This window comes from Mastigoproctus giganteus, chromosome 13, assembly GCF_048544385.1.
Source record: "Mastigoproctus giganteus isolate SK-2022 chromosome 13, ASM4854438v1, whole genome shotgun sequence".
Classification (NCBI taxonomy): Eukaryota; Metazoa; Arthropoda; class Arachnida; order Uropygi; family Thelyphonidae; genus Mastigoproctus; species Mastigoproctus giganteus.
This window is the reverse complement of record NC_143587.1, coordinates 30,773,877-30,895,772: the sequence shown is the minus strand read 5'-3', so window position 1 is coordinate 30,895,772 and position 121,896 is coordinate 30,773,877. Positions and strand designations below refer to the sequence as shown.

The following is a 121,896-nucleotide window of genomic DNA, read 5'->3' as shown; positions in this document are numbered from 1 at the left end:
ACTTCACAAAAATATGTCACAAGAAATATAAAATATACACTTCTTTGCTTCAGTTGTTGGAAATATTTAATGGCAGCATTATTTTGAACAATTTGAATCATTGATTTTAAATCCAAATGATTTAATTTCAAAACACAGTCGACGTGATGTAGACTAAAAGAGATAAAAAAATGTATGTTATTTCCCTAATAGATAGATAGATAAATAAATTTACATCTGTATATATATATATAAAAAAAAAAAAAAAAATATATATATATATATATATATATATATATATATATATATATATATATTTATATATATATAGAGAGAGAGAAGTGTATATTAAACAGACATAATGCACCAGGCTAAAAATTGCTACTTTTAGACAAGAATTTATTTTTTAATACAAGCCCTCCATGGCGGTATAGTAGCTTGCCTTTTTTCACTCCTATGGACAAGATAGGGTTTGAAATCTATCAGAGAGTAGATGAATTCTTAAAGGCTTTCATTGAGATTGTAGTTAGCTGATACAAGGTGTAAAGAGCACAATTTTTTCCCCAATAGTTATTCTAGATTTTTAGCTCATACAACATGCAAATTGGCCAGAAATTCCCTGGGGAATTTGCATATTGAATTATTGAATAACTTTTCGTATCATTTTATAATTTATAAAATGGGTAACACTATACAACATATGGTACCTCAAACATTTGTATGTGGCTATTAAATAACAGCACTGTTGTTGTGATAAAATAAACACAGTGAAATTTTTCACACCTTACCAGTTATTCGCTTCAAAATAATTGCTTAAGTCTTGTACACACTGTTCCATGCATTTCTTCCAAGCATAGAAACACTTCTGTAAGCCCTTTTAACACTTCTGTCGTGTTTTTTTCTGAATGTTTTCAATGGACTGAAAATGGGTTCCCTTAAGTATACTTTTCAGTTTAGGGAAGAGAGAAAAGTCACAAGGGGCTAAAGTCTCTCAAGTAGGGAGCATGTTCACACAGAGGAATTTGTTTTTTGGTCAGACATTGCAAACAGGGTGCACGTTGTGTGCTGGTGCACACAACGTGCACCCTGTTAGTTGGATGCACCCTGGTGCATCCAACCAACCTTCCACAATTCAGATCTTTTTCTTTGAATTTTTTCACACAGCTCCATCAGAACTTCAATGTAGTACGTTTGAGTGACAGTCTGATTTGGTGGGATATATTCAGCTATAATAATTCCTTTAATATCGAAGAAAACAAGAAGCATCGCTTTTAATTTTGATTTTCTTGCTTTTTTTGGTCTTGTCTTTAATTTTTTTTGGTTTACTTTTGTTATCTTACACTGAGTTTCTCAGTCGTATTAGAACAGTCAACTTACATTGCAGGTAATTATAGTATTCAGAAAGTTTGGATCATCTTCAATTTTTTTCAAAACATCTTTGCAAACGTGAAGATGTTGCCAAATTTTTGGCAACATCTTGGCACACACTTTTCTCATGCCTAAATTTTCAATTAAAATTTGTCTAACTGTTTCTATGAGTTCTGATGTAACCATTCTAATGCTTATGTGATGATCAATGTCCACATTTTCATCAGTTTTCATTGATATCAGACAGCCTGATTGTTCATTATCTTCCACATTCTCTCTCTTCCATTTGAAAATCTTTTATGCCATTCAACCACACAAGCTCTTGACAGTATCTTCCCCATAAACTTCCTCATAATGTTCAGTTGGTCTTTTTTTTTTTAGTTTTGTTAAAAATTTGAGGCTGATTCATTATTCAATTCTTTTGTCTGCCATTTTTCTGGAAAAATTCAAAAATACAAGGTAATGAAAACCTGTCTCACTGCAAAGATCGCTATGCTTTTGTTTCATCGTTATGCTTTTATTTCATGCATGGTGTGTACTGGCTGTGCGTGCAGTTTCGTTATTGGTTGCCACACTTCTGGGATTTATTAGTTGTATAATCGCCAAATACAGAACAGCTTTAGACATATAATATGTCTACCATTCATTCAAATTTAACCCATTTATGCCTAAAATCAGGATTTATTTATGAATTTTAAATTTATGTGAGAAATAAGGACAATTAGAACCTAATGACATAAAAAATGCAGTTTTATTCATCAAAATATGATTTTCAATGAAAATACAAGGTGACCTATATATAGGATGCTAGGAAAATACCTTACAAAAACAAATAATTTTTTTTTAGTGTTACTGAATATGGTAAGCTTTGAAGCATTTTACACGTAATCCTCTATTACATTTCTCACATCTTGTGGTTGTTTTCACATGACAGTGTGCACATCGTGTTTGATTTTCTCGGGGAATGACCCAATGTGCACGCATGACAAATCGACTTTCATTCAAGTTTTGCTGTGGTCTTCCTCGCTGTCCTTGTTGCGGTATTGCAATATTGCTCTAAATAAAATTTAACTATAGTTCTATGAAAACCTAATATGTTCACTGCATCTTTGCCTTTGCATATTCTATGTAGCCAGGCATTATTCACAGCTACATTGATCAAATATGTAATAAGGCTAGGATACCATTTTTTTCCCTCTAATGCCAGTTCTGCATTTTGATATATTCTGGTCCATTAAGTCTACTACTCCCTTTTCTTTGGAGGAGATTCAGACTCCTCATCTTCAATTGAAGAATCATCTAAAGCAGCTTGAGCATTAAGCATGCTTCCAGGCAAATTATTTATCATTCCCAGACCATCTTCTTCACAAGAATCATTATGAGTAATAGTCCTGGTTGCATTCTTGGGTGGTAATAAAGTAATAAAAAATTCTTTTTCTTTATCCTTCATCAGTAGAGAGCTATCTTCAGTTGAATCAAAAATGTCATTTAGTTTTGAGGGAATTTTGGATTTGCTGTAGAACTGTTTAGGGTCCATTCTGCTAAAAAAAAAATATATATATATATGTATTATCATTAGGGAATGACTAGAGCTTACAATACTGAGATTCCGGGATCCCGAATACCGGTCATTTTTTTCCGGTATTGATACAAAAATACCAGTTTTTTGGTACTAATTTAAAAAATAATTATTGATGATTAATTCATCATAAAGGTTATAAAATCAACAGAATTGCATTCTGTTGATTTTATAACCTTTATGGGAATTAATCATCAGAATAAACCATTAAAAATGGTTTATTAAACCAGAAAAAACAACAGAATAAATCATTAATACTGCTGAATTTGCAAATGAGGGATTGTTATACACGGTACAAATGCCATGGAAACCTGAAAATGTCATGAAACTGTAAGACAAAATCTTACAAATATATTTCTCTTATTTCAATTATAGTGTGTGTGTGGAAGTAAAGCACTTAAGGAATAACAAAAACATCATTACGGAAACATTTCCATTAGTGGCAGTAGGCCTGGTAGTGCAATTAAGGAATATAGTGAACATTGTGATATATGGTGAATAAGGAGTATGGCAGGTGCGGAAGGGTTAAAATTAAAAGCTTCTGAACAATAGTTTAATCCCTCTATTACACCTCTACTTGAGGATGCCACATGCGACATTTAGTGCATTTTGGGAAAGGGTGTCGGTATGGAGCAGTTCAAAGGTATTGTGAACAGGTGATCTAGAGGTAAAAGATGAAAGCATTTTGTTGTGTGGGTAAAATATTCTGTTTTTCCCGCCAAACAAAAAAGAGTGAATTTAAAGAATAACACCTTGGGGTCAGGTTTAAATTAGATAGGGGGAGATATGTAAATGCCTGCAAACCCTTCTGGGGTTTGCATGCATTTACATATTACCCTTCTGGGGTTTACACATAAGCTTGTGTATAAAAAAGTAGTACAAGGGACGATTGTAATTTGCAATCAATTCAATAAATATATAAATGAGAAGGAAATAAATAAGGTGTTCGCATCAAAAGGGTGATTTGTGATTGTTGTTTGGAGGGGTTGCACACTTCCAGTGGTAGTTCTGGGTTCAGTTTGGATCCAGTTCTCTCTCTCTCTCTCTCTCTCTCTCTCTCTCTCTCTCTCTCGAGAGAGAGAGAGAGAGAGAGAGAGAGAGAGAGAGAGAGAGAGAGAGATCACTACACTCTGTGGAAGAAACCCACACAAAGGAATCCCACTGTGAAAGAGAAGGAAGGTAGGTCCACTGAACTGTGTTGTTTTGGAAATGGTACTTAGATAAAGTGGGGGATTTTAGAGCAAGGGTGAAGTTGAAGAACATGAGAAATAAGGAAATGTTTAGTACTGAGTTAGTTTATTGGTTGAAGTTGTAAAGACAATTGATATTGCTAAATTAAGAGAGATTACATGGAATTGTTAGCATTAAGTTAGAGACTTATGGATTGCTGTTGTGAAGAGAATTGATATTGGCTATTAAGAGAAATATGAGGAAGCGATTAAGATTGAATTAGTTTGGTGTTTGAAGCTGTAGAGAGAGTTGAGATTGTTAATTGAGAGAAATTTTATGGAAATGTTAGCATGTATTAACAGAATAAATAAGAAAAATGAATAGATTAGATGTAAATGAACACCAGTTATGTATTGTAAGTAGATTTGTATGATAAATGACTTTTGTTTTACATTTGTGTCATTGCTCTTGAGAAACTGACACCTCAAATATAATATGAATACTCGTGTGTGGGGGGAATATCCCTCAGCTCCTGGAAATTCTCATTTTTTAATGCAATCAAGTAACTTGTGAGGCTTAGTGTTTGAGGGGAGCTGCTGTACGAAAATCATAACAATAGCCACTGATGGTGATACTAAGGTACAGGGAAATAAAAATTAATAGATAAATAAATAACTCCCCCCCACAACTTAGATTTGGTTTCCTCACCAAGCTTAACCACCAGTCCCTTTCTTTTGTTAATACGGATAGTGCCACAAAAAGTCAAAAAGGAAATATTTTTTATTTTTGATAAAAAGGAAATAACATTTTTTGAAGATGAGGAAATAAGGGTGGGTTAAACTGCAACTCGTCTACGACTATCTCAGTAAAAAGCACCAACCAGCACAGAATCCAAAAGGACGTTTTCTGCCGCTAATTAAATATGTACCAAAATTAGATCTAGTCTAAACTATAACGCTATTGAGTTTCTTAAGAGCTCACTTTATTCAGACAGGTAGTGTAGATGCTTATTTTTTGTTTTTAGAATAACTGTATGTTTAATAATTTTTGCTAGAATATTTATTATTGTAATAAAAATCTGATTTAAAATGTGAATTCAAGTAATTACTTGTTTTTTCCTTACTTTATTGCACCTAATTGTCATCAAAATTTATTGCAAAAAATGTTTTTTTTTTTGGAATACTGGTATCCCGGTTTCATAAATTAAAAATACCGAAATACTGGTATTAAGATTTTGACCAGTATTGTGAGCCCTAGGAATGACGCTATCTGGTTATTTTCCAGAAAGGTTATCATATAGAAAAAGTATTAAGTTTTGAGCCATTACAATAGAAATTACAATAGAAATTTGAGATTAATTAATTCTTACCTACTTCTTGAAGACAGACTAAACTGACTGAAGATTTCTTGCTGATGCTCCAGAAACTTGAGTGTTCAGACAATTAACAGCTGCTGCCAGCAGCTAATTTATAGGAGAGTATTAACTCGATTAGACAATAGAATAGTGCCACGTTTTTATCCTAGATCTGGGGTTCTTGTGTAGTGGAAGCCTGGGGTGACCTTTGCTCCTATACTCTGGGCATCAGCCCATGCTGCTGGTGCCAAGTTTTTATCCTGGATCTGAGGTTCTTGTATAGTGGAAACCTAGGGCGACCTTTGCTCCCGTATTCTGGGTATCAGGGTTGGTGTGCGGGCAGGTTTAGGATCTTACCGATACCTATTATCAGACCATGCTGCTCATATGAAGTTTTTATTCTGGATCCGGGATCCTTGTTTAGTGGAAGCCTGGGGTGGCTTATGCTCCCATACTATGCACGCCAACTCTGATGTCCAGAGTATGGGGCATAAGTCACTGCAGGCTTCCACTACACAAAGACTCTGGATCCAGGATAAAAATCCAAGTGTAAACCGAAAGAATCATGCGGTTGTAATATCCTTGCTGTCAGACATTTTACTATGCAAATGCCTTGCATCCTAAATATAGGACACCAATTTGTAAAGGCAAATTGGTGTCAAGCAAATTTCAGTTGGTAAACTTAAAACTTATATTGGTTAAAATTTAATGCATTTTGATTAAAATAAACAATAAAAAATGATAATCTGAGAACTGACAAATACTGAAACATTGACCTGTGTGAAAATCGAAACTCAAAAATTTAGCATATTTGAAAAGTGGCAACAAAAACCTATCGCTTAAAAGTCACAAACAACACTGAGTATGTTTTCTCCAGACTCCTGGAACATGTGGGCATAGTAGTTTTACATTTTCTATGTAAGCACGTTTTCTATGAATATTTTTTAAGGCAGACTATATAAAGGACACTAGGCATAAATGGGTTAAAGTGGTAGAAGTAACCAAAAACCCTTATCATTAAAATAGTTGAAGAAATGTACTCCAACTTGCATTATATCAATTAGTGACATTTCTCAATATTCTGTACACTTATTTTAAGTTAATGGAAACTAATGTCTATGAACCTCCACTACATTTACTTACAATATAAGTGAATGTAAAACACAACAGTAAACTGATCGAGAGAGAGAGAGATCAAACTCATCACTAAAGGATCACTTTGCGAAATCATCAACAAGCACACATATACTAAAAAAAAATTACATCAAGGTAGAAGCTGCCTTGATATGCCTATTAAATTTGATAATTACAATAAGGAATTCAAAACATAATTTCATGCTCTAAGAGAAATGAAAGCAAATTGGCAATACAACATGTATTGCCACAGAAATTTTCTGATTTCTTCAAAAAAAAAAAAAAAGATTCTGGAGTGATTGTCTGTATTTCATTAAATTTATGGTTAACATATAACACATTAAAGTTTACTGTTTAAAAAAAAAATCATATTATTTATGTTCAATTTGATTTGACTGCTTCATATATATATATATATATTTTTTTTTTTTTTTTGTTGATGCTGTTTAAGCTTGCTTTCTTGCATCATATGCCTCTACTAATGCTAATGTATTCAATTTTGTTTTGAATGTTTTTTAACATTTCATAAAATTTTCTTTTTCTTTACATCATATTTATCCTAATACCATATCTATAGTAAGCGTCGAAAATTTGAAAGTCAATAATCCAAATGAGCCAGCATTTATTTATTATTATTATTATTTTTTTATGCTGGTGCCATAAAATAATTGCAGCAAGCGCCGGTTATTGTGATCATGTTTGTGAATTGAATTTTGATTCTGTTAAATGGCAATTATGTGAAAATTGGAGGAATTTTATCCACAGGCTATAAAAAGGAAGATACAAAGCACAAATTTATTAAACGGCAATTCTACTTTTATTACCTTACCAATTAACAAAATTAAATGGTATGTAAAAATCGGAAGAATATTATTCACAGGTTAGCAAAATAAAAGTAAATTTATGCTTGCATACATAACGTAATTAATATACATACAGTATTAACTAAATATAACACTTTGTAATCTGTTATTCAACACACTTTGCAATTTATATTTCTGTTCACTGACATTTTTTTGGGGGATTGTAAAATTAAAACAATAAAAAAAGATAGGCGTGAATCAATAACAAAGAACACGGCACACACAAATTGCTACTAACATGACGTGTGAGAGACAACTGGTTCGCTAAAAAAAAGACAATATGTGTGTATATATTTACCGTAAGTTTTACAGTTTGGAATTCAAAAATATAAAACAATAATAAAATATTCACTTTTTTTATTGCAATTTGCATATAGCCAATTGATTCACACAAAATGTTTTTGTTGACTTTTGCCAAGCTCTTCAACCATAGATTGGCTATGGATAGAAGAGCTTGGCAAAAGTCAACAAAAACATTTTGTGTGAATCAATTGGCTATATGTATTGGCTACTTATTCTTACCGTAATGACCTTATCAGGTTCATGACAATTTTAGTAATGCTAAATCTTTGATAGATGTTGAGCATGGGAATGCCATTACTTTAAGAAGCCCAGGCAAAATTAAGTGGATATTTGTTGGAAATAATATTCCTGTAAAATTGCTGGTGGAGATAATCCATACACAGGCTGCCATGTAGGAAAGGGGTTGGGGGAAAGGAAGCAAAAAGGGTGCCAAAATTATCGCGCCCTGGCTGGATTTTTCTAGTCACAACATATAGCATTCTACAGGCTAGAGATGTGAGCCCCTGGCCTTTGGCCATGAGAGCTGCAACTCTATTTACAGGTCTGTATTGTATTCATCATGTACTATAGTTGCAATAAAGATTCTCTCTCTCTCTCTCTCATGGCCCAAATGCTGCTAGCCATTGTAGATTAAAGTGTGTGCTGCTCTACAGTTTATAGCCATTGTCAGTTTAACAACTGGTTAGCAAAATTCTTGAAAATTTAATTAACAATCGGCTCGTGTGAGCCAGTGCAAGCCAGCTCCAGCACATCACTGGACATAAAATGAAGAGAAGATTCTGAACATTTATTTACAGAGTTTTATTTTACCATACTGTAGTTATGGTGCCTTCTTCTTTTAAAAGGAAGCAGAAATTTTTACCAATTGAATTGAAGATTGAGATTTTAAACAGACTTTCAAAGGGGAGAAAGCTGGTCTTCGTTAGCAAAACTTTACAAGGTTGGAAAGTCAACCATAACAGACATTAAAAACAACAAGGAAAAAATTTGAAAGTCTGCATCAAAACTTGATTCAGATGATGGTGTAAAAAAAGAGAAAAACTATGAGAACAGCTAATGACCTAACCCTTGAAGGTGCTGTTTATTTGTAGTTCACATAGAGATGAAGTTTAGGAGAACCTATATCTGGACTTTTGTTGTGTGAAAAGGCACTGGATTTCAACAAAAAATTAGGTGGTCCCTCAGATTTTCTTCACATTGAAGGGGAATTTTATTTTGTAATTTTGCTGCAACGGAATTGTTTAAAAAAAGTTTATCAATCTTATAGAAAGTGAAGGATATTTTAAAGATGACATATACAATGCTGACGAGACTGGAATAAACTGGCAGTCACTGCCTCAAAAATCTCTTGAATCTTGCCGTGCAACAGCTGCTCCCAGATTTAAAGTGAGCAAAGAGCAAATTACAGCTATGGTTTGTGCTAATGCAATGGGATTCATGCTTTGCCATTGATGTTGATAGGAAAATCAAAGAAACTCCGTTGTTTTAAAATGTCTCCTGCCTCCCTGCAAGTTATAAAGCGGAAAAAAATGCATAGATGAACTCAGAAGTGTTCACTGATTGGTTTACCAACCATTTTATCCCGAATGTCAAGAAGTATTGTAAACGAGAAGGCACAATGGGCAAGGTCTTGCTTATCATAGACAACATTATCACATCCTTCAATGGAAACATTAAAGAAAATAGACAGCGGATTCGAGGTCATGTTTCTTCCACCAAATATTTCCTCACTCCTCCAACTGATGGAGTCATCGAAAAGTTGAAGAGGATCTACAAAAAACAAGTCTTGCATCATTTACTTTTAGAAGAAAACAATGAAGAAAGCATCGTAGCTTTTTTGAAAAAGCTCAGTCTCAAGGACAGCTGCTACATGTTAGCTAATGCGTGGGAATCACTCACTGCACACCATTTAAAAAATTCTTGAAAAAAACTGTGGCCCATTTTACAGAAGAAACCATTTCAACTTGTTTCAGTCGATCCCTGGGTTTGAAGATTGCGACGAAAGTGATGCAAGAAAGTGGCTGGACAATGACACTGATGCTTCAAGGTTTCCTGTTTTAAATGAAAACGAAACTGCAAATGTGAAAGAAACTGGAGATCCTGAAAATGATAAATGAAGAAAATTATGTCAACATTGGGCCTACGCATGCTGAGGCATTCACAGCGCTAGAGACTGCGATGGCTTGGTACGAGCAACAAACTGAATGCTGTCCAACTCAATTACTCTTGCTGAAAAGAGTGAGAGATCTGGCAGCAAAGAAATGAAGTTCGAAAATGGTGCAGCAAAAAATAAGTGATTATTTTCATTAAAGGCCTATAAATATGTGTTATCGTGACTGAAAGTTCCATTTGTTTTGTTACCTATGAATAAAAATACATTAAGTACAACTTAGTTTTTTAATTTCTAAACTTATTAAACCCTTTTTTTTAAGTCTCCAGACAGTATTTTTAACGAGTTTGAAAATTTGAACAAACCGGAAATGCAAAGTACCCGGTTCGAATCAGTTTGTATTATTGACGCTCTACTGTATATTAACATATGTTGTTGGATTTGAATATATTTGCTTGTTTTTATGAATCACTTTTAAATGTTTATATAATTATATTCTACAATACCTTTCATGAATTTATGCTGCACTAATTACTGCTGTATCTTCCTATTAGTCTGAATTCTGAGGTCTTATTATAAATCTAAAACACAAACATGAAAAGTGGGGAAAAGGGGAAAATTGAACATAAGTTCTGAAAAAGAAAGTTTTTTTTTTTTTTTTTGTTGTTGGTGCATTGACTTCTGTGGTCATATTACACCTCCCAAAGTTTTTTTTTGCATTTTCTACTCTGATCCAAGCCTGAGGCGGGATTCAAACCTGCTACCTTTGGGAAAAAGAAAGTAATTTATATTCTAAAAATAAACAGTGAGGAACTAATATTGGCAACCACAATTTAAATTTTGAAAATTAACAAAACATTCATAAATGTAATAATTCCTAAGGAATTATTTGTAATGGGAAAAAAAATTATGATCCTATTGTATTTAACCTAAGAAAAAGAACACATATGGTAATACTGCACACAATAGAGAGGGAAATAAGGGGAGATGAAACCAGATATACACATATACATTCACTTTTAGTACTTACTGAATATTCAGAAACCATAAAAAAGGATAAAATAAATGTTAATTTACATTTCTGTACAACAAAACACTGTAATCTTTAAAGCATTAAAAAACAAAACACATCAGGTGAAAAATGTTAATGTTAGACAAAATCATGAAAATCTACAAGAGGTGGCAACACTGTCAGGGGTCACCAACTAGCAAACCATAGTCCACATCTGGAGTGCCAATGATTTTTCACAGACCACAAATAATGAATCTAAGTTAATAATCTGTGTATAAAGATTATTTTGTTTTTGCATTGTGATATATTCCCTTAATTTGCTGTGCAACATAAAAAAAAAACATGATCATACATTATATTGAATGCATCTTTCTTTGTGTTCTGTAGTAAGAGTAGTCTTCCTATGTAAAAAGCTGGGGCTTCCTTACAGCATATAAATAAAAATATGCTATCATAATATTTACTTGACATTATGAATTACACATTTTCTTATACAGGTTGCGAAGAAAACTAACTAGTAACCCCTGATATATGACGGCAATGAGTGCAATATGAGTTGAAAGGGTAAAACAAACTAATCTGTTCTCTCCATATTGTGCACTAGCAAGGTGATTTATCAAGGGTGGAGTGGCACAGTTGCTCCAACGTATCTAATGTTGCTGGGACCCTGGAACAAGAAATTAGCATTGGTCTCAAGGCATCTAAAAATGTGTGAATCAGAGTTACAAGACCATCAAAGTCTGGCACTACCTAGTTAGGTTATTTTTTTTAAGGAGACTATTTGGACTGAGCTAAATATGTAAAAAAGGGGGATCTTTGCAAAAAAAAAAAAAAAAAAACAGCACACAACAGATTAGAAAATTTTGGTATACATGTAAAAAACACATTATCTCAAATGTGCGGCAAATCCATGTTTGGGGAGGGATTCCACATTTGCAGAACACTTTGGAAGTACTATACTTCCAAATTGCTTCTCTAATTTTAAGGTATTTATGAAGAAGGTGTGGTGTATAAGTCCTTGAAAGCATATATTTTCAGTTTTCAAGTTAGGAAAAGCTCATTTATTAATCACATGTACTATGGATAAAACAAATGATTCCTTGCTTCATTTTTTCCTGTGCTAACAGTAAAATATCATGATTGACCATATAAAAGACACAGTACATATTTTGGAACAAAACATAGATAATGTTCATTATATTGAACATTATCTATGTTCAATATAGGAAATAAAAACTAAATAATAAATAAAAAAAAAAAAAAAAAAAAAAAATATTGAATGATTTTTTTGCAAAGATAAATGTGTAATTCATACGGCTGTATAATAAAAAACTAATAATAACAAAATTACTTTATTTATCATTTATATATTGCTTTCAAAGATAAAAATGGTAATTTTATTACAATAAAAAAAATTACCTGTCTGCAACTCTTATTCAAAGTAATTTCTCGATATTTACAAGGACCTATTATACCTGTAGATAGGAAACTGTCATTCTTTTTATCAATCTGAAGAACAACAGAGGGTATGTGACTCCAGAAATTACCAAGAGCTGGCTTATACCTAGAATTTTCTCCTTCAACAGTATGATTACTTACCTAACAAAAATGTAATCAACAATTAACCAGTTCCATAAGTATAACAAAAAACACTGGCAATTCAATTGATATCTTTTATTTAACTATCTTTAAAATCATTCTACAATATTTAAAATATCATTCATACGCTAGCATTAAATACAGCAATTGACCAGATTATATAGGGACTGTCTCCATTAAATTCAGGATACATAAGTTGCCAAAGTTGCTAGAATGTTATGAAAAAAAGTGTTGTGTTATGAAATAAAAAGCAAACACTGTAATACACTATTGTATTTTACTGCACTTACAAATTGTGTAGAGTAGAAGAACTAGAAAATTTCAAGCCTTGGAACTTCAATTTATTGAAATGCTCAGATTTACATACTTTATTTATACATCATCCCTCTTAAAACCATTATGAAAAAGCAAAATGGAGATACAAAGTTTCAAACTACAGCATCTGAGGGAAACTACACAGTGGGGCAATTGGAAAACAAGACTGATGTTAGAAAAAATAATGATCCTCTGTATGAGTAAACTAACTTGGGTTTATTCAAAGTAACTTCATCCCACATCCACACACTGCATGCAACGATTACAAAGTGATTGGAACAACTGGTGTAAGGCCACGTCTGGTATACTGTTCAATGTTCTCATCATAGCTCTTTGAATGGTGTTGATGTCATCAAAATAACAGCCTTTCAGTGATGCCTTGAGCTTCGGGAACAAAAATAAATCGCACAGTGCTAAGTCTGGTGAATACAGTGGGTGCGACAGTATGTAGACTTTTTTTTGCTAGCCAAAAACTCATAAACAATGAAAGCAGCCTTGTGGCTTGGCGTGTTGTTGTGCAAGAGGAACCAAATGCCATCTTCTCCATATTGAGACCACAAACAATGATTCTCTGCAACAAACGTTTCAAAATGTCGAGATAGTGGGCAGCAGTAACACTTTAGCCACTGGGCATGATCTCTTTATGCACAATTCCCTTGTTATCATAGAAAGTGATGAGAATGGTTTTGATCTTTATTGGCTTTGGGAGAGTTTGCCATTCCACTCCACACTTTCCTTTGTCACTTCATTGCAGGATTGTACCGAAAACATCATGTCTCGTCACCTGTAACTAGTGAATTCAGGAAGTTGGGTTTGCTTTCAGTGACCCCAATGAGTTCTCTGTAGAGTTCAACTCATGCCTGTTGTTAATCATCTGTTAATGAATGTGGAACAAACTGCACACAGGGCTTCGTTTTCTTCAAATCCTGGGTTATTATTTTCAAATGGCACACATCTTCTGAAATCATTCGGAGTGTTGCACATTGGTCATTGGCAATTGGAAATGGTACGATTTCCCCATACCTTTTCAATCAACTCTGGCATTCAAATCACTTTTGCTGGGCCCAGATATTCATTATCTTCTAGTGATTCTCTTCCATGGGTGAAATGTTTATGCCACTCAAACACACGTAAACGAGGCAGACAATTCTCTCCATATTTTTGTTTCATTATTAGTATTAGTATTAGTAATGGCCGCATGGTGCAAGAAAGCCTATGGCTTATGCTGCACCAGCCAAAAAAAAAAAATTTTTAAAAATCCGAACAAAACAATGATAAAAACAAACAAAAAAAAATAATAATAATAAAATAAAAAAAAAATAAATAATAAAAAAAAAATAAATAATAAAAAAAATAATAATAATTAATAAAAAAAAGGAAATTAAACCTATCATCCTACGCGCTTCCCTTACCCGAAAGTACTATCCAGATGACCTTTGAATTTCCCCAAACTCTCGGCCTCTACCACCCATGAAGGCAACTTATTCCAGTAATTTATAACTCGCTGGCTAAAATAAAACTTCCTGCAGTCCAATCTAAACATTTCCCCCCCGTAACTTGAATTTATGTCCCCTAGTTCTAGCATCATTTATAATCTTGAAAATTTCGTCCTCATTCATTTTACTGATGCCTCTCAGAGCCTTAAACACCTTATTTGAAATGTTTCTGTAGCACTTTTGCCCAGCCAAACACAAAACTTGTTGTCTACTCTTTGTTCCATTGTCCCTCCACAACACAGACACAGGAGAGATGTGCAGTTCAGCTCACACTATGTTCTGAAATGGCAGCAATTTCTGATGATCTTGACTTTGGTGCTCAAGGAACAATCACTCTTTCATTTCATGTTCACTTCTAGTAGATGGTAAAACCAGCACTGGTCTGATCACATCAGTCTTATTTTCCAATTCCCACACTGTGTACAGAACAGCATAATGGTAAAACTTTATTCTACACTCCTTTTTTTTTTTTTTCTGGCAATACTGAATGTAATTCATTATCACCAAAAATAATTGCAAACCAAATTCACAATTTAAACTTGTGCATAAGAACAAATTTCTTGTCTTATGAACAAGTTTTTGCTATAAACTAAGCTCTTTTCTGTGGCATATGAAATTTATGCTTATTTATAGTTTCTTTGTAACAGAAAGAACTATAATTATAATCATGACTCAGGTAAGGTATTTCAATAAGTTACTAAAATGCTCCATAGAGTATTTCTATCCAATTATACTATATTTATAAATAATAGCAAGAACACCCATCTCATTAGCTACAAGTTACTGTGAAAATATTTTCAGAGTAACTTGTAGTAATTCCTTTACTGTGAAAATATTTTAATTGATAGTAAATATCATCAGACTGAAGCAATTATGGCATCGTCCCATACAGATAAAAAGTCTCATTCAGTGGATGCCGTTTGTCATTTCTGAAGCCTGTTAAATTGAGGGTTTACTGTATTACTTTTGTACAATGTGATGTTTGGTACTTAATGGGCCAATACAAACAGATTTAACTTTAAAAATTTTTTAACTGGCCCATATTAAATAGCACAAAAGTAATATTTAATGCTGGCATGTGATTTATTGAGATTTAACTAAATGGGAGATAGGAGAATTTAGACTATGTCATACAATTAGTGTGATATCACAGATCAACTGTATTTGTTTGACAAGAAAAGCAATTATCAATGCATCAAAATTTTGTTCATGAATATAGATTTTTCAAGTGATGATAACAGTTGTGAAAAGTTATTGTAGTGAAAATATAAACTCTCCAACTTGTATTACAAAATGCAATATTCAATTTTTTTTTTCTTCTTTTTTTAAGCTCTAAAAGCTAAAAGGTTTATGTGTATGCCATGGGTTAACTCGGCACCTCCGTAGGCAGGTGGGCAGGAGCAGCAGTGCATAGCGCACACGCTTCTTGATTAGACTGAGGTTCGAGCCCGTGACCACCAAATACGGAGGATGCGGACAGGTCAGGGAATGACCACCGCATATCCCCGGAGCAATATGGCCTTAGTTGCTAATGCTCCTAAAAACCAAATAACAAACAAATGGGTCAACCCTACAAACGTTTATAAGATATGTGACTTCCCAGCTCATCTTGGCCTGTGTATCTATCAAGAGATGCAATGGCTTGACATGGTTATACATCTTGATAAAGGTGGAATTCATATCAAGTGTGAACAAATATTTTGGGGGCTGAACTAATATTTGGAAATTGGAGCAATATAGTAAATTTGACAATGTATATACCAATTCCAATGTCACTGCAACTTCTAGAACCATTCCCAAATAGGTTTCTTTTGGAATTTATAATAGTTCCTGTTATGTTCTGAATAATTTCCCCAGTCATTGCAAATCTGTGACCTTCAGAGGAGCTTTAATTTGGGGGGGGGGGTGAATCACAGGGAGCTAAACCTGGCGAGTATGTTAGCTGGATGATCACAGTGATGGACTGCTTCACAAGAAATTCTTGAAAGGAAAGTGCCCAGTGTGCAGAAGCACTGATAATGCAAGTGCAAATTCCCTGAAGTCCATTTTCTGGACATATTTTTTGAACAGCATTTCCCATTTGTTGAAAAACTGTTATTGTTTTTTGTTTTTGTTATTTGGTTTTTAGGAGCATTAGCAACTAAGGTCATATTGCTCCGGGAATATGCGGTGGTCATTCCCTGACCTTTTCACATCCTCCGTATTTGGTGGTGACGGGCTCGAACCCTGGTCTAATCAAGAAGCGTGTGCTACGCACTGCTGCTCCTTCCCACCTGGCTATGGAGGCACCTGTAAAACTGTTATGTTGCATTCCTAGTTCACTACAGTTCGACCATGATGGACAAATTCATAACAAACAATGTGATCACTGAAAAACCCCATGTATCAAAAAATGAAATAAATGTGATCTTCACATTTAACCAAAGATTGACTTCCTTTTCTGGGCTTGGAGAAAAGTCTTCTACTGAGAGGACTAGGCCTTTGTTAAAAAAAAAAAAAAAAGGGACACACTCATGATTCATCACAAGTAATGAAGAAAGAAACAAAGTATGGATAATAGCAATGTGCTGACAATGATATTAACATGCCAGAACCCTCTGCTCTGTGATCATCACAGAGGATGTGTGGCACAAACTTGGTTGGAATGCACTGCATTCCTAAACCTTGTGTTAAAACTGAATGATATGTCTCATAAGAAAAATCAATTTCACTAGCAACTTTGCGAACAGTCAAACATCAGTCACTTGTAACCAGATCACAAACACGAGATCATATGGGATCTATCCAGTTACATTAAAGGAGGCAGCAAAGGAAGTAAACAAACCCTTAGCCATAATTATGAGAGCTTCCTTGGACTCAGGGGAGGTCCCCATGGACTGGAGGTGTGCAAATGTTTCACCAGTTCACAAAGCGGGTTCAAAAGGTGACACAAGTAACTATAGACCTGTTAGTTTAACTTGTGTTCTGGGGAAAACAATGGAATCACTAGTTAAAGAAACATTGCAGGATCATCTAAACAAGACTGCAGTAATAATTAAGATACAGCATGGGTTTGTTAAAGGGAGGTCTTGTCCGACCAATTTGATTGGATACTATGATGTGGTCACAAAGGAAATGAATGCCAAAAATAATTTTGATATCATATACTTGGATTTCAGAAAAGCTTTTGATACTGTTGCACAAATTGGAGAGGTATGGCATTAAGGGTAAGTTGCTACAATGGATAAAGGGATGATTGAGTGGGAGAAGACAGAGAGTGGTAATCAATGGACACTGCTATTCGTGGTTAAATGTTATTAGTGGAGTTCCCCAAGGTTCGGTGTTGGGCTCATTGTTGTTTTGTATATTTATCAATGATATCGATGAAGGTATATAAGGTTTAATGTCCAAGTTTGCAGATGATACAAAGGTTGGCAGGGTTGTTAATGACAGTAAAGACAGTATGCTACTGCAACTGGATCTAGATAAGTTGGGCAAATGGGCTGAGAAGTGCCAACTGAAGTTTAACATTGACAAATGCAAAGTACTGCATATGGGTAGCAATAACCCAAGAGAAACGCATCAACTGTGTGGTACTACATTCAGGGAAGTGGAAAGTGAAAAAGACCTGGGGGGAATTGTGCAGTCAAATATGAAGTTTGTTGAGCAATGCAGATGGGCTGCCAGGGTAGGTTATGGAGCTTTGTCAATGATATATAGGAATTTTGCTAGCAGGGGTAGGAAGGTGATTATCCCATTATGCAAGGCAATGTTCAGGCCACACCTAGAGTACTGTGTATAGGTCTGGAGGCCTCATTTTAGGAAAGATGTAGAGTTTCTAGAACGAGTACAAAGAAGGGCAACAAGATTGGTGAGGGGGGAGAAAGGGGTGCTCTTAACAAGAAAGGCTTAAGTTCTGCAAATTGCAGTGCCTGGATAGGCACCTGCAAGGTGATCTGATTGAGGTGTATAAGGCCTTGAATGGGATGAGAAAGCTGAATGCTGATGGGATTCTTCTTCCTCTTGCTCAGATTAAGAACTTGAGGGGAGATGGATTCAAATTGAGGAAAGACAGTTGTAGAATAAATGTGTGGAAATTTGCCTTTAGCCAGTGGGTAGTTGATTGGTGGAACAGACTTCCATATTTTGTTGTGGAAGTTTGATAGTCTAAATAAATTTAAGGTTAAGCTGGACAGGCTTTGGAACGATTGGAGGGCTGAAATGTTTTTTTTTTTTTTTTTTTTTTTGGCTGATGCTACATAAGCTTGCTTTCTTGCATCATATGCCTCTACTAATGCTAATGAGTGATTGAATCATTGATTTTTGAAGTTGAAGGGCAGCCAGATCTTCAATCTTCAACAAAGTGGCACTTTGAAATTTGCAAATCACTAAAAAGTTTTCAAATGACACAGCTGATCTTCTGTGAACACCATTTTCAACACTTTGAAGGGTTTTGTTGCCCTTTTCTCTAGTTTGAACCAAAATCTGATGCAAATTCACTGCTTAGTAAAATCATTCATTTTAAATGGATGATTTTATTCTATTCAACACACTTTATTTTAGTAACTGCATAAAAAAAAAAGGAAAAAAAAAAAAAAAAAAAAGAAATAATGGAATAAAGGATACTCCAGCCAATTCATTTGTTCAAGAAACATAACTCTGGAAGGCAGGTGACACAAGACTCTATCCTGCTGGGAAAAATAGTCATGGAAGTCCTTTCAATTTGTGTATGAGCCATGCTCTTAATATACTGAGATATAGTAACCTCTCACAGTTCATTTTGTACTTTTTTTTTTTTGAAAGAATTAAAAGAATATCAACCTTGAAGCTGTCACTATTATGTTCAAAAATAGCTTTAGGATTTGTTTCAATTGGGATTCTAACATGATTTTACTTTGTTATAGATATGAAAGAATCTCATCACTGAATACAAACTCTGTGGGAAGACTAATCACTTTCAAGCCATTTTAAATTAAATATCAGCTACAAATACCATAGAGTTAAATGAAAATTATTTTGCTGATGATGACATTAATCAGAGTATTCTACCATACTCTGATTTTATTCATCATCATCATAATCGGATGATGATGAGTAAAAAGTACATGGAACAATCAAGCAAAGCAAACTACATTTTGTTAAAAGTATTATGTACTTACCACAATTGAAATTGCACAATTCGAACACAATGTCTTCAATTGTTGACTTAAAGTAGCCAGTAAGCCTTGACCCTCTGCATGGTCACCACCTAATAAAGGTGCTATGACAGCAGCAATTGAGTCCAGAATAATAAGGCACAAACTAGATAAATCAAGTGTCTGTAATAACAAATTAATAAAATAAAAATGTTAAAACTAAATCATATTACTACACATTGATAAGATAACACCATATCATATGGTTATCTAAAAAAAGATATAAGTAAAATGTCAGTATAACCAACAAAAGAATAATGAACCATTCAGTGAAAGGAAATTATTTCCTCACCTCCACCAATTTACTATATCATAATGTAAAAATGTTACATTTTAACAAATATTACTGTAATAAAAATACAACTTTAGTGCAGTAAAAATTCATTCTGCAATGAAAAAGTATAATCATTATAATGAAATTTGTAAATCAGAAAATTATTAAACAATATGACAAACCATTTCTGACCTGCAGTCTAGTATTTGAAAATGCTGCAATGATTTACTAACTTAGCTGTTAACTGCCTATTCAAGATTAATGGCTTTAGAACTGCCTACCTTCCTAAAGTCTTAATTGATAATTTTAGAAGTGCCAGGGCTGTTTATGCAATTATACATTTTGTGAAACCCACTGATAGATGAGGCACCAGCATTATTGAAATTATGTTTGTTTACATTTTCGTGTAAAATTAATAAAATATTTTTTTTGTTGAAAACAATAAGTGTAAAAACACAACATTTTAATATTTTAAAACTTTTTGGTCAGTATTAGTCAGGTGTTATGCAAAGATGATTGAGTATATTGGAAGCTCCAAATTTAATCTCCAGCAATAACAGAAGTAATGAGAATTTTATTAAATGAAGTTTCAGATGGTCAGCACAACACACACAGAACCAACTTAAAGCACGATTTTATTATACCCAGTTCCTCAGTCAAAATTCAGTGTCAACTGTTTTTACTTATGTCCAACTTGCCTGCTAGTATCTGAATTAATACTCATTAATCATGTTGCAAAAATCCCAGACCTGTTGACGTTTTCATCCAAATGTGTAGTGGAAGGGCAGCCTGGCCTGGGTGCATTTTCAAAATTCCCTTTCAATTGCAAAAATAAGCATACCATACCACTCAAAAACAGGAGAATGTGATCATGCTTTATTATCACAGGCTTGCTCCTTGAAATTGGCTGTCTCTCTCTGTGGCACATATGCTCAATTTTACACAAAATTTAATATTCACTCATTGCCAATTTGATTTATTCACTTTCTCAAGACCACATTCATCAAGGTTTCAATTGTGCTATTGACCAAAAAAATGTGACATCAGATTTAAAAGTGGAAAAAATTGGGAAAACATAGCTCCTAACACCATATCAGATCATGTTAAATAGTTGTTGCCAGTGACATTCCAATTAGCAGCTTTAACGGTTTTTCATTTATTCATTAACAGCCCTATCAATATGAAAAATGAATTATAACAGTTTAACTGCGGTTGTGCCTCTACTTATTTTGTGTAGATAAACCTCTTTTCTCATGAAAAATGAGTAATTAGTAATTAGCTGTTTTTAAATGTTAAAAATCCACTGATAACAGGAAGGATTTTGCAAAACACTTGCAAAATCCTTTCAACAGGCTTTGCAACACAGTTGTTAATATTAATATCAATTAAACAGTTAATAAATCAAATTAGCACATTGAAGTGTTCATTTGATTTTAAAAATATGTACATTTAATAATTATAAGTAAAACAAACTTGAATCAGAAAAAAAGAAGAAGAAAGGATGCTGATAAAGAGCTATTAAAATTCAAACAATGAAAAAATCTGTAAAGTTTGCACCTCTGGCAGTAATCTTCTTAATTAACTATATGGTCTTTGGAATTTTTTATCCTAGGATGCTCCTAGCTGAATTTATTACTATTATTAGTAATATCTTATCTTATCTTCCTTCGTGGATTAGGCGATCCACCTGTTCTGATCTCGAAGAGGTCTGCCGATCTTTTCTATGATCTTCCTCTGTCTAATATCAGTACTTGCCTATACTTTTTTTTTGTTCTCAAATGACTGCATTATTATATTTCTTAGGTTTTCTACAGTTGAAAAAGGAATGCTCAGAACAGCAGAAATTACAAAATAAGCATGAATTTTGTTAAAAGTTTGTATACAATAGTGAAATGTACATAAGGTGCTAATTATAATTTTGAAGGCAAATGACAAATATTGATTTATGATGTAGTATATATTTCATAATAATGCTTTTCAGAGGTCAACACCATCAATAAATACTAGCATCAAACCTTAAAAAAAAAAAAAGTTACACATTGCTAAACATACCTCAAGATATGACCGAACTTGAAGTTTATGAAGAATATCAAACAGTTGAAAAATATCATGAACTGGGATATAAATAATTTTTTTAAGACCCTCTTCAATTTTCTGAAAGATAAAGATAGGAAATGTGGATTCAGTTAATTATTAAGTATATAATTAATATTAACAATTTTCCTTCTATATTTTCAAATTGCTTCCTAACGCACATTCCCTGAAATATACTTTTCAATGCTACAGAAATAGCCTGCCTCTGAAATTTAACTGTGCTAAGTTACTGTTTACTCAAGTAATTTTTTTTACACAATAACTTTCTAATACAATTTCATGGAAAAAATTTAACTGTTATTTTTTCTATCCTTCACAGAAACAATGCAAAGTACCTAAAGAAAAGGAACAGCAAAATATTTTTAGAAAAGGGATACAGCAGAAATTGAACACTGCGTGTAGAGGTTAAAATGATTAACAATGAAATGTGAGAAGAAAAAAAATATGGCATATCTAAAATTTGTAGTATAACAGCTGCCAAGGAGAAAAACTTAATAGTGAAAGTCTAGTTTTTGGATGCAACAGAAATAACACTTATACTTGTAATATGTTTATCCTATGGAAAAATGGAAATCTGGACCAATCCAAGTAAAGAGACATTATTGCTTAGAAACATTAGACATTACTGCTTTTAAAAATAAGATTGGGAGCTGCAGATTTTTTTTTAAGTAGGAAACAATTGGATTTTAGGTAGATTAAAGTTCTCTGTTCTCTACTGGAGAATGTTTTGTAGATCTGCATTCAAGAAACTGGTGATGAATATCTGAGCAGTTATAGTGTTATTTGTACAGAGTAAGATTTGCAACCATCACTGACAAAATCAAGGATAGGATTTCCAGTTAATGGAAGAAAGAAAAAGAGTAAGTGAAGGGCTAAATCCTTAAGATATACCAACATTGGTTGAGAAGTTGAAACAGACCTCCATCTATTATGACACACAGTAAGCAGCCAGCGAGGAAATTAGCCACCTGAATGCAAAAATTAGAAGGGAAACCACAGGACGGGAGCTTGTTTAGATGGCCTTTATGCCTGACTAAATCTGGCATCATGGCAAGACAGTCTTAGAATTGTCTTGAGCAACCTCTTGAATTCCTCCTAAGCTCTCTACAGAATTAGTACACAGATGGGTGACAAAAACCAAGAAAGCACCTGTGAATCATTACTGATTAGTCATTTCTACTTGAATGACCACAGCATACAGACTCAATTCATATTTTGCTATTGAAATAGGACATTCTTTGTAGATTGAATATTGAAAATGTCCAGCCACTTTTACAGTAGGCCTGCAAGTTGAAATTGTAACATATTTATTAAATTCAGACTTGATATAACAGACTTGAGTACAATAATGCACAAGCTGAATGGATTTAACTTTCAGGCTGTGTAGATCAGTGGTCTCCAAAGTTGGGTGCAAGAGATGATCCATAGAGTGCACAAGATAACCCGCAATAAATCAATATTTATTAATTATGAAAACTTTAGTTTTTTGAAAAGTAATTCAAAATAAAATTATAAATAAAGGTTTTTTTTTAATACTTCAATATGCGGCTTTGTTTGATCATGCTGTCAGTTTCACCCAAGTCTGAAACGAAGCAGCCACATGCTTGCTTCGGAGTATATCTTCCATCCTTGTTTAACTTACTGAACAAATGTAGATGAAGTAAACAATAAAACAAATGATTTTATAAATGTGATTTTAGATATAATGACTTACATGTAAATGATTTATATTTTAGAAAATTATATTAAACTTATATATTTAATTTTTTACTTCAGGGTGTGTGCTAGTCCTTTTAAGTAAAATAAGGGTGTGCGACCAAAAAAATTTGGAGACCACTGGTGTAGATTATAATGCAAACCCACTGCAGTCTGATAAGCCAGTAGAAAAACAGAGATAAAAATCAATGAAATGAAAATAGCCCCTCAATTAGACCATTTATTTACTGACTTACTATTAGTTTCTAATGTTAAGTTTCCAATGATCAGTGTCATTCATTCCCATGGCCACAAAGCATTTTTCTTTTACTTGTTTTTTTTTTTTTTGTTCTTCTTTAAGCCATTAATATTTTGATGGTTTGTGTAAATGTGTAAACAAGTATTCTGTCAGTCATGTGGTGGGATAAGAAAGGATATGGTTTGCAGCAAGAAAGACTCATTTGATGAAAATGGAATGTTCAGTTTATTGAATTATAAACTGAGAATTATAATCTTCTATTGAATTATACTTTGTAACTGCATGTACACAGGTCAATTTATTTTTTGTAGTGGGAGCTTCAATTTTATTTCTCGATAGGTTGCATCTGTCTCAGTTTTATATTTCTGCATTGCACATTTTTGTTTCCACCTGTTAAACCATTCAGTGTAGGCCAAGTGGCTTCCTTTGCAGTTAGGACTGCATAACGTGCTGACCATGTAGTCTCAACATGCTGCTTGCCAATGGCCAAAAAGGTGACATTAATAACACAGGAATAGATTTAGTACATATAAGTGTACTTGAAACCTGTATATACATAACAGAGGATATACTACCTCACTACCTTCACTGTTTCAGGAGGTTAATGACTTATTAGCTTCCTATTTTTGTTCTAACTTTGCAATGATGAGCTTGGAAAGTCACCTTCTACCATACCAAACTCAACTGCACTTGGAACTGTTCCATTCCATCCAATGCCGATTACTTTAAAGCTTGGGTTTTCAAGTCTGACATTTATTCCTCTGGTACATTTAGGAAATTCCATTTGGAGAATACTCCTTTGGATAGGTTCAAAGTGCAGTTGAGGTGCAATTTCTACTAGAATTCCATTTAAAAGTTATCACCTTTGACAGCTTCTCTAATTGTGTAGAATTTTGTCTTCATCAGGATATCTCCTGATTGGAGTACTGCCTTTGATTCAGAGTTTTGTGAATTACTAGTGACTTGAGGGAATCTGAGTGGTGTGTATGTGGGAGGCAATGTCAAAGAGCTGGGTATATTCTTATTGTTACACCATGTCCAAAAATTTCATTAATTCATACAAAGTGTATGAATTTACATTTACTTTAACTGCAAAAATACCTCCCTTCTACTTTTACTTTATCTGCAAAAAGATCTAAACCTCACAAAAACTTCCTAATTCACTTCACAAATATACATGGTATTGGTTCAAATCTCAGTGGACTCCATTTCCACCTATACCTGTCAAGCTCCACTTACTCTATGATTCTTTTCACTTCAAAGATGTTACATGTTCGATAGACATCTTGTGAAATCGAGACCCACTAATATTAGCAGATATTGATTACACAAGTTGCCTGTCCAACATGTCGTAGTATCAAGTTTCGAGACAATAGCAATCCCATAATGTTTTTTTATATGAATTCAAAGATGGTACTTGTGCATATGTTTGCTCTGATATTCCTTGCCAGAGATTTCTGAATTTAGAATCTCTTTTGTCTTAAAACTTCTTTACTCCAGTCTTTCAAATTCATCTGCTGCCTCATCATTCTTCAAACTCTATAAATCACTCTGAATTCTTTAGCTTCATTTTCTTTGAAATTCAACTTTATCCAATCTAACTTTCCTAACAGTGAGGTAATTTTCTAGTTTCATAGACTCAAGTTATCAAGACGTTGAGGCTTTTGTAATTACTACTAACCTTACATAACTTTTTCATATACTTACCAGCCAATCCTATTCACACACCCAATATATTCTCTTTTATTCACCAACAACCCTTCAAAGTCGATGTTAGGTCTACGTACTTCAGATCACAACTTGGCAATGGTCTCTTCTCAAATGGAGCCCTGCTCTCATGGCTATTCTCAGCCTCATATTTGCCATTACAAAAATGTAAAGTCGGATGATCTGCATGATTTATATTCCTCCTTTTTTATGGTAATTATTGTTTGAAATTCTGATCCTAATGCTTGATCAAATTGTGTCAATGAAATTATTCTCATGGGATGAAATCTTTTATTCTGCATTTGACTCTAATGTGACAAGGCTGTTCTAGATAACAAGGTAGCATATTACAAGTGGACTGTATCCAAATCTCCAGCTTCATTTTCCCTATACTAAAGCTTGCAACAGTTGTAAAACAGTTATTAATCAATCTAAACTTGATTTTGAACACTAAGCATAGAAAACTTGCTTCTTATCCAAATCGTAGTTGAGCCTTTTGGTTTCTAGTCTAATTTTACTAGCAGCCTACTTTTCTTCTAACTCTTGCATCAATGAGCTAGATAAATCACTTCCTACAATAAAAAAAAAGACTTCACTCAATGCACCCCATGGTATTCCAATAGAAAGTGTACCCAGTTCCTGAAAGAGAAGTGACAAATTCTTCCCTTCCAATTATTGTTCCACTGCACTTACCGCTACTCATTCCAAAATAATGGAGAAATCCATTGACTGCCAGCTCTTAAATTATTTCTAAAATTATCTCTCAGCTGATGAATGATTGCCAATGTCCAATAGTAATATACTGGCTTATGCTACTTATCTTTGAACAAATTCAATGGAAAAGTTCAGCAAAACTCAGTTGCCCTTGACATTTTTTAAAGTTTTTGATTGTGTTTGGCATAAGTCTTATAAAGAAGTTCCCATTTTTAGAATTGTCATGTTTTTCTCTCTGACTGTTCACTGCAGGTGATGGATATCCTCTAACTTCTCAACTAATGTGGTTATTTTCCAAGGTTCAGTTCTTTCTTCCAATCTTTTCTCTCTTGTATATTATTGACTTCTTCCACTGACCAGAAATCATATCCATAGTTTTGCTGATGAAAGCACACTACATTCCATCTTCCAGTTTGAGAAACCTTATTCTGCATAAACAGCTTCAACTTCTTGCATATTTCTCATTTATACCTTAAGTGTTGATCTCCAGGTAATTCTTCAATCCCTTCAAAACTCAGTCCTATTTCTTGCAAAAAAAAAAAAAAAAAAAAATTCTACTCCTCCCATGCACATCTTTAACAACATTCAGGTTTTTACACAAGATTATGGGGTTACCGTGCTTTTTTTTAACCTTTCTTGACTAAAGCAAATTACAAATATTGTTTCCTCTATATCAAAAAAACATTTTTCTTTTCTTTTTATCTGAAATTGCCTTATCACTCAAAATTGTTGATACATCTGAAGTGGCACCCCAAAACCTCTGTCAAGCTCCTAAACTATTTAAAAAAGGGCAGTCGGGTTAATTAATGACCTGTCTCTCATAAATTCTCTCCACCTTGTCTTGTAGATGTTCAATTTCTTGATACTTACATGGGCACTGTTCTGACTTAACTCTGTTATAAAATTAGTCTGAACACATGTCTCAACCAGGCAATGTCTCGAACCATCCAGCTCCAATCATAAAGAACTAACTTTTCCTCTTTCTCGTTTACCCCTTCTACTTCTGATTTTTGGAACAATCTTCCTTCTCGTGATTTCCTGAAATTTACAATTTAGAGAAATTCAAGTGTAACGTCAAGCAGTATCTTTTCACTCTTCAACCCAAGGATGGCACTAAGTACTATAGGTTCTAATACCTTTCATGTTTGAGGTTTTTATATAAAAGGTATTAGCTGTTTTATTTTATAATTATTAAACTATTTTCTAAATAGTTTGTAACTTGAGGTTAGTAAATGTCATAAAAAAATAGAAATAAAAAGGAACCTAGAATTAAATTAAGATAAAGGTAGTTTTCCTTCTTGTGTTAGAAATTCTATAATGAATCTGTTAATTGACTTTAAAAGCAATATTTAAAATATTTACGGATATTTAAAGTCAACCTATGCCTAAAATGTACTTGTTTAGAACTCAGGAGGGAATATTGGAAAATTACAAATGGCACTTTGTAATTCATATTGTAAATACAACCATTGCATTTACTTGAAGGAAAATAGAAAGTTTTAATAATATAAGTTTTAAAAGATGCAGCAAAAGGATTCATTATCACACCCTTTACTCTAATAGAGTTAATTTACTATAAAAAAAAAGGCCGAAATTATTTCTTTCACCTTCCTGAATAACATTTCCCCCCCCCAATCCCCTGCAGTACCCACATATTTTCAATTGCACCGAAGTTAAATTTTCTTATTAACGAAATGTAAAAAACGTTCACATTAAAACCAATATATGTGAAAATCAACAAGTTGTATCTACTGTACAATTGTGTAGTATTTCTCATAAATAAAACATGCTTTCAAAACAAAACTGAATAAAATATTTTTTACTTTTGTAGTACAGTATTTTATCTATTTATTTATTACTACCTTTTAAAATCAATTTTTAAGTAAAATAAAGCACAAATTACTTCTTTTTATTAGAAAAGTGCAGCAGTTATTTATACAAATAATGATTCTTTTAAAATAACTTTCAGTAATATTCATTAAAATGAAATTTTGATATAGCAAAATGATTTCAGCATCCCCCCCCCAACAAGTTTGTTATAATGAACTGTATTTACAGATCAAGTGCTATATAATCACTATGAGTTTACTGTGATTCACTAAGAATAGAGGTCTAAAAGAGAAAGAAAACAACAACCACATGCAATAAGAATTATTTCATCAAAAGCTATAATTCATTTAAAAAATCTGAGCAGTAGACTACCTCTTTACTAATACCTCTGTGAATTAACATTTCCTGTGTTCTTCGAGAAGAAAATCCACCACTGGTGTCTAAATAGAGTACTTTCTGCTTAGTTTTCACAGCAACTGTACCTGCCAACATGATGCAAAACTAAACAGAAATTACAAGTATAATTCACAACTTGCATATACAAGAGAAAGTTAAATACTAATTAAAGAAAAAAAAATAGTAATTGTTTACCACTTACCATAAAAAACAGTCTACCAACCTCAAACGTTACCAAGTTATTACCAATTTTCCAAAACAGGGTTATGTGATTGTATGGTTAACAGGACACTATTTGAGATAAGATACTACCTAGCTATATTCTAGAAAAGATCACAGGTGCAAAATCAATACTGTTCTGTATCCCCACAGAAACCAGTTCATCACTGACCTTCTCTGGACCTCACAGCAAAGGTTATAGCATGGAATATGAGGGGAGAAATCATCAACTGTGAGGCCATTTTGCAAATGAAACAACTTATTTATTTAAATGCATAAAAAGATAAAGAAAATAGTACCAAGTTACATAAAATGAGAATACTATAATAATCATGATTCTATATACGTATGTACAAAAACATGTTAAAAAACAATACTAAGATACATAATGGCATTACATAATCAGAATAACATGATACTATGCATATATAAACTAGACAGATTTTAGAATGAGATCTTTATGAATATGAACGTGTCTTCTCTCTAGCTCATAACATATTAGATTACTTAAATGCATGGTTATATTACATTACTCCTGATATTTAGGGTTCTATAATGTTGTATTATCAAAGCATATTTATAGCAGAGGGTATTTATGTAAGGAGAGAGACAATATTTACCATCTGGAAATGGCTTCATATTGCCCTTAACATTAGGGTTAACCATACTATCAGGTGGCATATTCTCGACAGCTCTGAGAAGTGAGTACAGTATAAGCTGTATGAAATAGTTTGCACAGGCTACCCTGAGAAAGCAGTACCTGATGGAACTGCTGAAGCAATTGTAATTTGTGTATCTGAGGGAGTAGGCGATAACTGACTAGTCAAGCAAATAGAGCACCAAGCTGCATGCAGCAGTCCTGAGGAGCCAGTTTCTGATGGAACCATTAAAGCAACTGGTGTTCATATTTGCTGGGAGAGTATGGTCTCATAGTTCTGCTGGAAGTTTTATTTAAGGTATCCTTTACCAGAAACAGAAGAAATATTTAATGTAACTAGTTTTGGGAAGGGTCATTTCTCCTCTTCCAAGGAAAGGAAGAAAAGAAAAGAAGGGGGGTCTCAATCACTAGAGCACCTCTTTGAAGCTTGCTTAATGAGGATTTGAGTGCTGGTTGGTTTACTCTGAAGGATTTCTGAGTGATTTTCCAACCATAAACTGCCCAAATTTCATAAGTCAATGGTAGAAATCAATCATTTGATTGGTTTGATACAATAGTTACAATATTTGCATAATAACAAAATACCAAAAAATCATTTAATATTAGTTAGGATTAAATAAAAGTTTTCTGTACCAAATAAATTTTCCAATGAATGCCCACAGTCATGGTCAATGACAGTGTTATAATATGTGCAGTAAAGGTTACTGTACATTATTCAAAAGTTACTCTTCAGACTGGTCAAACAACTGGTACTGGGATCACTGCTGTTTCTGATTTTCATAAAATATTGACAAAAAACAAACAGGGCTTGATGTCAAGTTCAGGCGAGAAGCTAATGATGAGCACCAAGAAGGGCTTCAGAATGATTTGGTTAGGCTCCAAGAATGGTCAAAAGAGTGGTAACTGCATTTTAATGCAGAAAAAATCAGGGTCTTAAAAATGGGAAATAGCAACCCCAAAATAACTTATACACTTGGTGGTGTTGAATTAAGAATAGTAGAGAAAATAGGGGATTTGGGAGTTGCCATATGAGCAGTGTAGTCAGGCAGAAAGGAAGGGCCACAGTGACCATCAATGATTTATCATAGAGATAGGAAGGTCACTGTATAAGGCTATCATATATCCACACTTGGAATACTGTGTCCAAGTATGGAGACTGCAACTAAAAAACATACACTGAGTTTCTTGAAGGGGTACAGAAACAAGCAACTCACCTAGTCAGATTTGAAAAAGGGCATGCTTATAAGGAAATTCTCCAGATATGTGGGCTACATGGCTTGGAAACCAGGTGCTTCAGAGGGAACTGAGGGTGGAATAGAAAAATAAACAAAGATGAAATTTTCACTGTGACTCATAACTCATTTGTAAAAGTATTAGGTTCAGGAAAAGCGATGCATTAGATTGGATCTGTAATAATAATTCAAGCTCCAGCAAATTATATTCAGAATTAGGGGACATAAATTAAAATTATAGGAATAGATTAGACTGTAGCAACTTTTCTTTAAGCCAGTGACTTGTTAATTAATGGGTTAATTCAATGGCTAAATGGTTACCAAAAATATATAGATATTTTATTTTCCTTTTTTTATGTTTGTTTTTGGTTGTGCAACAATACCTGTGGCTTCATTACATTATATAGCTAATACTAATATATTAGTTTAAATGGTATTAGAACCTAAATATGCATTAGAACAAAAAGAGAAAATTTTGTGAAAATGTTTGCAGTGTACTGTCATTAGTGTAAGACCATTCTAGTTATCTTAATGAAAGAAAACTCCTTTAAAGAATAACTTTAATTTAATATATTTGGATCTTAGAAAGGCTTTTGATACTGTTGCACATGGAAGACTGCTGCACAAATTGGAGCAGTGTGACATTGGAGGAAAATTGCTGCTATGGATAAAGGGATGGTTGAGTGGGAGAAGACAGAGAGCGGTAATCAATGGGCACTGCTCTTCGTGGACGAATGTTATTAGTGGAGTCCCCCAGGATTCAGTGTTGGGTCTATTGTTGTTTTCTGTATTTATTAATGATATTGATGATGGTATATCAGTCTTAATGTCCAAGTTTGCAGACGATACGAAGGTTGGCAGGGTTGTTAATGACATTTACATATAAAACAAAATGGAATACAGAGTTAAGCATAAAGAACAAAAAGAGTGCAAATTTATTAAACAATAAACTTTAAGCGCATTAAACACCTGACTATAAATTAACTATAACTATATTATTAATTAATTTAATTAATATTATTAATTAAATTAACTATAACTATATTAACTATAACTATAACTATAATCAACTTGACTATAAATAAATTAAATTAACTTCCCAACAATAAACTTTAAGCGCATTAAACACTTGACTATAAATTAACTTCCATACTTTTTCTTGCAATAATAATTCAGTTCAATAACCCAAAAGTAATTCAGTTTAATAATTAATTATATTTTAGAGATGATTACACTGAGGATTATTCAGCTTGAGGTGGAATAGCTCTAGCATGGTCCCTCCCCAATTGTACAGGGTGTCCCATTTGTTTTAAACCCATTTGTTTTAAATATTGTGAAAGAACACAATGTGATACAAGACAAATTATTATGTTTATTGAAAGTACACATTTTAGAGATTTATGTATGAAATATTACTTTGGGCAGCTGCCTGCCTCTTTGATCTCTGCACTGTCAGACTTGGGACACTATACTTGCCATCACTCTCTCAAGAAATTCAACTGACAGTTCCTGAATTATGTTCTGAATGTTTTCCTTGAGAGCCATAATTGTTTAGTTTGTTAAAGTACACTCTGTTCTTGAAAAAGCCCCAAAAGAAATAATCTGGGACTGTGAGATGGGAAAATCTTGGACGTCAAAGAATGTTTCCAATTGTGCGAGATCAAATGATTTGGGAACATTTCTAGAAGCGATGCCATTGTTTCTCTGGATGTGCGACTCATCTTGTTGAAACCATATTTCCTCCCTGTTTTCATCTTCCAGCAATTGCTGCAGAAAAGTTATTAACATTTGTCGATATCATTCATCAGTGACAATAACAGTAACCTTCATCATTTTCAAAAAAGAAAGGTCCAAACATTTGATAAGCCATAATAAAACATATAGTGGATCAATTTTAACACAACCTTAAACACCTAAAAACCTTAAAACTAAAACTACAATGTTTTATGGTGCAGAGCTAGCAACATAACTATTTACATATATACAATTATTCTAGTCTGCCAACTGCAGACAGAATCAGAAATTCTTTTATGTCAATTTTAGACCACAAGAATAACAACACAACTTGTTGTCAACTTAAAACATGGTTCACAATCAAAACATAGCTTAGAAGTATGAATCCAAGCAAAAACCCAATACACATGGACATTCAGTCCACACAGTTCCCGATCAGTTGAACAAACCAAAAGCCTGCTGTATTATTAAAAAAAAAAAAAAACGGATATTTTCAAAAGTCAATATGTTCAAATATTATTTTTAAAAGTCAATATGTTCAAATATTATCAAATATTATTTTCAAAAGTCAAATATCAAATATTATTTTCAAAAGTCAATATCCCATGAGTTTCAAGCTCATGGGATGTATGCAGCCTGCAGGTTGGACACCCATGTTATAAGCCATTCTTCAGATAGATATCAATTAGCATCCTTTGCCAATTGGGTTGTCCTTCTTTGAACCCTTTCTAGAAGTTGCATGACTTTCTTTGGGTGTTGCCTGAAGACCTGAATACATTATTTTAAATGTGGTCTCACCATTGTCTTATATAAAGGAAAAATGAAATCCTTTTCTCTACTTTTGAAGATCCTATACATCACAGACAGAACACCATGTACCTTCTTTGCCACCTGTTTACACTGCATGGCAAATAAACTTGTTCATTCAAGTACAGGAACTCCGACTTATGTAATGGTTGTGTTCCACGGAATGCTACACAAGTCGGATTTTACATAAGTCAGAATTTCCCCATTGCTTGTGCTGCACTCGCAACTGTGCTTGCTGAATTGATTGAATCAAAAAAGAAATGCTCAACAAACACGTAAATAGAACTATTAATTGTATTTATTCAATTTTTTATCTCATGCGAGGAAAAATAACAAAACCGTGCAATTTAAAAGATTTAAAAATTATTAAAATAGAGAGGAGACAGGCATAATGTCAGTAAGTTTTACCTCTCGAGCATTGTTGCCAGAATCAATGTCTTCAGCTGATAAGTACGCTGCTGCGGAAGTTGAGGATTGTGGAGATCTAGAAGGGGCCAGCCGCTCAACCTTACAAAAGAACATATTATTGGATGGTGGCTTTTTTATTTTCATCATAGATTTCTTTGTAGCAAGCATATCATTCACCCCTCTGTTAACTTTTAAGAATCGTTCGCTGTCAGGATCCATCTTCTCAAGCCTCGCCATTGCCGATGCAATTTCACTAAATACTATTGCCATCTCTCTGGTGATGAAGCATCTCGGCTGCTCATTTGGTTCATCTTGAGCTTCATCAGCATTTTCTTCTTTCACTATCGCTGCCTGCAAGTCAACAAGTTCTTCGTTAGATAATTCCTTCTCTTCTTCCTCTATTAACTCCTCTATGTCTTTGGCATCAACCTCAAACTGAAGTAGCTCTGCAACCTTTACAATCTTATCTATAACCTCTTCATGATTCGTCTTTTTCAAATACTTTGAAGCCTTTTACATGCCATGGGCATATTTTCTTCCATGTGCCATTTAAACAACTTTTAGTAATTTCCGCCCAGGCCTTATTAATGTTTAAGATGGTATGGTAAATATTGTAAGATTTCCAAAAGTCTCTTAACGTAAAATTTTTCTCACCATCTACTGCAGACAATGCCTGAGTAAATGTTGTGTGTAAATAGTATGCTTTTAAATTCGAAATAACACCCTGATCCATAGGTTGGATGAGTGAAGTCTTGTTTGGTGGTAGAAATATGACTCTCACATTCAAACTGAAATCATCCAGTTGCGTAGGATGTCCAGGAGCATTATCTAACAGAAGCAAAATCTTGAAAGGAACGTTGTTGTCTTTACAATATTTTTCAACCTCGGAAATGAAGAAGCATTTAAACCAATCCTCAAAGAGAGATATTGTTATTCATGATCTCTGGTTCGATTGGAAATGCATGGGTAGGGTGGCTTTACTGATGCCCTTAAATGCAAGAGGATTTCCAGAATGGTATACAAGCAGTGGTTTTAATCTGTAATCTCAGGCTGCATTAGCCCCAAGCAAGAGCGTAGCCCTATCTTTTGACGCCTTGTCAAAAGATAGGGCCACGTATTTTGACAAGGCATTGTATTTTCCTCTTTAGTTCGATCCGACATTTTTTTCTAATACAGAGCAGTCTTGTCAATGTGGGCGCCTCCGTAGCCAGGTGGGAAGGAGCAGCAGTGCGTAGCACATGCTTCTTGATTAGACCGGGGTTCGAGCCCGTCACCACCAAATACGGAGTATGCGGAAAGGTCAAGGAATGACCACCGCATATCCCGGAGCAATATGGCCTTAGTTGCTAATGCTCCTAAAAACCAAATAACGAACGAACAATCTTGTCAATGTTAAAAATTTGCTGCATTGAATAGACGCCTTCATCAATAATAGGCGCCTCAGTAGCCAGGGGGGAAGGAGCAGCAGTGCGTAGCACACGCTTCTTGATTAGACCGGGGTTCGAGCCCGTCACCACCAAATACAGAGGATGCGGAAAGGTCAGGGAATGACCACTGCATATCCCGGAGCAATATGGCCTTAGTTGCTAATGCTCCTAAAAAACAAAAAATAAACAAAAACAAACAAAAAACATCAATAATTTTTTCCAACACATCACAAAATTTCTTTGCGGCTGCAGAATCGGCACTGCCGACTTCACCGCATACTTTAACGTTGTGGAAACCAGCACGATGCTTGAATCTATTAAACCACCCATTGCTTGCCATGAACTTGGGTTGGGGTTCACCATACTTATTCTTAATATCTTTATAAATACTTGTTGCTTTTGCTTGAATGGTCATTAGACTCAGGGGCACTCGCTTCTGAATCTAATTTTCCATCCATATTATTAACAGCTGTTCCATCTTCGATATAGCACCTGAACGCTGTTTTGTGATCGCTGTTGATCTTAAGTGCATTGATCCTTTGACATGTTCTTTTATACACACACCGTCCTTTAAAATAGTATTCACTGTTAAAGCAGCGAGACCTAATTCTGTGCAATACATGACAAACGTTGTCCTGCTTCGTAATTCTTAATTAATCATCATCTTCATTTCTAAATTGATTTTGTTTCATTTCCTAGCACTGTCAACACTTGCACTTTTCGTTGGTCGCTTTCCCTTCATCATTGTAATACGTAAATAGGAATGAAGAAAAGTTTCTGAAAATTTGTTTTTTACATGATTGAAGATTTCAGTGAAGGGGAACACATTTCATCATAATAGCATAAAAACCCACACAATTGCAGTTATCGGTATTATCACAAATGCAATAAGATTGAATTTACTACCCATTTATAATTAGATGCACTAACAGAAAAGCCCAATAAACTGGAAAGTGCAAATTGTTTTTTGGTTGTGACCTCTAGAAACGTGCTTTAGAGAAATATCACAAAGGTGTTAAAAATTGATTCTTATACTGGAACATACGATAACGATGAAAGTGTAGTGCAATTTCCATTATAAAAATGACTTTTTAGAGAGATAAATAGCTTATTAATATAGCAAAATTTTCAACTACCAAGGACTTGGAATGAATTACAAAAAAAAAAAAAAAAAGTATTATTGGGTTCACATTATGATATTTTCACGATATCTCCATTTATTCCTACCGGATGCAAAATATGTTTCCACAATTTTTTAAAGTTTTTAAGTTTGCACTGGCCGGCAAAAACTTACGTAAAGTCGAATTTCCGTAAGTCGAGTATTATGTAAATCGGGGAGTTCCTGTAATCTCTCAAATCAAACATTGAAACTTTAACAAAAAGCAACTGTCAACACTAAACAGGATTCATAAAAAAAAAAGAAGAAAAAAATTAAACTTACCTGAGTTTTTCCACATCCAGGTGGTCCAACAATTTCTGTTATTTCTCCAGTATAGATACCACCATCTAGTAATTTATCGAGTCTGTAAATAAAAATAAACTAGTTTCCTTATTAACGTCAGCTTAACTAAAATTGCCAACTCATTAGGAACCATATATTCACAACATTTTGTTGTTATATCATTTGCTAATGGACAAACAGATTACACAAATTATTGTTATCATAAATGTGTTAGTCTGGATAGCCACATCACATTTATGACAAACATGATGAGAATGTTCTGCATTTGATTGCATAGATTCTCAGTTGGCTTGTGACTACGCATGTAGTTGGGTGATATCTGTCTTAATCTTAACCTTGACAAGCGTTTTATTATTACTTATCATGACAGTAATAAGCACTCTTATAACATTTGATTATCACTTTTGAAGAATAATCCTATTAACAAAACATTCAAAATTCAAGATGGGCATCAGCTTTTACCAGCAAACTATGCATGGCTCTGACTTACTTTCTGTCTCTAAATTTGTTGCTCAAAGAATAGGAGTACTTAAATGATACACTTAGTCACATACAGTGACATCACAAATGTTGTTCCTATTACCATTCACAAAATGATTGTTCTCCTGATCGTGGAATACGCTGTTTAAGTTTAGTCTCCTTACTGCACTAGTCTGGGAAAGTCCACAGTCCAATTTTCTCAGATTAATCTGCCATCAGTTTCACTTAAACTATTATACTAATACTCAGGTGAGTCCATTTTCATTTCTGCCTCTAAAATATCAAGCACTATAGCTTAAATACACATATCTGCTTTGAAAGAGGGTTTCAAAATCATATTTTTCCCTGTTTATGACTACCTGATAATTAACTCAATCACTATTGATGCAATGCTATTTTTATCCACCCACTCAAACGTGTGAGTGGGTGAAATAAGTATTAATCTGTATTAATACTTATTTATAAATGTGTGAAATACTTATTTCACCTAGTGGGCAAAACAGGTAGTAACCCATAAGTATCAATTAATTCAATTCAGAATTGTTAATTTTTTTTGATGCCACCTTTATTTTCAATCTTTTCTGACCACAACTGGAAAAATCCATGTTCTATATTAAAAAAAAATTTAAAAATTATTATTTTTAAAATTAAAACTCCCTTTAGACCTATCAGTGAACTAATATAAATTTAAAAACCATGAGCCTCAATTAGATGCTAGCCTGTCAGTAATTGGAGTGCTTGCTGTATAAGTCAACAGTTTCATTCTATATGATTAGCATTAGTTGAGGAATATAATAATAGAAAGCAAGCTTATACAGCATCAACCAAAAGAAAAAAAAAAAAAAAAAAAACAACCCATCCCATTTAACCCATCCGGTCACTCCCAATGTTGTATAGTTCAGCCTTAAATTTATTTAAGCTATCAACTTCCACAACAACAGATAGAAGTCTGTTCCAGCAATCAACTACCTGCTGGCTAAAGGCAAACTTCCATACATCTATTCTACAGCTGTCTTTCCTCAATTTGAATCTATGCCCCCTCATGTTATTAATCTGAGCAAGCAGAAGTATCCTGTCAGCACTGAGCCTGCTCGAACCATTCATGGCCTTATACGTCTCAATCACATCACTTTGCAGGTGCCTAGTCTCCAGATGCTGCAACTTACAGAACTTAAGCCTTTCTTCATAAGCAAGTACCCCTTTGTTCCTCTCAACAATCTTGTTGTCCTTCTCTGTACTTGTTCTAGAAACTCTACATCCTTCCTCAAATGAGGACTTCAGACCTGTACACAGTACTCAAGGTGTGGAATGACTATTGCCTTACACAAAAGGATAATCACCTCCTTGCCTCTGCTAGCAAAATTCCTATACATCATTGACAAACTCCATGACCTGCCTGTCTGCACTGCTCTGAGAACTTCAACCTGACAGCACAATTAACCCCCAGGACTTCCTCATTCTCCACTTCCCTGAGTATAGTACTGCACAGTTGGTACGTTTCTCTTGGGTTACTGCTATCCATATGCAATACTTTGCATTATTCAATTTTAAACTTCAGTTGCCACTTCTCAGCCCATCTGCCTAACTTTTCTAGATCCTGTTGCAGTAGCATACTGTCTTTACTGTCATTAACAACCCTGCCAACCTTTGTATCATCTGCAGACTTCAACATTAAGCTTGATATACCTTCATCAATATTGATAAACACACAAAACAACAACGGGTCCTGCACCGAACCCTGGGGAATCCACTAATAACATTAGTCCACATAGAGCGGTGTCCATTTATTACCACTCTCTGCGATCTCCCACTCAACCACCCCTTTATCTATTGCAGCAACTTGCTCTTAATGCCATACTGCACCAATTTGTACTGCAGTCTTCCATGTGCAACAGTATCAAAAGCTTTCCTAAGATCCAAGTATATGATATCAAAATTATTTTTTGCATCCAGTTCCTTTGTAACCACATCGTAGTATCCAATCAAATTGGTCAGACAAGACCAACCTTAACCATGCTGTGTCCAAACTATTACTGCAGTCTTGTCTAGGTGATCCTGTATCACTTCTTTAACCTGTGACTCCACTCCATTCTTTTCCCCGGAACAGAAATTAAACTAACAGGTCTATAATTATTTGTGCCACCCTTTGCACCCCCTTTGTGAATTGAGGATACACTTGCATATCTCCAGTCCATGGGGACTCCCCTGATTCAAAGGATGCTCTCATAATTATGGCTAAGGGTTTGCTTCCATCCCTTGCTGCCTCCTACAATATAACTGGATAGATTCCATCTGCCACAGGTCCTTTTTTTATGTTTAACTTCAACAATTTCTCCTCCACTTTGCTCTCAGTTATTACAAAATCACTTAGCTCCCTGTCAGAGTTTGATAAACTTCTGGTATTCCCCTTCTTGAATAACTCCTCATGTGTGAACGTAAATGCAAAATACTCATTTAGTTTGGCAACTATCTCAGAGAATGATCATCTACAGTCAAACGATTGATATCAAGTGGACTAATCCGATTCATTCCCTTCCTTCTAGAGTTTACATACCTAAAGAACTCTTTTGCATGCTTTGCCAAAGATTTCTCGAATCTGTCTTCACCTGCCTAACCTCCTTTGTGACTTGATTACAGACTAGCTTATATCTGCCGTAGGCTTCTGTGTCGTCTGATAATTTATATGCATTTAGGCCTCAACCTTGAACAATATTTCTTAATTGGTATGAAAAGCCTAGTAGCCTCCAAGATTAAGTCCCTAAAGGCTTTCCATTTAGAATTCACCGTTAGTAACATCATCAGTTGATCCCACTGTATAGAATTTAAAAATTGTCTGAGATCACTGTAGTCACCTTTATGAAAACAAAAACTCTTCCGTTTACCCTTGATGGTTGTTACAACTTTAAGTAAATCCCACATCAGTGCACTGTGATTACTGTCACCTAGTGGTTCGTTTATCTGCAAATTCTTAATGCATGAATAATCACTGCTGATAATCAGATGAAGACTATTATTCCCTCGTTGCCCCTCGAACATGTAGAAAACAATCTTCCAATAAATCCACAAAGGTCTTGCTAGCGTGCGAGTGACCAACCCACAAGTTCCAGTCAATGTCTGGAAAGTTAAAATCCCCCATTACAAGACATTTTGATTTAATAGCCCACTCTATTTCTCTGCACAACTGTTCACTGTACTCATCAGAGTTGTTAGGCCTATAACACGCTCTTACTTTCATTTTCCCTTTCCAGTGTTTGTCACACCAAACAGACTTAACATTGCACTGTCCACCCATGTCAACTGGATGCACTTCCTTAGATTTTGTGTTTCTTAACTAACAGTGTGTGTGTTATGGGTGTTTAACGGCGCATAAGCTACACTGGCTATAGTGCACCTGTCCACAGAGTTGTATTAGGAAAAAATAATTCAGATTGAAGGCCTTGAATGGGTTGAGCACGCTGAATTCTGATGGGATCCTTCCACTTGTTCAGATTACGAACCTAAGGGAGCATAAATTCAAATTAAGAAAAGACAGATGTAGATTAGATGTGCGGAAATTTGCCTTTAGCCAGTGGGTGGTTAATTGCTGGAACAAACTTCCATCTGCCGTTGTGGAAGTTGATAGGTTGAATAAATTTAAGGAGGAATTGGACAGGCATTTGCAGGGAATGGTGTGAATTTTTTTTTTTGGCTGATGCTGCATAAGCTCATACACTTGCTTTCTTGCATCAAATGCCACTGCTACTACTATTTCAATTTCATTTTAGAAAAACTATTTAGAATCGATAGTATATTCCAATTTTTTTCAGAAAACAGAAAAGTTCCTCAATATTTGCCTGATCGCCAATAATATGCTCTAGCGATATTAGCATTAGTAGAGGCATATGATGCAAGAAAGCAAACTTATGCAGCATCAGGCAAAAAAAAACAGAAAAAAACCCACTTCCACTTCACTCCTCCGTTTGTTCAAAATACCTGTCCAGCCGAGCCTTAAATTTATTTAGGCTATCAACTTTCATGACAAGGAATGGAAGTCTGTTCCACCAACCAACCACCCGCTGGATAAACGCAAACTTCCGCATGTCCATCCTACATCTGGCTTGGCACACCCAGGGTCCTGAGCTGAATATCATCATTCTTCTCTTTCTTGATGATTCCCTTCTACTTCTGACTCTTGTTTTCTCTCTCTCTCTCTCTCTCTCTCTCTCTCTCTCTGTTTCTCTGGGTAACTCAGAAATTTTTTTGGTTTGTGCAGCATAAGCCTCAGGCTTCATTGCACTATATAGCTAATTTTTTTTTTGTTTAGTTGTTGGCGCATCGGCTTCTGTGGCCATAATACACCTCCCAAAGTTAGCATTAGCATTAGTAGAGGCATTTGATGCAAGAAAGCAAGCTTATGCAGCATCAGTGAAAAAAAATAATAAAATAAAATAAATAAATAAAAAATAACCACTTCCACTTCACTCCTCTGTTCGTTCGAAATACCTGTCCAGCTGAGCCTTAAACTTATTCAGGCTATCAACCTCCACTACAAGGGATGGAAGTCTGTTCCACCAACCAACCACCCGCTGGCTAAAGGCAAATTTCCTCACGTCTATCCTACATCTGTCTTTCCTCAATTTGCATTTATGCCCTCTCAGGTGATTATTCTGAGCAAGAGGAAGAATCCCATCAGCATTGAGCATGCTCAAACCATTCAAGGCTTTATACACCTCTATCAGATCACCTCGCTGGTGCCTAGTCTCCAGACACTGTAATTTGCAAAACTTAAGCCTTTCTTCGTAAGAGCACCCCTTTGTTACATTCACTAATCTTGTTGCCCTTCTCTGTACTCGTTCCAGTAGCTCTACATCCTTCTTGAATTGAGGCCTCCAGACCTGTATACAGTACTCAAGGTATGGCCTGACCATTGCCTTATACAAGGGAATAATCACCTCCTTATCCCTGCAAGAAAAATTCCTGTATATCATTGACAAGACACCATGAGCTACTCTTGCAGCCCGTCTGCACTGCTCAAAGAACTTCATATCTGCCTGCACAACCACCCCCAAGTCCCTTTCATTCTCTACCACTGTCAGTGTAGTACCACAGAGTTGATACGTTGCTCTGGGGTTGCTGTTTCCCATATGTAGTACTTTACATTTATCAATGTTAAACTTCATTTGCCACCTCTCAGCCCATCTGCTCAACCTTTCCAGATCCTGTTGCAGCAGCATAGTGTTAGTAGTGTCCTTGATAACCCTGCCAACCTTTGTATCGTCTGCAAACTTGGACATTAAGCTTGATATACCAGCATCAATATCATTTATAAATACAGAAAACAATAATGGACTGAGCCCTGAGGGACTCCACTAATAACATTAGTCCACGATGAGCAGTGTCCATTGATTACCACTCTCTGTCTTCTCCCCCTCAACCACCCCTTTATCCATAGCAGCAATTTGTCTCCAATGCCACACTGCTCCAATTTGTGCAGTAGTCTTCCATATGCAACAGTATCAAAAGCCTTTCTAAGATCCAAGTATATAATATCAAAGTTATTCCCTGCATCCAGTTCTTTTGTGACTGCATCATAGTAGCCAATCAAATTGGTCAGGCAAGACTTCCCCTTAACAAAACCATGCTGTGTCTGAGCTATAACTGAAGTCTTGTCTAGATGATCCTGCAGTGCTTCTTTAACCAGTGCCTCCATTAATTTTCCTGGAACAGAAGTTAAACTCACAGGTCTATAATTACTTGCATTGGCCTTTGATCCTCCTTTGTGAATTGGGGTCACATTTGCACATTTCCAGTCCATGGGTACTTCCCCCATGTCCAAGAAAGCTCTCATAATTATGGCTAAGGGTTTGATTACTTCCTTTTCTGCCTCCTTTAATATAACTGGATAGATCCCATCTACCCCAGGTGCCTTTCTTTGTTTATCTTCAACAATTTCTCCTCCACTTTATTCTCAGTTATTACAAGATTCTCTAGCTTACTGCCAGAGTTGAATACACCTGTGGCATTCCCCTCGCTGAATAACTCCTCATATGTGAATGTTGATGCAAAATATTCATTTAGTTTGTTAACTACCTGAGCAGGATCATCAACAGTTGACCCATCGATATCAAGTGGACCAATCTGATTCATCCCCTTCCTTCTAGAGTTTACATAAGTAAAGAACTCTTTGCTGTTTTTCTTTGCATCCCTTGCCAAAGATTTCTTGTAATCTGCCTTTGCCTGTCTAACCTCCTTTGTAACTTGGTTACAGATCAACTTGTATCTATCATAGGCTTCTGTGTCACATGTTAATTTATATGTATCCCATGCATTTTTCTTCTCTGTCATATGTCTCATTAGTTCATCTGACATCCATTTAGGCCTAAACCTTGAACAATTTTGAATTTGCTGTTGGTAACATCTTCAACTGGTCCCACTGTATAGAATTTAAATACTGTCTCAGACCATTGTAGTCACCTTTACGAAAGCAAAAACCCTTCCCTTTACCCCTTATGGTAGTTACCTCTTTGAGTAAATCCCACTTCAGCACACTGTGATCACTGCCACCTAGTGGTTCCTTTATCTGCAGATTCTTAATGCATGAAGAATCACTACTGATAATCAAATCAAGAGTATTACTCCCTCTAGTTGCCTCCCGAACATGCTGATGTAGAAAACAACCATCCAATAAATCCACAAAAGCCTTGCTAGTGTGTGAGTGACCAACCCACAAATTCCAGTCAATATCTGGAAAATTAAAATCCCCCAACTGGTTCTTGCAGTTTAGTCACAGAAATCAGGACTGATGTTCTGTCCTGGTGATATTGAGGACAGTCAATAAGAATATGTTTGACTGTTAGATGTATTGAGCAGTGTGGACACTGAGGAGGATCATCACCTGTGAGTAGATGGAGGTGGGTCAGATGAGTACGTTCTATTCTTAACCATGTAAGTACCACTTCTTCCTTTCTAGTTGTTTGGATGTTTCAGTGCCAAAATTTTTAGAGCTTTTTGAAACAGGTATTACATACAAATTTAATATGTTCAAGGAAGTTTAACTTTTTGTCAAGGGTTAATCCCAAGAATCTGATGTTGTTGGCAATCGGAATGGTAAAGTCTGACATGTGAAGTTTGGGATCTGTATGTAATTTGCACTGATTGCAAAAGTGAAAGCGAAAGTTTTTTCTGTTGTGAAAAACGATAGCCATTGAGCACTGCCCACTTTTGTATTTTATTTAGTGATATCTGCAATTGACGTTCAATAGATCTCATGTTTTGAGAATGGCAAGAAAGAGAGAGATCGTCAGCATAAAGGTAAGCCTCAACAGTATTTGGAAGTTCTTTTGTCATGGAGTCAATTCTAAGAGCAAAAAGTGTTGCACTCAGTACAGCCCCTTGCGGAACTCCTTCTTCCTGCAAGAATGTCATAGAAAGGGAGTTAAAATATCGTACTTGATAAGAAAGACTCCATAAAAAGTTCTTAATGAATACAGGCAGGTGCCTCGTAGACCAAGGGTATGCAGGTCTCTAAGAATGCCGTGATGCAGGTAGTATCAAATGCCTTCTCTATGTCGATAGAGACCATAACAAGGTGTTCATTTCTTACAAAGGCATTGCGAACTGCAGACTCGGCCTTTATCATAAGATCTAAGGCAGACCTGTTTTGGCAAAAGTCATGTTGACAATTACTCATTAGATTTTGGTCTTCAATTATCCAAACGAGTCGTCTGTGGATCATTTTCTCAAGGATTTTACCGAAGCAACTGGAAAGGGAAATTGGCCGGTAACTAAAAGGACTGGAAGGACCTTTACCAGGTTTCAAAAAGGCCAAAACTGTGGCATGCCAAGACAGGATAGATGTTTTCCAGAAATATTTGATTATAAAATAACAGCAGTAGCTGCAAATGTTTGTCATCAAGGTGCTGTAACATGATGTAATGTATTCCATCGGGCCCTGCTGTGTGTTTTTCTAATGGCTTGTAGAAGTTCCAAATACTGAAGAGGCTGGTTATATGGTAAGATTAGAGAGGCACAAAAGTTGATGGGTTGCGATTCAGTGATGTTCTTAATTTTCTGGAATTCTGGCAAATAGCTTGATGCCAATGAGACTTGGGTGAAGGTTTTCCCCAAGGCATTTGCTACATCTAGAGGAGTAGAGAGTTCTTGCCCATTCCACGAAAGAATTGTGGTAGAGATGGTTGGAAACTTGCCAGAAAGCTGCCTAATTTTCTTCCATATTAATCTGGAATCAGTGTTTCTGTTTACAGTGGATGCAAACTGAGTCCAGGAATATTTCTTGGCTTGTCTTTGTATGAAATCAGCTTTAGCCCTTCATTTCTTATAGTTGATGAGATTAGCTGTGGTTGGGGATTGTCTATATAAATTCCATGCTTTATTTTTTTCCCCTCTTTGTTTTTGTGCATTCATCATTCCACCAGTAGTTAAAATGCAGCCAGGCCGGGGGATTCGTCAATGGAATTGCGTTTTTAGCAGCTGATAACAATTGGGATGTGATATATTCTGTCACTTCTTCTATGGATTAACTATATATCGTATAATTTCCTCATTCAGTGTAATTGCTGGCTGAAATTTTACCCAGTTGGCTCGAGAGAATTTCCATTTCCTATAAAGTTTTGGTAAAGGTGGTTGTGTGGTGAGCAGATTACATATAATTGGAAAATGGTCACTGCACATGGGATCATCCATAACAGACCATTCCATGACTGGAAACAGTATCAGGGAGCAAACCAAGAGATCAATTGCAGAAGTTTGTCCAGTTGGCAATTTTATGTAAGTAGGTTGGTTGGTTGGTTTTTAGGAGTTTTATGGCGCATCAGCATCTAGGGCTATTGTACACCAAGTCTAAGGTAATAAAATATAAAAATATAAGAAATATGTAAAAATATAAAATAATATAACCAATTATATTATAAACAAATATATGGCATAAAACATTTATAATATATTAAACGTTAAAGCAATCTAAATAAATCTATATAAATTAATCAGTTGTAAAAACCTGAATATATCTGACACATTGTCATCGTCTGATAAAATCTGCCAGTATTAAGGATAGTAAGGTTTTGCTTATCCAAAAGGGTTTCAATTAGTCAGCCATATCTATCTAATTTAGAAGATCCCCATAAGGGATGGTGGCTATTGAAATCTCCCAATAGACAAACAGGGGGAGGTAATTGCATTAGAAGATCTTCAAGATCATTGTAAGAGGAGGCATGATTTGGTGGAAGATAGATTGAAACAAGCATTATTGCAATCTGTGTAGTGAAACGTACAGCAACAGCTTCAATTTCTGTTTGAAGGACAATTTATTTGACTGGGATCTGTGAGTTGATCAAGATGGCTACACCACCACCACAGGCAGTATTCGATGTAATGCGATCTTCTTGATAGACAGAGTAGTTCTTTATGGAGGTGGAAATTTGAGAATTTAAACCAGGTTTCCTGTAAGCAGAAACCAACTGGAGAGTAGTGATGAATAAGGTAATGAATATCGTCGATATTGCTACGAAGTCCTCTGCAGTTAGTTCCACTGTAAAATGCAAGGCATTACTTGAGATGATGAGATGATTACAAGAAGCTGTATCTGACTGCTTTTTCAGTATGGCAGTTTTATGGCGTGTTTGTCTTTTTTTGGAAATGTAGACCATCCAATGTCCATATCTTCTTCAACATGTATTTCTAGAATTGGATCGTCCTGGTTGTAAGAATAATCAGCATCCATGGATGATTCTTGGATATTCTTTCTTGTTTTGAAACTTTGACTATATGATGTACAAGCAATCATTGGAGGAGGAGATGTCGCTGGTATTGTAAGAGGAGTGTTACTTGCCTGGTCTGAGCACTTAGAGATACTGGACCGTTGCTGAGAGAAGACAGCTTGAGCCCAGTCAGAGACTGATATGTTTGAGGAGATGGTAACATCAGTTTGGGTGGACACTGTTTGTTGTTTTTGTGCAACATTTGCATACGTACGTTTGGGCATAGTAGGAGCAATTATTTTCCTTGCTTCTTGAAAGCTTACCTTGTTCTCAACCTTCTATTTAACAATTTTTTTCTGTTTTCCATCTCTCACAAGTTTTAGAATATGCAGGATGGTTACCTTTACAGTTGGGACAAGTCTTTTCTGTTGCCAAACATTCAGACTGAGTACAATCGGAAAATCCATAGTTGGGACAATCTGGGTTTCCTCTACACGTTGTCTGAGAGTGACCATACTTTTGGCACTTGTAGCATCTCAAGGGATTGGGAATATACGGGCGAACACAGCAAAGTAGATAGCCAGCTTTTACTGTTGACAGTAGGTTTGGAGAATTAAATGTAAGAATAATATTCCCGGTAGGCGTAAGATTATTGTCTTTTTTAATCATGATTCTTTTTGATGCAATAACATTTTGATCGTGAAGCTCTTGAGTTATTTCATCCTCTGTCACGTTCAACAGATCCCAGCTAGTAATCACACCTTTGGATGTATTTAAGGTAGTATGGGGAGATACTTTAATTGGTATCCCAGCAAAATTTGAAAGTTGTAAGAGTTTCGCTGAATGTCTACTCTTTGTTGTTTCTAAAAGTAGGTCTCCAGATTGCAAACTCTTCACAGTCTTAGGAGATCCTGCAATACTCTCCAGGTGTTTCTGGATGAGGAAAGGAGATAATTTTTTGAGAGGCTGTTCTGAAAGTGAATGTAAAATTAGAAAGGATGGAAACTCTTTTGTTGTTGAATTTGTTTTCAACCTTTTGGGTTGTGAACTGTCATAATCAGTTTCAGTCTGTGGCCAAGAGCTTGTCGGCTCTAAAGGTGGATAAACATTGTGCTCCATCTTTGTTCCTTTTGGCCCTTGGCAGATGAGCTTTTCTGCCAAGGTTTCTGGCCATGCCACAGGGAGGCAGGAGCAGTGCCTGGTGTGACCAAGCGAAAAGTGGTAGGGGGTTAGTAATAAAACTATGAGAAAAAAGAAAGGTGGCTTTCCTTTCTTGCTCTGTACAAGTACTTTTGTAGCAAGAGTGGTTATAAAATAAATAGACTGCTTAACGAGAGGAACGTGAAAGAACTATATATTGCTTTTTGGAAATCGCACTGAAAGGCACAGAGAAATCACTCAGTCACAAATGCTTGGCACCCAGGGCCTTAACTAACAGCATAATCCCTCCTGTCTTCCAACCTTATCTATCTTTTCTGCACATATTGTACTCCCCAAATTCCAATTCTGCACTGCTTATATCTGTGTGACACTAGTGAAGTTTAACATAACCATGAACTTTTCCTAATTGTGTGATTAATTGAGATTTCTGGAATTTTCATGGAGAAATCACATTAAATGTTAAAAAAAAAGTTACTAGGAGCTTCAGCTGTATGGATGAAGTAGCTGAAGCGCAAATTGCTGGCTGAAATATTGTTGGTGTCCCGTCAACCCGGCATGCCAAACTTGGCCTTGCAGATAACACCAGCCATAAAAACATGGCTAGTTTTATCTGCAAGTCCTCTGACTGGTTCAGATAATTCATGCTTTAGATAATCTACATTCAAATAATCAACATCGCATGTCATAGCAGTTAGCACAACTATCACCAGAGACTGCCAGTGAGTCAAATTTCTAACTGAAAATGACAACTTCAGCAAATAAATTTTGATAAAAATGGATAATTATTAAAAAAGAGTGCTATCACTTGTGTTAGTCAGGAAGTGAAACTATAATAACTATTAGACTGTAATTAATTATTTCCATATTGCCTAGCAAAGGCTGACCTTCATACCGTTTACATCCTGTACTGAGAATCGCCAATGTTGTCATCAAATTTTCGCACAGGTCAGCTGCATTCTGTGGATGAGCAGAAAACTGAGCCAGAAGTATATGACGGATACTAATAATCTCCTTAACCAAAAAAAAAAAGATACAAGATATTTAATATAAAATGGTAAACTCAGTATAAAGCAGTAATTTTATTATCAAAGTATCTGATAGGTGTTCTTAAGATGCAATGAATTCAACAGCATAATTATAACTTAAATATAACTTTCTTAGTTACAATTAAATAGCTGTTCAATAAAACATATATTCACACTTAAAGATATAAAAATATTAAAAACAATGTACTAATTTTGCACTTATGATAAATCTCAAATAATTTATATATTTATCTAAGGGGGTACAAAAAGTTTGTACCCTTACCTAGAAAGGTGAAACTTCACAGGAACTTTAATCCTTTTCTATGTACTCTCCATGTATAGTAACAGATTTTTCCCATCTATGGATCAGTTGTTTAATGCCTTGATCATAGATGTCTGCACTTTTTGCCTGAAACCACGATTCCACTTCATTGATGACTTCCTGAGACGAATCAAAGTGGCATCCATGCAATGGTTTCTTCATTTCTCAAAACAAGTCTGACGGTGCTAGGCCAGGAGAATAGGGTGGGTGCTGCAGTAGTTTGAAGCCACACTAGGCAACGAAGTTGGTGGTGGCAACAGCCGTGTGATTCGGTGCATTGTCTGACAGAAGATGGACACCTTCGGTGAACATTCCATGCTTTTTCATCTTCAAAGCATCGTGTAACTTTTTCAAAAGATTTCTGTAGTATTCTCCAGTAAGTGTGACACCACGAGGTAGGATTGCAGACACTTTCAAATTTAATTCTAACTTGTGACTGTCTTTCAGCATTGACCTGTACTTGCTTAGTAAATCTGCAGATCTCCTACAGTTAATGTCATCAGTGCCAACATGTACAATGATATCACCTTTTGTGCCCTTAAAAGATATCTGCTCTATGTCATCAACTTTTGCCCCTGGGAGACATACCCTGGTCCTATTCCATCTATCGTAGAAAGGAATCATCAAGAAAGAGAAGAATGATGGTATCCTGCTCAGGATCCTGGGTGTGCCAAGCCCATACTCACAGATGTGAGTCTACATGTAGACATAGATGGTAATAATAATAAGCAAGTTAAAAATACTACAAAACATTAACTGGACACTTACCATTAACAGACTTCGGTTATCTCGAAATTTTATTTAAAAGTAAAATCCATTCTTTGGTTTTTATTTGTTGAAATAGATTAATAACTTTTTCATTCAAGTTTCGTGCACTGTTCAAATCGACACTGCTCACTCCACAGTTCCTTTGACTTTTTTTATCACCTCTAAGAAATGCGTATTGGCAACCTGCCAACTAAGCATTGACTCAACCACTGGGGCCTAAATGTGGAACTGGTAGTGCACAGTTCCACCTAAGGTTAAACTTCAAAGTTGAAAATGATCTTGTGTTTTTATTCGTTTATTATTTAAATGATTATTGTAAATAAAGCATGAGTATACTATACTATGTAAATAAAGCATGAGTAATATATGCGGAACCTGTTAATAAAAACATTCAGTGTTGCATTGTTCTTAACAAAATTTCATATAACTCCACTGACCGTATATTTTGATTTAAAAAGCTGGTGGTGCTGCAGTTCCACAGTGACTACTGAGTATCCCCTGGTCTCAGGTTCATCCAGCATTCATTATTTGTCATCAACTGATCAGAAAAGTTCTCAACATCTGCATTACACAAATCCAACAGTTGGCAAGAACATTGCATTTGCATTGCTTCTGCAAAGGTGTGAGCAATCTTGGAACCCATCGTACGGAGACCTAAGACGAGCAGATAATCTTGTAAAATGCTGTGTGGCAGACCCATAACTAATTCCTATTGCCTTTGCGATGAAATGAATTGTCACACGTCTATCACTCACCCACCAGCTGCTCAACCTTTGGAACTGTCTGTGGATGTTGATGGCCTTCCTTCTGTTGGCTCGTCAAAATCCTTGTATGACCACACTGGAACTCCAGTTTCCACATTTTTACAGTGTCATAGGATGGACAATTCTGCCGATACACAGCTTTTATTTCTTCCTCAATTTCCTGAGCTTTCTTACCCTGCAAATGCAGGAACTTGATTACTGCTTGATGCTCCACTTAGTCAACCATAGTGTCCTTCCTCAAATTCCAGGTTGGTCCACCTCTAGTGTATGATCACCTATGGGAATGAAATTCACATGTTAGTTATTGAATATGTAGACAACTTATATTTAAAACAGCATCTTCATACTGATGTTTTATCTAGGTCAGGATACAAACTTTTTGATACCCCCTCGTGTGTATATATACGTTAAAGGATTTAAAAGTGATTTTATAAGTGCTGGAAGGTGGAAGCACATATAATAAAATTACTGCATTAGTTTTTTTTTTTTCATTATTAAATATGCACTAAAATGTGAAAATTGTGTAAAAAAAACAACCAAAGGAGATTGGTTGGACTGTCATGCTGTTGAGCAATATGCTGGTTTATACACTGAGTGGACAGAAATCATGGGATATCTACCTAGTAACGGATAGGCCCAACTTTCGCCCAGATAAGAGCAGTCACATGACGAGGCATTAAGTCTAATAGTTCACGAAAGCATTCCACAGGTATTTCCATCCATGCTTGCGGCACCGCTGTTCATAATTCTGTCACATTCCTGGGTGGAGGATCCAAAGCTTGAATGGACCTTTCCACAGCAACCTAAAGATGCTCCACAGCGTTTATGTCCGCTGAAGGGAGGCCATTCCATTGTAGTAAAATCTGCAGAATGCTCTTCGAACCATGTTCTAGTCACCACAGCTCTGTGGGGAGGGGCATTGTCCTGCTGGAAGAGTCCGTTGCCCTGTGGGTGCACGATGACCACGAAGGGATGCAGATGGTCTGCAAGGATGGACATGTAACCTGGACCATTCAGAGATGCATCTAAATGTAGAAGAACATTTAGATGCATCTCTGCATCTAATTTAGAACATCTAAATGTGCCAGTTGAACACACCCCACACCATTACCGACCATCCACCTGCCTGAACAGTAGGCGCCTCCGTAGCCAGGTGGGAAGGAGCAGCAGTGCGTAGCACACACTTCTTGATTAGACCGGGGTTCAAGCCCGTCACCACCAAATACGGAGGATGCGGAAAGGTCAGGGAATGACCACCGCATATCCCAGAGCAATATGGTCTTAGTTGCTAATGCTCCTAAAAACAAAAAAAAAACAACAAACAAACTTGCCTGAACAATTCTTTGTTGACATGACAGGTGCATAGCTTCGTGTGGTTTCCACCAGATACGCAACCTCCCATCTGCTAGAAATAACTGGAAATGGGATTCATCGGACCAGGAGACCCATTTCCAATTCACTCAGTTGAGTTCTTTCACCCAGTTGAGTCCTGTGTCATGGTGTCAGCAATGTGACACTGGTGGGTTGGCAGCTCCCATAACCTATTGTGGCTAATGATCGCCTGATGGTCTTGGTGCAGATGTTTCTGGCACCTCCCTCATTGAAGTCGGCAGTGATTTATGCCACTGTTACTCTCCGGTTGGCTGTAACAATGTGAGACACATTGACAGCTATGTTCATCCACCACCTTTCTCCACCCATAGTGCCATCCACGATGAGATGTTATTCCAGATGCACTCTTGATACTGTTGAACGGGAATAGTGCAATTTCTTTACCACCTCTGCGATAGAGTGACCCATGCATTGAGCACCCACTTTCATCCCTCTTTCAAAGTCAGTTAACTCAAGACATTTAGCCATAGTGACATCGAATTACCGTCTACACGAATGCAGTGTACCAATATACCTGCCAAGCAGTGGGTTTCTCCACTAGCGAGGGGGGGGGTGACAGCATCACGTTGCCAAGGAACTAGGTATTCCACGAATTCTGTCCTATCAGTGTACAGTACATCAGTTCTCAAGGTTCTGTGTGTGTGTGAGAGAGAGAGAGAGAGAGAGAGAGGAAGAAAGTGCAAGGGTCAATTTGTAAGCTATGTTGGCTGAAAATCCTGGAAAAACTCATGGGAATAACCTTGTTACCTTTTCTTGAGATCAATAAACTACATTCCAAATTGAAGAGACCTTTAAGAATTCCCCCAGTTTCTGAACATGGACCTCTGCAACCAAATGAAATTACTGGTGATCCTATTTAGGTTGCTGACAAACTAAATAAATATTTTGCATCTACAATCATGTGTGAAGTTTTTAGGGATGTGAACATTAGAAGTACAGCAAGATATAACTGAGAACTAAATAATTTTGTAGTAATTAAGAAGAAAGTGAAAGTGAAACTGCTGAAGGTAAAAGTAAACAAGACACATGGGGCTGATAGCATATGTCCAATTGTATTAAAATCAGCAGCAAAAACATTTGGCCATAATTATGAGGGCACCCTTAGATTCAGAGGAGGTTCCTATAGATCGGAGGTTTATAAATGTTTCTCCTATTCACAAAGGGATAAATCAAAGGGCAAAATGCAGTTATAGACCGGGAAGCTTGATTTCTACTCCAGAGAAAATAATGGAAAATAATGTTTAAAGTATTGCAGGATCATCTTAACAGAAATGGAATTATACAGAAATCACAGCATGGGTTTGATAATAGAAGGGGATCCTGTCTCTCAATATAAGATACTATAATGCAGTAACAAAGCAGCTAGTTGCAAACAATAATTTACTTTTCTTCGTAGCCATGATCATCTAGTGGTTAGGGCATCATGTTGTAACCTCAATAACCCAGGTTTGAATCCTGGTTATGGCACTGCAGTTACTACAACTGGAAAAGTTGAACTTTTTATTTACCCCTTAATGTGAAGGGCTTGTACAACAGTAGCATTCATTTTTTTTTTTTTTTTTTTTTTGTACAATAAAGTCGCTGCTAGGGATAAAGGGATGGTTGAGTGGAAAAAGTCTGAGTGGTTATCAAAGGGCATTGCTCTTCTTGGACCAATGTTATTAGCAGAGGTTCCCAGGGTTCAGTGCTGAACTCATTACTGTTTTCTATATTTATTAATGATATTGATGAAAGTGTATAAGGCTTAATGTCTAAGTTTGCAGATTATACAAAGGCTGTCAAGATAGTTAATGAGAGTAATCTGGGTATGCTACTGCAACAAGATCTAGAAAAATTAGGCAGATGGACTGAGAAGTGGGAATTGAAGTTTAAAATTGGCAAATGAAAGGTACTTCGTAGAAGTAACAGTAATTCCAGATTAAAATACAGTGTGGTACCACAATCTGGTAGTGATGTTGTTGTTATTTGGTTTTTAGGAGCATTAGCAACTAAGGCCATATTTCTCCGGGGATATGCGGTGGTCATTCCCTGACCTTTCCGCATCCTCCGTATTTGGTGGTGATGGGCTCAAACCCCAGTCTAATCAAGAAGCATGTGCTATGCACTGCTGCTCCTGCCCACCTGGCTACGGAGGCATCTCTGGTAGTGAATAATGAAAAATATCTGCATGTAACTGTGCAGTCAGATATGAAGTTCTCTGGGCACTGTTCACAGGCTGCTAATTTCAGCCCATGGGGTTCTGCCAATGATATACAAGAATTTTTCGGGTAGGAATAGGAAGGTGATCATCATGTAGCATAAGGCAATGGTTAGGCTACATCTTGAGTATTGCATACAGGTGGTCTGGAAGCCTCATTTGCAGAAGGATGTGGATGTTGGAGCAGGTGCAGAGAAGAGCAATGAGATTAGTAAGGGAAACAAAAGGATGCACTTAAGGAAAGGTTTCAGGTCTGCAAACTGCAGCATCTGGAGACTGACACCTGTGAGGATATCTCATTGTGATGTTTAAGGCTCTGAATGGATTGGGTAAGCTCAATGCCAATGGAATACTTCCTCTTACGCAGACTATGCATATGAGAGGGCACAAATTCAAACTAAGAAAGAATAGTTGTAGGATAGATGTACAGAAATTTGTTTTCAGCTAGCAGATAGGTGGAAAAAACTTCCATGTGGTATTGTAAATATAGGTGGTTTTAATAAATTCAAGGAAGAACAGGACACACTGTTAGAGTGGATGGTTATGTGATATGGAAAGGTTCTTTTTTTCTTTTTTGTTGGTAAATGCTGTGTAAGTTTGCATTATCTGTAATACTACAATTAACTGGCTACACAGAGATATGAAAAGTGGACACTTCCTTCTAACCCAATGGTATCAGCTTTAGAGAGGTTTTAGTTAGCAGAGATCTCTGGTGCTGCTTGACAAGAAACACTATGTACTAGAAAGTTCTTTCATCAGGTTACAACTTTGCAAAAAAAAAAAACAATGGGTTGTTCAGTCCATTTAATTTTTATTTAGTTACACATCTATAAAGAGAAACAGGACAAACATAACATCTAATTAAGGTGATACTTTAAATTCTGTATTTATATATTTAGAACTAATGAGCTTAGAACTGTGGAAGTTGTAAGTAGTGCAACAGCAACTGCCAAGTTTTTTGTAAGGACAAAGTTTTGACATATCTCCTGGCCACACAATGGCTTGGTTTGGTTTTCGGTTTTTAATAGCGCATTGGCAGGCCACACAATGGCAGAATGGTATGTTCAACAATCCAAATGGTGCAAGGAAGCAGGCTTATACAGCATCAATCAAAAACATAAAATAATAATAATATCCAAACCACTTGCTGGTCTTCTATAGTAGGGAGAGAATTTCTACAGGCGGGTCAATGTTATTTTTCTACATTAGAGAACATTACGCTATGATTTCTCCACTTCTTATCAGCAAACTGTTAGTCTGAGAAACACACTGCCTGTGCAATTAGTCGGCACCAAGAAATGGGGTGAAAATCAAACGAGATGCGGGAGAAAAGGGGCCAGCTAAGACTGACCTTCAACTGTATACAGAATTTCTCTCCACTATAATAATAATTTGCATAATCTCATTAAATTTGTTGCGCCTACCGACTTCCACTTAAGATAGAAATTGTGCATTCTGGATAACAATATTAACTGGGGGGGGCAAAATAAAGTAGTACTAACTTTATATGGAACTGATATTAAGCGTGACAGCAATTCTGGTTCTTGAGATATAAAATCATACACTGTTCGTATATTACATTTCTTACAGCTTTCGATTATTTCTGTTGTTAATGCTGGTACGAGCGAAGAACGCAGTACAGGCATTGTACTATCACATAATCAAAATCAACCCTTGGCCGTGAAGAGTTTATATAAATAGTTAAATTTCTGCAATAAAGATATTCATTCTCTCCATAAAATTTTTAATTTCAACACTCCCGCCAGAAACGAGAAACACTCCCACTTATGTGTATTTAACTTGTGTCACTCTGTGTCTCCACATATCTGACCACTTCACCTAGATCATATACTATTACTCATAAAAAAAAATAAAAATATATAGCCCAAAAGCCCCAATTTTTACAGACAGTAAAATCCCATTATTATGAATTATCATGCGGTGCGCTATTTATTCAGCAATAAACAGTTTCGTTTATGGGAAGGGGAGATCTCGTTCGTCCCACGTTGGTAGCTTTTAATAGTTCCAACGCATAAGAGAGCAGTGGCGGTCTGAGGAGTTTCTAAAGGAGGGGGAATTAAATTACCATAAGAAGGGCCTAGATCCCCTTTTAGCCCCTACCTGGAACTGCCACTTCATGTCAGTATATATGATTATCGCCCGCTTGGGTAGTACAGTTGGTAGAATCGCCATCCTCTCCACACCGGATGGAAAAGACCTGAGTTCAAATCCCGTCAATGACGAGAGGAATTTTTATAGACTTTAGGCACAACATGGCTGAGTTAATCGGTCTCAGGCGAGGGTAGCATGGTTCATTCTTCCTTAAAATAGGGTAGTTTTTCATCCAAAAAGTAGCAATCAACTACAGAACCCACGAAATTTACAGACGTATTATATACAAAAGCCCAACCATTATTTTTAGGCCACCTGACTAATTAAATACATCTGCCGTGTTATGTGTGTTATGTCTAATAATTGCGTGTGTTCAATGGTCGATTTGTCTGTTTTGCTGGACGAAAAACCCCAGTTCCTAGGGGTAAAACTTTGCTGACTACGCCTGAGTCCGATTAACTCAGCCACGGAGTGAAAAAATCCCATTAAGGTTCCTCGCATCATCGACGGAATTCGAACACGGGCCTTTTCCATCCTGTGTGGGGAGGACGGTGACTATACCAGTGTGCTACCCACGCAGACTACGTATTATTATATACAAAAACCAAATTATGACATTAGGGTCTCCCGTAAATGATTACATCTACCCGTATATTTATTTTGTCTGTAAATTGCGTGTGTTCTCTGGTGGATTTGCCTGCTTTGCTGGATGAAAAAACCCCATCCCAGGGGAAAACTTTGCAATCTACGCCTAAGACCGACTAACTCAATATGGAGGAGCGAAAAAAAGCCCACTAAAGTCCCTCGCGGCATCGAGGGAATTCGAACCGTGGCCTTTTCCACCCGATGTGGGGTTGGTAGGACGGTGACGATACCACTGTGCTACCCACGCAGACTACGTATTATACAGGGTGATTCACTACCAGTGCGACAAACTTGCAGGAGGTGTAGGGGGTACAAAGACGAATCGGAATCACATAGCATTGCAGGGTCCGAAATGCCTTCGTCATGCGGTAGAGGACGTTGAATGGGAGGTCGCGTGAACAGCGATCCCGTTGGAAGTCAGCATTTGCGAACCGTTTCTGTTGAAGAAACCAAGTAGCAAAAGTCCTCCGGAGTGGATAATCCGCAGGCCCCAATGATTGGACACGTTGCAGATGGTATGAACTCATTTGGTTTGTTGACAGTATCCTCCATACAGTGGATTGAGAAATACCCAATCGTTGGCCTATCGCTCGAGTACTCGTACTCGGATTGCTTTCTGCAAGACGTAGGACATTCTCCTCATTGTCTGGCGTCCTCATCGTTTGCTCTCGATTCATGGTACCACTCGTGAAACAACCAGTCTCACGTAACCTTCTGTGCACACGTGCGAAAATCGTATGATGAGGAGCACGCCTGTGAGGGAACGTTCCTGGTACAAGCGCAGAGCGGCGCGCCCGTTTCAGTCCGCAGCTCCATATGCGAGGTGTATGTCGGCCAGTTCAACGTTTGAATACTCGTCCATCCTATTGCCTCGGGAACCGGTTCGCAAATGCTGACTTCCAACGGGATCGCTGTTCACGGGACCTCCCATTCAACGTCCTCTACCGCATGACGAAGGCATTTCGGACACTGCAATGCTATGTGATTCCGATTCGTCTTTGTGCACCCTACACCTTCTGCAAGTTTGTCGAACTGGTAGTGAATCACCCTGTATACAGCACAATACAGCCTAAGCTGCTGATGTTCCTAAAAAAACTACAACAATCAACCTTGAGAAGGCAAAGTCCTCACAAACTGTTACCGCATAAGGCAAACAACATGCACTTTTGCTATCCTTGCTCACCCTTCTCAAGGGTGTTCTCTCACTAGCGGCTTGTGATTTTCTGCTCGCCTGAGGAACCCGATCCGCATGGTTCTCATTATTTCTCAACAGTTTTATACCCCTTCCCTCTATCCTTACCTCAATTCTTGGGTCATCTTCATCCTTCTAAGGGAAACCCCGGGAGGCGTCCCTCTACTGACCTATCCCGCTCCTCATGACGTGGACAGATGCTCGAATGCCTCTTCTTGGTGAGGGGGGCCTTCCAGTAACTAAGTGGTCAGATATTCAGATACCCACACTACTCGTACCTTCATCTGGCCTCGTCAGATTTTGCTACTTCACAGTGACACTTTTACACGGTTTGTGGGGACCACTGGTATCACTTACAGATGCATACTATGTCCACTATAAGCCAAACAAAGATAACTGAAACAATTCCTAAGGCAATATAAGGAAATAAATTAGATTAAAACATTAGTCGAACATTAAAACAGTATAAAGCAATAGAAATCAATTAACAAACTTTCAGATTAAAGAAAAAAATTAATAATTTAATCAGCAACAAAAATTAAAGAAAAAACCTCAGATGAGAGAATATGATACTTCACTAAACACTAGATAAAATAAATTTAATTCTTAGATTCACGAGTTAGTCCAAGTTTAATGAAAGAAAAGATGATCATATCAGAAAGTATATTAAGGAAGTGGATTTTTTAAAAAAAGGAGACGATATTAGTTGCGGTTGTGAAGATAATGCCTGGTAGCTAAAAATAAGTAAAAGTAATATGAAAAATGTGTCCATTTTCCATTTCCTACTTAATTCCCATTAGCAAAATTCCCTATATTTTTGCCACTGCTATACTCAGAGAATAATAACCATTACATGCAGTGAGCTATTTTTGTCTGCTCTGATACGCACACCTCGACTTCGAACTTGGGAGGCAGCAATAGAGACGCTATTGTGAGTCCGGCTAAATCACAGCAAGAGATCGTTACCCGATCGGTTCGGACAAATGTCGCAGATTTCATAAAACAATGGGAAAATCTAATTCTCGGTGGAGAAATTAGAGTAATGCTAAATAAGGAAGATACCTTTGAAGTGAAACCTGAACTTCCTAACTACGAAGTGATTGTTATCTGGAGATTGGCGCAGAGAAGAGATTTTATTTTAGTGACTAATGCTGCACAAACTGCATATGCCACCTCATGCAGATACGAAGTTCCTCTTTCTACTCATAAGATTCTATTTCTAATAGGGTCAGGTTTCCAGGACAATCGTTTTTCTTTCCCCTACAAAACGAGTCTCCTGACCAATACCAGGACTTGAAACCTAGGGAGAGAGAGACATATATATTGAAAGAGGGCAAAAAAGTCGGGGTCGTTTTGCTGTTTTAGTGAGAGCGCAGTATTGTTCATCGTTCTACTGGTCCCGAAAAATCGTATCTTGGAAAGGTGATACACTATGGGAAGTTATCGAGAAACTTCAAATCGGGGAAAAATGCAGTTTACTGGTTTGTTTGTATTTTAATAGCGAAGTAAACAGAGCGACCCAACATTACGACTTACCTTCCCCAGCACTGTCGATGATTACTTACATTCCTCCTCTCAGATTTACATGTCAACATTTTACCTATTGTTAATACTATTAAATGGAATACTATCGACTACTGGTAAATATGCAGGTCGGCTCAACACAGTTGCCTAGATATTCGGACAGCGAGATGCCTATTGACGCATTAGAGTAACAGCAATGAATATCTAATAAAGGCCTCACGAAGAACACAAACCAACTAATATACATGTGCTAAGTATGTCTCAACTTTTAGTATATTGGGTAATTTTCAGTATATCGCGATAAGATACATCAATATTGAGATGCAGACAGCCACTACTGTGATTCATTTGTATCATATATGTCTATGTCTAATAAATCATGTTCTGTTTTTGTTTGTTTACTCCTGCCTCTTGACTATTCTCTCTAGTTACACATAGGTCACTGAATAAGTGCTGTTTAAAAGAACCATTAATTGCGGTTACCCTGGGGCCCCCTTATCTAAGAAGTACCTCTGGGTGAAAAACACAACGCCTCTTGATGTTGCAGTTTGCTCTTTACCTCTCAGAGTAAATCTAAAAACACAGGATTTTGTCTTGAATGAACTCCTAGACGCTCATATAAATCCTAGTCTTTCTGGTTTCTCATTTTAGTGTTGGAAACCTGCCTGGGAATTTCGTTATTCATATTAAACACTATCCAGCAGGCACCCGATACCATTACAGAAACGACTTCGGAACAGTAATCAGCGCGCAGGTTTAAAGATTGCATGTAAGAGGAACAGAGTCGGTTGGGTATGGAGAACCTACTGTGCGTGGACAATTTCGGGAAGAAAATTATCAAATGTGGTGTCGTCACCGTACTCCCCAACACCAAGTAGAAAGGCCTGGGTTCGAATCCCGTCGATGACGCGAGGAATTGTAGTGGGCTTTTTTCACTTCGTGTTGAGTTAGTCTAGGTTTTTTGTCCAGCAAAACAGACAAATCGACCAAAGAACACACGCAATTTACAGACTGAAATACGGGTTTATGTATTAAATTAGGGGTAACCCTGATATAATAATTTGAATTTGTTTTTAACTTCGTAATTTTATCACTTGCACTTTTATCAGTTTTTTTTTGTGTTAAATATAAAGCTTTATCCTATCGTCACCTAAATCTAATTCTGCATTTCTGTTATATACTGTATTTTTCATCGGTGTTGGCGTGACTTACTTATTGCAGTTGTTATGAGTGGCTGTCTTCCCAACCACTGAGGCATATTTCAAGAAAAAGTCTTAAATATTTGTTCTTAAAAAACAGCATAGGATCGAGATTTAATTGTTTAAGATGAAACTGATTGTCGAGGGTAGGAAGTCTATTTATTGATGATATGAGACTTGGTTACAGTTTGTTCACTTTGCATGGAATTTTGGTCCCATGGCTATCCAAATTCGAAGAAAACGAAAGTCAGAATTTTAAATGTTTAAAAAAATAATATGAGACTATTTATTACTAAAGTACTCGGATGGCAGACTGCCATGAAAAATCTTCATCTTACAGGTTCAAGGTTGGATTTGAAAATGGACCATCCAGTCCATCCCTCTCTAGGGTTATGTACACTTATGGGTAAATATAATAATGCGCCATTTTAGCAGAAAATTCATTGAGAAAGTATATTTTCTCCCTTCCGGCTCCTTTCCTACATGCACATCAGGCAGTTTCTACTCGGTTGAACATTGGCCATTGCCTCTACGATTTTCCGTACCACTGAAATCAGACTGACTGTCGGTATATATTATATGAAGAAAATTTTAGAGGGGCGCCAAATTTAAATTGACACTCCGGCTCAACATACCCTATGAACGCCACTGCCTGAGGCTAATGATGCCTCATAATTAATTTTAATGGTTTAATACACTCTACTGCCACTTACCAGTAGTATTGTCACCGTCCACTGACGCGAAAAACTTTAATGAGCTTTTTTCACTCTGTGGCTGAGTTAGTTGGTCTCAGGCGTAGATAGCAAGCTTCCCACGCCAGAAACTGTGGTTTTTCGTCCAGAAAAACAAAGTGACTGTACAACACACGCAATTAGCAGACACAGCACAGCATATGAATTTATGCATTAACAGAGACATATGACAAGAAAGCAAGCTTCTGCAGCATCAGACAAATATAAAAAAAAACCCTCCAATTTCACCCCTCCATTCGTTCCAAATACCTGTCCAGCTCAGCCTTAAATTTATTTAGGGTATCAACTTCCAAAACAAAAGATGGAAGAGTGTTCCACCAATCAGCCACATCGCTACTAAATGCAAATTTACACACATCTAATCTGCAACTATATTTTCCCAATTTGAATCTATGCCCCCTCAGAGTCTTAATCTGAGCAAGAGGAAGAATCCCACCAGCATTCAGCTTACTCAACCCATTCAAGACCTTATACACCTCAATCAGATCAACTCGCAGATGCCTACTCTGCAGGCATTGCAATTTGCAGGACTTAAGACTTTCTTGGTAAGCCTTTTCTTGCACACTTTTGTTCCCCTCACCAATCTTGTTGCTCTTCTTTCTACTCGTTCTAGCAACTCTACATCCTTCCTAAAATGAGGCCTCCAGACCTGGCGTCATTACGGAGACTTTCGTTGGATTACAGCGTCTTCACTTGGCAATTGAGTGGGTAGAGAACGCGCGTGATATTTAAGAAAATATTTATACACAGTACTCTAGGTGTGGCCTGACCATTGCCTTTGACAACGTGATAATCACCTCCCTGTCCCGGCTAGCAAAATTCCTACATATCATTAACAAGACTCATGACCAGCCCTGGCAGCCTGTCTGCACTGCTCAGCAAACTTCATATTTGACTGCACAATTACCCCCAGGTCTTTTTCACTTCCCTGAGTGTAGTACCACACAATTGGTTCGTTTATCTTGGGTTATTGCTACGAAGTACATTGCATTTGTCGATGTTAAACTTCAGTTGCCACATCTCAGCCCATTTGCCCAACTTATCTAGATCCAGTTGGAGTAGCATACTGTCTCTACTGTCCTTAATAACCCTGCCAACCTTTGTATCATCTGCAAACTTCGACATTAACCTTATATTTCTCTCTCTCTCTCTCTCTCGGGGTAATTCAAAAATTTTTTTTTTTTTTTTGGCTGATGGAGCATAAGCCTAAGGCTTCCTTGCACTATATGGCTAATAATAATAATAATAATAATAATAATGAAGGAACATAATGCAAAAAAGCGCAAGCGTATATAGAATCAGCTAAAAAAAAAAAACTTCTAATTTCACCCATCCACTCGCTCCAAATGTTTCTCTAGTACTGCCTTGAATCTATTTAAGCTGTCAACTTCTACAACGACAGATGGAAGTTTGTTCCAGCAATCAACCACACGCTAATCAAAGGCAAACTTCCGCACATCTATCCTACAACTCTGTTTCCTCAATTTTAATTTAGGTATTAATTCAAATTGAGGAATTTGTTCTTAGAATACCGGTATTCTAAAAACAAACGTTTTTCTCAATAAATTTTGATGACACAATAAATTTTGAGGTTCAATAAAGTAAGGAAAAAAAAAAAAACAAGTACTGTAATTACTTGAATTCATGTTTTAAATAAATTTTTATTGCAATAATAAATATTCTGAAAAAATCATTAAAATACAGTTATTCTAATAATGAAATAGCAAATGCTTAAAAAAGCGGTACTCACCTTGAATAAATCTTCATGGTTTAATTAGAAAGGGTTGGTTAATATTTAGGTTGAATAGTTGAGTTAAAAAGACTAAGGGAGGGACAAAAATAAAGTGCTATATCGGAAATTAGAATAGGCGCAAGGAAGCAGGTGTGTACACATCTAATCCTTGGTTGTCATTAAAGTAGGGAAAAATAATTGAAATTAAATAAGTAATATAGTGGGCCAATAGTCATTACGGAGACTTTCGTTGGATTACAGCGTCTTCACTTGGCAATTGAGTGGGTAGAGAACGCGCGTGATATTTAAGAAAATATTTATACTCTCGTGATGCATTTTTTGACATGCGGTAACCTCAACCGCGAGAGGTTCCAAATCGGTGAAAGGTTGAAGGGAAGTTTAGTGTTTAAGACTTTAAGATTGGAATGGTGTTGATACCATTTTCTCTGTCATGATGTTGGCAATGGGGTACTCTGGTGGGTCGGCGGCTCCCATAACCTATTGTGGCTAATGATTGCCTGATTATCTTGGTGGTGACGTTTTTGGTCCTTCCTTGTTGAAATTGGCAGTGATTTGTGCCAGTCACTTTCCGGTTGGCTGAAACAATGCGAGACAGATGTTGATGTCCATATTCATCCATCCCCTTCCTCCGCTCAGTGGTCCACAATGAGATTTTATTCTGGAAATGGCATATCTATGATACTCTTGATACTGTCGAATGCAGATAGTGCAATTTCTGTACTTCCTCAACAGTGACCCATGCTTCGGGCACCTACTATCATCCCTCTTTCAAAGTCGGTTTACCCACGACTGACAATGAGTTGCCATCTATGTGAATGCACTGATATAGTGTACCTATATACCGGCCAAGTGGTTGTGGTTTTGTCCACTAGCGAGAGGGACGACATGGTCGCGATGCCCAAGAACCAGGTATCCATGAATTCTATTCTTTCAGCGTTTTACACTCATGCTCTCGTTCATCCTCTACATTCTTTCTTGTTTTATGCTTTTTTTTCTTACATTTTATGTTATATAATTTTTTTTGTTAGATTACATGTTTTTTTTCGTACATCCATCCTCTTTCTCACACCAGGGGGGAGTGCAATGGCGTGTTGTGTAATTTAAAATAAAATACTTTAAGGTTAACTTAAATAATTAATTTAGATTTAAGGACAACTAAAATAAGGGTTTGTATTTATAACTTACTAAGAATTAAGACTGTGTTCTTTCTCACTCACACTTTCATTTATTCTTTCAAACTTATGTATCATTTATTCAATTTCATTCTCTATGCACTGAATCCTCAGACTCCTCAACTTACTTTTATTATTCAGCTGAGGTGCAGTCTTGACTGCATATCTTGCCGGGGAGGTATGAAGTTGGTGTATTGATATTGTTAGTAGCTAAGTTCGTGTATATTTTAAAACTATATATTTAACAATGTGTCTTCATACTCTCAATATTATATTAATACCTTCATTCATTCCCTTTTACGGCGCCTCCGTAGCCAGGTGGGAAGGAGCAGCAGTGCGTAGCATATGCTTCTTGATTAGACCGGGGTTCGAGCCCGTCACCACCAAATACGGAGTATGCGGAAAGGTCAAGGAATGACCACCGCATATCCCGGAGCAATATGGCCTTAGTTGCTAATGCTCCTAAAAACCAAATAACAAACAAACAAACATTCCCTTTTACCAATATTCTCATTCACCTCCTTGCTCAGCCACTCTCTTTCACCATAACTACACATTCTTTATCTTTCACCACAATTTCAATTTTAATCTATCACATTCATTCAGTGCCCAGCACATTCACTCAATTCAATTCTTTCACACTCATTCATTCATTCTGCATTGTATCCCTTTGCAACAAGCTTACTAATATTATTCAGCTGGGTTGTTTTCCTGGCTGGCTGTACATCTCACCCCCCCTCCTTATAATTACGTAATGAGTGTGGTGATCCTTGGCGGGGGGAGAAGTCCGGAAGTCAATCCGGTTATGTCTAATTCAGGTATCTTTCAGGATGCAGGTTACAACTACCTCTCAGATTGAAATGTCATCTGGGCACGGCGGGAGATATGGGCACTTTGGCTTTGAATTACTTCTTGGTTGTGGGTGAGGTGGTAGGGCCAATCTCTGCATGCTGTCTAATTTCAAATACTTGTTGAGTAAAGTTCATAAAAGCTTTACATATATTTTCATCCAAAATAAATTGGTGTTCCTGTCCCTTGAAAGGAGGCCAATTTCAGCTATTAACTGTGTTCTTTGGATTTGATAGATTGTACACTCATAAACAATTTGTGACCATTCCTTGATTTTACTAATCCCCCTTAGTCTTATAAACCTCAATCTGATCATCTCCGAGATGCCTGGTTACCAAGTTCTGTAGCTCATATAATCGGAGTTTTTTCTCAAATGCTCGTCCTTCTGCCTATCTCACCATTCGAGTTGCTCATGTTTGGACCATTTCAAGAACTTGGGGGGAGACAAAGACGAATAGATTAACAGTAGCCACTGGCAGAGGTGAAAGAGATTCTTGCACTGCTTCTATTGGAATGAGCAGAAGCCTGAAAAACAAGATGCAGGATATTTCAGAGACTGCCGGGAGTCATTGCGGTACAAGTAAACACATGGGTTGTGTTAGGGTAGCTAAGAATAGAAATAGGTGCATGTATACTTGCGTGTACACCAATGCTAGGAGTTTAGTAAATAAATTTGATGAATTTGAGGTATTGCTCAAAACATCAAAGGCAGATATTGTTGGGATATCAGAGACGTGGTGTCACACAGATATAAGGAATGCAGAACTGGAATTTGGGGAGTACAACGTCTACAGAAAGGATAGACTGGATAGGAAGGGAGGAGGGGTTATGCTATTAGTTAAGAAATACATAAAATCCAAGAAGTGAAGCCAGTGGACATCGCTGGACAGTGCAGTGTCGAGTCAGTTTGGTGTGACATAAGCATTGGGAGATCAAAATTGAGAGTAGGAGTGTGCTATAGGCCTAATGACTCTGATGAGTATAATAAGATACTGTACAGGGAAATAGAGTGGGCCAGTAAATCAGAGAGTCTTATAATGGGAGATTTTAATTTCCCAGATATTGACTGGAATTTGGGGGCTGGTCACTCGCACACTAGCAAGGCTTTTGTGGATTTATTGGATGATTGTTTTCTACATCAGCATGTTCAGGAGGCAACTAGAGGGAAGAATACTCTTGATTTGATTATCAGCAGTGATTCTTCATGCATTAAGAATCTGCAGATAAATGAACCGCTAGGTGGCAGTGATCACAGTGTGCTGAAGTGGGATTTACTCAAAGAGGTAACTACCATTAGGGGTAAAGGGAAGGGTTATTGCTTTCGTAAAGGCGACTACGATGGACTGAGACAGTATTTAAATTCTATACAGTGGGACCAACTGATGATGTTACCAACAGCAAATGCAAAATGGGAAGTATTCAAAGAATTTATCTTGGAAGCTACTAGGCTATACATACCAACTAAGAAATATTGTTCAAGGTTTAGGCCTAAATGGATGTCAGATGAACTGATGAGGCATATGGCAGAGAAGAAACATGCATGGGATACATACAAATTAACACATGACACAGAAGTCTATGATAGATACAAGTTGATCTGTAACCAAGTTACAAAGGAGGTTAGGCAGGCGAAGGCAGATTACGAGAAATCTGTGGCAAGGGATGCAAAGAAAAACAGCAAAGAGTTCTTTACTTATGTAAACTCTAGAAGGGAGGGGATGAATCAGATTGGTCCACTTGATATCGATGGGTCGACTGTTGATGATACTGCTCAGGTAGCTAACAAACTAAATGAATATTTTGCATCGACATTCACACATGAGGAGTTATTTAGCGAGGGGAAAGCCAGAGGTGTATTCAACTCTAGCAGTAAGCTAGAGAATCTTGTAATAACTGAGAGTAAAGTGGAGGAGAAATTGTTGAAGATAAACACAAGAAAGGCACCCGGGGTGGATGGGATCTATTCAGTTATATTAAAGGAGGCAGCAAAGGAAGTAAGCAAACCCTTAGCCATAATTATGAGAGCTTCCTTGAACTCAGGGGAGGTACCCACACACTGGATATGTGCAAATGTCACCCCAATTCACAAAGGAGGATCAAAGGCTGACACAAATAATTATAGACCTGTGAGTTTAACTTCTGTTCCAGGAAAATTAATGGAGGCATTAGTTAAAGAAGCACTGCAGGATCATTTAGACAAGACTTCAGCTATAGCTCGGACTCGACATGGTTTTGTTAAGGGGAAGTCTTGCCTGACCAATTTGATTGGATACTATGATGCAGTCACAAAGGACCTGGATGCAGGGAATAACTTTGATGTTATATACTTGGATCTTAGAAAGGCTTTTGATACTGTTGCACATGGAAGACTGCTGCACAAATTGGAGCAGTGTGGCATTGGAGGCAAATTGCTGCTGTGGATAAAGGGGTGGCTGAGGGGGAGAAGACAGAGAGTGGTAATCAATGGACACTGCTCGTCGTGGACTAATGTTATTAGTGGAGTCTCTCAGGGCTCAGTGTTGGGTCCATTATTGTTTTCTGTATTCATAAATTATATTGATGAGGGCATATCAAGCTTAATGTCCAAGTTTGCAGACGATACAAAGGTAGGCAGGGTTGTCAAGGACACTACTGACACTATGCTGCTGCAACAGGATCTGGAAAGGTTGAGCAGATGGGCTGAGAGGTGGAAAATGAAGTTTAACATTGACAAATATAAAGTACTACATATGGGAAACAGTAACCCCAGAGCAACGTATCAACTCTGCGGTACTACACTGACAGTGGTGGAGAATGAAAAGGACCTGGGGGTGGTTGTGCAGGCAAATATGAAGTTCTCTGAGCAGTGCAGACGGGCTGCAAGAGTAGCTCATGGTGTATTGTCAATGATATATAGGAATTTTTCTAGCAGGGATAAGGAGATGATCATTCCCTTGTATAAGTCAATGGTCAGGCCACACCTAGAGTACTGTATACAGGTCTGGAGGCCTCATGTCAAGAAGGATGTAGAGCTGCTGGAACGAGTACAGAGAAGGGCAACAAGATTAGTGAATGGAACAAAGGGGTGCTCTTATGAAGAAAGGCTTAAGTTTTGGAAAATACAGTGTCTGGAGACTAGGCACCAGCGAGGTGATCTGATAGAGGTGTATAAAGCCTGGAATGGTTTGAACATGCTCAATGCTGATGTGATTCTTCCTCTCGCTCAGAATAATCACCTGAGAGGGCATAAATTCAAATTGAGGAAAGACAGATGTAGGATAGACGTGCGGAAATTTGCCTTTAGCCAGCGGGTGGTTGGTTGGTTGGTTGGTGGAACAGACTTCCATCCCTTGTCGTGGAAGTTGATAGCCTAAATAAGTTTAAGGCTCAGCTGGACAGATATTTTGAACGAACAGAGGGGTGAAGTGGTTTTTTTTTTTGGCTGATGCTGCATAAGCTTGCTTTCTTGCATCAAATGCCTCTACTAATGCTAATGCTAAAGAAGTTCGGTCTTTTTTCAGATGAGGTCTCCATACTTGAACATTACATTAGTAGCGGAGCTTGTGCAGGCAAAGCTTTTAGGGCTCCGGAAAATAGAGAATTTTTTTCTGTTTTATTAACTTAAATTGGCATATTAACTTATTTTCTGGAGTAGCTTTATATTCTTAGTTACGATACTTAGTTTAAATTTTAACTCAGAGATTTTGTAGTTTATTACTTAGTATCGGTAAGGGTATCCAATCCATGTGTTTTAAAAGTTTTGCAGCTCCCGCGAACAGCAAGTTTTTTTGGCTATATTTAGCCGCTTAATTCACTAATTGTTATATTAAATTATTTTCTATAAGTAGCGTATAGACCTAGACAAGATCCTTGGTTTATTCTGAATTCAGACAGCGAGATTTTGGAAGTTAATTAATACTTATGTGTCCGTAGATATACCGTTCATAACTTGCCGCCATTGTTCTATACAGTAATACGTTATATCCCCAACTAGATAGCGTTAGCTTAGTATAGTATAGCATATAATATTGTCAATTAATCAGTAAAATCTATTAATCTTGTTAAACTTCATTGTCAATTAAATTGTACTTTTTAATAAAATACATACAATGGCTTAGATTTTACAAACGTAACATAATTAATTAATACATAACTTGATACGTAAGTTATATATTGGATATAATAGCATTAGCATTAGTAGAGGCATATGATGCAAGAAAGCAAGCTTATTCAGCATCAGCCAAAAAAAAAAAAAAAAAACTCCACTCCCATTTCACCCCTCCGTTCGTTCGAAATACCTGTCCAGTTGAGCTTTAAATTTGTTTAGGCTATCAACTTCAACAACAAGTGATGGAAGTCGGTTCCACCAACCAACCACCCGCTGGCCAAAGGCAAATTTCTGCACATCTGTCCGACATCCGTCCTTCCTCAATTTGAATTTATGCCCTCTCAGGTGATTATTCTGAGCAAGATGAAGAATCCCATTGGCATTGAGCATGCTCAAACCATTCAAAGCCTTATACACCTCTATCAGATCACCTCGCCGGTGCCTAGTCTCCAGACTTTGTAATTTGCAAAAATTAAGCCTTTCTTCGTAAGAGCAACCCTTTGTTCCATTCACTAATCTTGTTGCCCTTCTCTGTACCCGTTCCAGCAGCTCTACATCCTTCTTGAAATGAGGCCTAACCATTGCCTTATACAAGGGAATAATCACCTCCTTATCCCTGCTAGAAAAATTCCTGTATATCATTGACAAGCAGCTCGTCTGCCACTGCTCAGAGAACTTCATATCTGCCTGCACAATTACCCCCAGGTCCTTTTCATTCTCCACCACTGTCAGTGTAGTACCGCAGAGTTGATACGTTGCTCTGGGGTTACTGTTTCCCATATGTAGTACTTTACATTTGTCAATGTTAAACTTCATTTGCCACCTATGAGCCCATCTGTTCAACCTTTCCAGATCCTGTTGCAGCAGCATAGCGTCAGTAGTGTCCTTATTGACCCTGCCAACCTTTGTATCATCTGCAAACGTGGACATTAAACTTGATATCCCATTATCAATATCATTCATAAACACCGAAAACAACAACGGACCCAACACTGAACCTTGAGGAACTCCACTAATAACATTAGTCCACGTTGAGCAGTGTCCATTGATTACCCTCTGTGGATAATACTGGATACTGAAAAAAAAATTGTGTTAAAACTGCGGTGAGATACAAGTTTAGGGTTATAGTTTTGTACTGGAATTGAAATTGAATCGACATCATAATTCAGACCAGAGCAGCAAAGCAAAAGGTTCAAGCTAATGGGAGTGCTGTGGCTCAGGGGAGAACTGAGGGGGTGGCAGTTGCCCTCTGAACCACAGCCTTTTAAAATGCACTGTTTGCTTGATGTTTGTGAAGCAATCAGGTACGGGACATGATATTGCCAAGGGGGATGTCTTTGTATGTGTGCGATGTAAGGAGTGTGAGGAAATGAGGCAACAACTCAGCGTTATTATGGGCCTATATGAGAGCTTGAAGGACAGGGTGGATGCCCTCTAAGGATCTAAACTGAGGTGCCCATCAAGCTCTCAGCTGCCCACATCAACGCCAGAGCTTGCACTTGATCATCACGCAACACAGCAACCTCCAAGGCAGAATGCACTGGTCCCACAGGAACTAGTAGTTGTTGGTGACTCTATTGTAAGGGAAACAGGGAACATGATATGTAAAAAGTATAGGTGGAACAGGACCAGGGTGTCTTCCGGGGGAAAAGGTTGATGACGTAGAGTGGATATCATCTTTTAAGGTCACAAAATGTGATATTATTGTACACGTTGGCATTAATGATATTAAGAGTAGGAGACCAGTGGAATTACTTAACAAGTACAGGTCATTATTGAAAAAAAAAAAAAAAAAAAGGCATGAATTAGGGTTGAATTTGAAAGTGTCTGCAATTCTGCCCAGACACAATAGGAGGGAGTATATGATGAGAGTCTTGTTGATCAATTCAGCCCTGGAAGGATTGTGCAAGACTGCTTCTACGGGGATGGGATACAATTAAATAAAAAGGGTGCAAGAATATATGCTAATGCTATCGAGGCAGTGTTAGGTGGGTTGGAAAACTGCTAGCTTGGGGGGATACAAGGACCAATAGATTAACAGTAGCCGCTGGAAGAGGTGAAAGCGATTCTTGCACTGCTTCTATTGGAATGAGCAGCAACTTGGAAAACAAGATGCAGGGTATTTCAGAGACTACTGGGAGTCACTGCAGTATAAGTAAACACATGGGATGTGTTAGGGTAGCGAAGAATAGGAACAGGTGCATGCATACTTGCGGTTACACCAATGCTAGGAGTTTAGTAAATGAACTTGAGGTATTGCTCAAAACATCAACAGCAGATATTGTTGGGATATTATTTTTATTATTAGCCATATAGTGCAAGGAAGCCTGAAGCTTATGCTGCACCAGCAAAAAAAAAAAAAAAATTCCTGAGTTACCCTGAGTGAGAGAGAAAGAGAGTCAAAAGTAGAAAGGACTCATTAAAGACAAGAATGATGATACCCAGAGTGCAGCATAAGCTTCAGGCTTCCTTGCACCATATGGCTAATAATAATAATAAAAATAATATCTGCCATTGATGTTTTCAGCAATGCCTCAAATTCATCAAATTTATTTACCAAACTCCTAGCATTGGTGTATATGCTAGTATACATGCACCTGTTCCTATTCTTGGCTACCCTAACCTACCACAATGACTCCCAGTAGTCTCTGAAATACCCTGCATCTTGTTTTCCAGGCTGCTGCTCATTCCAATAGAAGCAGTGCAAGAATCACTTTCACCCCTTCCAGCGGCTACTGTTAATCTATTAGTCCTTGTATCCTCCCAAGCTAGCAGTTTTCCAACTCACCCAACACTGCCTCGATGGCATCAGCAAATATTCTTCAGACTTGGTATCACACAGATATAAGGAATGCAGAACTGGAATTTGGGGAGTACAATGTGTACAGGAAGGATAGACAGGATAGGAAGGGAGGAGGTGTTATGTTATTAGTTAAGAAACATATAAAATCCAAGGAAGTGGAGCCAGTCGACATCGCAGTGTCGAGTCAGTTTGGTGTGACATAAGAATTGGGAGATCAAAATTGAGTGTAGGAGTGTGCTATAGGCCTAATGACTCTGATGAGTATGATAAGAAACCGTACAGGGAAATAGAGTGGGCCAGTAAATCAGAGAGTCTTATAATGGGGGATTTTACTTTCCCAGATATTGACTGGAATTTGTGGGTTGGTCACTCACACACTAGCAAGGCTTTTGGGATTTATTGGATGATTGTTTTCTATATCAGCATGTTCAAGAGGTAACTAGAGGGAGTAATACTCTTGATCTGATTATCAGAAGTGATTCATCATGCATTAAGAATCTGCAAATAAAGGAACCACTAGGTGACAGTGATCACAGTGTGCTGAAGTGGTATTTACTCAAAGAAGTAACTACCAGTACGGATAAAGGGAAGGGTTTTTGCCTTTGTAAAGGAAACTATGGTAGTCTGAGACAGTATTTAAATTCTATATGGTGGGACCAACTGATGATGTTACCAACAGCAAATTCAAAATAGGAAGAATTCAAAGAATTAATCTTGGAAGCTACTAGGCTTTATATACCAACTAAAAAATTTTGTTCAAGGTTTAGGCTTAAATGGATGGCAGATGAACTAATGAGACATATGGCAGAGAAGAAAAAATGCATGGGATACATATAAATTAATGGGTGACATGGAAGCTTATGATAGGTATAAGCTGGTCTGTAACCAAGTCACAAAGGAGATTGCCGACCGGGCTAGTCAGGTGGGTAAAGTGCCTGCCTGGCAACCCAATGGTCGTGGGTTCGAATCCCACCTCAGGCTTGGATCAAAGTACTGCAAAAAACCTTGGGAGGTGCATTACGGCCATAGAAGCCGATGTGCCAACAGCTACCAAAAAAAAACAAAAAAAACAAAAAACAAAGGAGATTAGGCAGACAAAGGCTGATTATGAGAAACCCTTGGCAAAGGATGCAAAGAAAAACAGCAAAGAGTTCTTTACCTATGTGAACTCTAGAAGGAAAGCGACAAATCAGATTGGTCCACTGGATATTGACGGTTCAACTGTTGATGATCCTGCTCAGGTGGCTAACAAACTAAATGAGTATTTTGCATCTACATTCACACATGAGGCATTATTTAGGGAGGGGAATGACAGATGTGAATTGAACTCTGGCAGTGAGCTAGATGATTTTGTAATAACTGAGAGGAAAGTGGAGGAGAATTTGTTGAAGATAAACATAAAACAGGCACCTGGGGTGGATGGGATCTATCCAGTTATATTAAAGGAGGCAGCAAAGGAAGTAAACTAACCCTTAGCCACAATTATGAGAGCTTCTTTGGACTCAGGGGAGGTACCCATAGACTGGAGATGTGCAAATGTGACCCCAATTCACAAAGGAGGATCAAAGGGCAACACAAGTAATTAAAGGCCTGTTAGTTTAACTTGTTCCAGGCAAATTAATGGAGGTACTGGTAAAAGAAGCACCGGAAGGGTCATCTAGACAAGAGTTCAGTTATAGCTTGGACACAACATGGTTTTGTTAAGGGGAAGCCTTGCCTGACCAATTTGTTTAGATACTAGAATGTGGTCACAAAGGAACTGGATGCAGGGAATAACTTTTGTATTATATATTTGGATCTTAGAAAGGCTTTTGATACTGTTGCACATGGAAGACTGCTGAGCAAATTGTAGCAGTGTGGCATTGGAGGCAAATTGCTGCTACGGATAAAGGGATGGTTGAGTGGGAGAAGACAGAGAGTGGTAATCAATGGTCACTGCTCATCGTAGACTAATGTTATTAGTGGAGCTCTTCAGGGTTCAGTGTTATTTTCTGTATTTACAAATGATATTGATGATGGTATATCAAGCTTAATGTCCAAGTTTGTGGATGATACAAGTTGGCAGGGTTGTTAAGGACACTACTGATGCTATGCTGCTGCTGCAACAGGATCTGGAAAGATTGAGCAGATGGGCCTGAGAGGTGCCAAATGAAGTTTAACATTGACAAACGTAAAGTACTACATATGGGAAACAGCAACCCCCCCCGGAGCAATGTATCAGCTCTGTGGTACTACACTGACAGTGGTAGAGAATGAAAAGGACCTGGGGGTAATTGTGCTGGCAGATATGAAGTTCTCTGAGCAGTGCAGCAAGAGTAGCTCATGGTGTCTTAACAATGATATACAGGAATTTTTCTAACAGGGATAAGGAAGTGATTATTCCCTTGTTTAAGGCAATGGTCAGGCCACGCCTTGAGTACTGTATGTAGGTTTGGAGGCCTCATTTCAAGAAGGATGTAGAGCTGCTGGAACGAGTACAGAGAAGGGCAACAAGATTAGTGAATGGAACAACGGGTTGCTCTTATGAAGAAAGGCTTAAGTTTTGCAAATTACAGTAGGCACAGGCGAGGTGATCTGATAGAGGTGTATAAAGCCTTGAATGGTTTGAGCATGCTCAATGCCGATGGGATTCTTCCTCTTGCTCAGAATAATCACCTGAGAGGGCATAAATTCAGATTGAGGAAAGACGGATGTAGGATAGATGGGCAGAAATTTGTCTTTAGCCAGCAGGTAGTTGGTTGGTGGAACAGACTTCCATCCCCTGTTGTGGAAGTTGATAGCCTAAATAAATTTAAGGCTCAGCTGGACAGGTATTTTGAACGAATGGAGGGGTGAAATGGAAGTGGTTTTTTTTTTTTTTTTGGCTGATGGTGCATAAGCTTGCTTTCTTGCATCATGTGCCTGTACTAATGCTAATGCTTATACAGCACCAGTCAAAAAAAAAAAAAAAACCTTTTCATTCACTCGAAAAGAAGTTGTGCTGTTCTTGGTTGAATTTATTTAAGCTATCAACTTCCACAAAGAGCAATGGAAGTTTGTTCCAGCAATCAACCACTTGCTGGCTAAAAGAAAATTTCTGCATATCTATTCTGCAACTGTCTTTCTTCAATTTGAATTTATGCCCCCTCAAGTGCATGATCTGAGGAAGAGGAAGAATCTCATTTGCATAACAAGCTTGCTCAAACCATTCAAAGCCTTATTCACTTCAATCAGATTACCTCGCAGGTGCCTAGTCTCCAGACACTGCTTTTTTTTTTTTTTTTTGGTAGTTGTTGGCACATCGGCTTCTGTGGCCATAGTGCACCTCCCAAGGTTTTTGCAGTACTTTGATCCAAGCCCGAGGCGGGATTCGAACTCGCGACCTTTGGGTTGCCAGGCAGGCACTTTACCCACCTGGCTAGCCCGGTCGGCTACCAAACACTGCAATTTGAAGAACTGAAGCCTTTCTTGGTAAGAGCACCCATTTGTTCCCTTCACCAATCTCATTGTCCTTCTCAGTACTCATTTCAGCAGCTCTACATCCTTCCTGAAATGAGATCTCCTGGCCTGTATGCCTGGAGGCCCCAAAGAGGGCTATTTGGGGCCTCAAGGAAGCCCCAAATAGAGGTCATTGTCACACTCCTAAAAATTTTCTCGTCTACGGCATAATTTCACTCTCATTTTACTCCTTCACCCAGCTTAACATCACACACCACATAGATTCTATGTTGGCATGCATAACTTCTGAATCCAAGAAAGCTTTTGTGATGCTCAAGCTGCTTTTGATAACAAGCATAACTCATATCCCTTCTACCTTGTAAATCCTTCCTAAATATATTATACATGCCATAGTGTGACTGATAGATCCTGCGCGACACAGTCTTTCTGTTAGCCCTAATAATATAACATTATTTATCCTAACTAGGACATTGAATTTCATCATTTTATTGATGACACTTGCCGTTACTCTAATGTTAAGACAGTCCTTAAAAAAGTCTGCCATGCGAGGGAGATGGAAATCACATTTCTATTTACTTGTTAGAACTATCTTTTTGCATGTAACAGGATTCCAACAATGTCTAATTCTTATGAACTATATTCAGAATCTCATGATTGAAACAGCTGTTTGTAATTGAGCGGCACTGAGGGGATGTCTCCTGAAGGCCAAGAATTGACTGGAGCATACTACATTAGATCAAAACTTCCCCCAAATAATGGCATCTATTGTTTGTTTTTGGTTAAGCCTTCGACTTATTTTCGAAGGGTTATGGCCTTGTGTTTGTGTGCCTTTAATCTGTTTTTTTTTCTGGGGAACATAGGTTTTCTGGTGGCCCTTTCCTCTTCTGCAAATATCTCCAAAACAGATTCACCCAATTGATTCTTTTCATATTGAATTCTGACAGAACGAGTTTCCTGATTTTTTTGCTTCACACATAAGAGGATCGGGTTTTGGAGGGACACACTGGTATGTCCACAGCTCGTTCTTGTATCTATATAAGATGAGGCTCAAGAGCCTGGTAATAAAGATTTTCTTTTAGGCATTGATATATGTTTCACTCTCTGTGGGGTAGTTTCTTTGCAACTTGTGCTTATGAAAGCCTGTTTATATTGATTGACAAGATAATTCTTTGCTTCAAGATAAGCAGCTTTGCATTTTTGTATGACTTTTCCTCTCCTCCATACTTTGCATGATAGAAAATATGCAGGGTGATCTTGAAGTTTGGATATTTGTGTTGCAGTGTTCTAATCTTCTGTGGTATGGTCAGTTGGAACAATTCATTTCTTCATCATGCTATCTGGTAATGTTATTTTTGGCATATGGAGTGGCTTTGTGGATTTAATATATAGATCCAGATGTGGCATGCTAGATATTTTTGCTTTAAATAGATACTTTGGTATATTAAATATCAGGACAAGGTTTCCTTGTTGGTAAGACTTCACCTCTTCTACCAGATATTCTTTTGGCTCTCAGTTTCAGAACAGAACCTATTATTCTCAGTTTCTGAGAATAATAGGTCCTCAGAGATTACTCTTGATGATATGTTGTGAGGGGGTGGGTTATTGTGACTGGAAGACCACTGAAACTTGTTATATTTAGTTTTTCAGAATGTTTGAACTAGCAGATTTGCTAAAAATGCTCCTGCTCTAGACATTTAAAAGGTATAGGGTTCCAGCTGTCTCTTCTTTCGTTCTAGTCAAAACAATAACTTCCCTACTGGCTGTCCATTAGCAGCAAGAATAAGGCAAGTGTTACGTTTGAGTTTATTTCGGTGTCATTTGGATGACATTTGGTTTATATCTATACTTAGATTATTGGATAGCTTTTGATATTATTGTACATAAGACTGCTGTAGAAATTGGACCAGAGTGGAATTAAAGAGAAGTTATTGCTATGGATAAAGGGATGGGCAAATCGTATAAGACAGAGAATGGTTATTAATGGACACTGCTCTTTGTGGACTAATGTTATCAATGGAGTTTCCCAGGGTTTGGTACTGGACTCATTGTTTTTTATATTTATTAATGATATTTATGAAGGCATATCGGGGCTAATGTCCAAGTTTACAGATAATACAAAAGTTAGCAGGGTGGTTAATGACAGCAATCAAGGTAAGCTACAGCAATCAAGATCCAGAAAAATTAGGCAGATGGGTGGAGAAATGACAACTGAAATTTAACATTGACAAATTCATGGGTAGCAGTAATCCCAGATTAACATACCATGTGGTACTACTCAGTTTAGTGGAATATGAAAAATACATGGGGGGGGGTAAATCGTGCAGTCAGACATGAAATTATCTGAGCAGTGCAGACAGCTCATGGGGTTTTGGCAATGATATACAGGAACTTCACTAGCAGGGATAAGGTGATTATCCCACTGTCCAAGCAATGGTCAGGCTACATGTTGAGTACTGCATACAGATGTGGATATCTTATTTTAGGATGTAGATCTGCTATAATGGGTACAGAGAAGCAACAAGATTAGATTGATGAAGTGAACAAAAGGGGCATTACCAAGAAAAGCTTCAGTTCTGCAAATTTCAGCATCTGGCAACTAGGCACCTGTGAGGTGATCTGATTGAAGTGTTTAAGGCTCTGAATGGATTGGGCAAGCTCAATGCTGATGGCATTCTTCCTCAGACTATGTATGCACGTGTGTGCACACACAAATTCAGGACAGATGTCCAGAAGTTTTTTGGCCAGTAGGTAATCGATTGTCAGAAAAAACTTTTATCTGTCGTTGATATGGAAATGTGTAGTTTGAATAAATTCAAGATACAAGTAGACAAATTATTTCAGGGACATGGACAAGTAGACAAATTATTAAAGGCACATGGACAGGTGATGTTAGATTTATTTATTTTTTTGGCTGGTGCTTCCTAAGCTTACATCATTTGTCACTACTATTATTAAACAATGCAACATCTTACACTTTAGCATTAGTAGATGCACATGATGAAAGAAAGCAAGCTTATATAGCATCAGCCAAATAAAAAGAAAAAAAAAAAATCCTTCCCATTTCAACCTATCCATTCACTTCAAATGCTTGTCTAGTTCTTGTTTATACTCTGGCATGACCACCAGGTCAGTGGAGTTTACAATAAACCAATGCAAATGTTAATCATATTTAGCAGTCACAGTCCACTCAAAGAGTGTGCGCTACTGCACCAGCACTCCTGACCACTTGGCTAGTTCTGCCTTCAACTTATTATTTATGTTGTCGACCTCCACTATGACAGATGGAAGTTTGTTCCAACTATCAATATCACTTGCTGGCTAAAGGCAAATTTCTGCAGATCTATTCTACAATTCTCTTTGGGGGAACAGCAACCCTAAAATAACATACACTTGGTGGGGCTGGATTAAAAATAATATAGGGAGAAAGGGATAGAGGAATTATATGATCAGCCACTGAGTTCACTAAGCACTGTAGACAGGAGGCAAGGAAGGCTCATGGTGTTCTATCAACAATTTATCAAACGTTTGCTTGGAGAAATAGGTCAATGCCACTGCACAATAAATTTCAAGAACAAACTTGGAATGCTGTGTTCAAGTATGGAAAACAATAAAAAAGAAAAGAAAAAAAGACATTGATCTTCTTGAAAGGGTACAAAGGCATGCAACAAGTCTGGTAAGATAAGAAAAAGGGTGCCATGTAAGGAAGGGCTTCAAATACTTGGCCTGAGGAACTTGCTAACTAGACACCTTAGAGGAGACTTAATTGAGGTGTATAAGACTCTGAGAAGAGAAATTAAATGAAGGCAAAATTTTGGTTATGAATCCAGAATTGAGGCCATAAATTCAAATTACAGAAGTGGTTTAGATTAGGATTGTAGGAAGTTTTCTTTTAGCCAGTGTTGTTAATTACTGGAATAAGTTGTCTCCATAGTTGAGACTGACAGCTTGGAATAATTCAATGGTCAGTTGGATAGGTACATACACACATGAGGAGAAGTCGCATAGGTAGTTTATTTTTATTTGGCTGGTGATGCAAAAATCTTGGGATTCCTTGCACCATATGGTTATACTATCTCTATATCAATTTTTAGTCCATAAAACATCTAGTTATAAATTATTCTTCTTTTATTTTGATGGAGATTTGTAATAACAAAAATATATCATTCACCATTAATAATAATAAAGATTTAGATATCCTATGTGATCAAAAAATCTTTTGCAGTATACTAAACATCTGCTGGCAAAAATTAAAAAAAAAATTGGCAATTAAAACAAGGGCATATGCACAATAGGAACCTCAGGACAGTTCGATAACACACAAAGTGATAGTCACCTTCAGCAATTCATTGTGGGCCAATGACTACTCATGTCCAGTAATTGTCCATTTTGAAATCCAGTATTCTACGTACTGGATTTTAAGATGGACAATGGCAAATGTGGTTTTCCTAGAAGTCATTAAGAAAACCGGAACTTTGACTTTCTATACATTTTTTTTCTAAAAAAAAAAGGAAAGGTTCTCTTTCATGTTTGCTAAGCTTGTTGTTGTTTTGGTTTTTAGGAGCATTAGCAACTAAGGCCACATTGCTCCGGGATATGCGATGGTCATTCCCTGACCTTTCCGCATTCTCTGTATTTGGTGGTGATGGGCTCGAACCCTGGTCTAATCAAGAAGCGTGTGCTACGCACTGCTGCTCCTTCCCACCTGGCTATGGAGGCACCGCTAAGCTTGCACATAGCTCAATGGACATGTTAACAATCCGGTAAGAAGTGGGGCAAAAGATCCCTACACCACAAAGAGGAAAAAAAAAAAAATACTTTTTTACAGCAAAAGGGATGCTAATCTTGAGAGAGACAAGAACTTTTCTCACTCTTCAATCAACTTAATATCTACTTAATATTTACATTTGCTCTGTATGTAAAATTAAATATTGTAAAATAAAAAAACATGACTATTGCCAAGTGACTTTCTAAACCTCAGGCAATAACTTTGAACTGCAAATTCACAACACATGTACTGTCTTTCTCAGTTTAATTTAATGCCTATGATTATTTTCCAGCATGACAGTACTATATATATACATACATTCATTCATTCATTCATTCATTCCTTCCTTCCTTCCTACTGTTTCTCTAAATTGCTGACTTGTATAACTGTTCATTAAGCTTATTACTTTTATTAACCTGATATAGATATTACTTAATTTTAATTGACATAATGTAAAGTTCTTAGGATAAATAAAACATGATAGAAATATACAAATTAAAGAAATGAAGCAATTAGAAACAAAAAACCAAAAAGCAATAATATAAAAACAGTAAAATATACATAAGTAGCTTTCAGAATGGAGTTCCTTCATTAGCTATTTTATCTACCATTCAGTTTTATTTTTTATTTATTTTTTTCTAATTGCTTCATTGGTTTTATTAAAATAGATAAAACTGAAAAACAGTAGTATTGAAAGCACTAAAATGTACATAAGTAGCTTTCAGAATGGGGTGTTCCTTCATTAGCTACTATTTCTCTACTCTTTTACTTATTTTTAATTTATTTGTTTCTAGTTGCTTTTACTGGTTTTATATATTATTTGCTATTTCATTTTATTTATTTAATGTATTTAATGTATTTAACCTATATTCTTATTAAAACTATTTGCTGTTTTATCAATTGCCAGAAGAAATGTAATGTCTGTTCCCAATATTGGAGTCATATTTTCTATTTAATTCCTACAGTCTCTTTCATGTTTAGCCATCCAGGGTTAAAGCTTACATTTGTTCTATTCAACAAGGAACCAATAAATTTATCATTATAACATTTTAAGTTTATGGTTTATGTTTAAATCACATTCACTGATGGCACCCCCCCTCCCACCAATGCGGAAATTTTAATTTTTTTAGAATGATTAATTTTACATTTTATTTACTTACAAAAAGTAAGTTATATGCAATATAATTATGTAAATTAATAATTATAAATTATAATTATGTAAATTATGAATTTAATATTGTTTATTTTTAACATGTTAACACATGAAATACACAATTTTTCCTGTAGGCTTTGTTTTTGGGAGGAGGGGGGCAGCATTGGTTTCTACAAACCTTGTTGCCCCTAGGCCAATGCCTACTTGGCCTTACCCTAAAGCCAGCCCTGACTGTTTTTTTACACTCTATTATCCTTCCAGGTAAAAGGTAAAGATAAACTGCAGCCATTATCAACCCACTGAAGGATGGAAGCCACCTCAACAATTCATTTTGAGGGAAATGGACCATTATCTGCTATGCTGGTCCAGTGTGGGTCGGCAGATCGACCGCTATTGCACTCCTGCTCCTGACCACTCGGCTACAGAGGCCTCTATCCTTTCAGGTGCATGTCCAAATTGAAATTATCATACTGTACTTCCCTTTTAGTACAAATGTGCATAAGATTAAAAAAAAAAAAAAACGTTTATGATCTCTACAATGATCAAATTATGAAAATATAAAAGTGCCAAAATTAACTCCACACAATATAATATATGATAAAAATATGAGGTGACATTGAAAATTATACATTAAGTGCTCAGCCACAAGCTTAGTTATGCTTTTCAAAAGTGCAAAGAAAGAATCAATTAGTTATTATAGAGACCATTTATATACAAGAAAAATGTATTATAAAAAATGAGCACTACAAAAAAAAAAGTAATACTAATCCTCATATTTTAAGATAAAATATTTCATATTTTTAGTTCTAAGATTAAGAAAAGGTACTTCAATACTTATATGGATCTACTCATACTCACATTTTTTTAATAAGTGAAGTGTTTTAAGATTTATTTTTTTTGGTTTATAAAGTGTAATAATGAAAATACACACAGTTTTGACAGAGAATATATTTATATACATAATTTTTTTTTTTTTTTTCTTATTACACACAAGCTGGTCTTGGTAAGGCAACATTTGTTCTCTGAGGAAGTCTCTTGGATACATTTACGTGAAAAGTAACCAAGATTTTGTATTATATACAGTAAATGAGAGCTCTTAAATAAAGTTTAACTGTTTATTATTGCAAAAAAAAAAAAAATTTTCTTTTATCATTAATCATAACAAATTTTATAACTTGAGTTCTTAAGAAAAATTTTTTGGTATATAATAAAAACTTAAGATTTAAAAAAAACATACCTGGGCATTTATCATTAACCACAATTAAGTTTTCCATTAAATTTTTTAATAACACATGGAACTCAAGAAGAATTCACTGTTTTGAAAATGGAACAAATTTAAGTACAAGTCTCCAAATAATATTTGTAATATTAAACAAAGCAGTAGGGGAAATAAGATTAAGGCACACAAAGCAGAGTATTTGGAGTCTCTGAAATCCAAATTTAAACTATTTTGTACATCCTTAAGCTGTTTTCATGCAATTATAAAGTGCAATTAGAGAAGTATATTCAAAAAGAAAATTTCTCTCATTCAAATACATTACACCAGTAGTTCCTAATCAGAGGTCTGGATGGTATATGACTTAATTTCTTTCAGATTGAAAAAATTAAGAAATTATATACTGTTAGGTTTCAAAATGGCAGATAACAGCACACCATCATATTTTATTGGTTAATTAATTAACAGATAGCCTAACTTATAACTGTTTATGTGATGCTGGTTCTCATAAGTTTTGTTGGAATGGAATTTTATCAGACTGCATGTTAAAAAGTTTGGTAACCAGTAAATTGCATAACACTGTACTGCTATTTAGCATTTCTTTTCACATATTTGTCAACAACAAAATCTTTTAGGGTGGGCCCACATAAAACCAGTGTGTGTATGCATATAGTGCATCACAGAGCAAATCTGCAATGATGTATCAATTTTTTTTTATGGTGCAACTAATTTAAATTTTATTATAATTTAATCATGTTGCAATTATAGTATATTTATTAATAATATATATAAGCAGGTGTAATACACTACTAACTCTGAAATCTGGTACTTGGGGGGGGGGAGACAAAAAAAGAGGCATTTCTTAATCCAATGGCTCCAAATTTAAAATTTACAGAAAATAGGCAGTCATCATTATTTTCCATAATGTTTTTCTGTTTATTAATAACATGCATTATAAATGGTGCTAATGAGCATTATAAAACTAAATATCATATTCATTATGGAAATACTGTAGGTTCCTTTATTATTTTTTTATTACATTTATAATCTACATGATTGCATGAGCTGATTTTCACACACGGCATATAGGAAGTTTATGAAGAAGCCATTGCTGACAGAATTTTTTTTTCCCTGGTAAAATATAAATTAAAAAATGAAAAATAATATAATGATGCCATTTGTAAAAACTTGTTTGTATAAAAATAAATGATAATCAAAGGACAGCACTTTTGGGTACATGTATACAGTGTAATATGATATGATACTCCTGCAAGTCTAAGGAAGGTGTTAACTAAAAAAAACCTCTTCCAACGTTGTGGCCTTTTAAAAACTGCGGGACCTATTGCACTTAGTTATCTTTCTCCAGTACAAGTCATGCTGATCTTTTAAAGAAACCTGCACAGCTTAAAAAGATTTTCAGCATCAGCATGGTTACGCTGACTAATAGTGAAGTAGCCAAGGACGAAGAATTTAAATAATCAAAACCATAGTTAAAAGATATCCAAGATTAGAAGTTACATGAAGATATGTGAGAAATCAGTACCCTATAGAAATGGTATATAATTAGAATATGGAAAAAAATTAAGTCTTGCAAAGGTTGAAAGAACTGGGTTTGAAGGGTTATGTTGGGACATAAAACTTAGATATTAGGCTGGACTGATGAAAAGCAGGAAGTTTAAAAACTATTACAAACTGGATAAATGAGATATTTGAAAGAATTATATAAATCTTAGAATTTCAAGATAAATTTTCCTGGAGAGGATTACTCAGAGAATTTTTGACTTTACTGTTGTTTTTAGGTGCTTAAAATGCCTGGGTTATGGACATGGTATACAAATTGTTACAACAAAATAGATCAATCAAAATGCATAATTTGTAAAGAAAATTCAATCACTCAGTATTGTTCCATTACTTACCAATTCAAAGTGCCCAGTTTTAACAGAATACTCAAGTTAATCAAAGAAGAATAAATGAATAACTAAATAATTCACATTTGAAAACTATATGTAAGAAAGGAAGTTCAGTTAATTGGTAATGCAAAGTGAAGTTACAGTACCCAATGCCCAATACAATCAAATCATTAAACAACATAAGGGTAGGCAATGTTTCTTGATTCTCTTTGAAATCCTATCATCCGTCTAAAATAAGGTAAGAAAAATTGAAGTTATAAATAAATGAAGCTAAAAATTAATTTTTAAATACTAATAAAATTTATTATGAAAGGCAGCAAGAAGTTGGTTACATTATTTATACAGGTGCTAATTTTGCATGTTGTGCAGGAAGGCGACCCTACTCCCTCTGCCCGAGACCAGCTAATTACAGCCTTGATTGAAGAGGACTTTAGAAATTCCTCCAGTCACAGACAGGAATGATAAATAAATGACTCTCATTTAAATGTTTTTAGTTATGTTAAACTGTACATGCTAATCACAATTTAAAGACTACTTACTGGCCAATGATTTTGATCAAATACCACCACTTTGCTTATTGGAAGCTTGAAGGGGTGAAACCCATGTTTAGTCTCTAGAGCAAAGTTCCCCCCCCCCCCCATACTTCTCCTTCAAACCATGCACGGTACTGGCCAACTTAAAAAAAAAAAAAAAAAAATTTTTTTTTTTTAAGTTGGCCAGAAAGTGGTTTTTAGATTTTATACCAAATGGTCCCTGACCAGAGGAGTTTACATCTTTGTTATCACAAATAAACTGAACAGCACTCAGTAAATAAGTGAATTCAAATACAGATGTGTGTGTTTGACAGGAACTACATAAATCACTCAGAGACCATAGCTAGCCAGGTGATTATATTCACACAAACTTCCAATGATACACCAAAAATTAGCAATTCGATTTCAGCAGTATTTATATAACGGTGTTATGAGATTAACTGCTAATGCTAATTGTAAATTGAGCTGATAATGAGATTATGGATAGTGACAGCTAGGTGTGTTATCATTTCCACATTGCCACTTCCTCATAATCTTTATTTTCTATGACTGTCGATAGGCACTGTTCTGTTTTAAGTACATCAGTAACTCAGGCGATATTGTGCCATTGTGTATTAGCATTAGTAGAGGCATACGGTGCAAGAAAGCAAGCTTATGCAGCATCAGCGAAAAAATAAAAAAAACACTCCCATTTGACACCTCTGTTCATTCCAAATACCTGTCCAGCTCAGCCTTAAATTTATTTAGGCTATCCACAACAAGAGATGGAAGTCTGTTCTACCAATCAACTACCTGCTGGCAAAAGGTAACCTTCTGCACATATATCCTACAACTGTCTTTCCTCAATTTGAATTTATGTCCTCTCAGGTGATTATTCTGAGCAAGAGGAAGAACCCCAACAGCACTGAGCATTCTCAAACCATTCAAGGCTTTATATACCTCAATCAGATCACCTCATAGGTGCCTAGTTTCCAGACACTATAATCTGCAAAACATAAGCCTTTCTTTGTAAAAGCAACCCTTTGTTCCATTCACTAATCTTGTTGCCCTACTCTGTACTCATTCCAACAGCTCTACATTCTTCTTAAAATGAGGCCTCCAGACCCTCCTGACCATCATCTTATACAAGGGGATAATCACCTCCTTATCCCTGCTAGAAAAATTCCTGTATATCATTTACAAGACACCATGAGCTACTCTCGCAGACCGTCTGTACTGCTCAGAAAACTTCATATCTGCCTGCACAATTACCACCAGGTCCTTTTCATTTTCTACCACTGTCAGTGTAGTACCACAGAGTTGATATGTTACTCTGGGGTTACTAATTCCCATATGTAGTATTTTACATTTGTCAACGTTAAACTTCATTTGCCACCTCTCAGCCCATCTGCTCAACTTTTCTAGATCCTGTTGCGAAGCGTACTGTCAGTAGCGTCGATAACAACCCGGCCAACCTTCGTATCATCTGAAACTTGGATATTAAGCCTAATATACCATCATCAATATCATTTATAAACACTGAAAACAATAATGGACTCAACACTGAATGCTGAGGGACTCCGCTAATAACATTAGTCCATGAAGAGCAGTGTCCATTGATTACCACTCTCTGTCTTCTCCCACCCAACTATCCCTTTATCTATAGCAGCAATTTGCCTCCAATGCCACACTGCTCCAATTTGTTCAGCAGTCTTCCATGTGCAACAGTATCAAAAGCCTTTCTAAGATCAAAATATACGATATCAAAGTTATTCCCTGCATCCAGTTCCTTTGTGACCACATCATAGTATCCAATCAAATTGGTCAGACAAGACTTCCCCTGAACAAAACCATGCTGTGTCCAAACTATAACTGAAGTCTTGTCTAGATGATCATGCAATGCTTCTTTTACCAGTGGATCCATTAATTTCCCTGGAACAGAAGTTAAACTAATAGGTCTATAATCACTTGTAGTAGTAGTAGTAGTGGATTGTGATGCAAGAAAGCAAGTGTATGAGCTTATGCAGCATCAGCCAAAAAACAAATCACACCATTCCCTCCAAATGCCTGTCCAGTTCCTCCTTAAATTTATTTAACCTATCAACTTCCACAACGACAGATGGAAGTTTTTTTCCAGCAATTAACCACCCGCTGGCTAAAGGCAAATTTCTGCACATCTATTCTACATCTGTCTTTTCTTAATTTGAATTTATGCCCCCTTAGGTTCGTAATCTGAACAAGTGGAAGGATCCCATCAGAATTCAGCATGCTCAACCCATTCATGGCCTTATACATCTCAATCAGATCACCGCGCAGGTGCCTAGTCTCCAGCCACTGCAATTTGCAGAAATTAAGCCTCTCTTGGTAAGAGGATCCCTTCATTCCCCTCACCAATCTTGTTGCCCTTCTCTGTACACGCTCAAGACCTGTATGCAGTACTCAAGGCGTGGCCTGACCATTGCCTTATACAGAGGGACAATCACCTCCTTTTCTCTGCTAGCAAAATTCCTATATATCATTGACAAAAATCACACCATTCCCCCATGACCTGCCCTGGCAACCTGTCTGCATTGCTCAGAAAACTTCATATCTGACTGCACAATTACTCCCAGGTCTTTTTCATTTTCTACCACCTTAACTGTAGTACCACACCGTTGGTATGTTTCCCTCGGGTTACTTCTACCCATATGCAGTACTTTGCATTTGTCAAGATTAAACTTCAGTTGCCACTTCTTAGCCCATCTGCCCAAAATATCTAGATCCTGTTGCAGTAGCACACTGCCATTAATGTTCTTAACAACCCTACCAACCTTTATATCATCTGCAAACTTCGATACTAAGTCTGATATAGCTTCATCAATATCATTGATAAATATACAAAACAACAGAGGACCCAACACCGAACCCTGTGGGACTCCACTAATAACATTAGTTCATGAAAAGCAGCACCCATTGTGTCGCCCTTTGATCCTCCTTTGTGAATTGGGGTCACATTTTCACATCTCCAGTCCATGGGAACCTCCCCTGAGTCCAAAGAAGCTCTCATAATTATGGCTAAGGGTTTGCTTACATTCTTTGCTGCCTCCTTTAATATAACTGGATAGATTCCAACCACCCCGGGTGCCTTTTTTATGTTTATCTTCAACAATTTCTCCTCCACTTTCCTCTCAGTTATTACAAAATCATCTAGCTCACTGCCAGAGTTTAATTCACCTCTGGCATTCCCCTCCCTGAATAACTCCTCATGCGTGAATGTAGATGCAAAATACTCATTTAGTTTGTTAGCCATCTGAGCAGGATCATCAACAGTCGAACCATTAATATCCAGTGGACCAATCTATTTGTTATTTGGTTTTTAGGAGCAACTAAGGCCATATTGCTCTGGGAATATGCGGTGGTCATTCCCTGACCTTTCTGCATCCTCCGTATTTGGTGGTCACGGGCTTGAACACCCATCTAATCAAGAAGCATGTGTTACACACTGCTGGTGGACCGATCTGATTCATCCCTTTCCTTCTAGAGTTTACATAGGTAAAGAACTCTTTGCTGTTTTTCTTTGCATCCTTTGCCTGCCTAATCTCCTTTGTGACTTGGTTACAGACCAGCTTATATCTATCATAGGTTTCCATGTATCCCATGCATTTTCTTCTCTGCCACATGTTTCTTTAGTTCATCTGACATCCATTTAGGCCCAAACCTTGAATAATATTTCTTAGTTGGTATGTAAAGCATAGTAGCCTCCAAGATTAATTCTTTGAATGCCTCCCATTTTGAATTTGCTGTTGGTAACATCATCAGTTAGTCTCTCCATATAGTATTTAAATACTGTCTCAGACCACCATAGTCGCCTTTACGAAAGGAAAAACCCTTCCCTTTACAAACTGTACAGGGAAATACAGTGGGCCAGTAAATCAGAGAGTCTTATAATGGGGGATTTTAATTTCCCGGATAATTTTCACACACTAGCAAGGCTTTTGTGGATTTATTGGATGATTGTTTTCTACAGCAGCATGTTCGGGAGGCAACTAGAGGGAGTAATACTCTTGATCTGATTATCAGTAGTGATTCTTCATGCATTAAAAATCTGCAGATAAAGGAACCACTAGGTGGCAGTGATCACAGTGTTCTGAAGTGGGATTTACTCAAGGAGGTAACTACCATCAGGGGTAAAGGGAAGTGTTTTTCCTTTCGTAAAGGAGACTATGGTGGTCTGAGACAGTATTTAAATTCTATACGGAGGTACCAACTGATGATGTTACCAACAGCAAATTCAAAATTGGAGGCATTCAAAGAATTAATCTTGGAGGCTACTAGGCTTTACATACCAACTAAGAAATATTGTTCAAGGTTTGGGCCTAAATGGATGTCAGATGAACTAATGAGACATGTGGCATAGAAGAAAAATGCATGGGATACATGGAAACCTATGATAGATATAAGCTGGTCTGTAACCAAGTCACAAAGGAGATTAGGCAGGCAAAGGCAGTTTGTGAGAATCTTTGGCAAAGGATGCAAAGAAAAACAGCAAAGAGTTCTTTACCTATGTAAACTCTAGAAGGAAAGGGATGAATCAGATTGGTTCACCAGCAGTGCATAACACATGTTTTATACTCATCAGAGTCATTAAGCCTATAGCACACTCCTATTCTCAATTTTGATCTCTCAGTGCTTATGTCACATGAAACTGACTCGACACTGCACTGTTCAGCAATGTTGACTGGCTGCACTTCCTTGGATTTTATGTTTCTTAACTAATAGCGTAACTCTTCCTCCCTTCCTATCCTTTCTGTATACACTGTACTGCCTAAATTCCAGTTCTGCATTCCTTATATCTGTGTGATACCACATCTCTGATATCCCAACAATATCTGCCGTTGATGTTTTGAGCAATACCTCAAATTCATCAAATTTATTTACCGAATTCCTAGCATTGGTGTAAGCGCTAGTATACATGCACCTGTTCCTATTCTTAGCTACCCTAACACAACCCATGTGTTAGGGTAGCTAAGAATAGGAACAGGTGCATGTATACCAGCGCTTACACCAATGCTAGGAATTCGGTAAATAAATTTGATGAACTTGTTCCGCAATGACTCCCAGCAGTCTGAAAAACCCTGCATCTTGTTTTCCAGGCTGCTGCTCATTCTAATAAAGCAGTGCAAGAATCACTTTCACCTCTGCCAGCAGTACTGTTAATCTATTAGTCCATGAATCCCCCCCCAAAGTTAGCAGTTTTCCGACCCACCTAACACTGCCTCGATAGCCTCAGCAAATATTCTTGCACCCTTTCTATTTAAGTGTATCCCTTCCCTGTAGAAGCAGTCTCTCCTGTTAACAATTGTCTGTGTATTGTCTAAACAAGTATGTGATTACGTGCTGATTTGGCACATGTTGTGCGGGAAGGGGACCCTACTCCCTCTGCCTGACACCGGCTAATTACAACCTCAATTGAAGAGGACTTTAGACATTCGTCCAGTCACCAGTGTTGCCATTTTAGCGGTTTTCCCGCTAGATTTAGCGGAATTGCTTCAGGTTTAGCGGATAAAAGTATGAAATAGCGGATAGCGGATTTTTTAGCGGGAAGAGTATAAATGTTTAGCATTTTATGTATTTTGGCAATGTAACATTTATATTAAGAAATATTAAATTAATTGTTCAATTAATTATTTAATTAACAATAAAAATAATTCATAATTGAAATAGTAGGGATATCATATTTCATAGTTTTTTTTTTATAAAGCAAAGAATCGGTTTTATATTCTGGATTTCCCTGAGGAGAACCCCAACAATTTTACGTAGTTACGCTCGCGGTCAAACGACCTGATCATTGGGTCATAGCTTTAAATTGTTGAATCAAATCTAAAAATGTGAAAAAAATTCTAATGACGCCTTTTTTTGAAACAGCGAAGGAATGGCATTGGATAATTTTTCTTCGTCGTATTTGTTTGGCTTCCAAGAAATGCGATCCGAATTACCGACATCTCTTTCAATGTTTCTAATAACCACAGAGCAATAAGTAATAAGAGTAATAAGTAATAATTATTTCTAATAACTACAGTGTAATAATATCTTAGTATAGTCAGTCCTCGTATAGCACGATAGTTGTATTCCTAGAAACCCTCGTGCAATGCAAAATCGTGCGTGTAGTAAATCCACCAGCCGACAAAATCAATTCAAATTCAAATATTTATACAGTGTACAGTGCCATAAACGATGGTGCAGATCCGAAAAAGATAGTTCATTCGTGTCAAACAAGGTGGTTATCCATTGAAGTTGCTATAACAAGAATTTTAGAACAGTATATTGAATTAAAAGCCCATTTTGAAATAACTCGTTTGACTGACAAATGTTATACTGCAGAACTTATTTATTCAATGTTCAAAGATGAAAGTAATTTAGCATATCTTTTATTTTAAAACCTATCTTATCTGAAGTACAAAGAGTAAACAAATCTTTTGAATCAAATACTGCCGATCCTACATTATTACTACATTATTTAAACATGCTATTGTCGATGATTGCCAATAAAATGTTTTTACCAAATACACATATTGAAAGGATAGAAGAGGACGTTAATAATTATTTAGACCCTAAGCCATATTTAGGTTACCAATTTGAAAGAAAAATAAATGAATTAATAATGAATAAACTTATCACAACAACAACAGGCAACAGTATATAAACATTACTCTCGTTAAATGGGAAAACATCAACAATACAATGAAGTTTTGGTCAGAAGTTTCGAAATATCGAGATGCAAGCGGTAAAAATCCATTTAAAGAAATTATCGAATTTGCATTGGGTATTTTAATTTTGCCATTATCCAATGCAGATGTGGAAAGAATATTCAGCAACTTAAATCTAGTAAAAAACAAAACACGCAACAGAATGAGTGTTGGCACGGTTAATGCAATCTTATCAGTACGATACGGGCTCAAAAGAGTTGAAAAGTGTTGTAAAAATTATGTTTTACCTGAAGAAGTGCTTCGCAAAATAGGTACACAAGAAGCATATGATGAGGAGGTATTGAATTTCGAAATTAATTTAGATTTTTAGATATTGATTTTATATTAAAAACAGAAAAATAAATAACTATTTATATATACTATTTGTTTGTTTGTTTTTATTCACTACAAAGTACAAACAAATGAAAATTTTAAAAATTTGGCGGGTCAAGTGCTAAGAATAGCGGATTTTGAGTATGCGGCTAGCGGGAAATATTATTAAGAGTTGGCAACACTGCCAGTCACACACAGGAATCTAGCTCAGACCTCTACAAATGAGTTCCAAGGGACAAAACCATTATACTATCATGGAGGACTACTGCTGGTAGGGAATAAAATTAAGTTGCCACTGATCACAGAGTAGTTGCAAATTAACAATTACACTTTACAATAAATATATTATAAATCAGGAGAATGATGAAAGCCAATAAAGGGATGCTATATTATCAAACCGCCACAGATTACTAAGAGAAAATCCTTTGTTTTGTACAAGACAACACAATGTACAGCATCGTAACTGAAGGTCGTACTAGTTTCTTAGTCTTAGTCCCAACCAAGGGTAGACACAAACTGTTAAAAAAACAAAAAATATACTATGATCAACACAAGGCATTGTTTGTATATTCAAAAAAAAAAAAAAAAATTCATAAAGAAAAATTCCCAACAAGACCAATGATGACCTTTTGAATACCAAAATGGCAGATGAGGATTTCATAAGGTATCAATCTCTAATCCATATGTAGTCAAGAATAACAAAACCTTAACAAATTTCATGAAACAGAAATTTAGCCACAAAATGTTCTAATGCCTTTTTACATAGATTCCATGATACATCTACTTTTTAGATATGGCCAAATCATGTTTAGAAAACATAACTATTAACTAATAATTAGGTATGAAAATAACAATTTTGATAACTAATTTTCTAAACATAAGTCTTGTTCAGGGCAGGCCCATGAAAATGGGGAGTGCATTGAATACTCCACATCAGGACCCCCCAATCATCCCCAATTGTGGAAGCCATCAAAGCCTCAACATAAATAAACGAGACCTCTTAACCCCTTCCCTTTTGCATCTGGGCCCCAAGCACCTTTGCATGGCTCTGGTTCAGGGAGACCATTAATCATAAAAGAAATGAAACTGTTCTGTGGGGATCCTACTTCAAATTTAAAGAGATCCAGTCTCAGTATACGTAATCCTTTATCTTTGCATTTAGCTGAGATTTTTATGGCCACTTTTGACTGGAACAAACCCACCTAACACCTAAGTATGATGTTAATATGTTGTTGACATGTTAATCACGTTCTGAAAATCTTTAGTTATTTTATCAAGATTTTAACAGATATATCAAAGAAAAAACAATGAGGTGGAACTGAAAAGAAATTTGGGGATGTTATTACTGTATGTTCTTCTCAGATTCAAACATTCTCACAGATCTTTGCATATAGTTGACCAAGCCCACGGATATGGATATTTCTTCAGTTCTTTACTTATGTAAACCCTAGAAGGAAGGAGGTGAATCAGATTGGTCCACTTGATATCGCTGGTTTAACTGTTGATTATCCTGCTCAGGTAGCTAACAAACTGAATGAGTATTTTACATCTTCATTTCCACATAAGGAGTTATTCAGGGACGGGAACCAGAGGTGTATTAAACAACTATGGTGAGTTAAACGATTTTTTAATAACTGAGAGCAAAGTGGAGGAGAAATTGTTGAAGATAAACAAAAAAGACACCTGGGGTGGATGGGATCTATCCAGTTATATTAAAGGAGGCAGCAAAGAAAGTAAGCAAACCCTTAGCCATAATTATGAGAGCTTCCTTGGACTTAGGGGAGGTACCCATGCAGAGCCGTGCCGAGGGTGAGGCAATGATGATGATTTTTGATTTTTTGTGGCACAAAAACAGCAAGGTTATAGTGTGCCAGGGCGAGGCGAACGATGTTCTTGCCTCAGATTAAAAGCCGAATGGGGCACCAAAAGAAAGATTAAATAATTGCCAAAGTTTCCATGATTAACAGTAGAGCACAATTTTTCATTCTTGCCTCGGTTACTAAAATGGCTCAGCATGGCCCTGTATCCATGGCCTGGAGATGTGCAAATGTGACCCTAATTCACAAAGGAGGATCAAAGGGTGACACAAGTAATTATAAACCTGTTATTTTAACTTATGTTCAGGGGAAATTAATGGAGGCACTGGTTAAAGAAGCACTGCATGATCATCTAGACAACACTTCAGTTAAAGTTTGGACACAGCATGGGTTTGTTAAGGGGAAGTCTTATCTGACCAACTTGATTGGATACTATGATGTGGTCACAAAGGAACTGGATGCAAAAAATAATTTTGATATCATATACTTATGATATCATATTGGGTCTCAGGAAAGCTTTTGATACTGTTGCACGTGGAAAACTACTATACAAATTGGAGCAGCATGGCATTAAGGGCAAAATGTTGGTATGGATAAAGGAACGGTTGAGTGGGAGAAGAGAGAGTGGTAATCAATGGACACTGCTCTTTGTGGACTACTGTTATTAGTGGAGTCCCCAGGGTTCAGTGTTGGGTCCATTGTTGTTTTCTCAATTTATTAATGATAATGATGATGGAATATCAGGCTTAATGTCCAAGTTTGCAGATGATACGAAGGTTGGTAGGGTTGTTAATGACACTAATGACAGTACGCTACTGTTGTTGTTGTTGTTGTTTGGTTTTTAGGAGCATTAGCAACTAAGGCCATATTCCTCCGGGGATATGCGGTGGTCATTCCCTGACCTTCCCGCATCCTCCGTATTTGGAGTACGCTACTGCAAGAGGATCTAGAAATGTTGAGCAGATGGGCTGAGAGGTGGCAACTGAAGTTTAACATTGACAAATGTAAAGTACTGCATATGGGTAGCAGTAACCCCAGAGTAACATATCAACTGTGTTGTACTACACTCAGGGTGGCAGAAAATGAAAAGGATCTGGGGAAAATTGTGCAGTCAGATATGATTGTTGTTATTTGGTTTTTAGGAGCATTAGCAACTAAGGCCATATTGCTCCAGGAATATGCGGTGGTCATTCCCTGACCTTTCCGCATCCTCCGTATTTGGTGGTGATGGCCTCGAACCCCGGTCTAATCAAGAAGCGTGTGCTATGCACTGCTGCTTCTTCCCACCTGGCTATGGAGGCGCCCATCAGATATGAAGTTTTCTGACCAGTGCAGACAGTCTGCAAGAGTAGCTCATGGTGTCTTGTCAATGATACACAGGTAGGTCCCGTTTTACGATGGTCCATTTTATGACTTTTCACGTTAACAACTGTTTCAAAATATTACCTAAAAAATTTGAAAATAACAAAAAAAATCGCAACTCGGTAACATATCGCAGCGAGTCCAAACATGCACTTCTTTTGTTTTTCATGGTGCATTGGCAATGCATTGGGAACATTTAAACTCAAACCGATGTTGGAATGATAGAAATGCCAAGAGTTGTTTACGTTCAGTGCACCATGTTGGTTTCGTTGTGAATTTTCCCTCAACTGTTAAAGGGTTACACAGTGTTATTATAGTGCTATTTCTCATTAATAATAAATTTTGTGTAACCATGATCTCTAAATGTAAAACACTAACAATTAAGGAGAAAATGGATGTGATTCATCGCATGGAGTCTGGTGAGCGTCGGTCAGATGTGTGTAAGGCATTGAGTTTAGTGCCTTCTAATGTATCAACGATTATGAATAATGTTGATAAAATAAAGTGCGCACGCACACGCACAGGGATTACAAGTGTATCATCCACCAGAACAACTTATTCACGCAGTGAGACAATGGAAAAAAAATGTTAGTGTTGTAGGTTGACTATATGAATCAAAATTACGTTCCTGTTACAAAGGTGGTAATTCTGGACAATGCAAAGTTGTTATTTGACGAAATATGTGAGGAGTCTGGTAGCACTGAAAGCCAGCAAAGGGCGGTTTCATCGGTTTAAAAACTGTTCTAAAATTTACATGAGGCTGCTAGTGTTGATGATGCAGTGGCGGAAGAGTATCCTTCCGAATTTAAACGCTTAATAGACGAAGGCAACTACCACCCTGATTTAGTTTTTAATGTGGATGAAACAGGGCTTTATTGGAAAAAATTGCCAAGTAGGATGTACATCACCTGTGAGAAGAGGTCTTCCCCTGGTTTCAAGGTTGCAAAAGATCAGTTGACATTGCTTCTGGATGGCAATGCATTGGGAACATTTAAACTCAAACCGATATTGGTGTACCATTCAGAGATGCCTCGTGTAATGAAGGGCATGGTGACGACACGACTTCCTGTGTTTTGGCACTCTAACAAAAAGGCATGGGTGACTCAGACAATTTTTAGCGAACAGTACACCTCGTACTTTTGTCCAGAGGTTGCTCAGTTTTGTGCGGCAAATGGCTTGCCTCCCAAAGTTATGATGGTGCTGGACAATGCCCCAGAACACCCAGCTAACCTCCAAGAAATCCACAATGACCATTTGGAAGTTGAGGTTGTGTATTTGCCTCCCAACACAACTTCACTTTTGCAACCGATGGACCAAGGTGTAATTGCAACCTTTAAGGCGTATTATTTGTGTAAGACTTTCAAAGGGATTGTTGAGGCTGTGTAGTCTGATATAACTGTGAGGGACTACTGGAAGTCGTATAACATCCTGAATGCCATCACAAACACTGATTCTGCCTGGGAGGAAGTGTCACAATCCTGCATGAATGGCATCTACCATAAATTGTGGCCCGAAGCAGTGAGTGATTTTGTAAGGATTGAGCCAGTTTTGGAAGTGGCTAAAGATGTTTCTCGCGTGGTTAAGGATGTGGGCATTGACAACATTGATCCAGATGAGGTTGACCAGTTGCTGGAGAGTCATGGTGAGCCACCTTCGAGGGAGGAATTGGAGGAACTGACTGTGCAACTTCAACATGAGGCTGACACATCAGATAGAGTGGAAGAGTTGGAGCCAATCAGAACATTAAAAACAAAACATATTCAGAGTGATCTTGCCAAAATTGATAGTGCATTTGATGAACTTTCTGATAATGATCCTGACTGGGAACGTAGCCATGGCATCCAAAGAGGTATCAACATGATGTTGAAGCCCTACTATAACATCTTGGAAGAAAGAAGTAGGAAGTCAAGCCAGATGTCAATATTACAGTTCTTGACAAAGAAAAGAAAGGAGCCCTCAACCAGGAACCTCTCATTAATGTCTCTCCATTGTGCCATTGTCACATAAAATATCAGTGAAGTAAATACGTACTCAAGCGATGACTCCACAGGACCAAAGTAATTTAAAATTTTATTTTATTAACTGTTTTATGTATAAGTATAAATAAAACATGCGCATTAAATGTTTAAAATATTTAATTATTTATAAAGAAGAGAAATATTAGTACATACTTGGGAAAATTTTGGGAATTTTGGAACCTATCTCATTCAATTACATTATAATTTAGTTTTGTTTTACGATCCTGTTTTGCTGGAACCTAATCCTGTCATAAAATGGGTCCTACATGTACAGGAATTTTTCTAGCAGGGTTAAGGAGGTAATTATCCCCCTGTATAAGGCAATGGTCAGGCCACACCTTGAGTAATGTATACAGTTACACCAAAAGTAACTGTAAGACCACACTGGAATTCTGTGTCCAGGTACAGAGACTGCACCTAAAAAACAAAAGATATCAAGCTTCTAGAAAGTGCAAAGATCTGTAATGGTGGCTGAGACTGGCTAACTACAGCCCTGACTGAAGAGGTCGTTAATAATTTCTCCAGTTTCCAATAGGATTTGAATCCACACTTTTCTAATTCTCTATGATAGTGCAGTGGCAAAAAACTACTGCACTGTCATGCAGAATTGAAAGATAGCATAAGTGTTTATATTTTACTTAGAATAGGTGCTGACAAAAACAACAAAAAAGTGTAGTCAACAAAGCTTCATGCAAAATTCCTATAAAAATTTAATTAAAAAATTTTCATCCTTTGCCACTACTGCCTTTATTCAATGAAAATTTTTTTTTTATTTTCTATGTGAAATAATATGATACTATTATTCAATAATATAATAGAAACTAACAACAGTAGTAATAAATAGTCTCTAAAAAAAAATGGTATTAATAAATATCTTATTAATTGGATAAATTATTTCTTTTATTATCTCTTTATTTTTTATCATCTGTATAAATTATATAATTAAGTATTTATAAATAAGTTTGCATTCTATGTTGACTCAGTGAATTTACAAGTTCTACAACCCCCACCCTCAAATTTAATGCAGATGAAATAGTCAGCATATATATTGAATTTATATTTTTATTTGATCTCCAAAATAATTTCAGTCCTTAAAGAAATAAAATAAAACTGAATATACACTAGAATTATGCTAGTTTGGAAATAAATGTACTGTAAAATAATTTCCTTTTTTTTTTTTTTAAATTTAGTCTATTTTGGGGGTGAAGTTAAACTGCAATGTTCCCTGTACAGTCAGTCCTCGTATAGCACGATAGTTGTGTTCCTAGAAACCGACCACCCAAGATTGAACATACATTTGTAACCAAATGTATGTTCAATTACCAAACACAATAAATAATCATAATAAAATACTTACGTATTTTATACGTAAGTAATTTACCGATAGCTGGAATTGTGTCAGTTTTTATGTTATGGTGAAATGTGTTTTCCTTTCACTGATATAAAAAAACAGAAACACATTTTCAGAATCTTCTCTTCATTCCTATCGTGTTGCATTCATTTGGAGAGATTCTGCATTGGACTGCCATTTCTTGTAAACATAAAGGTGAATTGTGCATAAGCGAATTCAGTTCGTGTTATATACGACATCGTTCCCCTATTTATAAACCGTATATGATCGAATTCGTGTAGTGTAAACACGTGTTATACGAGGACTGACTGTATAAGAATCATAGTCAGAATGCAGATATGTACTAATTAATATATTTCCAAAACAATTTAAAATATTATCTTAAAAGACATTTTTCTATTATAGTAGGATCTTTTGACAGTTATTATATGAAAATTGCATTTAGACTGTATCGTGAAAACTGGCTTTTTAATTAAGCAGAAAAGCAATCTTACCAGAATTCACTGGTATTCCAGAATATAATTAAACTGTAGTGGTGTCACTAGATCCTCTTACCATTCTTCCAAGGCATCAACACAATTTTGAGCAATCCAAATAAAAGCCAAACAAATAAACACAACCAATGGAAATAAATTGGCTCAACTCTATGAACAGAATAGAATAATGCACTTCTGAGTATTGGGGCCTCAAGTGATGGAATCTGTGTCTTAATTAAATATTAATTTATTATCTTAATTAAATATTACTAATTTGTTTAATGAATGCTACAAAAGTAACAGGAATTAATATGGGTAAAGCCAACCAGAATAATCCATAGAGTCAAAAATGTCATAAATGATTAAGTATATATAGATAAAGGAACCATTAGGCGGCTGTGATCATAATATACTGATGTAGAATCTGCTCAAAGGTATAACTACTTTCAAGGATAAAGAGAAGGGCTTTTCTTTTGTAAAAGTGAATACAATGGTCTCGTAAAAGTTTTAAATTCAATTCAGTAGGACCAACTGATGATGTTACCAACAATAAATTCTAAATGGGAGGCATTTAATCACAGAAGCCACTAGAGTTTTTATACCAACAAAGAGATACTGCTCAAGGTTTAGACCTAAATAGATGTTCTTGTTTATACTCCGGCATGACGACCAGGTCAATGGAATTTCAATACAAAGGTTAATCGTATTTAGCAGTTACGGGTTTGAACCCCAGTCCATTCAAGCTTGTGTGCTGTTGCACTCATGCTCCTGACCACTCAGCTATGTCAGACAAACTGATAAGAGTGGTGGTAGAGAAGAAAAATGTGTGGAATGATTACAAATTAGCAGGCAACATGGAAACCTAGAGTAAGTACAAACCAGTCTATAATCAGGTCACTAAAGGGAGTGGGAGATTAGGCAAGCTTAGGCAGATATGAGAAGTCCCTGGCTAATAATGCAAAGAAAAGTAACAAAGAATTCTTTGCTTATGTTAACACTACACAGAAAGGGATGAATAAGATTGACCCGCTAGATATGAATGGCATAACTACTGATGATCCTCACTGACAAACTAAATAAATATCTTGTATCTTTTACACGTGAAGAAGTTTTTAGGGACGGGAATACCAGGAGCACACGTGAAGAAGTTTTTAGGGACGGGAATACCAGAAGCACACCAAGTTATAACTGGGAGTCAAATGATTTTATTATACAGAGAAGAAATTTTGCTTTATTTTTTTTAAATTAATGTTTAGCTTGGAATATTGGTTATGACAAAAAAGTGTTCAAGTGGTCTGCAATGTATTCCTGTAGCCTTTTCTACATAAACTACATCTAAATAGTTTTTGTAATTTCTGTTATCAGTATAACACAGTATTTAACAATTTATAAGAAAATTCAGTCTAGACAGACAATTATTCTTCTAATGCTCATTTCTAAAATATTCAAGCTAAGCAATTTATGCATCTGCTACTGTATTACACAAGTTCATGGTATTGGTAGGGTACCATGAGCTATAAAGAAGTCTGCACCTTTCATATAGTGATAGGAAGTTGTTGGTTCACTTTGGCAGATATTCTGTAAGACATTTAAATAGAAACAAGTCCAGATGGGTGGAGTTTTGTACTGAAAGGAGGATTACCACTGAATTATTAATCCCTAGAGTAGTAGACTACTCTGGTTGTTTATAAGTGGCTGGGGAAAATATTCCTGGGATCTTTAAGTATTTGGCCTTTGAAGGAAGAAAGTTCTGTGGTCTGATGATACTTCTCCCACGCTGGAACTAATGAAAGAGCAGTACAAGTGCTGTTTTGAATTCTCTTCATGTTATATAGTGGTCAACTGATAGGCAAGTTCTGTATTTCTCTAATGTTCATTGATGTAAAGGAAATCTCAGCAGAGCATTTATTACACTGGACCTCTGATGGATAGCAGGAGGTATGAGGGCTTAAGAGGTAGTGGATCTTTCTGAACTAAAAGTGATAGCATTGAGGATTTGGTTATGCTTGTAATTGACTCTCACACTAGCAATACATGGGATTTAGATATACTGGAGGAAGTATATATTTAGATACACTGGAGGCAGGATTGAAGATATGGGGAGGGGTTTCTGAATTAGGAGATATACAATTGATAATCTTACCCACCATGTTTTGGATAATGTTGTATTAGAGATTGTACCTTATGTTTATTCTACACAGGTCATTCTTTGGGAGCCTTGAGTGCTCTCAGGGTGAAACTTTTGACAATCCTTGTTTGGTACATTATTGGTGGTTGGACTGGAAATCTAGTAATCTTTCATTGTCCATGTGTTTTCTCTATATTAAAGTCCTGATGGAAGCTTTATTCATATGTAGAATAATGTCTATAATTACACTGTTACTTTCCAGTTAATTAAAAAGCCAATTTTTTCAAAGAAGTGCAAATATGAATTTTTCTATATTTACAATTGCTTGCATGCTGTGTTAAGGACTACATAATCTTTCACAATGCATTAAAAAAAAAATCAGATTTTTTTTTTTTTTTATGACAGAATTCATGTGCAGCTTAAAAGTCTCCTGTAGAATGTGTTTTAAAAACATGTTAACCAAAACCTTGGAGATACATCTTTTTAACAAGCATCATATTCTGTGCAATGGTACAGGCATTTTTTTAATATTTGTATTTCTTCTTCTTATTATTATTATTATTTGTATTTCTTTATTAAATATTTTTTAATATTTTAATTCACTGCAGGTGGTGAATTAACTTCTTTAAGATGACTAGGGAAGGAGATGGCCCAAAAAAAAAAGTATACTGGGTGCCAGAGAAATTATCTAAAGCAATAATTTTAATGTTAGCTAGACATATACAGGCACTCCCCCCAGCTTATGTAATACTAGACTTACTGAAATTCAATTTTACGTAAGTTTTTGCTGGCCGGTGCAAACTTAAAAAAAATCGTGGAAACGTATTTTGCATCCCATAGGAATAAATGGAGGTATTGTGAAAATATCATAATTTGAACCCAAAAACACATTTTTTTTTGGTAATTCATTCCAAGACCTCGGAAGTTGAAATTTTCACTATGTAGCTAAGCTATACCAATGGGCCAAAACATTATGACCAGCGAGTTATGCAAATCGAAGCAACTGCAGGTGAACTTCGGTGTGTGTGTGTGCGTGGGTCAGGACACGGTGTAAAAAACACCTGATACTGAGCTCCGTTAATCAGTGTTACTCTTGTTCTTCAGATGGGAAAGGAAGCGGACTTAAGTGAGCTTGACAAAGGCCAAATTGTAATGGCCAGACGATTGGGTCAGAGCATATCCAAAATGGCACGGCTGGTGGAATGCTCACGGTCCGCCGTGGTTAGTACCTACAGAAAGTGGTCCAAGGAAGGGGAACCCACGAACTGCCGGTGAGGTGTTGCACAACCACGGCTCATCGATGCTCGAGGTAAGTGAAGGCTCTCCCGGATGGTACTTGGCAACAGAAGGGCGACTGTGGCACAACTCGTTGGTAATCGGAATGCTGGTGATGGGAGTAATGTCAACACACAGTACACTGAACCCTGCTGAAAATGGAGCTGTGTAGCCGCAGGCCGCTCCGAGTGCCCATGCTAATCACAGTTCACCAGTGACAGTGCCTACAATGGGCACACGAGCATCGAAACTGGACCTTGAGTGATTGGAAGAAGGTTGTCTGGTCCGATGAATTATATTTCCTGTTGCACCATGTAGACGGCCGGGTATACGTGCATAGTTTACCCGGGGAAGTGATGGTGCCCGGATGCACCATGGGTTGAAAACAAGCCAGTGGCAGCGGTGTCATGCTTTGACATCAATCCCATTTAGCATCTGTGGTTTGTGTTGGAACAGCAACTCCGATCTGTGGCAACTCAACCACGGACCTTACAGGAGTTAAAGGATCTGCTGGTTACGTGTTGGTACCAGATACCACAAGACACATTTAGAAATCTTGTAGCATCTATTCCTTGCAGGGTATGAGCTGTTTTGGCTGCACGTGGAGCACCAACATCATATTAGGTAGACGGTCATAATGTTTTGGCTCATTGGTGTATTTATCTCTCTAAAAGGTCATTTTTATAACGGAAATTGCATTACACTTTAATTGTTATCGTATGTTCTGTTATAAGAATCAATTTTGAATGCCTTTGTGATATTTTTTCAAAAAACACATTTCTGGAGGTCACTACCATAAAACAATAAAAACAATTTGCACTTTCGGGTTAATGGGCTTTTCTGTTAGTGCAATCTATTATAAACGGGTAGTAAACTTGATCTTATTGCATTTGCGATAATAAAGATAACTGGAATTCTGGGGTTTTTTATGTTACGGTATTATGGCGAAATGAGTTCCCCTTCACTGAAATCTTCAATCATATAAAAAACATAAATAAAATTTCAGAATCTTCTCTTCATTCCTATTTACTTATTACAATGGTGAAGGGAAAGGGACCAAAGGAAAGTGCAAGTGTTGACAGTGCTAGGAAATGAAACAAAATCGATTTAGAAATGAAGATGATTAATTAAGAATTACGAAGCAGGACAAAGTTTGTCATCTATTGCACAGTGTGCGTATAAAAGAACATGTTAAAGGATCAATGCATTTAAGATCAACAGTGATCACAAAACAGGGTTCAGGTGCTATATCGAAGACGGAAAAGCTATTAATAATACGGATGGAAAATCAGATTCAGAAGCAAGTGCCTCTGAGTCCAATGGCCATTCAAGCAAAAGCAAGTATTTATGAAGATACTAAGGAACCCCAAGCCAAGTTCGTGGCAAGCAACGGGTGGTTTAATAGGTCTTTAATAGGTCCAAGCATCATGCTGGTTTCCAAAACATTAAAGTATGCGCTGAAGTTGCCAGTGCCAATTCTGCAGCTGCAGACAAATTTTGTGATGTGTTGGAAAAAGCCCCTTCTAAATCTCCACAGCACTCAACTTCTGCAGTGGCATGCTTATTAGCTGGAGAGTTAATTCTGGCAACAATGCTCGAAAGATAAAACTTACTGACTCTCTCTCTTTTTGCAATTTTATAATTTTCAAATTTTATAATTTTTCCAGTGCATGAGATAAAAAAATTGAATAAATAATTCTATTTACATGTTTGTCGAACATTTCTTTTTTGCTTCAATCAAATTTGGGAGTGCTGCATAAGCATTTAGGGAAATTCCGACTCATGTAGAGTTGCGCGGAACGCAACCGTTACATAAATGAGGGAGTGGCTGTATATTTTATTTATAAATATGTACCCTATGTAGTCACAATATTCTACATGCATTATTTTCCACTTCCACAACTTCAATTTTTTTTTATTGATTTTTTTTTTTTCTTTTTTTTTTTCATGTATGATCGTGTGTATATTCGCATTTAGTGACTATTTTGTTATCTCTTTCCATTACCTTTCAATTCTAAATGAAACTGCTCATTAACAGGCATTTCTTTATTTAATGAACAAATCTTTCAGTTCCACAATTTTATTAAAATAATATTGTGCATATTTTTGAAAGAGATTATAAAGTCAAAGAATTCATAAGGGGAATGTAGCCATTTTAACTTTCTTAATAACCTACATATTTAAGAAATGCTAATCCTCTTAAAATATCACCAGGAGCTACATAATTAGCGCATTAATGTGTAAGAAATAAGTTGTGGGGGGGGTGACTTTTTCTTTTGATTTTAAATAAGCCACATGTAAGTATTTAATTTCCACCTGCATATGATTAAAATGTTTAGAGTTAATAATTAAAGCCAGTTACAGTTTAAAGAAATTTTCAGCATTTCAAATGTAACTTCATTAATATCAAGGATTTTATATACTGAATGAAATACTCTAATAATTAACAATCCGAGTCCTATACTATGGCTATGACTTAAGGCGACATTAAAGTGATAAGGGAAATACCATAATAAAAAGCACACCCTTTCAGTAGTAATGACAAGTTATTGACATGGAGGATATGTTAAAGGTATCAAAAGATTCCAAAATCATTTTTTAAATGATTTTTGAAAAGTTCCCTTTTGCACACATACAATACTACATAAAACTGCTATGTAATGACAAGTTTTTCAATAAATATCACAGGAAAAGAAAAGCTGTTGCAGGGAAGTTATCATAACAATGTTCAGTTTAGATGAAGGGATACAAGAACAAATTTTTGTCCATATCTTATAGTTCACAGATAACTTTTAAAATATCAGTTTCATCTACCTAATCAACTATAAAAAAATAAGTACCTATTATTCACTTCAAAATAAATTTTTATCAGCTAGAGTGCCCCAGTAGAAGCATATCTTTTGTTTAAAGACAAACTAAGTTCAGTGCTCCAAATACAAAACTAACATTGACTACATAACAAACGATATTTAATACCACTTATCTAAAGCAATTTTGGTTGCTTTACAGTAATATCTTTAAGTTGCTTGTAGCAGTGTTCTTAACCTGCTACAAGCAACTGAAACAATTTTTTTAATGAATGTGTTACAGGCATGTAACACATTAAAATAAAACCCAATAAAATATCAAAATCTATATATAAATGAGAAAAATTATTCAACCAAATACAACAGAAATATGCTGCATAACTATGTATAATATGTTCTGGTAGCTACTAGAATGTATTTCACTCTTCTGGTTGAAATACACAAAGTAGTGTTAGTATAATAGTTAACGCCCAGCAGCGGCCATAATAACTGGCCAATTCGAGTGAAATTAACTTAGCAATTCTCAGAGCACAAGTTCACCTGTGGAATCTTAACCTGTTAGGCTTTATTAATTTAAATTCTTCTTACAGTATGATATTTAGAAATACAGCATATTTCTAAAAGGATAAAAATCATTAAGCAATGCACAGAAATGTGAAAGCTCTCTTTCTGAAGGTACCTATTAATTATATAAAAATAATGCTTAATATTTTTATTAAAACAAAATTTTTATCACTTATGTTGTCAAGTTAAGTAATTATTTATAGTTTTAAGACAACAGATTGAAGTTTAGTACATTAAATACAAGTAAAAAATAATTAAGGAATGCTGTAGAGCAGAGCTTCCCAACCATGGGTCACGAATAAATCTGGGGTTAAAAGAAGCAATACAATACTCTGGGCAACTGGCATGTTAATATGTACGAAAAGCTTCATTACTCCTATATTTTTGTTTGCATGGTATAAAACAGGAGGAGAAAGTGACATTTCATATAGGACACAAAGAACCATTGTTTAAAAGGAAGGCGATTTCTGGTTTTCAGTGTCAGACTGGAATACAAATATATTATAAGCCAGAATGATATTTGTCCTTGAATTTCTGATCAGAACAGAAATCAACAGTATGCTCAAAAAAATAACTGTTTGCGTTATGAGGAAAAGGCACAAGTGTTGCACTAATTCAAGTACTGTTTCTAGTTTTTAAGTTAAACCCTTCCCTGCCGACCACTTCCAATGCAGGGAGACTGCTGAAATTTGATCAGTGTGGTTGCAAATAGAATGAATTTGACTTCTGAGTTTGCAAAAAAAAATGTGATAAAGGTTGGGAAGCCCTGGCACATAAATATTCAATACTAATTTAAAACACAGATACAAATTAAATATAGTGGAAATTGACACTATTAAAATCATAAAAATAATAAAATTCCTACATATTTCTACATATTTACAGTTTTCACGGAATGACACAGAGTAACTACATAGTTATATTACAAATTTTCTTCTGTATTTAACATAAGTTCATGATCTATAAGTTAAAGAAATTTGTTATTTGATTATAACAAAAACCTGGCCTTCAATCTCACTTATGTTGGAAACAAGAGATAAATGAGCTTAAAGCTTAATCCATCAAAAAAAAAAAAAAAAACAGTTATTTGAGAAAACGGCAATGTACTTGTATATATATACATACACACATATATATATATATATATATATCTTGTTGACAGACATCTAAACAGTTTATGTCAACAGTTACCAGACAAACATCAAACAACTGCATCGGTTAAAACATGAGTAATGTATCACTTTTCTCTTGTATAATAATCATTAAATATATGTGGTTTTACTCATAACAGTGCATAGCTGCTACTAATTTAAGATCTAATACAACTGGAAGTGCTCTCCCCTTCACCACTGACATGCATAGTTTTAAAAAAAGAAAGCATGTAGAAAATCTTCCAATGAATTAAATAAATTTCTAAAACTCAATAATAAATTCTTAATTCTGTTTTTCCTGAAAATGTATAACACCATCAGGAATTGCTTGTTTCATACCAAAGACACAGCATATATTCTAACATACAAACTGACCTTTGGTAAACACTAAAAATGTTGTCCAATGTATACAAATGAGAATTATAAAATGAGAATGCATTGTTCTCATTTTATAAAACCCAAGAATTTGTTTAACTTCATCAGATGAAAATACTTTATGGAATTCACGGAGAATTATGTTATCAGGTTTACTTTTGGAGTTTTTGAAAAGTAAATTGACAATCTCTTTTGAGATTGTCAATTTTTTATAGTAAATGTGCTTTTTTATATTGATGCACTGCTTACAAAGACATCAATTTGTAGTACAGTATTAAATGGGCAACAAGGAATGCCTAAAGCCTCTAAGTACAGGTGACCACCGCTTAACGCTGATAATTCATTCCAGAAAAACAGAGCGCTAAGTGAGTGCTGTATTCCCATAAGGTAACGTATGTATTTGTGAGTCTATGCCATAGGATATTTTCTATGCTAGTCTATGCCATAGGATATTTTCTAATCAATAATAAACAGTAGTCAAAAGATGCACAAATGTCGGTCAAAATATTTAATATTCAAAAATTTGTACATATAAAATATTCTATGTATATAACTATGTGATAAGTAACTACATTACGTATCAAAATTAAACTTAAAATACCAATTAAAATCATGAATTTATTAATCTGATGGCCCTGGGCTGTCAAGTTTTCGTATCTTTGGTCGATTTTGGGTTGTACTTTGGTTCTCTTCCTGGTAAACTAAAAGTGGTTTTAATTTAAAATCCCCTGCAGTATTAGCATCCAACAATAAAGTCAACTGATCCTTTGCTGCTTTGAAGCCTGGCATGTTTTTTTATTTCTTTCGATATGAACCTTCTTTTAGGCATTCGTTTCCAAAAAGTCCTGTTTCATCTATGTTAAAAACTTGTTGAGAAGTATAACACTCACCTTCAATAATTTTAACAAGTTCTTTTTTGAAAGTTTCTGCTCCTCCTTGATCTGCACTTGTGACTTCTCTCTGGATTTTAAATCTATCGAACCAGACCTTACTAGCTTTAAATGGTTCCACATTTTTTTTTTTTTTTTTTGAGGTGAGCTTTCTTCAGATTATCTCAGAATATAGGTTAATTGCTTTTTCTTTAATAATATTTAACTTAATGGAATTCTGCACTGGATATTATCTTCAATAAAATTATTTAGAAGTCTCTCCATTCCAATCATAATAGCTGGCCTAGCCAATTTAGTTGCTTGCAGTGGAACAGTTGTCTTTCCTGCTGCTAAAATTAATTCTTTTATTTTTTATAATTGTTCTTACAGTTAAACCTGCCCATCCTAAATTATTGCACACATCCACTTGTCGTTGACCAGAACCGATTTGCTTCAAAACATCTAATTTAATTTTCAAATTCAGTCTTTTTCTTACCTTTGTAGTCTTTGTACCATGTCCAGATGTTGCTTTTTCATTCTTATCCGACATTATTAACTCTTCGAAAATGTAATTGTGCTCCATTAATTATGATATAATGTTCAAGTAAACTGTCCGTTAAGGACGATGTCTAACACTGTACTGAGTGATGACAAAACTCCGGATAAATGCATATAACGCAAATATTACAAGCAATATACTTGATAATTTTTTAAAATGTTGGTCTCGGAACTAAGTAACAAGTCACTGTACTGCAATTAAATTAGTGTGGGAGAAAATTTCTCAAGTCAGCATCAAAAATTTGATCTGTACACTGATAAAAGAATGTTATAGTGAGTTGTGACAGTGTTATAGTAAGATATGGGTTATAATATAAGAACAGTGTTATATCGAATCAGCGTAAAGTGAACCGCAAATCATGTACCCATATAGTATCAATAACATGTCATCACTTATGCCTGCAAGCTTTGGTTTTGTGACCTACATAATAAGTGCTGTACATGCTTACTGCTTTCTTCAAAGTTTATTGTATAGTGTGATAAAATGTCACAATGTAGACTTAAAAGAAAAGGCAGAAATAATTGAATTAAAAAGAAGACAGTGATTCTTAATGCAACTTTTATTGTAATTGCTACTATGTAAGATATGAATGATGAGTGTAAAAAGAGAGGAGTCAACTTATATGGTTCATGTGATTAAACATGAATTTCCAAGGCAAAAAAAATATAAAAATAAATAATATAAGTCAAATTATTAAGTATAATTGTAATCTTCTATACAGTAAAGACAAGGTTGACAATCAGAAAACAATAGATAAACAAATATATTAAAAAATGTACCTCATATACATTTTAACATAGTCTTAAGTGAAATGAAATAAGTAAATAAATTAAACTTCAACAGAATGAATTTATACTAAGATACACTCAAGTGACGATGTTTAATAATTACATGTGATGTTTTGGTTATGATTTGTCAAAATCATCAATATCAAACTGATGAAGTTTTACTGTGCTAATACTGTACAAACATTTTAAAACAATTAACTGCACACTAATTTTACTAATACAAAAGCTAAGATTATAAAGCATCCATTCCTTATATTTAAAATAGTTCTCTCTTAGCAAAACTAGTCAAAGTTTTATTTGGCATAAGTAAATGAGAATTTCTCATTTAATGAATTGTAACCTGTTACCATTTTTATTTTATAAATTATCATTAAATCTCTACTGTTAATCTAAAGCAACAACATCTCATTTACTTCTTATGTGTATGAATGACTGATGTCCTTATATGATATATAAATGTCATTGAATAATGAACAGTATAACTCTATGTAAGAGAGCAACCTCAAAATATCTTACTTAATCTGATTCAAGAATACCCTAACTTTTAACTACCACCAACTTTGGTCCCTAAGGTTTGCTGTAGAAATCCTTCCAGTGAGATAGCTAAAACTGCCTCTTGGAAGTTTAAAACATTGATGGGGTTATTACTCAGTTCCACTTCAGTCAAGTGCACTGAACTTCTGCAAGGTCCAGTCATTATATGATAACCAAATCCTTTGTTTGCTTCTTCATGGTGGTAGAACTATTAGGAACCCTGGGTATATCCTATTGTGCAGGGCATAAAAATACTATGCTGGAGATGATCACCCAGGTGTGAATCAAGGTAAGCAGGGGATGAGGTTTGCAATCCACACCATCGGAAGAATTGTTGACCCTTTGTGAGACTAGGCAGTATATGACTTAATCATCTGGTGCACTACCACCTTGTTTAATGGAGGCTTGAAATGGCAAACACTGTTTTTGATTTCCAGAGCAAGCCTCCAACATCTCTCCAATCATGCAGTATGAGTCAGGCCTTTTGAGGTTATAAGGGGCATCATGGAAAGACTCAATATTCCTTACATTTTGTGGGTATAGATTTGAAACAGTTTATGCACACCAGATGCTATATACTGAACCTAATGAGTGAATTAGGTTGAGAAATGAGAAAATGACAAGTAATACTGACATAATAGGGATTATGGAAACGTGGTGCCACCTGGAGATAGAGGATGATGAGTTTCAGTACAGTATGTATAATGTATTTATGAAGGATAGGGAAGATAGAAGGGGTGGTGGGGTCATGCTTTTTATCAAAAGCAGCCAGAGCGAGATGAAAGCTTCGCCGGATTCAGATGTTTTGCATGCTAGTATAGAATCTATATGGTGTGAGATAGTTGGAAGCAAAGGTATAATATGAGAGTGGGAGTAATATACAGGCCAGGTGATTATGAAGATTATGATGAGAGCCTCTACATGCAAATGGAATGGGCAAGTAAGCATCAATGTCATATTATGGGTGATTTTAATTTGCCTCTAACTGATTGGAGAAAATGGAAAGGAAACTCCACATGGGGGACAAAATTTTTAAATCAACTAGATGATTGTTATTTGTATCAACATGTTAGGGAAAGCACTAGGGAAAAGAATACTCTAGACATCATCACCCATGAACCAGATGACATAATAGGGCTGACAGTACAGGAACCAGTAGTAGAAAGTGATTTGCACTGAAAAATTTCCAAATGGGGATACTGTGGTGTCCCCTAAACTTTCCCTTTTTCTTCTTTAACGGGTGTCTGCATTTACCCATAGGTTAAGTGGAATGAGTTTAGATGCTGCTTATGCGGCATGGTGCATAGGTAATGTAAAATTTGTAAAAAAGAAGAATAGAGCACTTCAACCTATGTCACAATATCTGTTTATTTCCAGTTGGAAATTGCATACAGATGGGAATTAAATATTTCATGGTATATTCTTATCACTTCATTTTATCAGCGGCTGCAAGGACAAGTGGTGGCCTCTTCTCCATGGCCATTATCATCCTTTGTGTTGTTTGGCAAAAGAATGCAAAACGAGATGATCTGCATGATTTTTTTCTTTGACTAGACTACTGTTTTAAATCTACTGACAGTAATGTTTTCTCAGATCATGTCAGTGAAATTATTCTTGTAGAGATGAAACCCTTTATAGCTCATTCCAGTCTAAATTATTGCCTTTATCTAAACCAGGGTTTTTCCAAAAAATGTGCTAAGGTTGTTCAGGAAAACAACACAGCATACTGCAATTGTTTTGTATCCAAATCTTCATCTTCATTTCCTGCATGTGCTAAATCTTGCAACAGTCGTAAACAAATAATTAATAAATTAAACTCAATTCTGAAAAGGCTATGGGTAGGAAACTTGCATCTTGTCCAAATGGTAGTCATTCTCTGGTCTTTTGCCATGCTACTGGCTGCAATTTCTGTCCATCCATACCTCCACTGCTTTTTAAACCCTGACAGTGTCTGTTGAACCAACTGCCTCAAAATAAAGCTGATTAGTATCTTACTTTTCTTCTAACTCTCTTGAACTGATGTCTTGGAAAATCTCGTTCTACCTTAGCGAATACACTTCATTCAACGTTACCCTCAGCTTTCCCACAGCGACATTAGAAAAATCAATTTTGATGAAAAGAGTCATCAGATCCCAATGGTATTTCTCCATTTGGTCTAAAACTCTAGGTAAATTCCTATTGTATGTCAACTTTTTGCATTCTCTCACACCACTGGTGCTTTTGAGAGATCTTATGGCTCCAAGATGGTCACTGTCCGGCAGAATCCCTAAAACCAAAAAAAAAAAAAAAAAAAACCAGAAAAATTTGATTATTTCCTTCGGAACTTACTTAAAAAGTAATTTTCACTGTATGGTATTACTAGCGATGCATTAAATATGATGGACAAATTTCTGTGGAGATTAATTCACGCTGTAGGAGTTGAAGCTGATGCAAGTACAACACATTACGATGTGTTACAATGAATGGTATGGGCATTGCAGTTGTGATAAGGAAAATACTTCCTGGAAATATTTCAGCAGAGGCAGTAGTACAAGTGCTAAATGCTTTTATGAAGTTCAGAGACAGCAGCCAATAAAAGATATCTGGAGGAGGCCTGGAAGTTTGGAGATTGTTCGCAATGGAAGGATTTTTCAGGTGTCTGAGATACCATAATACACAGGTTTATTCCTATATGAGGATTATTGATTTTAAATAATTTTGTTGCATATCACTCTAGGTTGCACATAAAAATAAGTAGAAAATATTTAATAATGTCAATTTTGTAAGACTAATTCTGGCCTCAGTCCCTGCTGATAGTTGCTTTAGAGAAATATCTGTTTTTTTGTTTATTTTTAAGTCAGGTGATTTTTTATCCAGATGAATTAAAATTTTTTTGATGTGTGGATGTATCAAGCAGGTAATAAACATATTAAACAGTAGGATTAGTGATTTTCAACTAATTTACTTAAAATTTACCCAAATTAAAGATTTTTTTTTTTTAAACGTTGTTTCGTTGGCTTAAGTAAATTCCCAACCCCCAGAGATAAGGACCCCAGATTACTGTCTTAGCTTATATATATATATAAATCTGTGGGTTTGCGCATGCACGCGTGCGCGCGCACGCACGCACACACACACACACCTGGCTTCCAGTTTCATTTTGTATGAAATAGTTTTGATACTGGAACTTGTGAGTTGGTCACTCGCGCGCTTGCAAGACTTTTGTGGATTTATTGGATGATTTTTTTCTGCAGCAGCATGTTCGAGAGGTAACCAGAGAAGGTAATACTCTTGATCTGGTTATCAGCAGTGATCATTCGTGTATTAAGAATTTGCAGATAAAGGAACTACTAGGTGGCAGTGATCACAGTGTATTGATGTGGAATTTACTTAAAGATATAATTACCATCAGGGGTAAGATGACTCTCATCAACCGGTGAAATACGACCACTTTGCTTATTGTTGGAGGCTTGAAGTGGTGGAACCCATGTTTAGTCTCTAGAGCTAAGTTCCGGTCAACCCTTCCCTATCTCTTCCATCATGCAGTATGATTGATGACTTTTGAGGTTATGATGAACGTCGTGGTGAGATCCAATATTCCTTACATTTTGAGGGTACAGCTCTAAAACGGTTTTCGCAGGCCGGCCGCTAGTTAGTACACCGGAGCGGACCTATTGGTAACTCTCTAGGAGGCTTCCGGATCAGCTAGTGTATAATCTTGCTACCTCTACTCTGCCAGATAGTGACTGGAGGGAGTCCGAGTAGTGTGTATGCGGGGAGCATTGTCGAGGCCACGTTATGTCAAGGATCTGGGTATATTCTTACCACATGTACGCCATATCCAAAAATTTCATTACTTCATACAGCATGTCCCACCCACTTTTTCTTACTATTGAATACACCATGAATTGTCAAACTAATAGAGCAAGCTTATCTGCAAAAAGATCTAAACCTCCCAAGGACTTCCTAATTCATTTCACAAATATACGTGGTCTCAATTCTAATCTCAACGATGTCCATTTCCACTTGCAGTCTGCCAAACCTCATGTACTTTTTCTGACAGAATCTCAGTTATCATTTGATTCAACTACTGCTCATCTCAGATGCCCAAATTATTCGCTGTATGATTCCTTTCGCCTCAAAGGTGGTACTTGTGCATATGTCCGTTCTGATATTCCCTGTCAGAGACTTGGCAATTTGGAATCTCCTCTCTTTGATCTTCTCTGGCTTAAAATCTCTCTACCTCATTGTGTCAAATTCATCTGTTGTCTCTACTGTTCTCCCAACTCGACTAATCACTTGGTGCTCTTTGACTTCCTCTCGTTGCAACTTGACTTTCTCCAGTCCAACTCTCCTAACAGTGAGGTAATTTTCCTTGGTGATTTTAATGTTCACAACCCCAGCTGGCTTCCGTTTTCTAGTCACACCGACCCAGCAGGTCGAGATGCTGAGGCTTTTGCAATTACTAATGACCTAGCACAGATTGTTCATTTACCTACAAGAATACTGGACAATCCTAATCATACAGCCAATACACTTGATCTTTTTCTCACAAACAACCCTTCTAAGTACACGGTCGAAGTGAGAGGTCCTTTAGGCACTTCAGATCACAACTTGGTGATTGTCTCTTCTCCAATGGAACCTTTATCTCAAGGCTATTCCCAACCTCGTGTTGTTTGGCATTACAAGAATGCAAAATGGGATGACCTGCGAGACTTCTTTTCTTCTTTTCCTTGGTCGGATTACTGTTTCAAAAGTTCTGATGTCAACGTTTGCTCAGATCGTGTCAGTGAAATTATTCTTGCAGGAATGGAATCCTTTATCCCACACTCCACTTTAAAATCTCGTCCTTTATCTAAACCTTGGTTTTCCAATAAATGTGCTAAGGCTGTCCAAGAGAAGAATGTTGCATATCGTAATTGGCTTGTTTCTAATTCTTCAGTTTCATTTTCTGCCTACGCCAAAGCTAGCAACAATTGTAAAGCAGTTATTAATCAGTCCAAACTAGAGTTTGAACAGGCTAAGAGTAGAAAACTTGCTTCTTGCCCTAATGGTAGCCGGGCATTCTGGTCTCTTGCCAAAGCTATTGGCCGCAACTTTTGCCCATCTCTGCTCCCACCTCTGTCCAAACCAGATGGTTCTGTTGTCACTTCAGCCAAGGATAAAGCTGACCTGCTAGCATCCCATTTTTCTTCCAGCTCATGTATTAATGATCTTGGTAAAACACCTCCCACCATTCCCAACACACTCCATTCAATGCCTCCTGTGGTCTTCCGTCAAAAGGATATCAGAAGGATTTTGATGAATCTCGATGCTAAGAAAGCTCCAGGTCCTGATGGTATTTCTCCACTTGTTCTCAAAACCTGTGCTCCTGAACTTACTCCTATTCTTTGCCGCCTTTTTTCACTTTCTTATTCTAAAGGTGTTTTTCATTTTGCTTGGAAATTTGCTCATATCCAGCCAGTTCCTAAAAAGGGTGACAAATCCCTCCCATCCAATTATCGTCCCATTGCAATTACTTCTACTCTTTCTAAAGTAATGGAGAAATCAATTAACCGCCAACTCTTAAACTACCTAGAAACCTTCCGTCTGATCAACGATCACCAGTATGGATTCCGTCAGTGTCGATCCACTGCTGATATTCTGGCTTATGTTACCCATTTATGGACTAATTCAATGGAAAGGTTCGGTGAAACACAAGTAGTTGCTCTTGACATCTCAAAGGCTTTTGATCGTGTTTGGCATAAAGGTCTTCTAAACAAGCTTCCATCTTATGGTTTGCCAACTGTTTTTAGTAATTGGTTATCCAGTTTTCTCTCTGATCGCTCACTGAGGGTGATGGTTGATGGCTCTCTGTCTTCTAACTTCTCCACTAATGCCGGTGTCCCCCAAGGTTCAGTTCTTTCCCCCACTCTTTTCCTCTTGTATATCAATGAACTTCTTCCATTGACTGGAAATCCTATCCATAGTTTTGCCGATGATAGCACTTTGCATTCAACTTTCCATTTTGAGAAACCTTGTCCTGCTCAATCAGCTTCAACTTCTTGAAAATCTGCTACCAATTCCTTAAATGCCGATCTTCAGGTAATTCTCCAGTGGGGCAAAGACAACTTAGTTGATTTCAACCCTTCTAAAACTCAGTCTTGTCTTATATCTCGCAAAAAGGATTCTTCTGCTCCTATGCTTATCTTTAGTGACACTCCAATTTCTAGGCAAAAGGATATATCTCTTTTGGGGATTACCCTGACTTCTAATCTCTCTTGGCACAAGCACATTACAAATATTGCTTCCTCTGCATCTAAAAAACTTGGTTTTCTCTTTCGCTCTCGGCGTTACTTTTCTTCCAAACAGCTGCTCACTCTGTATAAATCGCAAATCCGCCCTGCCATGGAATATTGTTCCCACATCTGGGGTGGTGCCCCCAAAACCTCTCTCAGGCTTCTTGATTCCATTCAGAAGAGGGCAGTTAGGTTAATTAATGATTCATCTCTAACAGAGTCTCTCCACTCGCTGTCTCATAGACGCACTGTTTCTGCTGCATGCCTCTTCTACAGATACTTCCATGGACACTGTTCTTCTGAATTAGCTTCTATAATTCCCGCTCTCTCTTTCAAAACAGTCTGAACACGTGCCGCCACCAGCCAACATCCATTTACTGTCCAACTTCAAACCCACAGAACCAACTTTTCATCTTCCTCATTTATTCATTCAACTGCCGTTTTCTGGAACAACCTTCCTTCATAGGTATTTCCTGAAAATTACAATCTACAGAAGTTCAAGTCCAATGTCAACAAATATCTTCTTTCGTCTTCTCAACCTCCAACCCAAGCACGGTACTAAGTACTATAGGTTCTAATACCTCTCGTGTTTGGGGTTCACATAAAAAAAAAAAAAAAAAAAAAAGGAAAGGGTTTATGCTTCCGTAAAGGTGACTACAGTGGTCTCAGACAGTTTTTATATTCTGTATAATGTTACCAACAGCAAATTCTAAGTGGGACGCATTCAAGAAATTAATCGTGGAATGCTACTAGACTTTTCATACCTATTGAGTAATACTGTTCAAGGTTTAGGCCTAAATGGTCATCAAATTAACTAATGACACTCGTGGCAGAGAAGAATGCATGGATGCATATAAATTATCAGGCGACACAGAAGCCTATGGCAGATATAAGCTAGTCTGTAATCAAGTCACAAAGGAGAATAGGCAAGTGAAGGCAGATTAATTGAAATCTTTGGCAAAGGATGCAAAGAAAAACAGCAAGGATTTCTTTACTAATATAAACTCTAAAAGGAAGGGGATGAATCTGATTGGTCCACTTGATATCGATGGTTTGACTGTTGATGATCCTGCTCTGATAGCAAACAAACTGATTGAGTATTTTGCATCTACATTCACACATGATGAGTTATTAAGGAAGGAAAATGCCAGAAGTTTATATCAAATTGTTAACAGGGCACTTAATGATTTTGTAATAACTGAGAGCAAAGTGGAGGAGATATTGTTGAAGTTAAACATAAGAAAGGCAACTGGGGTGGATGAGATCTATCCAATTATATTAAAGGAGGTGGCAAAAGAACTAAGCAAACCCTTAGCCATAATTATGAAAGCATCCTTGGACTCAGGGGAGGTTCCAACGGACTTGAGATGTGGAAATGTATCCCCAATTCACAAAGGGGGATCGAAGGGCGACACGAGTAATTACAGACCAGTTAGTTTAACTTCTGTTCTGGGTAAAATAATGGAGTCACTGGTTAAAGATTTCAACTTCTACATCTGTCGTTGTAGAAGTTGATAGGTTAAATAAATTCAAGGAGGAACTGGACAAACGTTTAAAGGGAATGGTTGTGTGAATTTTTTTTTTTTTTTTTGGCTGATGCTTGCTTTCTTGCATCACATTTTTTTTTTTTTTTTTTTATGAAAACCCCAAACACGAAAGGTATCAAAACCTTTAGTACTTAGTACTGTGCATGGGTTGAAGGAGAAGTATGGGGGGGGGGATTCCGGAAACTTTGCTCTAGAGACTAAACATGGGTTTCACCACTTCAAGCCTCCAATAAGCAAAGTGGTGGTATTTCACCAGTTGATGAAAGTCATCTACCACCTACAATGCCTCTATTACTATTACTCAAAACAGGTATTAAATATATCAGACATTATCCCACATACCCCTATGTTTGTAGCATGTATTAGAATTGTATCCTCAGCACATGCCTTAATTTGGACCCTGCATATACAACAAACACATCTATATCCTCTGCCTTCTCTCTGTTAAAATGCCAAGTTGGCAGAAATTTCTCATTTCTTGTTCACTTTTTATAATTTTCGATATGTTGTTAGTCTGCATTGTCTTTAATTAATTGTATTAGTAGTTTATAAGAGATTAATATGCAGAATTATCTGTTATTTAAATGAAAATGATTGTAATATATGTGATTATATTACAATTGTGATATATGTTATTGTCACAATTCTGATGTTATTAAAAAAGATTTTGTGTCTTTCCACATGGTAATTTGTTCATTTCCAGCCAATTCCTAGAGACAGGGTGAGAAACCTCTACCTACCAATTGCCATCTCATTGCACTTTCCTTGACTCCTAAAGAAATGAAAAACTATCAACTGCCAACTCTTAGACTATCTTGAAGCCTTCCATATTAACAATCATCAATATGGCTTCTATTAGTGTCAATCCACTAATGATAACCTATGTTCCTAATCTTTGGGGAAAATTCCATGAAAAAGTTTGGAGAAATCTGAGCAATTGTCCTTACGTCTCTAAGTACTGCATGTGGGAAGCAGTAACCCCAGAGTAACGTATCAACTGTGTGGTACTACACTGACAGTGGTAGAGAATGAAAAGGATCTGGGGATAATTGTGCAGGCAGATATGAAGTTTTCTGAGCAGTGCAGATGGTCTGCAAGAGTAGCTCATGGTGTCTTGTCAATGATATACAGGAATTTTTCTAGCAGGGATAAGGAGGTGATTATCCCCTTGTATAAGACAATGGTCAGGCCACACCTTGAGTACTGTATACAGGTCTGGAGGCCTCATTTTAAGAAGGATGTAGAGCTGCTGAAACGAGTACAGAGAAGGGCAACAAGATTAGTGAATAGAACAAAGGGTTGCTCTTATGAATAAATGCTGAAGTTTTGCAAATTACAGTGTCTGGAGACTAGGCACCTTCGAGGTGATCTGGTTGAGGTGTATAAAGCCTTGAATAGTTTGAACATACTCAATGTTGATGGGAATTTTTCCTCTTGCTCAGAATAATCACCTGAGAGGGCATAAATTCGAATTGAGGAAAGACAGTTGTAGGATAGATGTGCAGGAGTTTGCCTTTAGCCAGCGTGTGGTTGATTGCTGGAACAAACTTCCATCTGCCGTTATAGAAGTTGATAGCTTAAATAGATTCAAGGCAGAACTAGACAAACATTTACAGTGAGTGGATGGGTGAAATTAGAAGGTTTGTTTTTTTTTTTTTTTTTTTGCTGATGCTATACAAGCTTTCTTGCATCATGTGCCTTTGCTAATGCTAAAGTATGAAAACTTATAAAGATAGAATGGGTACTAATTTGGAATGATATTGTATGTTCTAAATTCAGAGAAAGAAAGATTAAAAGGAAATTTGTGAAAAAAAAAAAAAAATATATAACTTTTTAAAGAATTTAATGGTATAAAATATTAATAATTAAGAGTTTATGGACCTTGGACAGTGCTAAATTTAAGCAGAAAGAATCTCCAACGACCATAATGGATACATAAGTGAAGTGTATAAAGTGTTAAAATGCTAACATAACAGAAATTGTAATTGCAGAGAACAAAGAAGAGAAAGATGTTAATAATAAGTAATTAGAAATACTTAATGCCACGTGTCCTGTGATTTCAGCACCTTCATTGGGGGCCAGCTGCCGAAATCAAATGAAACAACGGCAAGAAGTACAGCCTCGTTTATGACATGAAATACACGTATCTGCAACACGTGGGAATTCAGTATTGAAGGTCATGGTTAATATTTTTTTTAAATTTAAGCGGTATGGCATACGTATATTTCATGGCTGACCCGATGGAGGCAGAATGCAAAGATTAATAAGAAGTAGGATACTTACTGAGGTCGAGTAGGTATATAATTGTAGAGAATGACTGTACCACAGTGGAAGGTAATAAAAAATATAGTGTAAATCTGTTCTGAAGAATTTATGGTATATGATAGCGACCTCGTGTGTAAGAAATCAGAAGGTTAAGGAAATAATCAAAATTAAAATAGAATAAAATAAATTACGCTGGCTACCCTGCATGTCGTCAGAAACTAAGTTAGATTAAATTAAATTAAATTACGAATATATAATAGGGGTAGGTGTTAAACATATGGAGTAATGCGTCCCAGGATAGAAAGGAGTAAAAAGCTTGCAAAGTAGCGCTAAACAAAGTTTAGCGATTTTTTAGCGCTTTTTTTTTTTTTTTTTTGTAGTTGTTGGCGCATCGGCTTCTGTGGCCATAATGCACCTCCCAAGGTTTTTGCAGTACTTTGATCCAAGGCCGAGGCGGGATTCGAACCTGCGACCTTTGGGTTGCCAGGCAGGCACTTTACCCACCCGGTCGGCGATTTTTTAGAGCTACTAAAAATATTTTAGTAATTACTATCTACTAAAAAAATAAAAATTTTTTAGTGCTACTTTGCAAGCTTTTTACTTCTTTCTATCCTGGGACGCATTACTCCATGTGTTTAACACCTACCCCTATTATATAGTCGTAATTTAATTTAATCTAACTTAGTTTCTAACTGACGATACGCGGGGTAGCCAGCATAATTTATTTTATTTTAATTATTTCCTTAACCTTCCGATTTCTTACACACTGGGTCGCTATCATATACCATAAATACTTCAGAACAGATTTACACTATATTTTTTATTACCTTCAACTGTGTCCGTCTCTACAATTATATACCTACTCGACCTCAGTAAGTATCCTACTTCTTATTAATTCATCATTCTTCTCTTTCTTGGTGATTCCCTTCTCTCTCTCTCTCGGTAATTCAGAAATATTTTTTTTGGCTGTTGCAGTATAAGCCTCAGGCTTCCTTGCACCATATGGCAAATGATAATAATAATATTGATGATGATGATGATGATGATGATGATGAATGAGTAAACACAGCTTGTTACGTATGAATACATCTCAGACTGTGAAGCAAATCAATGAGTTACCACAGTCTTGCACTACAAATAAACAGCATTGCTCTGTTGAAAGATGTATATTGCTATTTATTTGTAATGCATGGCCATTGCCCATAAGACCATTTCAGGCATTACTGTTTCTTCACTGGTGGGCAGCTAGAAATCCATCAGTAGCAAACCCGGAAATGCAGCAATGACATTTCCACAATATGAGCAATGCTAAAAGTATGGATGTTCAAACCTCAAATCATTTCGAGCTAATAAGCTTCAGGCTTATTAACTGTAAATTATTTGGAGTTGAGATAGTGTTATTATTGTAACACTAGTGCACATGCCATGCAAAATCAT

The 121,896-nt window shown here is 36.4% G+C and overlaps 1 protein-coding gene across 1 annotated transcript; it reads right to left on the bottom strand.

Annotated features, from left to right (window-relative positions):
- Window positions 1–2,590: 2,590 nt before the first annotated feature.
- On the bottom strand, window positions 2,591–55,863 carry LOC150075912 (DNA repair protein RAD51 homolog 4-like). Its single transcript, XM_090387209.1, has 9 exons — window positions 55,679–55,863; window positions 48,601–48,719; window positions 36,352–36,433; window positions 28,402–28,530; window positions 21,783–21,884; window positions 19,421–19,579; window positions 12,292–12,471; window positions 6,714–6,790; window positions 2,591–2,888 (listed from the first exon to the last, which is right to left on the bottom strand). The coding sequence occupies exons 1-9, from the start codon at window positions 55,820–55,822 to the stop codon at window positions 2,591–2,593; spliced, it is 1,290 nt and encodes a 429-aa protein (XP_090243335.1). The 5' UTR covers window positions 55,823–55,863.
- Between the last annotated feature and the right edge of the window lie 66,033 nt (window positions 55,864–121,896).

Excerpts from the sequence above, each read along its gene's own strand:
- LOC150075912 (XM_090387209.1), bottom strand. The coding sequence starts at position 55,822 with ATGCCTGTACTGCGTTCTTCGCTCGTACCAGCATTAACAACAGAAATA. Across the intron at positions 48,720-55,678 it reads TAATATCAGTTCCATATAAA|GAGATTATTAGTATCCGTCA; the intron begins GTTAGTACTACT and ends TTTTTGGTTAAG. Across the intron at positions 36,434-48,600 it reads CTCAGTACAGGATGTAAACG|ACTCGATAAATTACTAGATG; the intron begins GTATGAAGGTCA and ends TTTTATTTACAG.